Raw genomic sequence first — 121896 nt, 5'->3', positions numbered from 1 at the left:
ATCTCTCCTGTTTTATTTTGTCTTTTCTCTTTTCACTCACTATTTTTATACACTTGAAAATTGCTGAGAATTTTGGATTTATTATAAACTTTTACAAAGTTAGTGAAGAAAAGTGTCTGGGTTTTTTATGCTGTTTTTTTTTTGTAACATTTTTGATTAAGCAGAAAGGTATAAAACAAGACAGTCCCCATGCTTGTTCAGACAAACCGGGGAAGATAAAGTCATTCAAAATTAAATTGGAAGCATCCAGAGTTCTTTCATCTGAGAAAAAAACAATCCCCTCTGCTGCAAACTTCAGGCATGGGAACAGCAGAAGGACAAAAATCTTTCTATGTTTTTGTACTGCAATGATATTTAGTGTGGAAAGCAAGAGCAGAGCAGATTTTACAAATGTTTTGAAGTTCACTTCCACTTCCTGCTTGTTCTTCCTAACAGGTACGTCAATGAAGCTGCACAAATAATTTTTGGAAACGTGTTATTTTGCAGTCAGGTTACATCTTTGGTACAATAACTTAGAATTTGACTAGAGACATGAACAGAAAACTTCGAACTTACGTATGACTTGCAAAGTAATTGTCCAACCACTGGTTTCTACAAGGTTCATCTGAGGAACATGAGTATATTGTACATCATATACTCAAACATTTCCATACAAATGTGGAAAGTGTTTTAAAAAGCAGAGGGCAGTGAATGTAGCACCATATTAGCAGTATTGAAAAATGTGGATTTCTGCAGCTGTTTACTGCAAAAACCTCCGTGAGATAGTAGACATAAACAAGTGAAAGAGGCAGATGTGACAACAAGAAAATGCAGCTGTTTTTTTTTTTTTTTTTTTTAAACTGCAAGCAGAGCATCACCGGTGTCCTTTTCTCCAGCATCATTGCGGTGGTCCTCCTGGATGATCGCCAGGTGCTGCCATCGCGTCTCTTTCATCTTGTCAATCAAGCTGTCAGACGAAGGCTTAACAATTGCCTGCAGGCCACAAGCTAACGTGGACTGGCTTCCCCTGGAGAAAGGCACTTATAGCTGTGGTTTGAACAGTCGCAGGAAGGTAGGAGGTGTGGCGTGATGCTTTCTGAAAAAAGACAGGCGAAGAGGAGAGATGAAGATGATCATACTTCCCCACAGTTGTCAGATAACATTTGAAAACAGCAACAAAAAAAACAAAAAAAAGACAGAGAGAGAGAGAAAGAGAGAAGATTGTTTTGTGAAAGGACCTCACTCTGCAGATGACATGCAAAAAGTGAATGGAAGATGCTGAAAGTGGACGAGTGAAAGGTGTGTCTGAAAATTGTAATGTAATTTTAATGCAGCTAACTGTAGTGCAGTTATTGCTAATGAGGGTCTCGAGCAAGACTTAGCGGCTTTCATGCTGCGATGCAAGGCCATCAATTAAGAATGAGGGTGGAGAGTGGCCTTTCATGCTCATCATGTCTTTGAAGGAATTACTTCGTTTGAACATTTTACATCTTTGAGTGAAATGAGTCAAGCAGAGCAGGGGGAGAGAAAGAGTTAAGCTGGAGGCCCCCTGCTGCTATCTGAGATAAAGTGTTTTCTGCTGAGGGCAGCTCTGTCTTTACACCAAACTCAAATTATGTGATCTACGATGAAAGTATTCTACTGCTATTTCTTGTGATAATCATATAATGTTGCAACATCTGAGCTCTGAGTTTTTATTTATTTTTACATTTTTTTGCACATTTCTCTTTGATCTCCTGCAGAAAATAAATTGAACACACTTGGAGTTTTTGGTTTTGGAAGACAACAGATTGCACTACTAAATAGCGAGAAATGGATACATAGCCATATCACACTTACCAGATTTTGTCTGCAAAAACTTTTTAAAGTCATCTAGCCTATATATAAATAGTTTTTTTTTTACATACCGGTAACTGCTAATTAAATACGTTAAAGTGTGAGGCTGTAACAAGCGTGCTGTGAGAAAGTTAAATACTTTTGAAAGGAACTGTAACTGCAAAGGAGAATAACAGTGAGAAAGACAGAAGGAAAAGCTGGAAAGACAGATGGAGGCTAGATAGAAAAACTGCTCAGAAAATAAATAAGTCAGCCAGTAACAATAACAGTGACTGAAATAGCTTCCAGTTGCTGCCTTTCACATGCTAATGTTGGAGCTTTTCCAATCCTGGGGACAACATGTCTCTCCATATATGGAGATGTCAGCTGACTGTTGTGAAGTTTCCATATAACTTGGAGTTACATGGTAACTTTTAGTAAAATGTCCAGTTAGTGGGCTCTTTAAGAAAGTTGCCTAATTTTTCCGAAATTGTCATTGTATTACAGAACAGCAGAATGAAATGACATCATTTTGCCATTTATGATATGTACATGCATGTTCGGAATAATTAGGCCTGAATTGTACACGATATATCAGCTGAATAACATGCCAAACAATCTTAATCAAAAAAATACTGGAAAAGGAAAATAAAATATTTTTTTCTTCCTGATTGTGTCAATGAAGTCAACCAAGCAACAATAAAAGGAAAAAGAAAAACATAAAAATCTCTGACTCTTATTTCATTTATTTTTTATAACAAAAACCTTTTTTTTTATTTAGCAATCATAGCTTTAAAAATATATTCATTATGTTTTTACATAGCTATGAATTTACCTAATTTAGAGTAAAGGTCATGATTTTAATTCCCATACAGAACAAGTCAATGGAGCAAAGAGTGGCGACGTTGTATTTTTTCTTTTTTAGATGTACTAAGAAAAAATACAAGACCAATTCAAGACCACAGAACTGCAAGAAAATGAGCCTTAATAGCAAAGCCTTAAACCAAGCAGCTCTGTGACAACTATGAAAGAACTGGTGGGCACTGAGCAATTTTTTCTTTCGGACATGAACAAAAATAGAAAATCAGTCTTTCATTATTTAAAATGTTATTTAGAAAAAAAAAACCCTTCTCCCTCTGAGGTTTTGACAGCTGCCAAACAATGCACTGTCTATTATAATTAATTACTCTGATGATTATGAGTATTAGCACAGAGCTGTGTGGTAAAGTCTGCATGTCTCTGCAGATTATCTCCTGGTCCTGTAGCATTTGTCTCCATTTCAGCTGACTTAGTGAGCTGACTGAGGGAAATGTATGACAAATGAATTTGATTGGACTATTCTGAGCTTCTCTATTATAATGTTCAAATGGCTCTGTGTGTGTGTGTGTGCGTGTGTGTGTGTGTGTGTGTGTGTGTGTGCGTGTGTGTAGTTGCGTGTGTGTGTGTGTGAGTGCTGGCATGTGCCACTCCGTGCGCGCACACAGCATGTTGCTCCAAGGCTGTCATGTGATCAGCAAAGCCTCTCTCGGAGAGAATTGACTATCTATTCTGTAACAGAAATGCACAGAGGTCTCCGATTGGCACACGTTTAAATCCCTTTTTGAGTCACTGGGAGGCCATCAACTGTGGTGTACGTCTTCGGGTGTGTGAGTACATGTGAGGGAAAGGTTGCATGTGGGTAAATGCCACCAATCCCAAGTGAATTAGGATGATTTTTGAGGGCTTCCAAGCAGCTCTGGGATGTTGCATGCATGTGAGTCGCTTGTTTGTTATCTCCCGGTCCACATGCTGACTTTTAACTGTGCTGCCAGGGAGCAGAACAGAAGAATAATCCCCTGGTTGGGTTATTCAGGTTATCCAAGATACAACAGTGTTACTTCGGCGAGAAAGGGAAGAACCAAGAAGCACGGCGAGAAGATCATCAAAAGGCAAAAAGAGCTGGAAAAAATGGGAAAAAAAAAGAAGAGAGAGAGAGCAGTGAGGAGGGTGTTGAAAGTTCAAGAAATAGGGCAGAAAGGAGATGTGAGATCATGGATATACACTGTTGGTCAGAGTAACAGATTAGCTCACTGGGTGAAATGATGTATGACCACATGTGCACAATCACAGACCTGTCTTCGGATCAATTGTTCTGTCACATGTGTGGGCAACCATACATCATCAGCTCGATTACATCTCAAACACATACGGAACTTCAGCCATGCTTTGTGTTGTGCTTTACAAACAGGAGTTCCTCTGCGGTGTGACTTCATGTCGGCCCCTGTCTGTCCGATTCTCCTGTACAACACAGGCAGTCGCACTTTACAGCCGGCTTTGCTTCTTCAAATGAACTGCAGTGGCCAGAGTCTGGAGAAAGTCATTTGTTGTGAGTAAACTTCCTTGGGCAGCTTGGGTCATTTCAGCCAGTGGAAAACACACACACACACACACACACACACACACACGCACACACACACACACACACACACGCACACATACACACACACACACACACACGCACACACACACGCGCACACACACACACACACACACACAAGGACGCACTTCTGTTTGCATGGTGACTGCTGCCACTCTGCTCCTGTTGGTCGGTTAGGCTGAGATCAGATTAATACAAACTTCTCACAGCTGAGAGGGACTCGTTCACACAGATCACAGATACATCTTAATAGGTCACAGACCTTAGGATTTCCCTTTAGTCCAACCAGTGGCAGTTTTGGATATGGGAAACAAGGCTATCTGTCCAGGTCAGCACATCTAGGGGTGCCACATGGCAAAAAATAAAATAGAGCCCCAAATTAATTTTCTATGGTAAAACCTCACGATGCAGCCCATATTTATTTAGAACAATCATTGCTCTTGATTATTGCTTTACAGAATGTGTAGGTAACTTGCCAGATACTTTCATCCATCTTTTATTAATACTAGACCAGATGCTATCATGAAACCTAAAAATGAAATGAACACACATCAGCCCACGCCCACTCCCTAACAACATTCATGAAAAGCTACTCTCATGAAAGTTTCATTGGTTTGCATCTGTAGAACATACTGAAAGTTTTTGTGCAAGCTACCAAATGAATCTTTCATTTTACTTTAAAATAATTCTTGTGACCTATTACTCGGTTGGGATAACATTTGAAACCAATTATTCTAGAGGTATTTAGCCGTTTTTTTTTTTTGTTTGTTTTTTTTAGAAGTATGCACTCATTACCTGTTTAATTATTCTCGGAAGACAGGATTATAAATTGGAACTATTTGGAAATGATAAAATCTTAATTCTCTACTTGAAAAATGTGTTTTCTTAGCATTAGACCTCTTTCTCTTAAAGTAAGATCTAATGCTTGATGAAAAGAATTTTTTTTTTTTCATCAAAAAACTATTGTGTGGTTACATGAAAGCGTGGCACAATGTATGCCATTGTGGCTAAAAAGAGAACACTTTTTTTATTTTTTTTATACAAACAATAAAAAACTAACTTAGAATTTCTGAGAATTGTTTTTTGTATCTGGCTCTAAGACATATCTGATCATTTACATAGTAAGAAGGCTCTTTATTGAGGTGTTAGGGAGTGGGCGTGCGCTGATGTGTGTTGGGCAGCATTAGGAGGTTCTTGCCCATGGCGTGATTCTTGCAAGAAGCCCCACTGTATCCAGCATCCAAACTCCTCGGGGCATTCCTGATGCACCTACATTAGTTTGCGTGTGTGTGTTTGTATTGTGCTTTGACATTAGCCCACGCATGCCTCTTTCTGTCTGACTACCAGGGTACACTGACAGATGATGAATAATATCATGTATCCCACACGTCCTTGCGCAGCCCATCTGGCTCTGGTCACATTAGTGTACAGTATCATTTAGGGCTTGCTGCATACGCCTTGCTTCTATGGACACGTGTTTCCACATTAGTCCGCTAGGGGGCGGTGCACCACTATCACAGCTTACAGCAAACGCTCCACATCTTCCAGGCAGGACAAACAGGAGCGCATCAGCAGTCTGCGTGACGCCCCGACACAAACGCACCTCTGTCCCGCCACCGGCTGCGGTCTCCTCACTTTCTTCTCGAGGAATAAAAAGACGATTCCCCCGCGCCAAATAAAAGCCCACTTAGGGCGTTTCCATCATATTAACATGGCTTAGGGAACTTGTGTGAAAGAGGAGAGGGGAAACGGAACTTTCAGGGGTCCTTCTTTCAGCAGCGGATCGGTCGCAGAGGGCAGCAGGCTTGGTTTCAAGACAGGAGGGCCAGAGCTTCCTGTCTTTTCGCCTCATCTCCGCATATTCCGACGCGTGGATGGTATGGTGTAACTTTCCTGCTCTGTGCCAGAAAGGAGCCGCTTCACGGTGTAAGCGCAGAGGGCATGCGAGAATCTCCTCCGTCTCGGATAGTGGAGTGGCTATGAGGAGAGAGGTTCACCTGCTGGGTTAACGGAACAGGACCACACCGCACCAACAGGTAAGGATTTCTGGGTAATCTCCACACTTCACTGAGGGAGGGAAGGGGGGGAAAGCAGTTTATGCGCTTTTAATTTACTGCCTGGAAAGTGAGCGTGATAAAAAGTCATGAACGCCGCACATCTGCTCTGCATGAATACAAACTGCATCACAGCTTTTCAGCTTAAGTCTATTAAGTCTACCAATGGAACGGGTTGCATCTAGAGGATTTTATGGAAGAGATGCTGGGGAGGGGGGGGGGGAGGGTGTAGGTATTCTGCTGCCCTGCAATCAGCTTCATTTAGACGGGGGTGATTTTACAGAGAAGACAAATGATTGCGGTTGTTTCAGGTGTTGCACCGCTTATCGGAAGGCTCCTTCCCCTCGCTCTTTCTTTCTCACTCAGACGCACGCGCGCACACAAATGAGCGCACGCGCACTCACTCTTGATTGCCTCGCAGGTGAGGTAGCTGTATGGCGTCTGCGGGCACGTGTTATGTTGGCGGAGCCGGCCCGTCTCGGTTCTTTATCACTTTATAGTTGATTTGTTCAATAGATATGAGCTGTATGAAAAGACTGGACTGGGTATTCATGCATTTACTTGCGCTGTCTTTCTTCGACACACTCTCACTTGTCTTATAACCAAACGTGAATCTGACGCTCTTGAAACACATATTGAGTTGCCATTCAATGTATTTAAGCATCTCTACTCTTGAACGTTCTCACGTTTTGTCACAGTATAGCTAAACGTCAGTAACTTTATTCAGATTTGATGTAACAGCCTTAGCTTTGACAGGGCCATTTTAACACATTTAACACTTTGATCCAAATGATTAATTATTCTTTTTCAGCCTCTTAACTTTTTTCTTTTTACAGGACTGTTCTGTAATTATTTCCATCCATCTTTCCATCAACCATGACCAGCTTGGCCCCCCCAGCATGATGATGCCACCCCCATCATTCTGGGTGGGCATGTTGTGCAGTGCTAGTTTTTCTTTCAATACACAGAATTCTGCCTACAGCCTAAGTTCAATTTTGGTCTCATCTGATTAGACTATCTTCTTCCACATGTTTGATAGTGCGCCCTGCAAACCTCGAGGCAAACTGCAAATGGTACCTTTACGTCTAGAATTACTTTTTTCCTGCCATGTCTCCGTAAAGTACAGGGTTGTGGAGTGCATGAATGAAACAGATATTCTTACATGATAGATCTCTGGAACACCTAAAGATGAGGCGTGTACAAGACCAGCATTTTTTTTTCCCTTTACTTGAGGTGGTGAGAACAATAATTTCATTTTCCAATGATGTTTCCTGCACAAACATCATTGGGACCCTTGACTCTAGCATAAGTCAGTGTAGTAAGCATGCCCACTTTACATTTCTTACCCATACCTGTTGGGCGTCACACTAGAAAAAAAGCTCTGTTGGGATGTCAAGAAGACGCTGCAAGAACTATCAAACCACAACTGCCAGAAAAGAATGATGTCATTTTTGCTCTTGCAGCCTTGGCAAAGAGAAGGAACATTTTTTGCAGACTATGTATGTGCCACTAGGCTGCTAACCTTGCTCAGTAAGAGTAGGTGTACAATCATTTTTTGGTAGGTTTGCAGGTGTGCCACTTTTTTAAGTTATGGATTGAACAGCGGTTTGTGAGAACGTTTGATGCTTAGGATAGAGTTTTAAAAATATAATTTAGCTTTAAAAATTCCACAACTCTATCTCTGAGTTCTCTGGTATGTAGATTGGTCTTCATGATGCTGCTTGTTCACTAACAAACATGTCAAACCTTCACAGAATAACAGTATTGTGAAACTAAATGACACACATCTGAAATCTGTTTAGAACTTAGGTTAGTTCTGAATGCAACTAAATTGATTTAGGGATATCAGATTAAATGGGGCTAATTACAGATACATGATTAGATTTTGATGTGCCATTTCATGATTATGCAACTTTTTGTAAATTTGTTGGAAAAATAAACAACAACAAAAACTTTGTGGTTGTAATGTGTCAAGATGCGGAAAAATTTAAGTGACAAGAATGTCTTTGCAAGGCACAGAATATGAGAATTTACACTGCGTGACATCCTTCTTGTTATTTTCAGCTCAGGCCACAAAAGCCAAGGCATCTGTGCTTTGAAGCCGCTATTTGAACAAAACTGTATATAATTTTTGGACATGCTCCAGACTTGACTGACAGGAAGGAAAAGCAGTAGGGAGGTGGCGAGTGGAACAGCCACAGAGATTGGATTGGATTTCTGGGTGTTTATGGAGAGATACTCAAATGCATTATCGGAAAGAAATATGTGGCCGCTCACTGGTAGCTTTCAGAAATGGCTCAAATGTATTTTTAATGCGGCCACAGAACAAAATAAATCACAATACACTGTTAGTGTCACGAGCTTATTCAATAAACAGTTTCTGGTTTTGTGCTCATATTATTAATCACAGGCACGCAAATGCTGCAACGAGAGAAGGTAGAGGTTGGAAAGGGAGCAAATGTATTGGGAAACAAGATTAAAAAACAAGACTGTAGGGAGGGGAAAACTGATTTTTATTTTGTCCAAGTAATATTTGTTGATTGTTTTTAATTTACTTTAACTGCAAAGGTTTTATAAATGTGTTGTTATTGAGGACATATTTGGGAAGAACACTAGGCACTGAGTCACATTTAATAAATGGTTTACAATAAGTATTAATAACATGAATGTCATCGGCTTATAGGGACAGAAAAGTTCACTTGTGTTAATCTAGCTTCTGGGGAACTCTTATCAGGTATTGATAAAGTATGACAAGTTGCAAACTTGATGAGGCCAGAGTATAAGGAATTACATTAAATACACAAATGACTTGCCTTAGCCATGCTTTTATTGCCATTAGGTTTGCCTAACACTGATTTGCTGTTGCTCTTTCATCAGAAAATTCAAAAGCTTTCAGATTTTATTAGGCATTCTTGGTAAACACCAATCAGTTTTGGTACTTACTAAACACATTATAAGCACATGTGAGCGCCCTCCTGTGGGTAAAAATTGCAATTGCCTGTAACTGATGTGTTCTTAAGCAGAATGTATTTGGAAAAAATGTCCATCTGTGAAAGACTGGTACAAATACCATTATTATTACATCCTTGTTGTTAGCTATCTTATTTCACAGACAGGTTATGTTCTGGATTGTGTGTTATTTACTTGCCAGCCTTGGAGCATATTTACCTTGAAAACGCTAAAGTGTTTATTAAAATGATTTGTTTACTTAGACAAATCTGAAATACTTTTCACCTCTAACTTGACAGTAAAATAGAAGACATCACTGAATGGCATGTGGGATTGGGCTGGAAGTGGGTGACTTACACTAGCATATCTGTTTATTTGCATAGAGAGTGGGGAAGTAGCTCCGATCTCATGTGGTCACCGGAGATGCACGTGGAGATGCATTTCAGTGCCAGGTGTAAAGTGACCCGCTCGGATCTGTCCACTTATGACCACCCAAGACAAATATAAAACTAGATTTTAACAGGACCTGCAACCTCTTTCAAATCTCACGTTTTTGTTAAGGTAAGAAACTGCTTATAGTACTTCTGGTGGATACATTTTCTGTATCCACTTCTTCCTTTCTGGGTTGTTGGGGGTGCTGATGCCTATCTCTAGCTGCCATTGGGTAAGAGGTAAACCCTGGACATGTCACCAGTTCATCGCATGGTAAATGGACTGAACTTATATAGCACTCAAAGTGCTTTACACTAGAGTTACATTCACCTATTCGCACACTGATCAGTAGGCAGTTTGGGGTTGGGTGCCTTGCTCAGGGGCACATTGGCACATGGGAGGAGGAAGCTGGTATTGAACCTACAACCTTCTGATCGCAAGATGACTACTCTACCCACAGAGCCACAGTCACCCCATGACAACACAAAGACCTAATAGACAAACAACCACACACACAGACAGACTCAAACCTAAAGACAACATACAGAGACCAATTGACCCAACAGTTATGTTTTTGAACTGTGGTGGGAAGCCAGAGTACCTGAGGAGAACTCAGACATGCATGGGGAGAACATGAAAACTCAGAAAGACTGCAGGACTTTCCTGTTAAAAGGCAAAAGTAATACCACTCTTATAATACCACTTTAAATACTACGTCAGAAGAGGAAAACGGCATGATATATCACACCGTGTCATAAGAAGTAATAAAAAAATGCAGCTCTTTTACAACTTGAAGCTTGGCGATTGATTCCTGGGCTCAGATTGGGCACCTGAAAAATCCTGGTTGTTTTCATTTTTCTAGCCATTCAATTGAAAAATTTTCACTGTTCTAGTGAAAGTATAGTTTGTCTCACAAAGTTACTTTATCGGCTGCACTTAACAAAAAGAGTGTTATCCACTATGGGCCCTGGATATGAAGATAAATTTACACTCTGTATTCTTGAGACTCTCATTTTGATGTAATTACAGTGTTACAAGAGTCTGCAAGTGTTGGCTGGGAAAATACAAAAAACACTGAAGAATCCTTCACTACTGGTAGCCTTTTTTTTTTTTTTGGTAAGACTTTAAGTACTGGGGGAAAAGAGAAACACTGAGAGTGACAGACAAGATAGACAAGATGTTTTTTTAAGTACTGTACAATCACAATGACTGCTAATGATGATAATGATAATAACTGCTAATGAGTTAGCATCTGCTTGCAAGCTTCTTAACACTGATAAACACTAGAAGCTGCTTCACAGTTTTTAATGAGTCTGGACATCATTTATTCATCACATCCTTTATACTGGGATTGATCAAATCTTTGAGGGATTAATCCAAACTGAACAGAGATTTAAAAAAAGTCTGTTTTGAGATTTGTGTAGCCCTACTTCTGTTTTAACACCACAAAACAGAACATGTCAAATAATAATTAGTAATTTATTATGTGTAATTTAGTGTCAGGACCAACTTAGAATCAGAAAAGCATAGAAACTGAAAAGCATGGCTTTGTCAAACCTGGATTTAGTTAACAGATCCAGATAACAGTTTCTTTAAGACACAGTTAGCAATTTATATGCTTTTTTCCCTGTCAAAACAAGCAAACAGACAAAAAAGCAACATATTTGTTAGTTTTCTTTTTCTTTTTTTATTTGTCTTGTAAACCTGACATCGTGTAATATCTTAATTTTTGAGTTTGATATATCATCATCATTCCTCTCCTTTGGTCCAAAATCTCCTCCTGTTTGTATTGTCTGGACATTTGAAAAGAAGTTGTTTACTCACTGCTTGTGCATTCTGCATGAAGCTTTAAGAAATATATTAACACAATTATGTGGTATTTAATCTTTTGAAAGATACCGATATATGTTTTTCACTGCTTTATATCTTCTTGTGTACCTGTAACTCTCTCTCTCTCTCTCACACACACACACACACACACACACACACACGCACACACACACACACACACGCACACACACACACACGCACACACACACACGCACGCACGCACGCATGCACGCACACACACACACACACACACGCGTGCACACGACTACAACTCCCTTTGCAGCATTTCCCTCACTCTTTCCTTTATCCATCTTTTCTCCCAATAAGCCTTTTGGGCCTTAAGAGTAATGTCAAGGATCCACTGCAAAGAAAGACAACAAAAAGAGGGGAATATTTTAAAAGAGAAGACAGCGTGAAAAAGACCAAACAGAAGTAGATAACTGTAGCCTGGCGATTGCTTTCCTACGCAATTCCACTCTATTCTCATCTCCTTTCAGTGCTCTGTCTGGGACAACCAGAGCTCAGTTTCTATGGTTGAATTTCAACCGGGTGAATCAGCAAAGAGAAGGAGGAGTTGTGAACCAAGACGTTGATTTTGTGCACTGTTTTCAGAATTGTAGTCTGCCATGGCTGTAGTTTGGCAAACATGTTTGTCACTCTTCCAAATATTGAGCACTTAAAGTCGAAATAGGAAGAACACTTAAGTTATTTGATTGCTAGCGAAGATGTTGCGGCTCTACTCCCCACGTTGTTTTCCTCGCACACAATTTCTGGTAGGCGTCAAAGCGTCGGAGCTGCCGCATTACAAACTTCATGGCCAAATTTTAGGGGTTGGGTAACATGTAAAACCTTACCACAGTCCACGCCTCCAGGAAGCAATTATTTCTCAACAGATGAGAGCACAGAGCCTCTGTAAGAAGCTAGGCATACAACAAGGGGCTGGCTTTTACCAGGCTACAATAACTGCACCTTGTGTCCTATAAAAAGAGACATTTCTCTTTGGCCACCTAAATACATTAACCTCTCCTTAATTAAAAGAGAAATGGAGTTGAGTGAAAATGAAACAGAAATGAAAGACCTTGACAGAAGCAGACAAGCAAGTTCACAAGGGATAAAGTGAAAGAAATAAAAAGCATGTCCCATAAAAAGGTTGTGCTGTATTTCATTGGCCATCACCAGAAGCCGTTTGTGGTCAGTCGAGGCCCATCAGAGACGAGTAGCCACTCTAAATGTGTGTAACCCACATAAAGAAATTGTTTCTAGGAGATTGGACCCCGTAAATTCATTCTTAGCCCCCAGCCTTGTTCTTATCCCTCCTCCCACAGGTGACTTATAACATCCAAACAGCCATATATCGTTACATCCTTTCCTCGCTTTTAACTACAAAGGCACTCGCGCACACACACTGGCTCATACATGCATGCTTTTGCACCCAATACTTCCATCAGGCAATACCGTTTCGCACAATGAAATGCACTCTTTTGCTTTGCTCCAGAATGGCTTGTGTGGCTCAGTAACAGTGACAGCTGCAACAGCATCAGTGCCTGCTGTGGAACAGGACATCAGAAGAGAGAAACAGCATCAGATGCTGCGAGTACAACTCTAGGATTACCTTAGCCTGAACAAACTCCATTACTGCATCTATTACCCAGGTACACACAGACTGGGGGAAAAAGCACTTTGCAGATCTAATGTTTATCCAGCACCTCTAAGCCCCACACCGCTTCCCTTGACTAGCACAGCAATGACGGAGAGGAGACCAGAGGAGAGAGCAAGAGCATCATTGGGGAGAAATATTGAGCTTTAATTTAACACAATGCAGTGTTTTCATTTACGCTCTTTGTAGGTGCTAGGGTTCTCCAGTGTAAAAGCATTAAAACAAATATGCACTTATGTGCAAAAAGATGTACAATTTCCTTTGGGAATAATTACGTATTTTTTAATTGAATTAAAGATGTAGGAGGAAATATAAACCATTGACATTTCAATCTGAATTCTATTTTTTTTTTTCCTATGCTGTAGTGTTTTTTGTACATGAAAAGAGTCTCCAGATTTACAAAGCCAACATCTCTTCTGAATAGAACATACTTCCTTGGAAACCTTTAGTGAAGTCCAGACTCCAGTACCTTAACCAATAACCCTCCCCACTTACTCTGTCTCCACTGGTTAGTTTGGTGCATGTCAAAAAAAGAATGAGAAGCTGCCTCTTGCGACCACTCAGCTAACCATTCACAACAGAGTGGGTTATCATCAGAGACTGAGCATAAACAAGCTAAAATGTTAGCTTTAGATAGAGAGTCCACTGCTAAAAATGTTTCTGTAATACCTCAATCCTGAAATACACCACTCCTGGTCAGAAACAATCAATCAGAGCCAGGAGGAAGGTCTTAGCGCCGCCAATCATGCTCATGCATTCACTGCTAAATCTGCTAAGGGTGGAGAAACAACTTACCGCTAACGGAAAACTGCTTTTCCACCATCATTGATTGCCATGCTAACTAGCCTTAGCATTTGCGGCAGGTTCTGCTATTGGGAAGAGCCTGTAGTTTAACAGAGAGCAATGGGATGGGTATTAGCAGGGTATACACAAGCATGACTGACACCGCTAAGACCCTCCTCCTAGCTCTGATTGATTGTTTCTGACCAAACTGTGTATTTTTGTAATTAGCGCTGGGAGCACTGGGAGAAGGCAGAGGACCTCGATTTTTTCCCCCCACAGATTATCTGTCTCTTACTGATAGTTTTAACAAATATGGAAAAAAAAACATATATATTTTTAAAAAGTTACATATTGTAGTTTTAAATGTTCAAGTTTTGATATTCTGCCAGAGAGGGATTGTTATTTCTTAATACACATTTAACAAGCATTTTTATTAAATACACCATGCTAGTACCAGATTGAATCCCGTTTTGCCTTCAAAACTGCAGTTATTTTGATTGTGGTGTAGACTTAAGATTTATGACCATGTTGACATAATAGTGTCACTCAGCAGGTCCATATTTCTCAGCTGTATGCCCCCAAAGCAAATCTCCTGTTTTGCTTCAGGGGTACACAAATATCTGCTACTGTATAGAAATTTGGTGAACCTGGAGGCCATTGGGGTACAGTGAACTCATCGTCAACCACAGACCCGTCTGAGATGACTTGGTGCATTATTCTGCTGTAAGTAACCATTGCAACATGAAAAAACTGGTCATAAACTGATGGAAACAGCAAGCAACAATACTCAAGTAAGCAGTGTGCCAATTAAAGAATGCACAGCTGGTACTAAAGGACCCAGAGTCTTGAGAAAGTATCCCCAACACCATTACTCCACCATCAGCAGCGTGAACTATTGATACCTTTCTTTTTTTTTTTTTTAAAGCATCTAATTCTACATGGAATCTCTACCTGGTATTCATTAATATACTTTGGAATATTGAAAACCCAGTATTGTTCTTTAAGTGACTGAAGTACAATGGTGCATTTGTTGAGTGCCAGTGTTGTGAGGCCTGTGTGTTTGAGCTGCACACATTACAATGCTGAATGTCTTGTGGCTACAGTAGAAGTGGCTATGTAGAAGGTTAATAAGGGAGAAAAAGGGATGTAATTTAGTGCGAGCAGAAAAGCTGTAAGACTGTGTTTATGTTTGTTTAAGTCTGAGGTGAGTGATGAACTGCCTCGTGTCTGAGCTGAGCATCATCCATCACCCTTGTTAGTAACTCTGGGGTCCTGTCATTACATGTTTCCCTTCATTTACACTGCTAATAGCCATCTCTCCTGGCCAAACCCTGCACTGTCTCACTCTCAAACCCTCCTCCAATCTCCCCCTCTCCCTGCTAAAAAGTTAACTTTTCTTCATCCAAGCGAATGCATCACTGAGTCCATTGTTGAAAAATTCAAGAAACAATACATGTTAAGCATTACATTCTGCTACTTATTCCACCTATTACATTCAGTTTGGTGCTAAAAGAAGGCATTTGTAAGCTTTGTTTAGAAGGTTAATAGCACAGCACTGAATTAATTATGATCACCACGTGACAAATGTGTGGTTTTCAGAGAATGTCAATAAGCTTTCGACTGGAGAGAAACAGACTTTGATTCACACTTGGAATGGCCTAGTTGGGGGAGCTCTGCTGGTCAAATCTTCAGATTTTGTCATTTGTAAACAATATGTTCATATACTTGACAAGGCCACATTAATTTTGCACTGTTAATTTTGGTGATAATTTGTCTGTCTGAAAATAAACTGCACAGAATAAACTCAATTGAGATGGTCCTGTCCACTTTATAGCAACTGTCTATTTTTCAAGAAAATAATTCTCAAGAAATTTGCAAGTGATCGGCATGGCACAGTCTGGCTGTTGATACAGGTACACAAAAACATGTTAAATCTTAACAAGACAAAAAACAATCAGCTGAAGACATTTAAGAATTTTCCGTTTTGCTTTGTGTGTGTCTTTCTCCCCCCTTTCTGTAATGATTTCAGTGGTATTTGTCTTTGCAAGGATGTGTTTGCTTTAATGCCAGGGCTCAGTGACAGATTACTGGCCACATTCCAGAACCGGCAGTGAATGCAGCTGTTCCATGGTAGGTAAACTGACGTTGTTCAGGTGAGCTATCATTGCTGTTATAGCAGCCCACTTGCCGTGACATATTGTGGCTTATTAGGAAAGCAATTCGATTTGTAGATTTTGGCGTGGCCATAGGTTTCGCTAATGACTCTGCAGTGACAGGACTCTCTGCCAGTTTGTCAGCTGAGAGGGGGTCCTGCTTTCAGCAGCCGTTATAAACAAAGCAGTGCAGGCACTGTATCTTTGGCAGTGTCAGTTCTGACTCATTATGGCTAATGGCAAAGAAGAGCTGTTAACCAGGAGTCGGAGCTATGTCACACATGAATCAATTGCGCTGCTTTCTTCATCATTAACCAGGCATCAATCACTGTGGCCATTAGGCCGGCAATTTAGGGGCTCACTTTTTTGTTGTTGTTGTTGTTGTTGTTTTTATGTCTCTGTGCGTATCCTTTCTACACTTTTATTAAGTGTGAAGGGGACTCTCTGGGGTCATCTTAAGAAGTAGAGGAAGTTACACTTGAGCCCAAAATTATTCATACATGTTTCAGATTCAGATTTAATTTCATTTTCAGTAATCAGTGGACAAAGCCTTCTTCTAATTGTGTATGCACATTTTCCAGCTCATTTCTAGTTACCAGTGAACTCAGACAGCATTGAGCACAAAGAGTGTTGTAAAGTCTCTCACTCACCCTCTCTGTCCTATCTTTCTTTATTATTAGTTTCCCTTTTTTGTGCTTGGTTGTAGCCCAGGGCCTGTTCTACTGGTTGGCTGTGTTTATCTGTGTATGCCCTTTTATCTTGTAGTCTTTGATTATTTTCTTCAAGTGGAACCACCAGCTATTTTACAGCTGCCTCATTAGGTTGTCAGGCAAGCCCACAGTGCCTGCAATTATATCTAATTATGCAATTATGAATCCAATATAAAGTGTTATATATACTGTAGTCGGGTATATTTGAGCTCAAACACACGCAGCAGTAATTATTGCAGTTTGGTGGGTGGTTTTGTGCAGGGATAATACCGATAAAGGAGACGGTGGAGAAACGAACCGACACAGATTGTATTACTTTTACTTTTATACCCACATAGCAACAAGTGGAAGCTGTAAGAGTTTCTGCATCCGCACTAGCTGCATGGTTTTCAGAGTTGGGCCAAAGTTGTGGGAGATGGTTATTTTTATATTGTGTACATTTTGAACACAATAAAAGAGACTTTGCATAAACTCTTAATTTCTGTCCCTCTTTCAAGATTTACATGTACAAAACCAAACTTTACAAGAAAGAATTTTATGCCACAAATATATATATATATATATATATATATATATATATATATATATATATTTTTTTTTTTTTTTTTTTTTTTTTTTTGTTTTTTTTTGTTTTGTTTTTTGTTTTGTTTGTTTGTTTGTTTTAGAACACTTTGATTTTAAAAGGAATATATTCAGAGCTTACCAGTGCAGTTTTTAAAAGTCGTTGTGGCTCTTGTGGCCTTTATTAAAAAGTATCTGAACAGGAACATGCGTATGTAGAGAAGTAGAGGGCATGCAGTAAATGGTGGCCCGGGGCTCGAACCCGGGGACGATGGCACAGAGGGATGCAGCCCGATGTCCCGCCATCGGGCATTTTAGCAATGCTTTCTGGCTCCTTCAGCAACTGAGCAACTTTCACCAACACATTGTTAGTGTCTTGTCTGTCACTTTGTCGACATGTATTGGTTATAGTGGAAACACAAATGCTGGCAAACAAATGACTTAAGAATAGTTGGGACATTTTCTATTCCAAGCCATGCTGACTGCATCTGGCTGCTACTTGCAACATAGCTGTCACCTGAATGACAAATATTATGACGTGTCCTTTATTTAACTCAGTAAAACATGACTTTAACATTTTTTATAAAATATATATGTCATTTTAGGGAGAGCATTATTGCAACATGTTTAGTTGTGGGACTGAATAAATAAACACACAGAACCTTTTGATTTTTATTTGTAAAATATTTAAATGTCTGATTCCTGATTCTACCTCACAATCGTGTCATATTTTGTTGGTCCACTACAAAAAAAAAAAATCCCTCCACAAATATATTGTCATGACAACATGACAAAATGTGAAAGAGCATCAAAACATTTGTAAAGCACAGTAAAAGCGCGTGTGCATCAGAGACGTTCTGTAATGAAGGAACTTTAGGCTTTAGTCATTAATGATGCAGTCTGACGAGAAAAAGGAAACACCTTGTTAAAGGGAGCTGAGGGATGCCTCTTCTAATCTCTACAAGTTCAGCCTTCCAGCACAGCTTTTCTGTTTTTTCACCAGACACGTTTAACACCAGCACCTCAAATAGATGAGATTAAAAAATCTTGTTGGAAGAGGAATATGAGCTACTGTAGGTGATGCTTCAGTGTGTCATGTTCCTCCACAGATGCTATTGAGAAAAGAGAGCAAGGCTGCAGGACAACCTGCATGTCTGCTGTGTGTGCAAGTGCATGCGCAGGTGTGTGCGTGTGAGAGAGAGAGATAGGGATGACAGTAATACAAGCACTATCCGACACCCTCCTCCCAGGGATCACATCCTAAAAGCGGCTTCTCTTACTAATCCCATCCTAATGTGTCCAATATTATGACACTGCCATTAGCTGCAGCACTCTGAGGCCTCATACATTAGGCAACAATCAATGTTTTGCACGTGTGCATGAAAATACCTGTTCCTTGAGCAGATTTGAACCATGAGTGTTTTAAATATTTACATAAATAACTGATCTAAATAAAACGACCCAACCCTGATTTTATGGTTTTATTTGAAAGTTTTAGTGCTTGTCACATCTGGAAGAAGACATTTGGAGGAAACAAAATGAGTCTCTATATTTTCACCACCTGCCTATATATATATATATATATATATATATATATATATATATATATATATATATATATATATATATATATATATATATATATATATATAATTTTTTTTAATGTTTTTTTTACAGAGTGAGTGCCCAAAGAAAACACATTTTAGTCAATTAACAGAGGGAAGAAAAAGACAGCTATTCCACTAAAGCACCACAACTTATTTGTGTAATACAAATTCAATATGATTTTGAACATGAAAAAGAGTGAATATCTAACATTTGCACTGCAATAAGTAGAACTGCACAGTACATTCAATCTCAGCTGTGTTATTAGTGTGTGTGCAGCATCACCATCTCAAAGGATTGCTTGACGGCAGCATTAGGTATGATGCAATACTTCAAGTGTAATGCATTCAGTCTGTACGTATTGATAACATATTTGATGCTCTCTAATAGAGCTTACTCCAGATATTTGGGTTTTATCTTGAACTGCTGAGACATTAAGGGTTATGGAGGATGGTGTGGACAGTGCTTCGCTGTTAAGGAAGAAAAGTCTTAGAAAAAACATATTGTATTTCAGACAGCCATGCAAAATTTTAGCAATGGATTCCCAATTACATAGTCGCCTGATGTTGTGCAACGCTAATAATAATTAAAGTCATGTTATTCCTAAGCATTTCTGCTTTATTCAAGTCAAACGGGTTTAAATCGTCTGTCTCTCAGTGTGTAACACAATATTCTTTCAGGCTGAGCCAGTAACTCTGCCAGCTGTGTGTGTACGTGTGCGTGCGTGTGTGTGCGTGTGTGTGGGGTGGACAGAGAGAGACTCTGAATGCACAACAAGAATTCTAATTTTAAAGGCATGAATTACCAAAAGACTGCTTTCAATTTGATTGAATCCAGCTTTATTAGCATTCCCCCTGCCTTTATGCGATGAGGCTGTGCCAGCCTCGTGTCCTCTTGTGGGCTGCAGCTGTGGCAGTGAAGGGCACAAAGAGGAGCTTCAGTTGTAATGGTGGTGGTCTTAAAACTCTTGTTTTAAAAAGAGAATAATGGCCACAGAAATGATTCAGATTTTACTTTTTTAAAATCATATCTCATGTATATATATTTTTTGACTACATATTCTTTATGGAGCTAAATTAATAAAGGCGTAGGTAGCGTAACGTATTTGTCCCCTCTCTATGCATGAACCATAGGCAGCTTTTTTGTTGCTTTAGCTAGAGTTGAACTGGTTTAACCGATTTCTCCATATTTTCCTTACTTGTGGTATCCCCAGAAGTGTTCATCTGTAGTTGCAGTTCAACGGAGAGGAATGAAATCAGAAAGACTGCTTTTTATTGTCTGGTCCAAATATTTTAACCATGTCCATGTCCATACCAGATATTCTGTAAAATTAGCCCCTCCCCTACGTAAAACAGCAGTTTGTTAAGCAACACTTTCAAGGTGGCAATTTCTCTAAATGTTAGCTTTTAGTATATTCCTGTGGACTTGACAAAACAGTCATTTTTGAATAGGAGAAATAATTGCACAGTCAAGCTCAAAATGATTCACCACTGGCACATTTTAAATTATTATCATTCAATCAAGATGTTTTTATTTGACAGTTTAAAAAAAGGTTTCTCTAAACACTATGAAATTAGGGCTGCACAACATTTAAAAAGCTTGCAATGTGCTATGATTCCTTGATAATGACATGACTTGTGAAGGAGAAATTAACAGTAGAAGTATCATTTTGCTTCAAAGCAAACAGGCACTCTATCCGACTTCTGGAGAAAATAAAATAAAGTCTAATATTTCCATCTTAGCCACACATCTTTACTGAATAAAGTTTTTTCAGACTGGGATCTCAAGAGCCACTTCTGACATGTTTCATAGTTGCCAAAACTGTTGCAACAGTATAGCATGATACAGATAATCTGCAAAAAAAAACAACAAATGGAGCTAAGGCAACACTCCAGGTATGTTTGTGATGAAGGAATAACTTTATAACATGTTGTAAAGCTCAAAAAAGTCAATTTTATATAACACTACTACTTTAAATCTTGATTCAAGGCTGTCTGATGACAGTAGTATATCATGTAGTCTTTGGTTACAATATTTTTCGTAAAATCTTATCACCAATGTATTACCTAGCAGCTACACAATTTATGTAGGGAACATCATCCTGGAAGAAAATTAAAGAGTCTTAATTAATCCTATGTACCTGTGGGACTGATCTCACTGTGAGCTGGGGAATTCTTTATTATTGCGATCCTTGAGGTGGAAATTTTCTGCAGAACCTGCATGCTTTCTGAATGCGGTAATGAGAGCCCTGCATGTTTTGGGCGTGGTGTTAAAGATCCTTGTGCCATCAACCTGCACTTTAAGGAACTGTCCACCGTTCTGAGCAGTCCAGCGGACCGAGCAGTGGGAGATCTGTCCGTGGTGCTGCACGACAAATGTTCCGTCATTGACAAGTAGCAGGAAACAGGGATAAAGGCATTGGTCACTTTAATCCACTTGTCATGCATGACATCAGTTTACCAGATCGCAGTTTGTGTCACTGATCTGAACGTGTCGAGCCGCATGACGGAAGAGAGCGCCCTGACGTCCGAGGCTCAGGTTTTAGAGTTCAGGCGTTAAAACGACTGATTTCTTTTGCAGACTCTTAACACTTTAGCCGTAATGGAAACATTGTGCTTTCGAGTATCTCCTGACACGGCGTGGTCTTTCTTCGCCCCGTGCGTGTTTTGGGAAAGAGGAGCAAATACCCAGCGACACGGTGTCGTGAAAATCCATCAGACAGAGAGTTGTTTGATTACGCCGGGAAAGAAGAGACAGCAGGGCAGCAGGGCAGTGAAAAAGAAGAAGGACCGGAGAAACGGGCAAGAAAAAAGAAGGAGTTTTAGAAGAGAAAACCTGAGAGATTATTCGCACAGGAAAGACTTATGATAAAATATGAATTTTATTTTAGCTTAAGTAACTCCCTGTCTTTGGAGATCATTCAAGACCACTTTCCCTACTTTTGTTGAACTTCAATATTAAACAAGTTCAACTTCATATAATTTTGAATCTGTTAATGATTGCGATTGTGCATATATTTCCAAAAATATATATTATGTATGCGCATGGACTTGCAAAGTCATGCTCTGTCCTATTAATGGATACTTTCCTTGACTGGATGAAGCTGCACTAATGCATTTTGGTATCTCTCAATTTAGCCCCAAAAGGCTTTTTTTGTTCTTTTTTTTTCTGGTTTGGAAGGTTTTGGGAGGGAATGAAATGGGAGTTTGGTGACGGGGTGTTTACGAGGTTTCTGTTCAACATGAATGCGTGTGGGTGTGTGTGAGCAGGGTAAGCCTAGGGGTAAGCTTTTAGAGCTCTAAGCAGAAGGGTGTGAGTGAGAAGGAGAAGACAGATTTGAGCAGTTATCTTTCCCTGCAGACCTCCTGTCCAGCCTGCCCACATACACGCACACACACACGCATGCACACACACAATGCTGCGTAAACCAATACACACAAATTTGCCATGAGTTTTCCTCATCTGTAATTTTTTTTTTTCTAGCATGGCTTCCTTATGCACATCCCCAGTCCTGTCTAAATGGACTTATTAAATCCAGCTGTAACAAAATGCCTACGCAGATTGAGTCCGCAGGCTCGCCGGCTGTGTTTGTTGTGCAGTAACAGCAGAATCTCTCCACCGTACCTCCTATGGCTCATCAGAAACAAGCCCTGAGCTGTGAGCACACAGAACATTGCCTGGGATTGTGGGGCTGATGCTATTTTTGCAGCCAGCAGAGATGAGGGATGTGCTGGGAGAAATCTTAGAATCCCCACCCCCCACCATCACTCCCCCCCTTTACTCCCCTCCTAACACCCACCAGACACTTTAATTAGAGTGCTTGCACTTCTTGCTCTCTCACCTGTCTCTTTGTTACAGAAAATAATACATGTTCAGGAGAAGCCGGTAAATGGATAAATGGATTGATAAATTGTCTGAGAATACAATTTGTGCAAGCTTTGTCTTTTTTTTCTTCTTTTCTTTTCTCAAAGACAATTGAGCAAATAAAATAAATGAAATAAAGCTCTTCCACGTTGTTTGTGAATGTGTATGCCATGCGAGCACTCAGCACAGAGTTGATGTCAACAGAACAAATCAATGCAAAGAATATAGTGGCAATTACTACAGCTGCCTGTAAGTGAACCTAGTGGAACAAACTAACTAATGCATGAATAAATAAGCACAGTGAAATGGAGATGTGTGTGTGTGCGTACTCGTGCGTGTTTGCGTGTGTGTGTGTGTGTGTGGGGAGACCATTCTGTGGATCGTGGACAGTCCTGAACGGTGCCAGCCAATTAACGAAGTGTGTAAACCGAGCTCATTAAAGAAACACAGCCTTGGTCACACACACTTTCATAAACATAGTCACACACGAGCATACTGTCAACATCAAACCTGAACCTCTCTGATTTCAGGCGCATACATAGGAGGTGAAAAGTTTTCTTGTCTCCAACAGCACACATCTTAGATGATACAAAATGTCTTCTATTGTGAGTGTGTGTGTGTGTGTGTGTGTGTGTGTGTGTGTGTGTGTGTGTGTGTGTGTGTGTGTGTGTGTGTGTGTGTGTGTGTGTGTGTGCGTGCGTGTGTGTGTGTGTGTGTGTGTGTGCCCTTTCCTGTGTCCATGTGCATGTGTCCCTCTGAGTCTGTTTGGACAAGCCATAAAAGATTGATTTAGAGTTGTTGCTTTGAAGCAGCTGCCAAGTGCTGCCTCACCCTGTGTGTAGAGAGAACAAAAGCTTTTCGTGGTCCCCACCTACTAAGCATTCCGCCGTCTCCCTCTGTCTGTCTTCCTCTCCCCACGGCTCTGTTCTTCTTGGCTGTTGTTCTTGTCTTACACTCATCTATTTTAATCCGCCTTCTCCGATTGTCTGACTCTGCCCTTCTGTTTTCAAATGTTGGATGAGTGCTGCACAAACACGGGCCTTTCATTTGCTTCGCAGTGTGATAATGTCGAGTCAGGACGACGCGGCTCTGCTGGCAGCTGTGCGGAGCACCGCTGGTGTGCGTGTCTGGTAACTTTCACCGCTCTGCGAGAGTGTGAAAAAAAAAACAAAAAACAATTCTGTTTCTCGGCCTAATACCACTGTGGGATATTATTAGTCACTGTGATGAGCGGCTCGATCTGAATGCAAGGTGTGTGTTATTAGTCTTCAACCGTGTGCTTGTCTCTCTGGTTTCCAATCCACACATGTCTCACTTAAAGTTCGCTCAATTTACTCTAATTGAAATCTAACTGGATTAAGAGCCATAAAAGTTAATGAAGAAGCTTTATAAAGCTTCAGAATAGGTTTCCAATTATACTGTGAGATGCTAAATTAAACCTATGAATATCCCTATTAATAGTCACAATCCATTTTATTTAATTGCTGTTTTATTTATGCATTTATATATCTTCCTTGAGTCTTTTTCTGATGAAAATGAAGTAAAGGCATCTATATAGTTCCCAAATTAGAAACGTGACCAAATCCATGTGGCATCTATGATAATAGATTTTTAAAATAACAAAGGGGCATTTTTTTTTAAATTATTTTTTTAAAGGAAATGTGTAAATTTTTCCCAAGCATGAAGTAAATTAAAGAAAGTCTGTGTTATCAAAACTAATAGTAACACTTGTTAAGGACGAGCAAAAGAACAGTATTCTTCTTGTTTTTTGAAATGACAACGGAACTATCACGTTCTTTTTCTTATATATATTTTAATTTGATCCGTGTTTTACAGCCGTGTATGTTTAATATTAGACATGGTCTCCAATCTTGTGCCAAGACCATTTTTATTCTACTGTCACGCCACGCTGAGAAGAGGTGAAACGGAGTTAACGTACGGAAAACCATCTCGGCCACGAGAGTGGCGCCTTGTGGACTGCAGGTCTCTGTAACACCATTGGATGGTATCTGTGCCACTTGGTTGTTTGTTGGCAGGTGATGCTGCTTTTTTTTGTTTGTTTTTTCTCTCTTCTATTATAAATTCTTTAAAATACTTAAATAAATAAATTGAAACTCCAGTGATCACTATCAGAAAACTAAAAAGGGGATAAATAAAACTTCAAAACATATATCCAAATTAATGCAGAAATTATTCACTCGACACAAAATGAAACCAACCTTAGGTATCTCAGTCCGCATGGAAGTTTATCCCTTTTGAATAAAAGGAGCACAATTGGGAAATAGGGCTTTTTTCTTTCCCTTTTCAGTGCTCAATCACTCTACTGTAGTAAAATATGAATTTACAAGGTTTTAACATATTTTTGCCAGCGGTATAAATTGTGTTGTATGGGTTATAAGGGCATTCCTCCTGTCTGACATTGAGCAGGTATTGATGTGGAAACATGAAAGAGCTTGTATGGTTCTTTACAATATGTTTTTCTTTCTTTTTTTTTTAGTGGAGGCCGATGAGACAAAATAAAGCCATTTCTGTTCATAACACATCTTTATTCACACATTTGAAAAGCAGCAAAAGGAAATGATCGGATGAATGGCTTTCACTTTGTTTTTACGTCTCCGTAACAATTGGACTGAAAAGTTGATCCTTACACAGCAGGTGGGGAGGTTTGACTGGAATCCTTATAATACTGCTGCAAGGAAATCTAGCATTTATGCTTCCTTTGAGGGCCTGGCAGTGAGCTTGCAATCAAAGACCCCAGAGCAAATCCCTCCCTCCACCCTGCCCCCTGAGGCAAACATTCATGGATTTACACACACTTTACGCAGCAGTATAGTCTGTGAGTCACCCGCAGTTCCAACTGTATACGCTGAACCAAGCAGAATTAATACAGTAGATAAAGGTTTCGAGCAACTCCCCTCCATTCATCTACCGTTTGGATCTTCTGCTTGAATCCTTTGCAACGTGACAACAGGAGCTGGCAGATTGTCGGGGCTGTGGGGCCTGGTGAGACGCCAGTAGGGACAGGTGGTGGGAATCTGTTGAAGATTAAACCGCTTGGACACTAGCTAACCCGACTCACTGTGACCCTGACAGACACCCTGTCAGGGTCACAGGCTTGACACCCTGGCTTGTGGAACCTGCATGGCAAGTGTCAGGGGTAAGTCGAAGCTTGTCCTCATCTTCCTTGTCCAGGTCACAGATAACTTTGGAGAAGTGGCAGGCCAGAGAGTGGCCCGGACCACAACGCCGTGCACAGCCAAAGATAAATCTGAGTCTGAATAAAATGAAGAATAAAGAACTCAATCCTTTTCAAAATACATTTTGGCCACCGCCGGGAGGGTGTGGCTCCAATTGTGCTCATTGCGCATGTTTCATTTTGGATTTTCTTATGACCTCAGGCCACAACTGGACCCTCACTGGACCATATAATTGTCCAAGTCTGGGGAGGAAGATAATTAATCATTGGAGGTTCAGTCTATGCTTTTAGATCAAAAGGTCAGATGTTTGATTCATTGTGAGGGCAGGCTGTCATGAAACTTTTAAAGCTACAAAATTGTGTGACCTATGATTAAAGTTATTTCCTTTTATGAATTATGTATTACTCCAAAACAACAACCACATCCATCCTCGCCAATGCATTTGTTATTTAAAGGCTGGGATGTTGTATTTTCTTTATTAGGCTGTCCAAGCAGCTCACTTCACTCCCTGCAGCTGAATCTAAAATGCTGCTGTGAAAAATTCAATTTTGACTTCTTTGTTTATTCTGCTGCAAATCTGAAAGGAGACTGCAGTGATGCTTGCTGATAAGAATGTGATTTTTTTAATAACTTTGAAAAGTTATCAGCGCTCAACACACTGTGTTCTTTGGTCAGATTTTGTCAACTTGGAAACCACAACCAATCACAAATCTTGGAACAATTAAACTGGTTAAGATGTTATCTGCTAATTTTGGCTCCGTCATAATGTTATAAGCATAAAACAACAAAAACAAAGCATTTTTCACTCAAGTAAATATCAAATTATCTTCAGAAAGCCACATGGAAATTATTCATAGTGAGGGCGTCTGTTCCTGTTGAATAAATATCAAAAGAATGTAGCAAAACATGTTAAATGATGTAACATGAAACTGACTATTTCATAGGAGAGAAAAACCGAAGCAACAAATATTGCAATTTGTTCTGCAGACATTAATTTTAATGTTCATCATTATTATATCCTCGCATATCTGCAATTGTCAGTGCAATAGAATGTGCAGTATTTACAATTATTGCTAATTGCATTGCAATATTCACATTAGTTTGAAGCTTTTAAAGACGTTTACAGAAGTACGAGGTGGTCGTGTGGCATTTACAATACCAGGCGATTCTTATTACAAAAGGGGCACAAATCTGAAATCTTTGCTCTCTGCTGAACCTCCAGCCATGAAGGAAACTGCAGAGAGCTGGTATAACTATTGATTCAACAATGCACTGACTTAACCCGCTGTGGCTCCAGCAGAGCGGGTTAAGACTGCTGGAATGTAATCTGAAGAGTGAAATAAAGATTACCTACTGACTCTGTAGCATGCAACTAGGTCTAGGAAACTAAGCAATGAGTTTATTCCGTTTAAATAATCTAATACATGAATGACACTTTGCACCCAGGGGTCTTTTGTAAAAGGTTTAGTCCCACTAAACAAATGGTTATTGTGCCATAACAGGGAATGTTTGTCCCATTTTAGTTTTCCTCCACCAATCTAAAGGTTTCCAGGAATAATTTCGTATCTTCTTTTTAAAACAATATAAACTACAAAGGAAACTATTTGAATACCTAAATAATCTAGATAATTATTAATTTGTACATTCATTGGGATGTTTCGAGTGTTCTTGACATGATTTTAGCAACATAAGGATGAATTTTTAGAGATTAATTTTAAAGACAGTTTGCTAACAGTGTGATTTTATCGTATTAGGCAATGTCATTCCTGCCATTCAGATAATGTTTTTTTTTTTTCAGTTTTCCTTAATATTGCACCGCCCAACGTAAATTCCTGGGACCAAATGATTGGCATCAGTCTTAAATGTTTTTCACTATTTTTTCTCATGATGTAGCTCAGACAGTTTGGAGGAATACTTACAACCCTTCTCTGGCCCTGATGTCTTTGACTTATTGGCTTTCAGTTACTAGACATCTGAAGCTTCAGAGCAACATTCTGCCAAACCTCCCACTTTTTTGTCGCAGTTGCTGACAATCAGTTAAAGTCATTTGATTAGAAGCGCCACGCTGCTACTTTTGCTCTTAAATCTTGTAGAAGCATTAAAGTTGCACTTCGTTTGTCCATTCCTGCACCTCCAACGGCTGAACTTGTTTTTTTCCCCGTGACTGTTGTAGTATTATTTCCTTCATGATTGTTATATTGATGGTCAAAGAACAATATAGGAAGACGGAGATAGCACTCCCTGAGGCATAACATTTTTAAACACTGCTAAAAACATTTACGAGCAGTAATAACAGAAAACACAGTATATCGTGTACAATATAAAAGTTCGGCGCTGAAGACAGCAGTGCTGTTTTTATTGTATGGATTATATTAGGATGAAATGAAAGACTTCCTGCATATTGGCTCCGGGGAGCTCCATACCACATCACCCGACAGCTACTCACTCACATCTCTCATAAGCCGACCTGCAGATGATTTTCTACACTGTATTTCCTTTGCCATTTAATAAAATTAATTGTCAGGTTACCAAGGATTTTCTTTTAAAGCAGTCTGTCAACAAGGTCTAAAAGGCCCTTCGAGTGTTGAAGGCTTTATTCTGCTAATACAAATTCAGAAATATACATAAAAATCATTGTGAATACACTAAATGTGTCAAAGCATGTTAGAATTTTCGCAGTGTTGTCTCATTGTCATAAAGCTCTTTTATAAAACGAAAAGAAAAAAAATCTGCTTTTGCTAGAAAATTTGCAGTTTTATTTCAATTGCTTAAGTACAATTTTGAAAATGGGGTCCGGTTTTTCATAACACTTCACAAAATTGGTACAACACTTCAAACAATAAGCACAACACTTTAGATTATTTGGGAAAAGGATCACTTCATCGAATCTACATGCTTTATTAAAAAAAACCCACCTTGTTTTGTAATCAAAATATCAAAAAGGTCCATGATGTGGTTTGATCATCAATTGGCTTTAGTAAGAGGCAGTATGGCGGTTAGTGTAGGCCTGTAAATTGTGGGTGTTACCATGGACCCCATCATACCAATGAAGAGACACATCATCTCAGACAACCATATCTTATTTGGTCCTGGTTTACTCGTGTCATAATGTAGCATAATCTGTTAAAAATGTAAGAATGAGCTCAGTCTTGTTAGGACCTAAGTTGACATGATGATGGAGGACTCTATTCTGTGATATGGAAGCACGAAGCGTAATGCTGTCCCCACATTGCCCTGGCTGCACATTGACAATAACCCTTTGGCCAATGACATTTCTTCCTTTTCTTCTCGTTGTTCTCACATTAAACCCAGCCTTATCAATATCTATGAACGTTTGTTGAAGACATGACCTGTTGCCTTTGCAGAGTGTTTTTCGACCTGATAACTACTCGCCTGTGCAACTGGTGGCTGTGTTTTACCATTATGTGCTTCTATTTGTGCAAATTGGGGCTGGTGTTTTGCTAATTGTAGGACAGTTTTAATATTAGCGTATCAGCAATCATACAAAAAAAAAAAACTGCAAGCATTCTCCTTTTGTGCCGGTGTACCGTTTTCTTTTCCTCTTTTCCATTCTTGCTTGGTTCAGTATGCTGTATCAAATCCGTGCGTGTCACCAGGGAGCTGTAGACCTTTACCTGGTCTAGTCTGGCTGTGTTAAAGGTCAGATATGAGAGGATTTCAGACTCTGGTCTCAGAAGTCAACTCTGCCCACCTCCTACACCCCGGATTAAGAGGCGAGGAGACGAAGACTGCCAGGAAATCAGGCTGTCAGAAACAGTCTGCATCTCTGTCGGAGGGGAGACTCCGGGTTTGTGTGAGTGAGCGGCGGAAAGGGGAAAGAAAAACGAGATACGTGCATGTGTGCTTGTAATATCAATACCCCACTGATCCTCTTTTCCCCACTGTGGGTCTCTGCACACCTCTGCCTGCCAGATGTGTTTACAAAGAGAGAGAGAGGGTATCTCTGGTTGTGTGTGTAGGTGTGTGTTTGTGCGTGGATGTGTGTTTGTGTAGGTGTGACAGTCAGGTGTGAGTCTGAGTCTCATGGCTGCAGTGAGAGATTTATGTGTTGGCAGGACGGATGCTGTTTATTTTGGCAATATGCTATCAGGAGCTGGCTGTGTGAGATCTGTGATGTGTGTGTGTGAGTGTGTGTGTGAGAGAGAAAGAGAGAGTGAGTCAGATATGTGCTCTGTAGCGCATCCGAGTTGCTGTCGTCCAGAGGACAGCAGTTTGTAATCAGGCTTAATCAGGTGATGTGAATCAATGAGTTAAGTCTGAGTGTGTTATTCTTGAAGGTTTAATTATGGACCCACCTTTACAAACACACACACATGCACACACACAACAGAAAACTCAGGGTTTATACTGCAGGTGCACACAAGCATTTCTATTTTCCTTGTTCTGGTATTTCATGTCCCAGTGATTCCTTCATTGTTTATCAGCTGTTATTTTCATAAAGTAGAGAAAGGCACCCCCCAGCTAACTACAGCTGTTAAGATAGCAAGAAATCAGTGAGGGGCAAATGCAAAACTGTCTCTGCAGGGAGTTTCTGCTGTGCAACACTGCACATTTATATTGAGGGAAAAAAAATTAATAATGAAATGCTTTTGTTTAAAAGGCCCAAGAAGGGATGCTTGTATTTTTCCACAGTTCTTTGCAATTTGCATATACAAGTAGAACTACAGTAATACATGTTTGCTTCTTGATACGTAATACAGTAAGCCTATTTCTAAGCAGATGTTTTAACTTGAACCAGTAGGAAAAACTTAGGTAATAACAGTTATAAGCACTTTGCATTTCACTTCGGCTCGGTTCTGTTTCTAGTCTTGGGCCTGCATGTGCACCTGTGCAACACCTTGCACAGATGGTGAAGTAATATAGAATGTGGTTCTTTTGTAACACACCTGACGCATCTTATGTCAAGTCAAAACGCCGACCATAAATTCTGCCACTTGCATACTCTCTTCTTGCTGATAATAAAGTTGTGTTACCAGTGTGAAGGAGACGTGAAAAGAAATCTGAACAGAAGGTTTCTTAAGTTTACCTACCAAGCCTTCTGCACTTGTTCACACCTCTGGCATATGTGAGTAAAAATCATTAAAATGCATTCATGTGTCATTACAGCTAAATGACTGCAATGTAGGGACACGGTTATTTGATTTATTAGCACTTCATCCATAGGCCAACAATTACTGTGTCCTGTGTTTTTGTAACTTTCTACAAGCAGGACAGTGCTCAGTGTTCACATATAACATTTATTAATGTTATATGTGAATATATAACACATATAACATTAGGGATCCTTGCTGATTTTTTTATTTAAAATGTTCTGGCATTTTAAAGAGTCCAGGTTGCCATGCACATGGTTCTCAGTGTCTTTGGAAGAATATAAAAGCATGTGTTGCTTTTTCATGTATTCCAAGTTTGCCTAAAGTCATACCCAGTCAACTGGAAACCAAGCAAGTCCAGTCTCTGTCTTGTTTCTTACACTAAACATCCATCCATCCATCCATCCATCCATCCATCCATCCATCCATCCATCCATCCATCCATCCATCCATCCATCCATCCATCCATCCATCCATCCATCCATCCATCCATCCATCCATCCATCCATCCATCCATCCATTTTCTTCACACCCTTCTCCCTTAGTGGGGTCGGGAGGGGTGCTGGTGCCCATCTCCAGCTAACGTTCCGGGTGTTAAGCAGGGTTACACTATGGACAGGTCGCCAGTCTATCGCAGGGCAACACAAAGACAGACAGGACAAACAACCATGCACCCACACACTCACACACCTAGGGAGAATTTGGAGAGACCAATTAACCTGACAGTCATGTTTTTGGACTGTGGGAGGAAACCGGAGTACCCGGAGAAAACCCACGCACGCACAGGGAGAACATGCAAACTCCATGCAGAAAGACCGGGGCCGGGAATCGAACCCAGAACCTTCTTGCTGCAAGGCAACAGCTCTACCCTAAACATATGCACATAAATAATAACTTTAGGTTATTATTTAGTTAAATAGTAACTTTAGGTTATTATTTTCTATTTTGTTTTCTATTTAAAAATTTTGTATGGCAGTGTGTAGTAATGATAATTTATTAAAGGGATTTTACCCATCTTTACAAAGTGGGCTAATAAGGCACTGTATATTATGACCAACAAAACAAAAACATGATTTAAACTTAACACCAGCTACCAGGTTGTTATCACATGGGTAGGTTACGCTCACAACATTGGAAACAACAGGTTTCTTTGTATACAGATTGTTATACCTTTTTGGGGAAAAGTTGGGGCAAGTTTACTTGCAAAGCACATTTTAGTAACAAGCTGATTTAAATTGCTTGATAGAAATAAAGCTTTAAAAACAGTACATTGTACTTTCATAATAACCAAAAATAGGGAAAGATCAGACTAGAAAATCCTAAACGAGTCAAACGCAATGCTAAACACACGGGTTTGTAGCCTTGACTTTGTCCCAGAATACAAACTAAATGCTGCTTCTTCATGTTTGGTTCTGACTTATTGTAGATAAAGAAGCCCTGGGTGGTCTGGAAGGTTTATACAACAATGACAACAGGAATTTAATGACTTTTGGGATGAAACTATTAATTGATTTATAAACTAACAAAAGTCTATTCTCTGAGCTTACAGGCGTCGAGTGTAAGAGCTGCAGACCTGAGGTGATGTGCTTTATTTTCTTATGTTTTAGTACAAATGTGAGCAGCAGTGTTCTGGATCAGCTTCACTTGTCTCATTTTAGGCAGACCTAAAGAAGATACTGTTGCAGTAATCATTAACTAAAATAAACAGGTGGATTTCAGCGTCCTGCAGGGACACAAATCTTTTAATCCTGAAAATGCTGTTCAGATGATAGAAGGTCGATTTTATAATTATCTTTGTGTGTCTCTGAAAATTCAGGTCTGAATCCATCATGGCACTCAGATTTCGGGCCTGATACAGGAGTTTCTAGTTGTAATGACTAAAGCTGTGTGAGGACTCTTGGTCGCTCCTCCTTTGGTCCAAAAAAATAATTATGTTTATTGCCACAGATTAAAGATTTAATTTTTTTAAGGTTATGATCGCTGGCTAATTCCAAACGTTTTGTGCCGTCTTTAAAAAAGCTGTATACTTGTCTTTAAAGTGAATTATTTTATCTCAACAGTCACTGGTGTGTGATGGTGATGGGTTTGTTGTGCTGTAGTTTTGGCCTTTGTTTGGCTTGATGTACTTTTTCTATTTAGGTCAGCTTTATGCAGACCAGTGCTTCTCATTCCATGTGGTTCAATTTGCTGTGGTCTTGTGCTGGTGAAAAAGAAAATCACTTATTAATGGTTCGTTTTTTTCATTGTAGACCAATTATTTAGAAATAATAATTTAGAAGTGATGGATTGCATTTTTAAAAGCAAAATGACAAAAAAGAAAGTGATCATCATTTCAGACTGGCATAAGAAAAGTAAAAAAAAAAAAACATTTTGTGATGTTCTTAATGAAACAATATATGATTGGTAGCTACATTTCTTAATTGTTATAATTAGCATTCCCAGCTGTGATGTAGCTAAATCTAAGTATAACATGTTACCAAGACAGCTATACTTAGTAGACTTAAAACACTTTAAATCATTCTCTAAATTAGTCCATGAGAATGTTAGAGGATTATTAAAACACATATTTGGAGAGCAGTGGCTTTGAGTGGCATGAAAAGGAATAGCATAAATATGTCTTGGATCAGGGAGCTGATGCACTTCATATCGCGTGTGATGTTTGGGAATTATAGTTTTATTTGTGTATCCAATTTGCAGATTCAGAGGTGAAAACAGAGTCACTCGTAGGAAGCGTCAGACTGGTTTGTGCCAATATTCTCGCAGACTAAAAGCTGCCAGAGATCACAGCAAAGGCAGCAGCTATTAAAGCATTATCAGGTTTGAGCTTACAATTATGACTCATAGGGGAAGCTAATATTTGTCAAATGAGGCTTTATTTGGAATTGGCTTCTTGTGGATTTTGAGGAAAAAATGCAAATGTCAGAATGTAATGATTTCCTCTCAAATGGAGCTAAATACCAGGATGTAATAAGTCACATTTTTAAATTAGTTTTTTTTTTTTTTTTTTAACTGAATGATTTCTGGACATTTCTTTTCCTGCAGGCTTTTCCACCGTGAAACTATTTCATGTTTTTTTGTTTTTTTTTATGGCACAGCTAGAGTGTGGACTTTGTCCAAGCGATTTTTTATGATTATTCTTTTCTCTAAGATTGTGTCCTAATTGAGATTATAGTCCTTGTCATAATCAATGGCAAAGGGTTGCTTTTTGCTTTGCAAATTACTATCAGACATCACTCACACACTATTGTGAGGGGAGTTGATGCGTTTTATTAATAGATGTGCTTTCTTATCTGCTCGGCATTAATAAATGCAGCCGACGTCTTGTTTGATTCTGCAGTTTGAGTTGATTTTTTTCTCTTTTCTCAGTTTGACTTATCTGCATTGCACTTTTAATTGATTACATTTCTGTTGGCGTATTTTGAAGAAAGACTCTTGACTTTGCACATTTCTTACATCACATTCTTCTGCGTCTGTGTGTTTAGTGTCTAAACTTGTCAACCTGCGCGTAGTGCGCGTAGTGTGTATATGAGTGAAATACGTCAAATGTCTAATCCCAGAAGAGAAGCTGTCACAGGAACGCAGGAGAACGGTAATAGATAGGGGTAGAAGGATCTGTTAAAGGTATATAGAGAGAAAAAGAAACATATACGGGGGGATGGGGGGAGTAATCCCTAGGGAGAAAGCAGTCTGTTCATTAGTAGTGTAGGAATGTTTGTGTGTTTGTATCAAGCCTGAATACTGCTGCTGCTGCTGCTGCTGTTGCGTGTGGGTTACTAACTAGGACACATCTCCCAGAATGAAGCAAAGCCAGATTCAGAACAAGATTTCAGTCCTCAAAGTGTTTCCTTCATCACTTTTTTCTTCTTCTTCTTATTTGAAGCATTCTCCAGCATGAACATCATCATCACTATTAAACATGTTCAGCACAGCTTCAGCCAAGAGTACACAGAATATAAATTTATATATAAATGTTAACTTCACTGGCCTGTCAATTAGCCTGTTTCTCAACAAAAGGCTGGTACTACAGGAGAGTTTCCATCTCAGGGGTGAAACCGCAAGCTGAAAGAGGGGAACTCAAGCCGGACTTGGCAGCCATTTGCTCCCCCCCCCAAAGACCACGCCACCACCACCTATCCTCAAAATGTCAACCTTTTTGCTTCCTCCACTGAATATTGCATGTTTTTCACTCCCCGGCGCTTTGTATTGTGTTTGCAACAGCGTTTTTTTTTAGACTTTGTTTTCAATTTTTCGAAGCCAGCCATTGTTTTATCCATCCCAAGGCAGATTTTTATTTTTTTTCTCTGCTGGCTACAAGCAGGACTACTAAGAAAAACAGATACTGTTATTTATTCATAAAGCAGACATACTTACCTCAGATTGTTCCAAATTGTATTCGTGTTCTTGGGTATTCACACTTCGGTGTTGTTTTGCAGACTGAATTAGATCGGAGGAAGGGAGTCACCATCAGAGGGACGTCTCTGCGTGTGTGTGTCTGTGTGTGTGTGTGTCTGTGTGTGAGTGAATGTCCCTGATAGTGTGAGGGAGGGATGTGTTCTATTAGACCAGACCAGTTTTCTGTGATCACAGCTCTGATAAGAATTGTGGGAAACCACAGTCACAACAAGCCACCCAGGAATACCAAGTAGACACACACACACACACACACACACACACACACACACACGCACACACACCCCCACGCACACACACACACACATCTTCTGAGTGGATCCGTCTTTCTTCCTGGCACACATACGCTCTCACAAACACAGGAGATAAAAAACAAAAAGACACGACGACGCTTTCACGCATGCAGAAGACGTGTATTGATGCTCAGCCTCCTTTTAGATGTAGCCCAGAATTTGACTTGTGAATCTTAACTTTATTTCTTCCAGTATAAAACACAACCTTGGCAACAGACAGTGTGTTGTTTTGCAGGCATGCAGAGCAGTAGCCCATGCATTATGAATGATTTAGTCAGCTTACAGTGATGGTGCTGGAACATCTGCTTCGATTAGCAGGATGTTGCAAACTTAAATCGCTCTCAGGCAGAGGCATGGGAATGGTTTAACTCCAAAGGTGTTATTACCGCAACTGTTTCACATGTTACAATAGAGTCGAATTTTGCAGCTTTTAAAACATATTAAACACATATTACAATGCAAAATGGATTGGGACAAATATAGAGCATTATGTCATAAAAGCATCATTCCACTTACATTGATTTTAAACCGGTCTAATGGTTTTAAAATACTATGTGGGAAGTTCTGGCATGATCTAGAAAAATTCAACTAAGAAAAAAGGCCAATAATTTTTTCTGCATATTTAGCTGCAGAGAAATCAGCTTGTGACCAGGATCTGATGATCTTCATGGACGGTGTCTTGCTGGTTGGAAACCCCACAGACCTCTGACTTCAGTGATAAAACCCTTGAAAGTTGTTGTTGAGTAAAGAAAACTCAAAGCTCCGCAGCTCACACATTGATGTACAGGGAACTATATATATATATATATATATATATATATATATATATATATATATATATATATATATATATATATATATAGCTTCTTTGTGTGCTTTGGAGTTTCTGTGCTGATGAATTTTTTTGCGAAGCGATAAAAGCTGGGTAGCTCTTTAATTGTTACAAAATAAAGCTGTATTTTCTTCAGTCCACTGGCTGCAATGTTGACACCTTGAGATGCCATCAGACCTAACATGGCATGGAGTGCATCCCAGTTTTTCATGTCTAGCATATAACCATTCATTTTAGCTTTTATTGATCCTGTGTCCAGACAGGAATAATCAGTAGCCCAGCATCATGACCTGTTTGTTCTGAAGATCCTGCAGCTTCCACTTCGCTTTCCTAACATGGTTCCTCCTCATCCTGACTCTCATACTGCCAGGAGAAACCACAGAGCTCTGTTAGGTTAAAAGCACATCTTCTGAAGTTGGGATATTTTTCCTCCAACAGGTTCCAGAGGAATCACCTCAAACCAGATGTTGGACTGGATTTTATTTCACTGTCATTTGAGTGGAGTGGAGCTATAAAGGTTGAAAAAGGTTATTATTTTGGAGAAAGTTATATTTCCACTACATAAGAGGCAAAAAAAAAAAAAAAAGTTTGATAAAGGAAAAGCCTCTCAGACTCTGAGCCCGACAGCACCAAACTATTTTTTTTTTATTTCACATAATTATCGCGGTAGAAGCCATTTGTTTGTTAAATACTTAATGAAACATATTTACCGTGTTTGATGTTTGTTGTAAATGACGTAAACCCTGCCAGCATGCCCAGGTGGGCCCCATCTGGGTAAAAGGAGGGCAGACCGGATGGGTCCCATATGGGTTTGTCCGCGGGTTCCACGGTGGCCCCACATGGGTTTGCCCATGTAGGGCCACAGCCCACATGGGCCCTAAGTGGGCCCTACATGGTAGTGTAGGGCCGTGGAACCCGCGGACAAACCCATATGGGACCCATATGTCTGCCTTCCTTTCCCCCATATGGGGCCCACCTAGGTATGCTGGCAGGGTACTCACAAAGAACGAGATAATTGGTCCAAGTTTGTCGTTTATTGAACGTTCAGAAATTACAGCGGCTGTGATGCACCAAGACAAAGGTAAAAAAAGGTAAAACAACTCGAACAGGTGATCAACTCTAAACCACTCGCACCTTTTTACTCTCCGTCTCTCTCTGTCATTTAAGCACACCCGTTGCCATGGCAACCGCCTGCGCTACACAAGCCGACTAGAGATTACGTTAAAAACATAACATTCAGTCCGTTACGATATTAGGTTTGCAGGCTTGATATTTATTTTGCGATCATTAATAAACCTTTCATGAACACAGAGGTGGTTGCTTAGTTAATTTTAAACTCCTGTTCTGCTCGTTATTTTGGTAATGGAACCGAAACGCACAGAATTGCCCAACACCTTGTTGAAACAATAATTACTGAGATTATTATTGTTGTTGGGTCATTAATTTGAACACGTTTTGTTGATTTTTTAGTTGTTGTTCTTTAATAAAGTTACGAACGTTTTAAGCGAGTCAGAGGAGGGCGTGCTGGTCTCAGCGTCCTGGCGACGTTCAGTTTGTCACCTAATGCCGAGATCGACTCAAAACCTTCCGCGATCGATATATTGCACCTCTGCATAAAGCACGGACAGTTCAGAAACAATATGAAATGAGAAAAAAGCTATTTATTAACTGATTAAGTTGTATTTTAGATTGTTCTTGAAAAACTAATCAGTCACGGCTGATTAGTGGGTGAACTCACGGCTGCACAGTGAATCCATTGATGTTTTTACAGCAGACAGCTGCTCTCCTCTCTTGCAGGTACTGCGTACCCCCTCTAAATCTTTTAGGGGTACGCAGTACCCTGCCGTACCCCTTTACTTTCACCCCTGGTTATGTGATGCCACAATGTTTGACCAGATGTCAAAATACCAATTAAAATAGAATTTACCAAAACAATTATTGCATGTGGTCAAAAACTCATGCAATAATAACATTTTTAAAAGTGACACAAAACAATAGTTTTTTTGTTTTTTTTTGTCTCCTTGACCATCTGCCTGCACCGCTTCTTCCCATCCCAGATGCTGATGTGCCTGGCCATGCAGCTCTGGCTCTCCATTATCATGACGGATGAAGCAAAGTGTAAAAAAAAAGAAAAAAAGTCAATAGCTCATACAGATCTGCTGGCAATAAGTTGTGATAGGAGTTTTTTTTTTTGTTTTTTTTTTTTTTTTGCCAGTCCCCACATCTGCCAGAGATGCTGGCAGCATTAAAGAGGTTCCTGCTGAGTGGAATTTGCTGTGACAGGATGGATTTCCGTTTGAAGTTTCCATACTGCATAGAAACACAACTCTGCTTGGATCAAGAAACATGCGCTCGTGGTGGGTTACGTTTTTAAAACTGCGTTACATGCTCATTTTAAATTGCGTTACTTTGAGGTACAATAAAAGTGTGATGGGGGCTTTTAATGCATGTGTGTGTAACCGGAGTCCATCTGTTGTTAGGGTTGCTGATACGGCAACTGCATCTACGGGGAGCTGAGTTGCACATTACAAGAAGAACATACACACACACGCGCACACGCACGCACGCACACGCACGCACACACACACATACACACACGCGCGCACACACACACATAATTGTCAGCTAACGCTTCAGTAACACTACAATTACAGCAAATGATTGTAGAGCCACTCATCACAGGTCCTCTTTTTCATCTCACCTGACCTCCAACAATATCAACCCCAGACTGAGGGATGAGTACAGAAGAAAAAGTGACAAATGCAGTAGAAAAGTGATGAGCAGGGCAGGGGAGTTGGGGGGGGGGGATGCATTCAGGTAAACAATCAACAAAATAATAGGCTGCAGTGAAATAGGGTAGATAGTGAATGAGAAATGATTTACCGATCAGTGGGGTGCGTCGTTATGTGTCTGAATTCATTCATTTATGTATGTGTGTGTCTGGGCAGTTTGCCATCCACCACAGTTTCATGCGTTGACCTTATCTGCAGCTTCCTGCCGCATTATTACCATGAGTTATACACCATTACTTATCTCCTGCGATCTACAGCTGCCGGCTGTAAAATGCATGCTATGTTTGCACATAAAGCCACACACACATATTCAAGGAACATGCGCACAGATAACACACCTAATTCTGGCAACCAGCATGAAAACAGCATGCATAAGTTATATGCGCCAGACTGCAAGGAGAAACAGAGCGCAAGGAGGAGAGACAAAGTTATATAAAGTGTGAGAGGAGCAGACATGAGCAGAGGAAAACATTAATGGAGCTGACAGCAGGTCGTTCTGTTAGTGCAACTTCAGTCAGTGTTTCCCTTTAAATCTGTCTCAGAATGAGGATGAAGTGGATTTGACACTGAAGTTTAACCAATTTTTATTTATTTATTTTTTTTTGCACCACCCATCATAAATCATGAAGAATCTGTGTGTGTCGTTTTCTAAACATATAAACCTCGGTGCTGTCATGTCTTAACTAGTGAGCAAGAGACTTCTAACTAAATAAAGTGAGTTATTTAGCACTTGTGAAAAAAAACAACAACACTTATTTTCAGAGACACAATTGAAACTGAAGCTAAAACACTTCAAAGCAGCTAAGAAGGTTTAATGGATCTACTTTCAACAGTGCTTTTACTTCCCTTAGCCCAGATCAGGTCGCAGGAGCAGCCACTCCAAAAAGAAAGTCTAGACATCCTTCTCTAAAACAAAACTCTTAAGTCCATTCTGGTGAATCCCGAGGCTTTCCCGGGACGAGAGGGACACACGGTGCCGAAGATGACCTGAGCAAATAGATTATGTTACAGGATTCACTTGTCCTGTGTAAAACGACTAGACAATGTGGTTGGGACCACTTTAAGAAAAAGTCTTCCACTCTAGCGGCGCTGTACCAGACATTCATGAACCAGTAAAGAAGCTTGTCAACCACAAACCAGAGCCTTTGGCATCTTGAAAATCTTTTCTAGGTTTTAAACCATTTTGTTGAATTATTTAAATGTGCATTGTTTACCAATCCTGCTCCTTTATCGAATTTGTTTCCATTTAAGACAATCATTCACAATTAAATACTTGTTTCTGCTGACCTCACTTGATAAATTACTACCTTAACTGAAAGTCATTTTTCACGCATTCCTCACCTCTTTACTTATCAAATTTGTGTATTAAAGATTCCCGTTTAATTCGAATTTGGCTGTTTGACAAGCGTAGCTGCCATGTTCTACATATTTCGGGGACTTCTGTTAGAACAAATTTTAAATAGTGCCGTGTAGTCCTGTGTGTGCCGTCTGAGCCTGATACACATTGGCCTACAGGGACCACCCAAGCAGATGCTTCATTTACAAAATTATGCATGTAGGGCATAGAAATAGGTCTGAACTGGAGGAGATTATAGTTACAGAATGAGACCAGAGAGGACTGCAGCCTTCAGTGAGGCGACTCAATTCCGTTCCCGAATTATTATTTTTTGTTAGGGAGAGAGTGATGTGGAAAGAAAGAAAGATAAGATATGCCAGTACCCATTTCTGTTAATCTGATTCATTTTTTTTCTGCTTAGGTATTCAGGACAGTAACAGAGTTGTGAGGGTGTAGCTTGGGCACTATTTATCGCTACCTTGCTTTTACCAGCTCGTATCACCAATCGACCTGATATTTTCTTTCATTTTTCCTCATCTAGCCCCAAAAAAGACATTCCAAATTATTTTTTGCAGTCAGTCCATTAACTTTATTGATCACTCACCTTATTTTCTATTAACCAGTGCTTGAAATCCATCAGTTAGACACATTAATAAATCGAATTTTAAATGTTTTAACCAAGAACCTTACCAAAAAGATGCAGCTTGAAACTTTGTAAATGACTTTAAAAAAGTGCAAAGTACAGACAAACTGTGTTTAATTCTACTAACATGAGTAAATTTAACCAGTTAGTTTCCACCCCTGCTTACTGTTCAATCCTGTTCTTGATTTTAATTTGAATTGGCAGAGTCTAAACACTTTGGAGTGCTAAGACGGGCTGGTGACCTGTGCCTGGTGTATCCCAGCTCTTCCCCAGTGACGAGGCAGCACAGAGACAAACTAAAAAAACAACCATGAGAAAAGAAGTTACAGATATCTGTCATTCAAGCAAAGAAACTGAATTCAGCAAAGATTAATTTGTTTACTGCATCAGTCAATTTTCTTGTTAAGCTGCAGCCTGGTTGCCATAGCAAAGGAAAAATAATCTATTGTATCTATTAGGTACAATTTCCCCCTTGGTGGCTATGAGTATAAATTGGTTTAACCTTGTATAGTTAACTTCACTTCACCAATATGCTGTAATTAAAGCGTTGTTAAATAGGGCCGTTTTTTGGAAAAGCGATGAAGTATGAAACGCAGGGGGTGCAACTGAAAATGAGTACAGAGAGTTGAAAATATGCAGGGTGCAACAATTACCCCATGAAGGAAATCTTTCAAGGTGTTCCTGAGAAGATGGCTTTCCAAGAATGGGACTGAAGAGCTTCCTGATAGCACAATGCTCATGACTGTCACTTGGCTCAAAGGCTTGAAAACCTCAACTGAAATCAAATTGAGGAAGTCATTTTACCCACTTGGATTACTTTTACTATATATATATATATATATATATATATATATATATATATATATATATATATAAAATGTCGGTGTTTTCTCAATCCAGACGCTTCACTTCTCTCCTCAGCAGCACCAAGGGTCATTTGCATTTTCCTTTAATATATTTCTTCAATTCCAAAGCTTTGGAGATTCCTTTGTGCATTTGTTTACTTCAAAGATTTTTTTTTTCTCCCCGTCATTGCTCAAGAACCTTGAAAAAAATTAAAGCGTAGTCAAAAGTGTAATAGATGCATATTAAAAAAAGCAATGTGCCGTGTATTCTACAGAGAGAGGGACTTTGATGTTATTTTCACAGAGTTAAGTCAGCCTACAGCTATGGTGTAACTCATGGTCATAGGTGAGAGATGGCAGCTCCCTCCCTTTATTGTTGGATGTTGTTGGACTCGCTGGTGAGGGAAAGGCTCAGACAGCGCGATTGCGTTTACTGTCTGGATTTTGCACAGTCAGCAGACGCGCCGCAGCAGCCACTCGCGTCAACGTGCGCGCACAACCATTGAGCGCGTTTGACCCGAGGAGGTTTTAGGGGTGGCGGTGTCGTGTGTACGCAAATGATTGGTGGTGACATCAGGATTGTACCTTCCGGTGCAGTGAGTACTTCAGGCCAGCACGGCGATCGGTGGATACAGATGGGGGCAAGAGAAGGAGAGAGCGGCGAGATGAATGGAGTGTGACACCCTTGGGTTGAAACGAGCTTCAGGGATGTGTTGGGAACACACTTGAAGCGGCAGCAGCAAAAGCTGATTTGAAAGATGGGAATGTCAAGGCAGTGATGAGCACTCAGCTCAGGTCATGGAATATTGTTAACTAGCAAGAGACGAATAAAAGGTTGAGGAACAGTAAGGGTAAATGGCCAAAAGCTTCCCTCTCCACATTTTTTTCTTGTCTTCTTTCGATCTATCCCTTTTTTTCTCAAGCTTGCACGCACGCGCATAAACACACACGAGCACACACACAAACCCATACCCACCCACCCACCATGTTATTGCTGAGTTACCACAATTCTAGTTAAATTGGAGGCTTAATTTGAAGCCAGTGGCTTTTTCTACAGGTCACATTGAGTCAATTTATCCGCAAAAGCCAAACTGTGGGTTTGATTAATGAAACACATGGACATGCTTCTGGCAGGATCAGGGAAGCCTAATCAAGCGAAATCTCTCGAGGTCGCAATTAGGTTTGGAGAGTCCTTGGAGTCCTAACTCTGCCTCCCAAACAAGCCTGTCCATTAATTTGGAAGAATGCAGAGATTTCTCAGACAAATAGTTTTCTTTCCACTTTCACGCCGAGACACGAACAAGCTCGTCATTCATGGGTTTGTGAAACGCACTGTGTAGTTTCAAGGATGTATACAAGAAGACGCGTAATAATATTGGGTTCATAAGAATGAAGCTTTAGCAGTAATATTGTGAAAACAAAAACAGAAAACTAAAAATTCAATGGTTTTGGTCCCCACAAAAACATCATAGATTATATACATCCAATTTGGCCAAGTTGTGTAATTTGACTTAAAATATGTATTTTATTCCTCAAATTTTACATACTTGAAGAAAAACATATCAATTTCCTTATGTCATTGATATAAAGTACATTCTTTGAGTACACTACCATTCAATAAGTCCTGTATTTATTTATAAATTGTAATGTTTAAAAAGAAAAAACACAGAAATTTTAAGTTAGTTTCAGTCTAGTACTGAAAAAGTTGTTATTCATAAAACAAATTAGAAAAAACATATTATTAGATAGTACCTAGTGTTCAAATAAATGAACATTTATCAGTATCAGTTTTCTGGTCATTTTTGACGTTTCCAGATTTGGATGATGACCGACTTCAGAATAAGTTGCTGTTAAGCATCATTCTGGGTAATGTTCTCTATATGTTTTAATCTGTTTTAAAATCTCTTTTTCACTTTTAAAACAACACCACCTAGAATCTTTTATCTTATCTTGCTTATCTTATCTTGATGTCATGATTTATAAAGTAAGTACTTTGGTTCTGCTGTGGCTTCAAATCTGCCATATAAATACAACTGGAATGGTTTGGATATTATCAGTGATTATGAGGACTAACGACAATAATAACAAGTTGATAATAGTACAAAAAAATCATTTTTTGTCACGAAAAGTGGCTTTTGATTGCTTAGCAGTTGCGGGTGGTTCACAAATAAACTCAGGGGTTTAAAACAAACCTTTCATATCTCTGACTTATATAACTTGTATTTGCTTCACCAGATGAAGTTACGTACCAACAGCAGCTATATAACTGTTTGAAATCTGCTTTGATGAGGAACGTTGTTGCTTTTTAATATAAGGACATCTCATTCCACACCCTCATCGATCAGCGAAATAAAAATCCAGGAGAAAAACATATAGCTGCACACATGCCTAATTTTTTTCTCATTTTAAAGTAGTTGCCTAGCTTTTTCTTTTTTTTTTTACTACTTGAGTATGGAACAAGTTGTGTTTGTCTGTGTCACTCAATGTTAGCTACGAGATGGGAATTTTTGCTTGCAGGATGCCCTCACAGGCCCCAATTTATTGACTGTAAAAGTTCTGCCTTTAGCTGCCAGCCCTACCGAGTGTTTATGGAATAATGTTCGCTAGACTCCAAGCAGCTACTATAATAAGAACAACTATGCAGCCTTACTGTCTGTCTGTGTGTGAGTGGAGTAAAACAGCATCCCAAACAAATCTGTAATAGTCTACATGACATTTCCTAATAAACCTGCATGATGAAGATACAAATCACCACATCAGAAGAATTAAAATTAGTAAGTGCAACATGGATTTTATTGCTGTTACCCATGAAACTTGTGAAAGCTAACTCATGATATTAAAGCTTAACTTCTGCAGTTGTAAAAATCGGCATTTTCCCTCTTGAGCATATTGCACATTGGGGTGTGTAGACAAAAAGATCAGAGCCATGTGACCATTCTGTTGTGTGAATTGTTATACCCTTCATAAGTTTTCTCATGATTGGTCAGGACGTTCCATTTGCTTGTGTCGTCGTAAAATTAAGATTGAGGGAAGCTAACTGGCTAACCAGATGTATGGCACATCAATCCACCTCATTGACAATTTTCAGTCGGCTACTGTACATTGAAAGCATGAGGATTTATCACATTTGATGCTGAGGTACAACTGACCTCTACTATAGCAACAAGCTATAGTACACTATAGCTTGTTGGCTTGCACCAGTTGGTGCGCTCACTTAGTTTCCAACAAGCTCACGGTGATGTGACATATTTCTACAACATGCAAGGAAACTATTACTCAAACAACTTCACAAAAGTTCACGTAAAAATCTAAACCTGGATCTGCCACAGTCCCGCACACTAGTGATGTAGCTCCAAACTCTTTCACAACCCTTGGGATATGTGGCTTTATACTCAGACTCTGCCATCCTATGATAGGTATCTCTACTTTCTAGTAAACAGATTTAATCAAGAAGCTTAATCCACAAAATGATTAGTCAATCTGGTTTCTGAAACCAGGGAGGATCTTGGAATTTTACTGATTTTACTGATATAAGGATGTTTTGGGGATGAATGCATCTGGATTTATCCCCAAACTGCATCTTTTTACAGATGATCTACTGATGTACTTGCATCTTTCATATTCATGCACATCAGTGTTATTTAGTTTGCATTGCTATCTCTAATCCCATCCATATACATACACACAACAGTAGGGCTGAAGTCAACCCACCACTTATGGCTCTGAGCCACAGAGTGACATACTGACAGTGTTGTAATGATTGACACTTGAAACGGTAAGTCAGACCGTGACAGACAGTCTATGCGAATAATTGACTACAATTTGACTACAATAATTGACTATACATTTGTGCTCCACTCAATGCCACTTGTAATGCCTGCTTTATTTTTAAGCTGACATTCTGATGGGATATGGATGATCCTACTTCTGAACAATCAGACGTAGTGTATGAGGTGGACCTTTTCTGAATATGTCGTGGCACAGTTTTGTGAAAGAGCCACTTGTAAGCATGATTGTCCTTGTAAAACATTTCCTAAGCGGTCCATTTCATGAAAGATTTTTGTCACAAGATTTGTTTTAAGCAAGTTATTCGAGTTACTCAACGAATCATTTCAGCCCTGTGCAGCGCCTTGTCTTGCTCTCTGCTGCATGTTGTGTGAGATGAGTCACTTTTTGCTAATTGCCACAGAGACAGAGAAAGCAGGTATCCCATTTTTACAAATGGTTCTGGGAGTGAAAGCTCCTTGAATATTAATATTTCCACTACGTTTTATTCTCAACCACAGGGAACTTAACTGGAGCCCAAATGCCCCAGAGATGTCTGTCTGGCTTAGCTAAGATGCATACCCACACACACACGCACACGCACCCCCACGCACGCACACACACACACACATATGCATGCACACACTCAAATACAGACCAAAAGTATGAAGAGGAAACTGATCAGCCGCATGGAGCGGGGAGGGCACTCCAATGGGACTAATTAAAGAGATGGAACAGACTGCAGAAATCATTGGAGAGCACAACTCTTCCTCCAACACCGCTTCTCTCTCTTCTCTCTCTTTTGCTCTTCTGTGTTCAGTTGATGAAAGCAACATTATAAAGGGTCACAACATCCAATGCTGCTTTCTTTGCCTGCGTTCGTACCGCAGGATGCGGATCAGAGCAGCCGGGGAACTGTGGTGACTGCAGCATCCGAAGGCGCTACCAGAAACGCACAATCAGATGTAAACAAGTGGAACACAATTGTTTACAAGCACTTACCGTAAAATTGGATTCCCAAATTCTCTTTGTATTTGTTTGTCGGTGCAGAAAAGTGCTTTTTTTGGAGTCGGTGCAGCTTTGTGTGTGCTTGTTGACGAGTGAGTCACCATTGGCTGCGGAGTCTGATACCGATGAAGACTCAAGCGGTTTAGATGCTATTGATTAGAACCCCCTTGTTTCTGTGCAGTGACAAACACACACACAGACTCACCCACACACACTTCCCTATCCCCCCTTGCTCTCTGAATCCATTTCTGCATCTCACATCCACTTGTTCTGCGGCAGACAGACCCACAACCAGCCATAATGAAGTGGCACTGCATGATCACAAACACCGCTGTGGGTCTAAATGAGCTGGGGAGGAAGCTGGCAGCGTTTCTGCTTTGTTTCCTAATTATTTACTTCTTGCAGAGCATAGGTGGGAACGGTAAGAAGAGGGCGAGGGGAGGAGGGAGTGATATGGGACAACCGGAGGAGACGAACGAGAGAGAAGAGGAAAACCGACAATGCATTCGGTTTATGAAAAGCGATCGGCAGTGGCACCTGCAGCAATCCTCAGCTGGGTCTCGTACATGTCAAAACATCGGCCTTGTTTTTCAGCAGAGCCTGTAAGAGATGAATGTTGTTAATCACTTTATGGGTTTTTATGTTATGTTAAATTTTTTTTGATTCTGTATGCGTGTGATGGCAAATGTGTGATGGACTCTAACTTCATAAAGCCTGGGTCTAGTCTCTCTAGCTGTGCAGCTTTTTATTGCTAAAAAATGCCCGTCTGTAACGGCCAGATGAGTCATGCACCAAGCTCCGAACTCAAGCCAGGGCTTAACACACACACTTCCTCAGGGCAAAGAGACTTGCATGCAGAGAAAAAGTGTGTGTGTGCCTGAACACGGTGCGTGTGCATAGATGGACTCGTACGCTCACACTTGGGTCCAGCCAGGTGTGTGTAATCTCATCCACAACAGAGTTAATCTGCTCACTTTCACAGACCCGCAAAGTTTGGTTTACTCAAATCAGCACAAATCCTTTCAAGAATGTTTCGCGGAAATGTGCTCTCTTTCTTCTGTGGCACCTTTTCAGAGTTTACAGGGAAAATGAATTAACGCTAAGAGAGACATTTAAATGGTGGCAAAATACAGAGTCTGGGAAAAGTGTTCAGAACTCCTTGAACTTGTTCATCTTTTCTTCACATTGCAACTAAAAACTTTTGTGTATTTTATTGGGGTTTTGTGTGCTAGAATGTTTCTGAAATTCAAAATTATGAAATTGTTTGGGGAAAAAAAAAAAAAAATATATATATGGAGATTAAACATAAAAAAACATCTAGTGTATTGATTCTATCTTTAGACCCACTTTAAAAAAAGCGCTTTTGACACAACATTACAAAACATGTTCACACTTTGCTTCTTTTTTATGTTTCCTTTTATTCCCCTCAAGAGGCCCTGCCTGTCGCTTGTCTGCAGATGTAAAGAAAAAATGTGCCAGACAAGTGAAGACTAAATATAATGTGTAGTTCTGATGGTATTTTGGGGTATGCTTCTACCAGCTTTGATATTTTTACCTTTTTTTGTTCACCTCCGAACATCAACCTTTAAGTCTTGATGGAAATCCTCAATTGGATTTGAGCCAGGACTTTGACTGGGCCGTTTCAACTTCAGAATATGCTTTGATCCAAAACAGTGGTTCTGAATGTTGGGCCTCGGGACCTCTGCTGCATTTTTTGGTGTTTCCCTGCTGCTACGCACCTGACCTAAATGAATAGGTGATTAACAGGCATCAGAGGCAGTATATGGCATGCCGGGAAGGCAAAGCAATCATTTGAACCAGATGTGCTTACGCAGAAACAGAAGTAAAACACAAATGACGGTGGACCCTGAGGACTGGGATTAAAAGCCACTGATCTCATCACTGGCTGAATGTTTTGGTTTGCTGTCTTCCTGAAGGGCATGCCCCATCATAGTCTCAGACCGCCGACTGGTTTTCTGAGTGTTTTGCCCTGCAGCCCTTGTGTTCTCATCAACTGACCAGCTTCCCTGGTAACAAAAACCATCCCATAGTAGGAATGGCTTTCACCATTATGGGATGGTGGTGGCAGCATTATGCTGCAGTCATTCCATGTTTCATTGTTGAGTTTGCCAGAGCACTTTTTTCACACATTTGCTTTGCTCCCTCACCCCAACCAAAACGATTATACTCGGGTTGATATGCACTTTTTATGGCTTCCTAATTTATGCCGAGTTAAATTACACACAGAACAGATGAGCTCTGTTTTCTAATTAGGCGACTTCTAGCAGCAACTGGTTGCCCTGGACTTTAATTAGCTGTGTCAGTTAAAGGGCAGAATACAAATGCAAGCCAGAAATGTCCGATATGTTTGTAAAGAAAAGAAAAATAAATGAAACATTAAAAGTTGTGTATTGTTTTCCTTTCACTTTAGAATTAAGCCCCACGTTTGTCTGATCTATCACTTTAAATTTCATTAAACATAACTTTATTATTATTATTTCTGAAATAGTGCAAATGTTTTGTTTTTTCAAGACAACAGAGCCGGTTGTCTTGAAGCAACCGGCCTGTTTAATTATTTTCTTTTAATAGTTAAACAGGAGGCTTTGCAGTGAAAGCAATAGCACATTTAGTTAGACTTGTCAAGAAAAGCCCAAAACAAAATCCACTCTACCATGTGTGGATGTGGCTTCTCTTTCGACGTGTGCAAGAGAAGCCGCAGAGCAGAAGTGTGTCTGTAGGAGATTTACATCCTCCCAGCACTACTACAGCGCTTTGTTTTTGTTTGTTTGTGAGAATAAATCATGTGGAAGATACAACAGATGGTGAGCCGCTTGTCACTTTGTATGTTTTCGCCTATATTTGCTTTATCCTATTTCTCTTCGTGTCATTTCCTCACACAAATGTACACAAAGATACAGACTAAATGGGCCCTCCTGGTGGAGCAGACAGAGAGTTTGCCTGTTGTGGAAGTTTATGTCCTAGTCGGTGCCCGGAATATAAAGTGCTTTATTTCTATGCGTCCCCTCGCTCCGGGTAAACATAGGACAAAATTTAGGTTGGCAAACAGTTTGAAGGTACCCATCATTGTGTATTACCCAGAGTAATACGTCATACAATAAACTAAATCTGTTTTTAAACTACCTAATTACTAAATAATAATAATAAATTAATAAGATTCTTGCTTGGATTTCATTAGTGGTTGCAGAATTAGTTGCGGCCATCTTTTTGAGATGTGACGTGTTTTCAGCAGACGGGCTGACGTAGCTGTGGATAAAACAAGTTTGAGACTAACTGGCAGATTCTTTTATTGCAGAAAATTGGAGCCTCTCTTCCTTACCTGTAATGCTCAAAACACCAGCTTTCATTAATCTAAAGATATTTTTTCTCTGTATTGAATTTGCTCTCTGGCAAATCTTACTGCAAGCTTCAGCAAACACTGGAGAGCAGACAGGAAAAATCGTTTTCATCTTGCATTGATATCTCAAAATACTGTTCTTCATGTAATTATTGGACATTGTTTAAAATTGTTCAAACAAATACATGTATTGGTATGGCTTATCTTGTTACCTATTGTTTTTTTCTCAAAATGTTTATGTATAAAGTTTTGTTTGTTAAAACCACAATAAATGTGCAATTCTTGTAAATATTCAACTTTTAAAACAAAATGTTTACACGTCAATGTCTAATTTAAGTTTTGATTTATACTTGAACAGAGAGTTAAACAAAAAAAACAACCTTTGCCTCACTTATTAAACAAAACATGAACAGGGCATCACTCTGTAACAGTAACCAATGTTTCAGCTGCATATGTGTGTGTGTTTTTTTTCCTTTTGCGTGCAATGTAGTTTGGAAAAAAATCATGCATTTCGTATTCTGATGGTGTCTGCTTTCATCTGCTTCTTACAGAATGCGGGAGCGGGGTCTTTGGATTTGTGGAGTAGGTGTATGGAGTCTTCTGCTATCCCTTTGTCTGACCTCCCTCACACATGCACACAGAAGTCATACAGGTAAATGCATCTCTGCCTCATCTGTTTGTGTGTGTCCTCATTGTAAATATTCCTGTCAGCCAGCGAGCACGCTTTTACGGGACCTACAGTATCGGATCTTTTTGCAGATTACCTCTGCGGGGCGCCTCTCCGGTCAATTTCATTTAAGCTTGTAAAGCTGGAGTGGATAGACTGTGTGTTTCCACCTGAGGGAACATCGAGGTCAGATCCCCAGTGAAACGTGGGATCGCAGGGGCCGTTTGCTGGGACGAACGCTCAGTAAAAAGTTATTTAATAAGTAGAAAGGGAATACAAGTCGGCCGGCTAAACGGCCCGCCCAGCTCGGGATGCTTTTGTGCTTCTGCAGTCCAATCGTGACGCTCAGAAATACCCGGGGGTTACAGCAAAAGGGGCGGTGAGCTTTGTTTGTTTGCGGTTTCTGATTGTGTGATGGTCTTCTTTTGCCGCTGCATCACTGAGCCCAGACGCGTCTTAGCAACTCTGCAGTTCATTTCTCGTTTAAAGTTCTAGTATCTTTGCTCAGGGATCACCCTTACTGTGCTGACAATCACAAACTTCAACCGCTTGGCAGCACATTTTACTTGCCATTTGAATGTCAATTCCACTTTATTTGTTACTGTATGTTCATGCTGTTTCTTTCAAAAACAGAGATTGTTGTCAAGTTTATACATAGTTTTTTTTTATATGATTTCAAGTCATTTAATAGTTGACAATTAAATGTTTAATTTTGCATAAACGATTACCCATGGTGCCATATCTTTGTTAACACTGAAATTTATGATCTAGTGGTCAAATTGAAAATGAAAAAGGATCATAAACTGATATTATGGGAAGTGAAGTGCTTTGCTGCCTTCACATCCTGTTTTACTGCATCCGAGATGTAGAGACGGCTTAAATATGTTACGCTTTCATAAAGTAATTGCTTTGTAGCATTTCTCCTTCATCAACACTATGTGACTACGTTCATAGTGAGCAGACCTTTTAAAAACAGAGATTGTTGTCAAGTTTATATATAGTTTTTTAAATATGATTTCAAGTCATATAATAGTTGACAATTAAATGTATAATTTTGCATAAACGATTACCCATGGTGCCATATCTTTGCTCACTATGCAGACCTTCTGTCTGCATAGACAGAAGGTCTGCTCACTATGAACTATGGGTTACGTTATCCTGGTGAAAGAGGTCACAGACACGAAGAATTATTGTTTCCATGAAAGGATGGAAATGCTGCAGTTCGTAGCTCGGTACTGCTGCTGAAAACAGACATTTACATAAACCAAATAAAAAGGTCTTTTTTTTTCTTCACAGTCTGAAGTTCAATCAAAGCTTATCTTGCTTTAGGTTACCAAAAATATTGGTAAATGCCAGAAAACTTAGCGAGAACGTATTTTAGATATTTTTTTGTAACTTTATTTGAATTCAGAAGCTTACATACAGATTGATTTCTGCCCCAAGGGGAAACCCGTATGATAATGTAATTGCTTTTGAAACCTCTAATTGGTGAACTGACACATTTGAGTTAAAGGGAGTTGACAATGAGGAGGCGGTGTTAGGAGGCACACTTCTGGATATATTTTAAGGCTACATCTGGAACTGGAACACACCGTTTCTTGTTTGACAGTAAAAAAAAAAAAAAAGAAAAAAAAAACATCAGCCAAGATATCAGGAAGGGAACTGTGGAGCTGCACAAGTCTGCTTCACCCTTGGGAACGGTTTCCAGATGCTTGAAGGTGTCATGTTCATCTGCTCAAACAATTATGTGCGAGGTTTGACTCAAGACATGCAGTTTGAACACTAGCTATCCCTGATATTGACCAAGTTTTCTGGCATTTAGCAAACAGAAATAATTTTGGTATTTCTAACTGGCCTAAAAACAAGAGAAAATGTGCATGTGACAAAAATGAAATACATCTATGTGGCTTGGTAACAACTGCAACTTTATCTTTCATTAAAAGGGATGATAAATTAGTCTCAGCACCTTGTAGCTCCTTCACTGCACATCTCGAATGCCAATGCTTATTTTTCTTTGCCCTCTAATCAACTCTGCACTTGCTCTGTTCTGAGTCAGTTTCAGTAGAAAAGACTTTACCAGATAAATTAAAAACAGTTTCTTTTTTTTTCTGTAGTGTTGTCAGCATGTTTTATGTTTCAAACTCTGCCTTGTCCAGTTGGTCCATTAGTAGCTTCCTGTCATAGGATATTACCAGTCAGACTGTTTTTCTTCAATTCTTTTAAAATAATCCATTTCAGGGAGACATGCGTGAGTCATTTGATGTTCTGTGAGGAAATTGAGAATTTCTGAGCGTTATCACTGCTTAGTAACATGAATCTTTATGAGTTTATGCATCTGTATAGTGAATTTGTGTCCTTGCTGGAATCCGATAACCATCTCTCTGTGTTTGTGTGCGTGTGTGTGTGTGTTTGGTGTCTGTTTGTGAGTGAGATCGACTCTCCTGCTCTCTGGCTGTCAGGCATTATCATGTGCTCTCAAAGAGAGTTTCTTGACAAGGCAAGGGCAAATATTTTCATAAAAGGAAGGATTTTGAAAAGACATGGAAAGAGGGTGTTTCACCAACCTTTTTCATTGACGTGCTGATGTCCACAAAAAGAAGTGAAAGCACTGAAAACAGGAGGTGTGAAATATATGAAAGTGACAGGATAAGACAAAAAGAAATTTGTTTCATAATTCTGAAATACGGTTGCTACTTGAGGCATTTGTGTAGAAGGAAATGGTGCAGAGGCGCCGTTAGGATCGAGAGAAAACGGGGAGCCAAGTCTGACACAGCAATCTTTTGATTTTCGTCCAAAAGCAGAATTACGTTTTAGATTAAAATTTAAAACTTTCTTCTCAAAGATAGTTATTTGACTTTCTTACTAATTTATTGTAGGTTAGGGCCCTAAATCAGAGTCCCGGCTATAAAGTGGAATAGTCTACGGAACAATTTTGATCTTTATATCATGCTAAAATGTCATTCCATCATTAATGACACACTTGGAGTGTTGCTTTGACTCACATGCATGTTTGAGGATTCCTTGAATCTTCTATGGCAGCTACTCAGGGATGTCTCAGCACCTGCTCCTGTGATACGCCGCCTGGATTCCTAAAGCTCCTCCTTAGAGCTGCAGTCTCCAGATCCACCAGACTAGCAGCAGCCGCAATTGGCAAACATCTGGTGGAACTTTGCATCTGCCAAGCTTGTCATACAAGTTACAACGGTCCTAAGGAAACTAGTAATAATTGTGAATGGAGAGCATGGAGAAGCATTGCTGTGAGGACATGCTGAAGGCAGAGTGTCAGATATGGTATGAGGTTCTTAAAGAGACAGGTGCTGATTTTAAGGTGTGAGATATGGCTGTGATGCAAAGTCACATTTCTTTTGAGTCATGTTTGATATAGATAGTAGCAACTGAAGGTAACATAGTTACTTGATTTGTGCTGGAAATTCTTAATACCCTCTGTGTAAGGACATATATTGCCTAAATCATTCATCAGACTTTACTTCTACTTTTTCTGTATTTTCTTTAAACATCAACTGATGTTTTAGCATTTGTTTTCAATAGCGTTGTTTAGGGCTATTAATAAAAAGTTGGAGCTTCAGCCTGATTGCCTAACAAGGTCTACAGCAGTGTGTTGTGCTCCCGTTAATGGTTGATTGATTATAGAGTAATTGGTAATCAGGGAGTAACAACATCATGCAGGTGCATGTTGTTTAGGTGCAGAAAAACAGACAAGTAATCAAATAATTATGGAGCACACAGATAAGTCACATCAAGGTCAATGCCTTCACTCATATACACACACAGACACAAATACATGAACACACATCCCTAATACAACTGAGTGAATGTATTGACTTTTTAAATATTGTGCAACTACTTTAAGTAAAAATTTGATTGAGGATGTTATTGGTAGTTATTTGACCAATCATATCTTATGAATGGAGTCGTAAGCACAAAGCAGACTTTGAGCTTAAAAACTAGCCAAACCAAAAAAATAAAAAAACTGAAACAAAGATTAAAATGGTCAAAAGGTTGTAAACACATTTTTGTTGCAGAGAAAATAAAGTATTGGTGATTTGTTTTTTCTTTTTTAGAGAATTACCTCTAACCTCGTCGCAAATAGACTCATTTTAAATACACAGAAGCATAAAAACACAGAAGACAAATGTGCATCTCTTGTTTTAACAGAAACTCATCTGGACCTGTAAGCAAACCAGAAATTATCCATTAACTTCAAGTTGAGTTAAGAATTTTCCCTACCACATTTTTATTACGTCTTTCACTGAGGCAAAACTGAGATTTTCTGTGACCCAAAACCACCCTCATCCATATGCAAACACGGTTTGGGAGAAAATTGGGATGTTTTTTTGGTTTTGGATTTTTTTTTTATAAAAGCTGCAAAGTGGATTTTTTTTAAAACCTCCTTTTGTTCATGTTTTGTGTGGATTGCCTATCTGCCTATTTTTAAAAGCAGTCAGTAGAGGTCCACTTAAAGTATCACTTCATGATTTGCACAGCAAAACAATAGTGAAGCATTTATGAAAGAGTTCTTCCTGCTCTTGTCACCAACTAAAAAAAGTTTTTGACAGGTAGGAAAGAGATAACATTCTCAGAAGAAATATAAGCCATGATTGTTTTGGCTTATATTCATGTGTTTAGCTAAAGGAGCTAAACACATGGAGAAACCAGGAAGTCTAAAAAAGAATTAAAGAGAAAGTGAGAAAGTGTAGCTCCTGTGTCATATCCTGGGTCTGCAGAAGGAATGCACCGATCCACTTTTTTCACTTCTGATATCAATACCGATATCTGAAATGTAGCATCTGTTGACAAAAACAAAAACAGATGAATTGACTTAAAACGTTTTTGTTTTGTTGTTGTTGTTTTTAAGCGGCTATGAATGAACTGAGTTACATATTAATTTAATAACTTTGCATCAGAACAGCTTCACAAGCCTGGTCAAACATGTAAAAACAACATTACTTTGCTCAGTTAGTGCAATTAGAAGTATAATGACAATGTAAAATAAATAAGAAAGAACTGACCAAAACAATAGGTTGGTTACTGGTGAAACATGTAAAAAATAAACTGCAACAAACCATTCAAATGGATCAAAAAGTGCAGTTAGGAATTCTTAATATAAAATGAAATAAATAAATAAGCATGTTTCTCAGAGTACAAATCATAGAATTAGATTGAATAGATCTAATTCTATTAAATACTTCAGAAAAAACTCGTCTAGATTTTCATTCGGATACAACTCCAGCGACTGATTGGGCGATTCTAGCAGGTTTTGAGTGCGGTTAAGAGTTTCCTTTGCTGTGTTCTTGGGATTATTGACTTGCTTGGAAATACACACTCATCTTTAAATTATTATCAAGAATCTCCCAACACGATGCTTCATTCATCCCGCCTTCAATTATATATTTTCTTCCAGTATTGTATGCCGTATGACAGCCTGCTTGGCTTTTTTGGCATAGTGATTTATCTGTGGTGTGCAGAATCATTCTTCCTCCAAGATGGTTCACAGGGTTTAACTTTTTACCTGACTTGTTCAAATCGTGTGCCGCAAACTCTCCACAAGCTTCAATGTGTGTGTTTTTTTTAGCAGTGTAGTATTGTGCACTGATTGTGCGTAGAGGTTACTGCAGTTTTGTGTTCTACCTATTCTTTTCATAGGAAAAACTTTTTCTGTTATTGCAAGGGTTTTCTGATGCCCACTCCAAGTGTTTTTTTTTTTTACACAACCCTTCATTATTCTTTTGACTAAATAAAAAGCTTTTTTTTTTTGTAGGCCATCAATTAATATTGAACCAGCTGATATTTCTTTCTAAAAAAACTGCAGGAATGCATTTTTAATATACTGGCAGAATTCAACTGGATTATTAGCTTTAAATGCCAATCCTTTTTATATGTCTTAAATATTTTTCACATAACCACATTTGTGGATGAATTTGCTTTGATTTCTTTGTATGTGTAGATGCCCGGGATAAATGCAAATTGTATGTTGAAAGGATATATTAGAAATATAGCTACGGAAAAACATTGACATGCTACAACACTTGCTTTACCTTCTTTATCCTCCCATCAATTAACTGGTCCAGCTCCTCTTAGACCAGTCGACAAACATGGTTCTTTCTGTGAGTCTTCCTCTTGGTCTTCTCTTGGTGGAACGAAGGGAGTTGTCCAGAAGGCCTCCATACCCGATGAAAACAAAATAAAAGGAAAAATCTGTAAAATATTTGGAGTGGTGAGATATCTTTGCAGATTTGAATTGATCCCTGTGTACCAAAACAGAGAGTAATTACTTTAAAGTTTGTTCCTGTTAAAAGCCGAAGACTAGAAGCTAATGGTAATTGTGTTCCTTAATTAAAATGTCTACCTTCCGTACCTTTACCATTTATCAAGAGTTCATGGAGCACTATACTCTTCAGGCTATGTATGGTGTCAGTTTATTTATGTTCATATTCACGTCACAATTTACAATTTTACTGAACTGTTCAGTCGCAAATTAACCAGGAAACATTTTGGAGAACGTTATTGAATCAAGATGGCGGAAAAGAAATTTGAATACACCACTTGCAAAACAGTTGCAAAGTAGTTAGGGATTACATTTTCTCTAATCTTGAAATAGATGTCACATTCTGTGTTTAAAACTTCTAATTACAAAAACAGATGCATTCATTTGTCTATTTGATGGCTTATTTAAAATTGAGATTCATTGCCCTTTTTTTCAGTTCAAAACTGGTTTACATGAAAGTACAAATGTCCCGAGTAAGCAACCCTAAGATGACTTGCCAAATAGATATTCCACCTTGTAGCACAACAGAAGTGCAATCTTCAGTGTTCTATTTGGTTCAGTTGGCTCTCTCAAGAAAACCTGAACATATCAAACACTCTTCTATTCTTGCAGGACAATTAACGTAAGCCCTTTGACTACCATTCTTTTTTTGCTATCAAAACTCTCCTGGATGGTACACTACTCTGTTCAATCAGTCATTTAACTTAATGTTTCCAGAGTCTCCAAGATACTTACCAACAATAAACTCATTTGCAAACAAAGCACAAGACAGACTTTATGCACCTAGATTTGTATTTAAACATGTCTGACCTCTTATTTTTCCTTGTGTCATTCTTGTTGTGGTTCATTATTTGACTATTACACATGCCGGCATTTATGGTTGAAATTGTGGAATGCATACTAAATAAGTAAGCATAGGTTCAGCAGATTTATGCTCAATGCTTTCTATGGTGAGACAGTAATCAGTATCATCAGAACGAAGGAGATGGGGAAAAAAAGAGTCGCCGTGGTTACGTTCCAGCACACGTACAAGTGTGAATACAAGCGTGTGTAGAGGTTTTGTTCCTTTTTCATCCTCCAGACATTTAGCCTTCAAGACTGAACTGAGAAATACATCATGTTTTTTTTTTTTTTTATGTTGCGGCTCAATCTGTTCGTTTTAAACTGTACATCCCATGTAATGTATTTAGAACTCTTAAGAAAAAAAAAAGCTTTAGGGGTACTAAAGATTTTCTTCAATGAAGAGCTTTCGTTTGAAGGCGAAGGCTAGGCCTTGGTTAAATGCCTTAGTGGCTTTGCCAATAGTCTTGGCAAAACAGCTTGGCTTGGACTTTGAAGCAAAGCGGAACAGCGATTACGCTGATCACTTCACCACACACTGTTGAGTCATTGATTCTCAGTCTATGGCCTGCCGTCACCATACATCGCCTCTGATTAGAGGCCAGTGAGAACTTGACTTGCTCTGAAAGGGATTGCGACTGCCAAGAAGGTGAAAAAGAGATATAAGGACAAAGGCATATGGGGGCTACGGGTGCTACACCACCCTCACACAAGCTCAGAAGAGACATTTAGACCAAAGTGCATATGAATGCACATGCAAAAACACACAAAACATTCAAACACCAACCCTCGTGCACACACACACACATACACACACACACGCGTCTACATTCATGCATGGCCAATGAGGCTCTCTGCAAATGTGATGTGTGGAGACAAGCTGTCTGCCCTCTTTAGTGGCTGTTCCACAGCAAAGCTGCACTCAGCGCCTGGTCAACAACATGGCTCCATATGGCTAGTGAAAAATTCAAGTTGCAAAAATCACCAAATGTGAAATGTTTCATGCTGACAAACCTTCGAACAATCCCTTGCAGTCGCTTCAATGGTCAAGAGGTGGTCAAGAGATGGAGAACATGTGCTGTTGTGTAAGTGAGACAAAGAGTCAAAAGACAATGAATTACATTAAGTATTTGGTGTTTAGTATAAAAAATGTTGCAAAGGAAATTTGTGGCTAAAACTGAACTGTTTTTGTTTTTCATGTTTGATATTTTAATGAGCAAACTGGCCTCAATATATGTGAGTGTTTGTGTGTTTGTGTGTTTTTAAATCAAACATTTTAGCTCTTCACATTATAAAACACATTGTGTGAATTTAAATAAACACAGAACCACCATCGCTGCCAGCAGATGAGAGACTCTGGACATTGTGAGCCTAGCGTGGTTGGCACACCTTCTCAATGAGACGTGGAGGATGGGGACATCAAGTGGGCCTGACTAGGAAGGATATTTTTACTTTTAGGGGATCACAATTCTCATCCTCGCCCTCGGATGTTGGCAGCGTAGGGAACCACTTATCCTTGTGGATTTTAAAATGACTTGTCGCCATTTTGTGGGAGGTGGTGCTGCACTATCAGGTGATGGCTAAATGATATCTTGTTTTTTGCAGCCGGTATTGTTCTCTTGGCTTCTTTAAGAAGTGATCATTAGTGTGCTCTAAAATTGTTTATATAGTCTAATCTCAGGCCATGGTTTGCAGCTGGAAAAAACGATGGCCCACTCTCTGCCAGTATTCATAATCTATCTCGGATAAAAAGCTTAAGTATCTAGGTGTCTTGGTAATGAGTGATAAGAGCAGGAGATTGATAGACAAACTCTGGCCTCTTTAGCAATAATTGCTGATTCAGTCAGTCGCTCTGAGTCGAGAGCAAAGTTCTTGATTTACCTCCGTGTTTAAATGGACTGAATTTGTGTAGCACGTTTCCAGTGGTACTAATGAGTCAAAGTGTTGCACCACAAAGCCACATTCACCCAATTGCACTCACAAACATGTACGTATTCATATACTGAAACACAAATTTGTAGGCAGCTTAGTGTTAAGTGTCTTGCCCAGGGGCACATCGACATGTGGAAGGGGGAAGATGGAATCGAACCCCAAAACTTCCAGATTGCAAGATGACTTGTCTTCCCACTGAGTCACAGTTGCCCCCACTTATCACACATGATCATGACATATGCTTTATAAAAGAAAGAGGTCCTCTTAAGAAATGGTTGGAATGAGCTTTTTTCCATAGAGTAAATGAGCTCGTCCTTAGAGACAGGGCGAGAGCTCCGGGGGGGATTACGGAGAGGAGTCGCAGCTTCGTTGCATCCAAAGAAATCTGCCACCACTCTTTACTGAAATTGCCCCCCCGTCAACAGCACAGTTTGTAGCTTCCCATTCTCTGAGCTGCTGCCAAATTCAAATGCAGCATAATGTTTTAACTTTCTCACATGGGGGATTCACACCAATCCATATTTGATTAAAAAAAATAAATTAACAAGAGGTTTTGGATTTTTATTGCCGTTACAGACACGTCAGGTTTTTATTACTGTGTTAAACTCAATGCATGTGTGTCTCATCTGCAGTGCACAGGACTTTAAAGTTATGTAATTAGAAAACAAGACAAAAGCTGACCTGTTGACCGCTGGAGGTGGGCATAAACCCACCAATCCGGATGGATGGATTTCTGAGTGAAATCCATGGGTGCCGTTTGCGTACTCTGGTTTACTCAGTTATTTCTTTTAAGGCCTTTACATATTGTCATACTGGTTTCTAGCCAACACTGACTTTGAGAACCCTCTTTATTTATTTATTATTTATTACTCAACAGAGAAACATGTTATTTATGGTCTGTCCATTTCTTAATCCTAATTATGTGTGTTAGATCGCCTCAAGCTTTCACTCTCTTGGGCTCACAATCCGTCTTTTTTCTTGTTTACAAGTTTTAATGTAACAGAATTTGCATATTTTCACCTTCGCCAATCAGCGCGTCCTTGGTGCACATGTAGTGTTAAGCCATGTAGTTATTAATGTGGCAGGAATGCATCTCATAACGGGCTCTTTGACCTTCTGTGGTTAAACACGAGATAATCTTCTGTGCTCATTTCTTCTCAGACACAATTCCATCACAAATAAAAAAAAATAAAAAATGTAGAGATGGAAAACATTTTTTTTCTCTCTGTCAATATGGCTTTTTTTCTGCTGAAATATTGAACAGGAAGTTGACAAAGCTTCAAAAATGTTTTATATCCAGAGCAGGGAGGGAGTGTATTTACATCTGAGTTTTTTTTTTTTTTTCCAGTAAGCAAGAAAAAATGTATGTCTGTGAAAGTAGACGGGTGAAGCCAGACAGACAGACACTAAGATGCACTCTGCTTGCAGGATTATGATTCATGGCCTCTGCCTGAAAATCCACAGTAAAAAATAAACAAATGCGGAATGTGCTGGTGTAACATACTAAGGACGAGTTGGAAGCTTTACATATAGCATGTGTATTCTCTGCTTACTTTACACAATCACAATTGCTTGCTCTCAAATACTGAAACAAGTTAAGATAAAGAAATTGACTGACATGCTTCTCCTGCAACTTTCACCGTGTAATTGAACCGTGTCGGAAAAGGGACACACCTAAAAGTTGCATGACTCTGGGCTCCGAGGAATGGAGTTTGAGACTGCTGTACGACGTCAACCTTTTAGGTTTTTGCTGTGCGGTGTTAAAAAAAGTTTTACTGAGAGGTAACACGGTAATCATTTGCAGCACCCTGTGTCTAAAGCTCTAGCCACTAGCTAATTGGTGTAAATAAAAAGCTTCCTTTGAGTGCACAGGGAGATTACCTCATTGGGGCCTTCTGATTGGATTTATTAGTGGGAATCATTACCATTTAGCTTGCAAGCCAATTCTGCATAGATGCAGTCTTGTAAATCGGTAGTTCCTTCAGCTAAAGGAAAGAATTTGTTTATCCTGCAATCTTATTGGATCCATTGGATTGGACATGTAAGATTATTATTTTGTATTTTTCAGAAAAAAAAACATGGACTCACTGTGAAATGGTGGTTTTGAGGACCCCATTTAATACAGGAAGAAAGCATACTGGATGCAAATAAGCACTTGTATTAAGATATATTGGAAGATATGAATGAATAAAAGGTGTGGAGAACTAAAAACTGAAACAACTCTTGGAAACTACTTAAAGGGATAAACCGACATAAAAAAACCCCACGAAATGTAAGACTTCATCTAAATGCCAAATCAAATACAAAAATGTCACATTATGTCAATTGATGACATATATGTCACTCCTGTGTGATGCCCCCACGTTGATCTCTTTAGCAGGAAGGATTGCTGTCCAGTGAAAATGCTGCTGATGTAGCCCGCATGCTACCTGGTTTGACACGATGTGTTTTCACTGATGGTATTCTGGATACCTTGTTTGTGGTTCTGTGATCTCCAGTGCCTTTTTTACTTTCCTGAACCGCTCTTCCTGATCTTCTCTAACGTCTCATAACAATAAGGCGTCTTTATGTAAACTCAAGAATAGTTATAAGTTGCAATCAAATTGGATCAATAGTTTATGAATTACTCAGACCAGCCCATCTTTCCCCAACCATTATACCACCTCCAACGTTTTTAAAAACCCCTTTCCTTTCTTCTTCATGTTAATTTTCTGTTTCAACATTTGTACTAAGGGCAATTCCTTTTATTTATCAGCTGGTCATTTAAGTTTTTTAAGACTTCCACTCGTTCCTGCGTTGATCTCCTTACCTCTTCTTTAGCCACTGTTTCATATTCTCCCTTTCCTCCTCTTTCTAACTTTTGCTTTATTTCACAGCTATTAAACCAGGAAATTTCAATCAGGTAGCACAGCGTGAATTTCTGCAGGGGCAGGCGAAAAAGACTGAACTTTTATTTAATGCAGCCGTTCTTACCTCTCCCCTCTCCACCTCTATCTCGTCTCTCTTTTCTTCCGCAGCTGAACTCAACCTTGGCTCTTTATAGTTTATGATTCAATTTCCAATTTGTTCTCTGGAGGTATTTGCCTGGTGGGTGGCACGGCGCTTTTGTTCTTATGTGTTTGTACAATACTAGTCTTTGGTATTCATTGGGACACAGACTTACAGATGTATGCATTTGAATTTCCAACTCTGCGTCTGAAGTGCTCTTGGATTTGTTTCATAAGAAAGTCACATTGAGATCGGGATCTCCCTTTCAGTAGACATGCATTGCAGCATAATTTATGTATTTATTTACAGTGCAGCGTAAATGAATGTCATTATGGTCAAGAATGACTAGAAGACCTTAATTTAGCCATAAAACTTTGTGGTACTTGACACATCCGAGACAGAAAGCCTGAGTTTTAGTTTTGAAAAAAAATAAATAAAAAAGCTGCTACACTGCATGGTATAGCTTTCCATTACTGTTATTGATGAACTTATTTTTTACCAATAATAAATGTCAATACCAATTGGTCAAGCCAATCCATTAATTAATCAGGGTACTAGCATGTTTTCAAGACATAAAAGTGTTTGTGACTTTTATTTTTCTAGTCTTAACCTCCGGCAAGACAGAGATTGCCGTCTTTTCACAAGAACATCTGAAGAACAAATTATTTCCTCAGTCACTTACTCCAAATGGCATTAACTTAGTGGTAACATAAATAACACTGGTGTTACCTTTGATCTGGATATTTCCTTTAAAGGTTCAGCGTTACGTAAAATCCACTTTTTTGAGCTTTACATCATGTTATGTTATTCCTCTCATCAGAAACATAGTGGTGTTTTTCATTCGTGTGAGAAACCTCCCATAGCAGCCATTTGGCTGTGCAAAACACCTGGGTGGACCTAGCGCCACCTAGGGGGCGCAGCTCCCTCTCTGAGCTGCAGCTTCCAAGCTTCTGAGCAGTCACAGTGTTTGCCTTCTTGTATAAATTTGCGTGATTTGGCAAAACAACCTACATAAGATGTGGGAGTCAAGGACGTGAAAATCTAACGGGACAGAGGAGCAATGCCTGCTGTTGGCACAGCTCTATCCATTTTACGGACAGTACTTCTCCTTTCTGTTTCGTCTTTCTCCATCTTCCCCGCTTAAGATGCACTAAAAGTCTTCCTTAGTGCTCCTGACATTTTGTCACTTTAAGCGCTCTCTTCAGGCCCAGGGTGCTTTGCGAAAAACTTTTACCTTTAATTTTAGGAGACATCTTAGAATTCAGTAGATTGGCTTCCATCCATGGCAGGTATCCATCCAACTTTTCTGTTACACACTTTAATCAGTGCAACACAAGGAAGAAAAGATTGGTGATTTAAGTTTTTATGCGGTGTATCACAAAAGAGCAGTAGTCTTCTGTACCTCAAGCTTTTTTAGTGTTTGTAGTTCTGGTGTGTACCGTCCCAAGTGGTGCCTCTCCTCTGCGTTACGCCTTTTTTCAGAGTTTCCCAGTTGTGCTGGCTCGTTTGAAACTATATGAATAATAAATATAACATACTTAGTCTAGTAAAAGCCTGATGTATGCTGGTACAAAAATGTGAGGATGCAAGTTCACGTTCTCATCCTGCAATAGTTTGTCTGCCAAACATGAGCAGAGATATCGCTGAGATTCTTGTGGATTTAAGAGGCTTCTTTCGTTTGCAACAATCTATTTTATGCTTTAACGTAGAGAAATAGGGAAGATACTTTTTTTATTTGAAATGACCACAAAGGAGAGCCTTTTTAAGGCAACTTTAGTCATTCTCAAAAGAACAAATCATTACAGACCACATCGTTATGGCATCTTGAGACCACAGAAATGATGGCACTTCTGTGGTTTCAAGTGACATTTAGCACTCAACGTGCATTGTATATTCATGATGATAAAGACAGACAAATTCAGACGTTTTGCTTTTTTTGCTGACTTTTTTTAAATACACCCATAGACATTGTTTGAAGTCCATATTGTTTGCAGTCGGATCTATGCATCACGTCACTCTCAAACATCATTTAAGCCTTGCATTCCAAACGGCACTCTTAATTTGCTCAGTTCGTAGTTGCAGGTGCGACTTGTCTAAAATTCATTTTAGACGCGCTCCCATGTGTGTGTCTTGTGAAATAAACATGTTTCCACCACATGTTGCTATTGTTGATATGAAGAGTGGCCATGTTGCAAAGCGAAGTCAATCTTACAAGTGGTAACTAGGGGTACTCGGAGTGGCTTCCCCTTTCCCTTTGGGGAATCCAGGCGTTTCAGTCAATTCTTCTGTGATGGGGAAGTCGGAATGCAGCAACAGTTCATTCCTATGCATTTATTTCCTGGATTCCTATTTGTATATTAGAGTTGGGTTTATTAGATTAGTTTCCTGTTTGATTTAGGTTTTCCCATTTTGTTTTCCTTTTCCTGGCTCTTGGGTTTGTCTTAACCGTCACAGCTCCCCTTCACAGGTGTTTTCCATCTCCTGATTATCCTCTGCCTCCACTTTCCTTCACCTGTTTCTATTTTTTTTTTATTGGACTTTTAGGGCAGCATTGTCACCTCCATCTCTACTTGGGTATATATAGCTCTCTATTCACTTGTACTCATTGTATTACCTGTTTCCCAGTTGCTGCTCCTTGTTCGGATTCTCCCTGTGTTAATTTCTATAAGCCATGTTTTGTTTGTTCTTAGTAAAGTTTTATCCTATTGATAGCCGGAGTCTTTAGCACTGTATTCACAAAGATCAAAGCTGTTTGTGTCATGCAAGTTGTGCAGAAATTACTCCATGTTAAAAGATGGTGGTAATTTATTTGCAAGAGAAGGAGAAAAAAAATGTGTTGCTTTTTTAATAAAAAACCAACTTTCTATTACACCTGTTCTGTGATCCTGTCTTATCTTTCGATCCGATGGCTGTTACAAATGTGAGATTACCTCTGGAATTTAAAATCATAATTCAGTGCTATTTCTTGCTCTCTTGTCTTTCTGCGCCTGCTTTGATTGAGGCTGAATAGGAGTCGAGTGCAACCTGTCGCAAAAATAGGTGCAAGTCATATATATCTGGTTAAGTTCATATTTATAACTTGATGAATTTAGTGTAATCTGCATTGTGGATCTGGTGCAGAAAACAAACATTTAAAGGTAACATACTGTTACAAATATTGACTTACAATGAGCATGTTCTGTTCTACGTCTTTTACTTGTAAAGCATGAAGCAATTAAAAGAAATACAGATTTAAAAAGCACTTATATCATAGAAAAAATTTACCATGAACATCTTTAGTTTGTTTTTCCCTGGGGGGGAAAAACAAGTAGAAAAACAGTAGAAAAACAGCCTTTCAAAGCCCTGTTTGCTCTGTACAAAGTGCCACACTGTGTGACTCATTGGCATGAAAGAAGGGACACGTACTCCATAAATGGATTTTGAGAACATAAAATTGCAGTGATTTACTATGGTGACTGCACTGAAAATAAACTAATTCAAAAGGCATTTGTCAAATTGAAAGGGATAATCTGGAGGAGCTTAATGTACGGCTAAATGTTCTGGTGCCCTCGGCTACATGTGATTGTAAATAAAAAAGATGTAAAAACAATGAAACGCTGATGTTATCCCGTGCGCTGCCCTGGATGAGCAGGACCTTCAGCCTGGATGGGGGTAAGACTAATACTGATGCCGTGTAAACTGTGCGCATTTGATTGTGATTTTGCACAAATCAGGGCTTGGCATGGAAAATCGTTTCAGTATTCTTAACAGCAGCTCCAGAGCACATGCACTGATGGATGAGTTACTCTTTACTTTACTGATGCACTGTGATCAATGCTGATGCGAGGGAAGAGAGTGTGATAGGAAAAGAGAGCATTATTGTGCTGCATCTGCAAATCTCCCTTATTCTGTCTTGTTTTCTGTGCCCCCACCCTCCCGCAATCTACTTGCATTAATCCTATCCTCTTTCAGTAAATTTCGCACTTTGTTGATCCTGTTATCTGCGTATGCTGCTGCACTCTCACCAACATTTGATGCCTAAACTAAAGTACCATGGTGTTTCCGAGGCACCGCACGTGCAGTAGTGGGGTAATTTTAAGACGATAAATAGATTGTAGATTCGAAACAGGAAACTGAGTGCGTGAACAAAAAAAGCATGTGCGTGTTCGCACATTTCCTTCCGGTGCCAGCCTTTAAAAGACACAGAAAACGTTGGATTTATCTAAATGTTTGGGCAGGCCTCTCATGTAGCCTAAATGTGTTTAAGAGGCTTTCATTTTTAGTGTTTTGCTGTTGTGAGTTAAATAAAACAGCAGTAATGCAGCTTCACTAATCCTCTCACACAACTAATCCTAGCAGAACACCACTGTAAATACTCCGTGGGCTGCATTAAAGCAGCAATCACTCAAGCCCTCACTGAGTGTTTTATGCTTACTTTGGTTCAGATTAATAGAAACTCATGTTATTTTTCATTTCTGAGAGAGATAGTCTGGAAACAACAGGACACCCTCCTGGCCTTCTGTTGCTCTGGGGTTTTTTTGTTTTGTTTCCTGTGTGTGTGTCTTTCTAATGCATCTTTGTACTATATGTGCAGTGAATCAATACAGGACTGTATATCCTTGAGTCAGACGAAAGTCTTAAAAATGGATAGAAAAATAGAAAAATCACAGCTTCCTTGGTACCTTCTGCTTATGGCCTGCTTTGTCCTGCAGTGGTGTTTAGGTTTTTATGTAAGCATGTTGTGTTTTTTTTCCACAATAAAAAGCTTTGGATTTCTAAACACAAAACTTGTAATATGTTTATCTTGTATTATCAGACTGGCCACCTGTAAGTGCTCCAGTGGCTCACAGCTGCATTGTATTGTAGATTGCATCAGGAATGAAGGCTGCAAAAAAACCTGATGCTGAACTGTATTCTGAATTTGTTCTATTTTTTTGTTACACACAGAATAGTTACAGGAATGAGGAACTTAGTGTTTTCTCAGTTCAAATCTAACCAATTTGAGTCCTGATTTTTGGTTGAAGTTAAATGAAGTTTCTTAAGATCCCCTGGCAGCTGTAAAATTGCTCTTGACTCTAATGCTCTGGATCGGTGGGCAACTTCAGCGTTGTCTCATTGTCGTGTTTACCACTACTCCTAAAACGTTAGCAAACATTTGCATACCGACTGCTCTTCATTAGGCCCTCTTTTTTTTTTTTTTCTTTTAAGGTTTTATTGGCTCCAGTGGGCTTTATTTGAACGTGGTCAGGCAGGAAAATGGGTATTAAGAGGTAGAAGACATGCAGCAAATGTCATCAGGCTGGGACTCTAACATGTGACGGATGTATCTAGAACTACGGCCCCCATACATGGGTTGTGGTTTACCCCATGCGTCATTGCAGCACACCCATTTGGCCCTTTTTGACAAATATTAATTTAAGTTTGGATAAGGCACATCTGCAATGAGTGCTGCATTTCAAAAACATACATTTTTTCATGTTACATACTAGATCCGATATAAGAGACTTATCACTCATGTCCACAAATTCATGACACAGCTCCTTTCCATCTTTCCCAAGATAGTATCACAAAATAAGATGTTTGTCTGTGTGCTATGTCTTCTTATCACTTTCCTCTGAGAATCTTTTTCATAAAAACTGATATGCTGACATTTATCAGTATCAATTTGTATATAATTGTACTGAATGTTAACTAAAAGAGTTCAAGCATTTTCTCCTACAGAATTTGAATGCAACAGATGTCCTTTAAAAAAGAAAATTAAATTGTAGATCAACAATTTTTTTGTGCATAAGGAAAATAAAGTGTCTCTGTTAAAGGTCATGTTGCACCAACAAGTCGCCAAACACTACTCTGGCCTTCTAAAACATTTTTTCTATGGACAAAATCAGAAATTAAGAGAAATATGTAGCCTCCACTTCAATGCCCTCTCTCGTATCCTAATATTTTTCCAGGTCCTTCAACTGCTCTGAAAATATTACAATGCGGTCTGTAATTAATCTGTGGAAATGATGAAATATGCATAAAGATCCCTACTCCTCATTTTCAGAAAGGTTTTTGCAGCTGAGCTCTTTAATGTCTCCCCAGGTGTGTTTGAGGTGAAATATACAAGCAGCCCAAAAGCAAATACTGAATATATTTGCTCTGCAGTACTGGCTGGAATATTATTCCCTTCAACAAAAAAAAAAAAAAAAGGTGGATATTACCAAAATGTGAAGTAAGAAAACTGGAAACACAGAAGGGGTGCAGTTAAAAAAAAAAAAAAAAGCACAATTCTCTTTCTATTTTTCTTTTTTTTTTTTTGGTACAAGCTTGTGCGCTCACCCACACAGGTGTGTTTGCAGTTATTTTGCTGATTAGCCTCCTGCTCCGAATGGGCAGAGCTGTGCTGAAATTAAAGATGTTTCTCGTTAAAACACAAAAGGTGAGTCAGGAAGGTGTCTGTCTGCATGTGCCCACACAGTCCTGAGAAAGATCTGTGGCTACCTCTGGCAAAGGTAGGTGAAAACACCAGCGTGGGTGTACAGACGACACTGAGGGCCTTTTAATGGCCTGTTCACCCACTCAGGTGTTTTCAGTTCCCCCAGCTAATTAGACCCCTGCCAGAGCTGAATGGAGCTGTGTGGAAAATGACATGTTTGTGAAGTTTTGTTTCGCTAAGAATGTGAAAGTTGTCCTTTTCTTTAACTCACCCGGTAATGTGACTGATTTATTCTTTTCACGGCAAGAAAAGAACAGTTTAAGTAAATTTTGTTGCCGAGAGCTGCATCAGCAAAGTGCCTTAATAAACCACAAAAGTGCAGCAGTCCAGCAGGGACCGACGTTGTTAATGTCACTCCTCCTGTGCAATGTTTGACTTTCCTCAGCAAAGGTTTGCAGGCACTGCACAACAATGCGCAACGGGAGGGAAAGTCAACCCTGGTTTGTCTAACAGTTTCTAAGTGGTCAGTAGTTGAAACTCTTTAACTGAGGATATTATGATTTCCTCACAACAACAAGAAAACAAGTGGCATTAAGAAAATGGATCGGTTTTCTTTTTGCAACCCTGCAAACACTGACAGTGAACCAGACAACAAGAACACCTTTGCACTTCCAGTACTTTAAACGATGCAGACATGCAGTTGAGTGTTTGGGACAAGGGATACGTCTAAAAGCTGCGGCACTCTGGCTCTCGAGGAATGCAGTTTGAGACCATAGAACAAGGGGCTGCTTTTTACCAGGCTACTTTGTTCTCACTGTGTGGTGTTGTTCATGTTATGGACTGGTGAAACGTCCATCGCATGGACGTGTATCCCTTGTCCCACCCTTTGACCACTGATGATGGGCAAGCGCCTCTCTGTCTTTCAAGGACATATATGCTGCATGGATTTACTTCATCATTTTTCGTTTTGTATAATGAATTAAAAAGAAATGTCTGTCACGTATGAAATGCACCTCTTTCATCCTCTTTAAAAAGAACTCACCTGGTGTGTCTGCAAGACAAGGCATGTCTATAGGCTTTAATTTCATTGCATTAATAACCCAGCACTGCTGGTTCTTCAATTTCTTCCCCATGGAGTTCTAACAGAGACCAATCTGCCCTCCAACACAAACTCTCTCTGTCCCTCACAGCATTTACAGTCTGTGCAGGCTGTGCTTTTTCTCATCTGCCTGTCTTTTCTATTCCCTTTTCTTTGCCTTCATCTCTCCACTCTCTCACTCCTCTCATCTTTCCACCTCTGGCTCTGCTGCGAGCCTGGCTCATACACACCAGGGTTTCCCTTTCATTTCGTAGTGAGGGATAGGATGAGAGACAGAAAGAAGCAAGAGACCCAAGGAGAGGAGGGATGTAATGATCTGTCCTGATGAATGCGGTTTGAGAGAAAGTGCTGACACAACAGAAGGGAAGCGTTTGGAGCAGATGAGCTCAACGCACCAATCACAGAGCTCATCAGATGACCTGTCAATGTCCGACAGCCAATGGAAGTGTTTGAATTATGAATAAAACACTTTCATGCGAGACACCCATTGTGTCATTATGTTCCAGCGTCATTTGAATGAAGCTTCAAATGTGTTTGTGCAGCTGTCAAGGTGTCAAGGGTAGTCATTATAATGTCAGGTAGTTTCTTTGTGAAAGGAGGATATAAAAGACAACATTTGCAGCAAAGCAAGGAACTCAAATTAGTTTTCTGGATGAAGGAGTCTTTAAAAAGTACTCAAAAGAATGTCTTGACCCAAAAAGTGCAAATTCCGTATTAAAAGCAGGTTCTTGCGCAGGTATTTTTATTTTTTATTTTTGTTTGGGGCATAAATCTAACACATCTATTATTTCTTTCTGCTGGTTTGCTTCTAAGCTAAGGAACCAAATGTTCTTGGAATATCTTCTCTTTTTTTGGTTGGTATAAAATGATATATGTAAAGTCAATTTTACATTACTTTATGATTTAGAAATGATTTATTTCTAAATCATTTCTATGTATGCATATTTTTATGCATACATAAAAATAAATCATTTATTTTTATATATACTTCAATAACGATTATTGAAGTAATCATTATTGATTACTTCAATAACAATTATTGTAGTAATCGTTAATCGTCCTACTCGGTTGCACATTTATTTGAATCTGAGTATGCTATTTTTAAAAACGAAAGTTTTTTTTTTTTTTTGCTTATGCTTTACTTATTGGACAGTTTTTTTTTTTTTTTTATATATAATTTTACCTTAATGTGAATACATGCTTCAAATTGTGTGCCACTTCTCTGCTAGTACACCTGAATTTTCCACTGAGGGCCAATGACGTTTATTTCTGTTTTATTCTATAATTGGGGCAATTTCATACTCAATTTATCTAACTAAAGTTTATAGTATTATTTTTTTAGGATTTACTAGTCTAGTCTACTGGGACAAAATGTGATTGCATGACTAAAAAAATCTACCAGCAAGAAGTTACTTAGTTATTCTGGTTAAGTAAGAGCCTCTTTAGGGATCGGAGGAAAAATAAATCGAAAACAGAGTAACATGTTTTCTGATAGTAAAAAAGGTTAAAAAAAAAAAGCTTAAACCTTTTTTCAGACCTTTATCTGAACAACACATAAAAACACTTAGTCCATCCATCCATCCATCCATTTTCTTGCACCCTTTTTCCCTCAGTGGGGTCGGGAGGGGTGCTGGTGCCCATCTCCTGCCAACGTTTCGGACGAGAGGCGGGGTACACCCTGGACAGGTCGCCAGTCTGTCGCAGGGCAAAACACTTAGTCATAATGCAAAACATTTGTATATATTCAATTGTATAGGTATGAAATAATTTATTTGGAGATTTGAAATAAAAGTAGGAGTTGAAGAAATGAAAATGTATCGGTAGTATGAGGGGCAAGTAGAAACTTAGTATCTAATGTCGGTTAAATTTAGTTTCTGATCTAGATAACAAAAAAAAAAAAACCTTTGCCATGTTGAACTTGCTTGCTGCTACACTACTTTGAGTGACGACTTGCTGTGTTATCCCTAAAACTTAACTTCTAAAAGCAATGCAGCAATCCATAATCTTGGATTCAAGAGACATGCAGCATTGTGTGCTTTGACTTTGGGCAGGGCATGCTGCAAATTATGGGATTGTCCAGTCTTCTCTGTGAGAGTAAATAGGCTGATAGCAAGCCATTTGTCACGATCTGTGAAATGACGCTGCTTCAGAGCCGTGTACCCAACAATCATAACTCAGTTTCTGCGCTCTCGCACACACGTGCACGTGCAAACTGAAAGTGAAATACACAGCTTGACGTTTACGAGTGTCCATCTTTATTCCTTTGACGGGGGCAGAATTCAGACAGAATGAAATCCTCATCAACAAAGCTGCTGTGGTATAGATCCATCTCTGTTCCCTGACTGACAAAGAGAAAAACCCAGGAGGGGGTGTTTGGACTCAGTACAATCATGTGTTTCTTTCTCTGCTGATCTGCCAGTAATACACAGAAGGACAAGCTGGAGGAAGCAGAGAAAGAAAGGAGACACCAGTATGAAAGTGACAAAAATAGCTTATGGCTAACAACAATGTAAAGGGGAAAAAAAAGGCTACTGGAGTGTGAAAAAAGGATGCAAATACTCCTGTACTCGACAGACTTCCCACCTGTGAGGCGAAGTGGGAGGGTGAGGAGACGGCGAAGAAGATAACGTGGAAATACGGATGAGGGAGGAAATGTAGGTGTGCTCCTGAAAAGACACCATTAGTCAGCAAGGAAAAAATGAACACAGGGTTTAAAGCCCTCACACACGCACACACACACACAGCTTCAGGTTAATGGTTGAGTGGTAATGCTATGTTAATTCATCTGAACATATTAACAATTTATATCCAATTCACCGCCCTAATATCTTGCCTGCAGCACAAATTAGTACAAATCGTCTGCTATGGGGTAGCAGCGGCGGTGCTGATGGGCTTGCTAATAAGTCAGGACATGCCATGTGTCACCAGGCTCACCCTGTCGCATGAACTAATATCCTCTATGATTTAGCAGGACATTAGCCATGCTGCTGGTGTGGAGATATAGTTCTTGTGTCTAAGCTGCAATAGGAGTGAAGGAAATCTGTGCTGAGGAACCAGGAGCCCAGTCTTGCTGTGTGAAAAACAATCTGGCACAAGGTGGTCATACGTACATTAGCAGGACTATCACAGACATTCGTGTGATTTGGGAGGGAGCGGTATTTCACAGGCTGGTCATCCAGAAATTCATGAAAAAGAAACCTTGGAGCCCAGTTTTAAGTTGAAAAGCAAACATTGCATTCAAAAGGACGTCCAAAATTGTTCATGTAAATGTTCTTTGTGTGCATTGGACCTGAAGATCCATATGGCAATACTTGATGTGGTTACTTTCATATTCGCCGATGTGTTCTTCAATGGAGAACTATCATAAGACTACATTTTGCATCCAAATTTTATTTTATTATTTTGACCATTTCTCATTTTCTACAAATAAATACCTTTTTTTTTTGCTTGGGATTTCAGAGATATGTTGTTAAATATATACCTATAAAAAGTAAAATCTGATTTTAAGTGGTTTCTTAATTTTTTCCAGAGCTGTATATTCTGAGAAAAAGTGTTTATGTCAGGGAAGAGAGAAAGAATTTGCAGTTTGGTAACGTAGGCTCCTCTTATATTTAATATTTTACATAGCTACGTGGTAACTGTCAGCTGTTTTAGTGATCTATTGTTCTCTCATATTTTTGTCCACCATTTTGGTCAGCTGCTACACTTGTTCTTGAAGCGCTTTAAAAATAACATGGCATGACATGGTAACAATTAAGCAGAAAGCGTTCAAACAGAAAATAGATCAAACTTTCAAGTTTTTACTGTCTTCCATTCTGAGCCTGAAGCAGAGAAGGAAAAAAAAAAGATTGTGTGTGTGTAGAAGCATTTTCTCCTTCTTAGAAAAGCTTTCTGTAAATCCATGTGATATGCATAATGAGATGTATATCTCCACAAGCCTGGCTTTTGTTTCATTTTACTTGTCACTTGGATCTTTACCGATTATCTCTTGTGTGCGAGTCATAGCTTCTTGTAACATCAAAACTGTGGTTTTGCAGGACAATTCACTGAGGGTATACTATAAAAGGCATACAGCTTTAAGGGAAGAATTAGCTTAATTCTGCACATATGTTTCTTCTGTGTTTCTTTTTGTCTTAACCTGTTAAGCTTGCTTCTTGCAGAAGGTGGACACCCGCTGCTTTATAAGAGGAGGCAGCTCTTTGGGGCCTAACAGAGTATTAGAAGCTCATATTGCTAAGACAGGTGATTTCAGAACCTCTTGTGTAAGCAATATTTGTCTTCAGAGCTTCTATTCTTTTAAGCTCCATCTTGACCGCCTTTTGTCTGCCTTTGCAGAAATTACAGACAACTAGAAAATAAGTGTTGCTGTGTCTTTCTGTGTGTGAACTGGCACAACCATCTGTATCTCTGTTTCAAATACTGTTAAGAAAATAGAACATTTCTGAAGAAATTTAAACGAGACCTGTCATCGATTGGAACTCAGCATTCTGATGCTAAAAATTAGCATCAATGCTAAAGTAAGCTACAATGTACTCAGTAGCATGTAGAGAATCACAAGCATGTTGAGTAACATGGACTTAATAGCTGTGTCCGAATTCAGAGTCTGCATCCTTCGAAGGACCGGTCTACGTAGGACGGGTCCCTCGCAGACCGGGTAAACTAAGACCGGAAGTAAAAAGGTCTGTGAATTCGGACAGGCCTCACCTCAGCATAATTTATGTCTCCTAGCAACCATGACTGCTGTTGAACCCACGTTGGGAGCTGCACTGAACTGAAGCAATGGAGAACGATGTGGCTTTCATTGATATTACTTAATATGTTTCATAAAGTGAACTGAACCAAACTGAATGTAATTTAATTTAGAATGTTTGTACCTTTTACTGCCATAGTTTTAGTTTACGTTTTATTTTGTATTATGCTAATTTTTTGTTGTTTCGACTCTTATTTTGAAAGGTCTATGTAGGAAGTTGAATCCAGCATGTTCGCTGGGGCACCAGAGAAAGAGGATGCACGTGCTATGACATTAGCAAGTAGCTGTACAAAAGTAATTTAAGTTTAAGAAGTCCTTCATTACTCTCATTTCTACCTCAAAAAGAAAGGTCAGCCAGCGAGGTATGTTTATATGTCTTAAATCATTTTTTATGTCGCTATTGTATTCGTGACACCGTCTCATTTAAGTTTATGTTGTATTTTAGTTCGATGGTGGTGTTGACGTCAATAAGAAAATGGAGTTGTAACAAGAACAACTTTAAAGATTTTCATTAAAGCTGACTTCACACCAGCAGTTCAGCGAACTCATTATTGCCGTCAAGAAGAGGTGGAAGTGATAGTACCTGCTATTTAAAATTCTAATTGAAACCATTTTTATGGATCTAGATTGTAAATCTTATGAATTTCTTTATTAAAAGACAAATTCATAATCTGGAAATGTGTTCAAGAACTTTATTTTAAAAATAATTATTTCTCTGCAATTTATTGCAAAATAGATAATAATTGATCTCGTCCGTCTCTCCTTGCTCTCCTGAGCCCTTCTGTCTTCTGCTTCTCTTTGTAATCGCATATCTTCTTTTATCAGTTCAAGATGCTCCAAGCTTTTGCTTTGCCTCTTCCGGCCTCTTAATAACACCACCTTCCTCTTCCTCTTCATGACGTCCAACCACTGCTGCACTTGGCCCTGGAGCCTCATCTGGTAATACCTCATCCATCTTGACAAACCAAGGCCAAGTAGCAGCAGTGGGCTTCCCTTTCACTCCCTCTCCTGAGCCAGGATATTTGCAGTCCTAAAGAATAAATGAGAAAACAGTAATTGACAAACACAGAAATACACTAAAATCTTATTAGATTTATTTTCAATTAATTGTGACAATAAAATATTGCATAGTTTATATATCTTTTTAAGGTTATCCCATTTTATTTTGGCCTGAGACGGTGTTACTACGTCCTGGAGACCCATCTTCTCTAGAATGGACCTAGCACATAGAGAAACAGAGAGGAAATTTTTCAATTGTGAAAGGAATAACGTTTTTCAGAGCAAGCAATGAAGGATACACCCAACCCATCCTTCAAATCTGGGGAAAAGAAGGTTGCATTTGGAGGACGCATTTGAAAGAGTCTTCGAATTCGGACAGGCCTCGTCGTTACGCTATGATGTAACCGGCCTTCAAATCTGTCCTTCGAAGGATGTAGACCCTGAATTCGGACACAGCTAATATATACAGTATGTTAAAATTAGTTTATGAGCTAAAATTAGCCAAAATGCCAATGTTAGCGTCACTAGCATGTTGTCTTACATTGACATCCTCCATTCAGTATGCTAAACACGATTAATAAATACAAATAAAATAGCTAAAAAGCTTATTTTAGGGAAAAGGTTAGTGCTAATGTGGGTAGTGCAGTAATAGAGGACACTGTCTGTTAATGTTTGTGGTAATGTTACTGTCTTCTGATTGTTACTTTTGTAAGAGTAAAAATCAGATGTTTACTTTGTGGCACTTGGTTACCAGAAAACGCTCTCATCTTTTAGCAAAAAAATAACAACACACATTGTTAATGTAAAAAAAAATAAGACTTTCTCTGCTCTTTTGAAATGATACTTATCTTATACTACTTAAGAATTGTGCAGTTGATGAATTTTGCTGAAAAATGAAAATGTGTTGTTTTTTTTGTCATTGGTGACATTATATTCTTATTGTAATATACATTCAACACAAAAGTAAAAATCTGATTTTATACTTCGTTGCAGATCGTTACCAGAAAAAAACCAAAAAAATGCTCATCTCTTAACGCCAAATTAATAACAAGCGATATTATTGTTTATAAAATATAATCTCTCTTGAAGTACTACTTATCTGCTTAGACATAAGAAATTAACAGTTGGTAAATTTTGCAAAAGTAAAATTCAGATGTTTACTTCATGGCACTTTGTTACCAGAAAATGCGCTCATCCCTTAGTAACAGATTAACAACAAATTATTGTTCAAAAAACATAAGATTTCCTATGGTCTTTTGACATGATTCATATTTTATACTCCTTAACCCTTGTATGTCGAAATGGGGTCCAACCGACCCCACACATGTAAAACCATTTTCTATAGACCTCTATGTTTGCCTCAGGCCTCACAGGTTAAGTTAAGAACTGTGCAGTTGGTAAATTTTGCAGAAAAGTAAAAATGTGTTGTGTTTTTTTTTGTCATTGGTGGTAAATATATTATAAAACAGACATTCAACACAAAAGTTAAAATCTATTTATACTTTGTGGCAGTTCGTTACCAGAAGAAAAAACTAATAACGCTCATCTCTTCACACCAAATGAATAACAAGTAATATTATTGTTTCTAAAACATAATCTCTGATTAAATTATGCTTACTTACTTAGACACAAGAAATTTAGCAATCTGTTGCTAAGATTGCTAAAATTTTGCAGTCTTAGCAACAGATTAAATTGAATAATAATTATATTTTCTTGTGAAATATTTTGCACTTATAATCTTTTAACAATGACCACTGCACATAGTAGTACAGTAGTAGATATTGGGGCTGGAGTTCAGCTTAAGCAGAAAGCTTTCAGATACTGCAGTGAATGGAAACCAACACAACACAGAGGACAGAAAAGGGAAGTGGACACGTGGGCTTTCCCCCTTATCTCTCCATGCTCATTTTCTTGGCTGACTCTAAAACAGAATTTTAATTTTCTCTGTTTATGATGGTGCCATCTCAGAGGCCAATGTAATCTAATTAGCACACACGCAGTTCATGATAGGCGCACATACATCCACTAGAAAATGTACATTGTAATCCAATTAACTTGGCATGCACTCTGTACTAATTATCTCTATGAATATACCCCTATCCTGCTTAAGAAAATGCTTAAATATTTATACCCATGAAATGTGGACTGTGTATAAACAACTGTGGTGTTTAGAGTAGTTTCACTTGTAGTAATTTCTGTGTCAGTTATTTAAAGAAGGACGACAAGCCATATCCATGGCAGAACAGAAAGAGGGCAAAAAGTGAAAATAAAAAAATCAAAGCAAGTCAATTATTTTCAACGTTTACATTATTTATTTTTACCTGTTGAGTGAAATCTACATTGTCACTTGAAATTATTCCTCATATTACATTAAACTGCTGATTAGATTCATTTTTTGTAGCAGTGATATTCCTTAATAGGTTTGTTAGTTCATTTTTATTTGAAGATTGAGATTGGTGGCAAAGGTAATGCTTCAAATTTCACAAAACAGGACACTGCATTGGCTTCTGTGACAGTTAAATATTTGTATGACAGTATACTACTTCTTTTGAATTGTGTTATTGAAAAATCTCTACTTGAAGGATTTCCCTTCTAATTCTTCCGTACACAATGAGAGCTAAATCTCACTCCCTGCTATTGCTCATAGCTCCCATTCTTCGTTTTCACATCCTTCAGTGCTTTATTTAAGAGTGGGCTGAAATGTTCCCAATTATATTAATTGTGGAGGAACCATATACCAAAGGCAAATTCCACTACGTCAGCAGGACATTTTAGACAACATTTACGTAAATCGAAAAATATGTATAATTTTTAACTGGTTTTATTTAGAGTTATTAGTTTTTTGTTTAATTTTCCTTTGCTCACATGATCTGTCTTGGCATTTCAGTCACACCATGTTGGGTTTTGTTGGCCGGCATGTCCCACAGCAGTTTTGCTCTTCAAAAAAGATGTAAAGATGTAATCCTGATTGTGTGCCTCTGGTAAGTAGACTTGTTACATTGGTGGAATAGTAGTAACCTGCATTTGTATGACCTTCAAAAACTTGGATTATTCGTATATGGGTGAATCAATGTGTGTGTATGTTTGTGAGAGGGTGAGCGTACGAGTAGGCCAAATGAAGGTCAGAAAGGAGCCCTGCTTAATTGACGTTGGTTCAACACATCCCCAAGAGTCATAGGCCACACAAAAGCAACTCAACTCACCACTCCAGGACATGGTCTGAGCATGCACACAAACAACAACACACCAAAAGGGGTGTCCCGCACTCTGGGCCCTTTCCCTTGGTACCTGCAGAGACCCACGTTCCGTCCCCATACCCTCGTCCCCCTCAGAACGACTGCGGGTGCGTTAGTAGGATCAAAACAGCACCTTACCACGCTCAACTCTTTCAAAAAAAGAAGATTTATAACAACCTTTAAGAAGGTATTTTCATTATTCCTGTGAGACATTTGAGCGTAAACAAGACTCCTATCAGAACCATTAAAACGTGACAACACAATAACTATAATAAGGTAACAAGAAAAGGTAAAAGAGTAAGACTGTATTATTGTCCAAAAGAGTGAGCAACTGCCTTTGGCTTACCAACTTACATGATGCAAGTGGAGTTTTACAAAGGAGCTTATTTTATTCTTTGCATGACCTAAAAAAATTATTTACTTTGCCTCTTCCAGTGGAAGGAAAAAGGAAAATAGGAACATTCAGAATTGTGCAAAAGTCTTGAGTCATCCCTTCTCTTTTTTTCAATAACACTGTGCGCACTAACATTTGCAAGTATTCTTGGTCAAAATTTCTGTCAGGCTTTTTAGAATACGTTTAGGTTTTTTCTCTATATATTTTGCTTTTACAGTTATATTCAAACCAGTAAATGACAATTTCTATAAAATGTTTTTTTTTACCAACTGAACATGAAGCTTAAGATTGATTGACTTCCATATACTGTTGTTCTACTGTACATATTTTTGAGTTCTGTCGGTTTCTCTAGAAATAATCTGCTACAAGGATTTCCATAGATCAGTAAAAAAATATGCCAAAGTCTGATTGATCATGACCACTTTAAAAGATTACAAGGAAACCTTTTTCTTGGAGCAAACAAGCAAGACTTTAATAACGGTATTCTTACAAAACAATTTCATCATTAGACAGAAATTGAAAATAAGAAGCAATCACTGAAAATATTTTTAGTCCAGTTTTTTATTTTTTTCCGTAGGCATCCAGTTTTCCATCTACTTTCTTCACGGTTACATGTATTTAAATTTATCTGTGTGCAAGTAAGAGAAAGGCCCTCAGTGGCAGGGGTGGCATTTGAAAGAGCACCCTGCTGGGATCAAGTGATTTATTACACACAGAGAGACTCACACACACTCATTCACTCCCTCTTGGTTGTTCAGGCGATGTGTCCATCTGTCAGTCTGTCAGTTTCATGTCATCTTTAGTAAATGGGGTTAACAGCCACTGCTGTGTTAAGAGAGGCACAGATAACAAGTGATCGTGCCAAGAAGAAAAACTAGGATCAAACTAAGAGAAGCAGAGAGATACTCACAGTACGGAATAGAGGAGCCATCATAGAAAGTGTAAAAAGTCTCAGATTTTAGGGACTCTGATTGAGGATAATAGTTTGCTGCCATGCTGAGCTGCTTTGCACCCAGCCGAGAGCGAGAGCAGAGGAAAAAAAAAATAGGGTCCAGCATTAGCTGAGAGAGAAAAGAGGGGTCATTTTTGAAATAACAGGAGGGTGAGGTAAAACAAAAAGGGTGTAGCAGGAAAGCGACGTAGCAGAGAGGAGGCAAGAAATTGATAAAGTGTTCGCAAGAATCACAAGAAACAGGGTTTTTAGTCTCACAGCTGTTATTTTCAACATATCCGCTGAAATCTGGTTTTTGAACACAGGTTACAGTCTTACAGAGATTAGTACTGTTATCTGGTTTCAAGACGTTATCTGGTTAAATTCTCGGCTATGCTGTCTGTCCGTCGCATGCTTTGATTTTTCTCCAGCCTACTGTAGTTGCATCCTTTCTGCCACTCTGAAAGACTGTTTAACTTCCTTGTGCAAAGAAGTGCCAAAATAATCACTCAGCCATTGTGTCAAGGAACTTTAGCGCGCTGTTAATTTACCATATGGCCCATATTGGAAAGAAAATTCTGCCATCTATTAACCCTAATATGTGTAATCAAATCATTCGTCTAGTAAAACCCCCACCCCCACCTCTCCATTACTGCCCTCCACCTGCTGAGCTCAGCGTGCTGCTGCTCTTGCTAATACTCAGCCAATTACTACTGCAGGTGCTCAGCCTAAAAATGGGTTGGCTCTATGTATATCTGTGGGAGGCTCGATTAAGGTGTTTTCACTGTGTGTGTTGATTTTTTCGAGCTGTGTTAAATGCAAATACTGCTGTCAAGCTCATTTAGGAAAGAACATAGACTAGCACACTCTCCTACTCTGGTGTCTCTTAAAAGTGTGTCCTCCTACACTTGATTTTAGAATCATTTTAACTTATTTCATCAGTATGCGTAAAGACTAAGAGTTGGTCAGCTGCTGGTCAGACTAATTGGACTGTCCTTTGTCCTTTTTTTTAAAAAAAAAAAAAAAAAGGAAAGGAAAAGGGGCTTCACTTTAAATGAAACCAGAGCTCAAAATTGACTTGCCGTAGTTCGACAACATGTTCATTTCTGTCAAAACTATAAAGTGGTTGTATAAAACTTAATTAACAGAAATAAAATTTTAATTTCTGTTTGTCATACTGCCATTTTTCTGGTAAACCTTACTAATTATACTGAACAGTAGTCATACATTACATCTACAACTAGTGCAACCTCTGAATGTTTAATTTTGTCTTGTTGGTGGTTTATTTTATTAATTTATTTATTGCATTAATTTCTCATGTTTTGGCTTAAAATTTTTATTAAGTATTATTTTATTACTTCTGTGTATGTTGAATTACTATTGTGCAGCAGCTGTTGATTGTCAGTCCATCCTAAAGTCAACAGAAACACATAATTATAGGAATGTGGAGCCACCATTTAAAACAACACGGAAGAAAATGCTAACTGATGCTTAGACTGGATTCTAACTAGTGATTCTTGCTGCCCTATTTAATGTCTAATAATTTATTTATATAAATATGTCTCCATAATATATATATATATATATATATATAGCTCCGAATCATTTTAAGAGACCACTTAAAATGATCAGTTTCTCTAATTTTACTTTTAATAGGTATAGGTTTGAGTAAAATGAACATTGTTCTTTTATTCTATGAACTACTAACAGCATGTCTCTGAAATTCCAAGCAAAAATGTAGTATTCATTTGCAGAAAATGAGAGATGGTCAAAATAACGAAAAAGATTAAGTCCTTTCAGACCTCAAATAATATAAAGGAAACAATTTCATGTTCATTTAGAAACAACAATATTAATATTTTAACTCTGGAAGAGATCAGAAATCAATATTTGGTGGAATAACCATGAGATTTACAATGGGGTTCAGTGCAATAGTCTCTTAAATTTTTTCAGAGCTGCATATATATATATATATATATATATATATATATATATATATATATATATATATATATATATATATATATATATAAATCTATAAATCCATTGTAAATCTCATGGTTATTCCACCAAATATTGATTTCTGATCTCTTCCAGAGTTAAAATATTAATATTGTTGTTTCTAAATGAACATGAAATTGTTTCCTTTATATTATTTGAGGTCTGAAAGGACTTATTCTTTTTTGTTATTTTGACCATCTCTCATTTTCTGCAAATGAATACTACATTTTTGCTTGGAATTTCAGAGACATGCTGTTAGTAGTTCATAGAATAAAAGAACAATGTTCATTTTACTCAAACCTATACCTATTAAAAGTAAAATTAGAGAAACTGATCATTTTAAGTGGTCTCTTAAAATGATTCGGAGCTATATATATATATATATATATATATATATATATATATATATATATAAAATCTTTCAAAGTGTTTCAAAGGCTGTAATCAATATCCAGATAGACAGATACATCTCTTGGTCATGGTGCCTTTGGAACAAAAGATAAAATCTAACAGAACAATGTCAGGCAGATACACTGTGGGTGAGATTCAGTCACAGACAGCTTTCCACTGTGACTTTAATTGGACTGGATTTAGCCATTTCTGCTACTTTTGCCTTTTGCCCCATTACCAGTTCAAATTAGGAAACTTTTCAAATCTTTGCTAGCCTGCTTGACATATTCATATGGGGGTCTTTCAGCTGAGGATGTTTTGCAGTTAAATACTTTTCAGACAGATACAGGGATTTGTTTCTTAGTTTCAGTTTCCACTGCAGCATGCATCCTTTGTCCTAACGTGGGCACATACTTTGTAATGGAAATGACGGTGACTTCCAACCACTGTTTGAAAAAGTCAAAACTTACACATAGCTAGAACTTACATATAGCAAGGCTGAACATAGATGTTAACTGTCATACAAATACACACAAATACAAAGCCAAGCCCATCTGAACACGAGACTCAACAGAAGAAAGCTGCGTAGCTATGTGCAAATTGTTGCACAGGCTACATAGCCTGTAAACACACACACACACTGCATACTTAAACACAGAGTTCCTGACGGGCCTTATTGTTTGTCCTTGACATTTTCATGTATTTGATGAAAGGCTTATATGAAAGGGCCATATGTTGACATCACAAATCTTCAAATATAGAGTGCCTTTCTTTGTTCCCCTCTCTCGTGCCTGACTCGAGGGACTTCTGTGCTCAGGGCTGGTCTGGTTGTTAATTAAGCACATGCCAGCCTGTTTGAAATGTGTGCGCACGTAAATATAAACAGAAATTGGCAGCCACAAAAAGCTGTAAAGAGGCTTTTCACATCCGACCTGTGTTTGTACTGCAAAGATGTAAGAGCGACACTAAAACAAAGCATTTTAATCCTGTGTAAGTGTTGGTAGATCTTGCATGTATGTTGCGGAGCTGCAAAAGACTTCATCTATGCTTTCGCTATGACTTCACTAACTGAAACCCTGGTTGCTGCTCAGGAAGCAAATGAAACTGATAAAGATGTGTACATTTATTTGTATTTGTCTATTCATCTGCAGAATATGATGATTCAGAAAGTAAATTACCCTTTTGGCCGTACGGCTTAGTGAATACATCTCTAAAACCTGAACGCACTGCCTTCATCGTTTTCTTGTTGCCATATTTGTGTGTTTTAACTGAGAATGATTTGTGCTGGACTGACTCAGTTGTCGACTTTTTCAATCTGGCAAATGTATTTCATTATTCAGTATAATAGAGGCAGTTGATTCAGTCCAACTTTCCATCCACATGCATTTTTATCCTAATAACTACAGGATGCTAAAATTTGGAAGGGAAAGAGCTCATTTTCACAATTTCCTTTTTTTTTTTTTTTTCTTCAGTGCACGTAAAGGCAGGAACATGTGAGGTAATTGCTGCCCACCGCTGCTGCAACAAGAACAAGATTGAGGAGAGATCTCAGACTGTCAAATGCTCCTGTTTCCCCGGCCAGGTTGCCGGCACCACTCGGGCGATGCCCTCCTGCGTTGATGGTAAGTTGTGCTGAACGGGTGAGATTTGTGCATATCCTAATGAATCTGCGAATTCTGTGTGCCTGACAAACACATGATTTGAGGAGCGCTGACGAAAAATACTATTTATGGTTTTTACAGTTTTTTTTCCCACTTTCTGGGTGTGACGATGGAGCAGAGCTGCCGTTTTGTTATTTCACTGCGCTGCACAGAGGCCGTGCTCGCAGTGTGACTCTGGGAGAAATACTGAACTAATGTATACAGTGCTGCCTGACATTTACCCTGCATTAGCAGCAGTCTATTTATGCATCCCATGTGTGCGTTGGCAGTAAAGCTACCGAGGAGTTAGTGCCACTTTAGTGTTGGGTATTGCTTCCTGGAACTTCAGCCGCCTAATTTATGTAACTGTGTTTTTGTTTTTCTTGTAACACAGCTCCCAGTCTTTATTAAACTTTTTTATTGTTCTTATTTGGCACAAGTAAAAGTTGAATCGAGTTAGGAAAATAGTTGTACATTAATACAAAGTGATACAAATCAGTTAAGTTTTCTCATTATTTTGCATAGGGGAAACATGTTCCCCCACCAATGCCTCACACTCAAAGCTCATATTTTAAATATAAATAGATTTATTCTCTGTTTAAGCAAAACTATTTTGCAAACAAACAAAAGAAAAATCAGCTTTATTTGTCGACCTTGTCCACACTCAAAAAGATTCAGATGAAATATATTGGGATTTCCAACCAGTGAAAAAATTCTGACCAGAGATCAGTAAAATACTACTTTTGCTTTGCAAATTCCCTCTGCAGCATCAACCAATCTGTTAATTTTACTGGGATTACGAATGAAGAACTCTTTCTGGCTAACTTGAGTCTTTAACTCTGTGACTGGAAAATACAATTTCACGTTTACCAAAAGTCAAGTCTGGATTGACTGTTCGAGGCTCGTTGGTGTGGTGGAACAGGAAGCTCACATTGAGAACAGAACCAAACTCAAAACGTCCAACAAAGAAGCAACATATCCAAGTCACCAACGCTTTCGACACGCTATGATAATTGCTTGTGTTGATAATTTTCTATTTTTTTTTTGTATATTTATTAAAAATATTTTTAGAGACTGTCATATATTTCCAACATAGTTTATGGTTGTTTGATCAGTAGCAAGAAGATATGGACTATTGTGACGTGTCTTCCTGTAGCCTGTAGTAAATATTTATAGAAGTTCCACATTTAACTTTTCAACATAAATATAAAATTAAAAAAAAGAAATCTTCTTTTTCATAAATAGCCAGGAATGTTGGTCCTATTTACCAACTCCAGAACTACAAACAAAACAAGAGGATACAAAGACTTTAGAATATAGGCTGCAGGGATTCACCAAAGTTTTCATACCAGAGCCAGGCAGAAAAAAAAAAAGAAAGAAAACACGGACAGTATCAGAAAAAGATACGGATAGTAACACGGACACTTAGACTGAAACAGTCAGGCATGGTTTCCTGGATGGCGATGCTAACTGGTTCTACTGGACCTATTGTCAGTCTGTCGACCTTATTAACCCTGCTTGGTTTGTGAGATCCAGCAGGAAACATTGTTGGTACTTGAAAATAAAATGCGTTTATTCCAGCCTCGGTTCTTTTCATACCGTCCCTCGAGTTTTTTGTTTCTTTTGCTGTCAAATATGTGTTCTCTGCATATGCATTTTCTGCAGTCATAGAAAATACAATTAAACTCCTCTGAGGAAATGTGAATTGATCAACTTTAATGAATAATTTGAACGTATGAGCTTTTCTTAGCAATACTCGATACTGCACACTAACATCTGATGTGATGCCTACGAATCATGTCCACAGCGTGCAGGTGTTTGTTTGTTTATTTGTTTTTTCTTCATTTTATTCAATTAAGCAAGCAAAACCAGAAAAACACAATGTGGAATGTTGTGAAGGTCGACTATGCAGCTCTAATCCGGCCAGGAAAAATGTTACGTCGGTGTTCAGTCTGATTGCAGTGTGGCACTCACCAGGTGGCCAGAGAGGAATAATCTTTCTTTGATAAGAAGCCTGTTGTAGAAGTTTTTGGTTCTTCTCTTCTCCCAAGACTCTCTTTGGTCTTGTGGCTCCTGTGGCTCCTCGCTGGAGTTGCTGAGATGAGTCTCCAAGGGCAGGCTGGCAAATATTACTGCTACATCTAAATGTCAGACTGCCTTGCATAATTGATAAATCACAATTTGCTCTTTACCAACACAAAAATAGCTTTACAATGACAGATCTAACATAAAAAGCAGTCATAAGTGCCAATAGCAGATTTTTTTTTAAATCGAATGTATCATAGTGCCTGAAATTTGAAATAATAAAAATAGATTTAAGTGAATCAGAGAGAGAGATTTGGGTGATTTCTGATCTGATTGATATTGTTCTACAGATGCCAATGTTTTAGAGATTGGTTGTATATTGTTTGAATGCTTAATGTAAATGTTTAAATATTTTAACATGTTTCAGTTCTAAATAGTTTTATCCGTAATATGATGTTTAATTTAAACCACGAGAAATGGTATTCCTATTAATCATACCTACAATGAGTAGTGGACATAATATCCTCCCTAAGGGCCGGAACCAAACTGATCTTAACAATCTGCCCTTTAAGTGTTTAAATAAAACAAAAATCAGAGATATAAACTTTAGAAATTATTTTCTATACTGAAAATTGGTATTTTTCCTATTGTAGCAGAATGATGTTAAAATGTAGACTGAAATAAAGCACTTTTTTTTTTTTTGCCACTGGCAGGTTAGTCCTGCAAAGTCAGCATTTTGTCACAAATGCAGGACGAGGCAGAACTTCTGTTATGTCAGGAGTGCACTCGTTTGTTGAAGGAGCATTTTTAAAGAAATGTTTCAGCCAAGCTAAAAAGCTTGTCACTGTTGAGGCAGCAGAAGAATAACATAAAATTTCTTACAAAGAAATTTCTTTGTAGCTTAACAACATTAATTGACAACAAGATATTGCTACATTGCTACCACATGACAGAAGAAAGCCTTTATGATGCAGGAGACCCGCATCCTGTAGACATGTTTGGATTCTTTTTTTAAACCTTTCTGACACCAACTTGTGACGACTTTCAAATGTTCAAAGCTCCACATCGAGAGAAATCAGTTGAGGCGGCATCTGCTTAGGATGAATCCTGGAATGTCCCACAAAGAGGAGGCGCTCCTGGATCTTCCAGGATCTGCTGGAGGGAATATGTTTCTCGGGTGGCCTGGGAATGACTTGGGATTCCCCCCTAAGGAGCTGCGGTGAAGAACATCACTCTGCTTAGGGTACCGACCCACGAACCGACCACCGCGGAAGATAATGGACGGATGGAAGTTCCGAAATTGTGGCATATAGTGCTGCTTATAAAACATCCATCTATCTGTCCATCCAAAACACATCTAGTAAATATTTTTTAAAGATGGCTAAAAACAAAGAGTGAGCTGCAGCTTAGTAAGATTTTTTTTTCCCCAACATGTATGAATGCTGATGTACTCTCAGAGAAGCACTTTCTTCACATCACCACTAATCCATTAGCTATGCCTACTTAACTCCGCTGAGGGTTGGAGGGGCCAGTCTCTGCTTCCAGACAGTAAACAACAAAGTAGATGCACCTTGGAAAACTTTCCAGTTGCACAAAACATCTAGGAAACACACTTCCTTCTTTAAAAATCACCAATAGATCTAATAATAGTAGTTAGGATTCCTAAAAGAGAATGACTTTGAAGAATGTACAAAAAATGTTTTTAAATGTGTAATTTATGTGATTAACAGGTAGCCACTTTGTAACTCCTGCATGTTTTTTTTACACTTTGAAGTTAATTACTGTATTTTCACAACACAGTTAACCTCAATAAAAAAACAGAAGGCACTTCAAGCTTCACCAGATACTTCCCATGATTTTAGTTGAGCTTTCATTGAGATAAAAGTGTTGTAGATAATGTTGTGATTCTCAGGTTTTCACTTTGGTCTCGACAAGAAGATCAAAATTGCAACTTTTGATCTTCTTGTCCCTGGATTTTTTTTTTCTTAAGACTAGTCAAGAATAAAACTGAAGCATATATATATTTTACTATAACTAGAATAAAAAACTAATGAATGCATAGAATCCAGTCAATGAAATTTTTTACCCTGAAAATGACAACGCTGCCACTTGTGCCCCGACATGCTGGGGAAGAGGAATAAATTATACCAAATGATAAAAGACACATCAGATTTGTCTTCTTTGATGAAAGTGCTAGAAAATGTCTTTAATTAGTATAAGAAACAATCACAAAGGCTACATTTTTTATATGCAGTGCTTCACATTTGAGCTGGTTCATTTGTGGCATTTTCGACTTTAAAGTCTCATTTTAATCAATAAAGAATTAGCCACCAAGTGTTTATCTTATCAACCCAAACTCTTTAATATGCCCAAAATTCAACTTGCTGGGTTGGATATCAAGTTTTTTTGTGTTTTTTTTAGAAACACCTTTCCTTTTGTGAAGATTGTAAGGAAGCAGGGCTCAGGAGAGTGTTGTGTCAAAATTCACAAATGCACTGTCAAAAGAAAAACGGAAAGAAAAAAGCGACATGACCAAGAAACAAAACCTCTGAGACTTTCCACACCTCTCTCTTCTTTCAGCCTCCATTGTAGCCCAAAAGTGGTGGTGTCAGATGCAGCCGTGTATGGAAGGTGAGGAGTGCAAGGTTCTACCGGACCTCACGGGATGGAGCTGCAGCACGGGCAACAAAGTCAAGACCACAAAGGTGGGTGTTCTTCCTCAAATATACACCTTTTTTTTTTTGTATTCTCACCCTTTTACACATCTATTAATTTCGAGCATGTTCCTGTTCTCCCACGCCTTCAACGCTTCCTCCTCTTTTATTCCAACATCTCTTTTCACTTTTTGTCTCTATTTTTTCCATTTTGCTCCAGCATTAGATATTTTTAATGAAAAAGTAATAAGCTCATCAAGAATAGGGCATTGAACACACTTGCAATGAAAATTGCAAATCCCCTCGCTCTCACTTGCCCTGCCCCTCCGCCCCCTCCCGCCGCCGCTCTGGCACGCCATCTGACTCGACGCAAAAAGAACTTGTCATATTGGATATACAACAGCACAGAACGTCCTGGAATGGTGTTTCCATGATACTTTTTATGTGTGCAAGCCCTTTCTAGGTCTAATTTCTGTCTGTTTTTACGTGAACACATGTTCACCAGCGTCCGTCTGCACCTCTTTGCCCCATTTCACTGGCTTGACCTGATCCACCTCCTGCAGCCTCCTTCTGTCATAGGAAGAAAATGTGTGTGAGGCTCGCCTCCTGTAACTTCACGCTTCTGTTTCTAACCTCCATCCTTCTCGGTGCCTTTGCCGGCCTCCATTATTAATGGCCAGGTGCAGACCTTTGTTTTCTGCCTAAATAATTGATTGAAGGCGTGGTCAGAGAAGAGCAGCCGGGTATGTGTATCTTTGGACAAAACTGAGTGATTGGAAGAGCTTGAGATGCATAATCTGCTCGCTCTTTCCAGTCCTGACTTTCGCTAAAACACTCAGGAGAATTGGGCACCACATGATGGGACGTCATACTTTTATTTTCTATGCCAACTTCTCATCCAGCAAAGGAAATTATGTCACTCAAAAGAAGTTTCTCCACATCAACAGCCTTCTTTTTGTTTATGATCACGCAATTTCTCGGATTTCAACTCGACATTCCAGAGAGCGCAAGATGAACAAACTTGACAAGTTAAATAGTATTACAGAGCTCGAGGGAATGTGTGCACTCTTGTAAAATGTTTTCATATCCTTTTTTATATTTTTGATATATCACAGCTACTAACTTCAATATATTTTACTGAGATTTTATTATAAACAAAAACAAATACTAACACAAAACTGTGTTGTACAAAGAAAATGAAACATAGGCTTCAAATCTTTTCATAAACCTAAATCTTATAAGTGTTTATATTCTGTTTCTTTTGTCTTTTTTATAGGTAAAAGAAATAATATCCAGTGCAACCAATTGCCTTCAAAAATAGTTATTGAAAGTGCCATTTGCAGTTTGCCACAAGGTCAAACTAAACTGTTATGCAGAACAACCACCAAGTTTCAGTGGAATGGTTTTGATCAAATTACATTTCATTAGAATTGCACTGCCAAATTTCAGACCTAAATTTTATTTGACAATGTGTGGTAAAACTTGAAACTAGAATAAACATTCTTTATAAAGTTTGACTGAGCTTAGGCATTTTTTTAGCAAAGAAGAATGCATGTCACACAATTCAGTATTTTATTCAGTAATTTTAGATAGATCTACTTCATTTGAGAGTGTTAGCTGTTGTGTTTGCCCGATGATAAAAACAGTGATTTTATTATTATTATTTTTTATTTTTTTTTACTTTCTCCTTTGCTTTGCTTTTGTATGGTGAGGTCAAGATGTGCTGGCATCCAGATCAATAGCATCGAACGATCTCTTATAGTCCTATTAAGACCTGCGCGTAAATTGAAATTGACGATGGTACACAAATGAAAGATAGAGGAGCATGGAAAAGGGGAAAAAAGAAAAAAAAAGGAACCTGAAGACACATGAGAGTAAAATAACAAGTGAAGAAAAGATAAGTGGCAATGGCAGGCTTACAACATTATTCAAAACCCTGAAGAAATGGGGGAATAACTCTCTGTTTGTCCCTGCATCCCTGGCCGGGGGCAAAGAAAAGGTGGAGAGGAGGAGGGCAGGAGGAGGAGACAGGAGACAGCTCGATCGATGCCAAATAATATCATATGGATGAACGAGCAGACATGGCCACATTACCAAACCACAAAGGTGTCTCAGATTGCAAGGCAAGGGTGTGCAAAACAACACAGACAAACAAACAAATCAAAAAATGTCGCAGAATGTCCCCCCCCCCGTTCTTTTTGGGAAAATAATACATCCATTAGTCTCTTCAGCCAGAACGGTAATATAAGACCTGGCAAATAATTAACTCTTGTGAAAATGTAATCCAAACCATGGAATCACACATTTTTGAAAAGAAACAGGCGACAAAAAATAAATGGCTAAAATAATTCATGATATCTCAGAGAAATCTAACCTGAGAATATGTCCATAGCAATAAGGCACAACTCTGTCACCAGGTGAATTGATTCAGACTATATTTGGCAGTAAGTGAACATTTTGTCCACATCGTTAAAATTGTTGGAACTTTGAAAATAAAATGCATCAGTGGTAAACCGACCTATGACGCATGTGGGCAGTGGAGGTTGGTTTGCAGAATTTGGCGCCTGGACGCCAACGGATGGGACAGCCAGGTCAGTTGTCTTAGACCCTCCAACTATCAAATTATGATGAAAAATATTTGGTAACACTTTATTTGACGGGGTGTGCATAAGACTGACTTTTTTTTTTTTTTAAATTACACTTTAATGCAAAGTTGGCACTTTTAATGGACTTTCGATGCAACTTTTAGAGCATCCAAAGTGCTCTAAAAATGACACTTTGCACTAAAAGTGTCATTATTTACCGAATGACACTTTGTGACAACAGTCATAGACATTCATGAAGACTCCTTCATGTTCATGACAGGTGTTATATCATGTTTATAACAGTGTGATGCCAGTCTTATACACACCCCGTCAAATAAAGTGTTACCCAGTTTTTTTTTCTAATTACCCTCGTAGTAGTTGGAAATAACCCTCGAATCTGCTCCCCAAATAGAACTTTTAACTTAAAGTTCATTAAGCTGCTCTTGTAAAGTTTAAAATGCTACAGGCTCAGAGAGGAAAATATGCAGCGTCAAACTCCACTGATTGATGGAGGTCAGGCACCCTCCATCACTAAAATATTAAGAAATTATACCACAACTTTCACATAAGGAATTCAACCTTGGGCTGTAGATACAGTGTCTACAGCTGGACTTCTCTCATCATGTGTCCCCTGATCTAATGGCACAGCAAACAATTTTTGTCAGAGAAATATTGGCTGTCAAATTTAACAGTTAAAGTTACAATTAGAACAGGTCCCATAGGTGATGTTTGGGGACAGATAAATGTTAAAATCCTGTAGTGTAACTTGATTTAGATTGATGCTATAACCAGGCGAATCCTCACCGCTTATTTGCACACTGATAAGACCATATTTTCATCTTACCTTTTAAAAAAATCATCCAGCATTTAGCTTATTATGGTTGTGAGTTATGCTATGTGCTCAGAAGAATTTTGTGTAAGAAACAACAATGACTTGTTTTTAATTGAAGTAATACAAATTCCATCTCACACACTTTTAAAAGTCAGTGCAGTTTGAAGTGATAAAGTCATTTTAAAGTAAATTTAAAAAGTGTGTGAAATGTAGCAGTTACAGATGTAACATCTCGCATTGTAAGGGACAATAGATTTTAAAATGCAGCCAAGAGAAAAGGTGGTAAAAAAAAATTAATAAAATGACAGTCAAGCACCTTCTTTATGCTTTGAAAAGTAAGCACTAAATGTTCTTTTTTTATTATAGGGCTCAGAAACGGACATGTTTTTAAAGGCAATGAATGACCACCTTAAGGAGTTCTGACTTTGCACAGTAAAACATAGCAGGCAGAGAAACGCTGCATTGTACTTGCACAGTGAACTGGCATGACAACAAACTCCTGCAGACTCTTTGATCAGGTGCAGGGTGGATGCCTCAAGGCAATGACGATGGACCCAGGAAAGGTGGCCTGAAGCCATGTAGAGCAGAAGAATACTTTCAGTTGTCATCTCAGAGGAAGCCAGACTCTGAGATCTCTCAGAAAAGGCAAGTCCTTGCACTTTGTTAGCTGCCTCGTGGTTAGATGACAGAACAAAAGAGAGACTCCCTCAAGAAGCAGGAAAAGGGGAGCAGCATGTGTTGAGACCGCAGGGTGTGAGGGGGTCTTGGGGCCTCAAAACAGAGACACGGTTTTCATATCCTCACGGAGATGGTCTATTACTTGCTCCAGCACAGTGGCCTGTGTTTGTTTGGCAACAAATTGCGAGAAATGGACCAAAAGTGAAAGTACAAAGCAAGAAAATGGACAGATGGTCAGTTGAGATAAGGAGACAGAGTGATTAGGGCAGCCGTCTCAACAAATAGACGTAATGATGTGGCAGACGGCCAGGTGTTGAAAGTGAGGTAGCTTGGGCCGGCTGCCATAACTCAAGCTGCGCCATGTTTAGTTTCTTGCCAGAAGACGCAGACTATACAAGCTTCAGTATCAGTGCTGCGCCAACAATCCCTACACACCGCAGTCATCGTAGATTATTTGAGGTTATTAATGAGGCATGACATTTCATACTCCAAGGTTTTGCATGAGTGGCAAAAAATTCGCCATCTCATCTCATGTGAATATCATCGGCCATTTTTAAAAACCCAAAAAAACTGACACATTTTGTGCAATAAACTTTACAAAGGGATTAAGCAAAACATCCGCAGTATAATTTTACAAACTTGCAAAAAGTAAAGAGAGCAAGTTGGTTTGTAGTAGTTTGTAGCAAGTGGTGAAAACCTGGGTCAAACTCACAAATCAGTTTGATCTGTTTTGCACAATTCACATTCGCTCACAGCATCATTAGTGCACATGATTTGCTATAGTCATGATTCCTCTAGATATATGAATATTTATGTTGTTTTTTTTTTAAATGTAGTCTTTTTATATACAGCTTTGGGAAAAAATTAAGAGACCACTGCACTGAACCGCATTGAAAACCTCCTGCTTATTCCACCAAATATTAATTTCTGAACTCTTCCTGCATTAAAACATTAATATTGTAGTTTCTAAATGAATATGAAGTTGTTTTCTTTACATTATTTGAGGTCTGAAAGCACTGCTTCTTTTTCGTTATTTTGACCATTTCTCATTTTCTGCAAATAAATACTCATGCTGTCAGTACATAAAACAAAATAATAATATTAATTTTACTCAAACATATACCTATAAAAAGTAAAATCAAAGAAACTGGTCATTTTAAGTGGTAACTTTAAGTTTGTTTTTCCATTTGCTGTATGCTAAGAGTATTTTAATTCAGAAATATATTATCAAATCAATCACATAGAGGGAATACATTTTAATAACTTGAACACCAGTTTATTCTTAGATATACTACAACTCAGTTTGTTGCCCAGATCACTGCATTGACTGACTTTGCAGCCGTCACTCATACTGACTGAACATGTGGCAACAGTGGAAATGTCTCCTCTCTTCTGGAGGATGAAACCGCCAACCTTTACTGAGGTGTAATTTTTTTTTCAGCTTAGAAACAGATCCTTAGAAAGTCACTGTTGCCCACTTGTTCTATACTATGAGAGGATTTCTCTTCATTCTAACAGCCCTTAATTGATAATGAAATCATTTTAGTTTACCACCAATCCAAAATCTAGTAGGATGATGGTAAATATTGTGCCACTCTCCCTGAGTTGCAACATGTTGAACATCAGTGCAGGTGACGCCATCCGCAGATGTTTATCTTCACGTGTTATTCAGTTTTTCAGGAATTCTGCTGATTGTGATTTTAACCTTCATCTTTCTTTCCCTGTTGTAGGTAACCCGATAGTCCTGCTCATCTCAAGTCAAAAAGAAAAGAACGCGGCAAAGTTATTTACTCAGCACAATGAACTCGTCAACCTTTGAGGATGTGCACTCAGATGGATTTCTATGTGGAACCAGCAATTGCTTAACCTTTCCAAGGACAGCCGGGAACTAGTGGCTGGAGAAACAGGACTCTAACACTGCTTGCCGTCACGTTAAACATGGCTGATTTTCCTGGATCATCTACAGCAAAGGACTACGTTACCCACAATCCTTTCATGCTACAAAAAAATGAACAAGTTCTATGATTTAAACATAGATAACAGTCAGATCATCTTTCCAGAAGCTCCTGTTACTTATCTGACGTTTCTGGACAAGTTGTACTCCCCATACATTGTTGGAACAACTATAAAGAATCCTTTTAACAGAGCCCTTAAGTACAAAGCGTCAGAAAAAATGGCTATTAATCCATAATACTTGCCTCATGTAGTATTGGTGACATATTCAAATTTACGTGTGCCACATACAACCTGCTTAATGCTGTCAAAAAAATAATCCTTGATCTCTTTTTTTTTTTTTCTTGTTTATTCTTTTCTTTTTCTACACTGTAACAATATTTTACCATGAGCGGGTTGTGGCTTACCACATGCCATTTTTTTAAACGCAGTTTGTCTTTTTTCTGCTTTTTATTTTTACAGAGGCGAGGTTAGACTAATACAAACTAGATGTTATGGTATATTGAAACATGTAAACATATAAAAAAAAAACAGCAAAAGAGAAAGTATGGAATGAATGAAATTAATGGGGCTAGAAATAAATTGATGCTCTAATAATTTTAATATCTGTGTTTTTAAAAACGCCTGTTAACTGCTATTGAGTACATGTGTCAGTATTATATGAAATGAATAAAACCTTTCAAAAAAGGAGTATTTGTATTTTTGTTCCACCCTTACAGTGTCACATGGCTGCAGTTTCTTTTCAATAGATTAATCGCCGATGTCATTGGTGTTGAATAAATCTGTTTCTGCAGAAAACCTGAAGTAAAAAAGCTCATAATCACTAATTAAACTGGTAATTACTTTATAGTTAACCTCAGAAGTTTCATCATGTTGATGCAAACAAGCTGAAATATTTCTTTCCTCGGGTTTTTTGTGACGTGTTACTGAGAACTCATTTATCACTGACTTATTTTTAGCAGCTTGGAACCGGTCTGTTTAGAGATAAACTGTGCTCGTAAGTTCAGATTTTTCTCAAACAGGTGAAGAAAAAAAAATGTTTGCAGTGCATTCCCAAAAGACTAATTAGGCTGGCAAACATATCTTTTTTTTTATTTATTTTTTGCTGGAGATTGTGACTGAATTTTATTTTTCTTTTTTAAAGCAATACAGATAGCAAGTGGGGCATTTTCACAGTGACTAATAATTTGGTGCTGTTTTATGTTTGCCAGCATAATAGATGGAACTGAATATATGAGTGGTTAAAGAGGTGTGGCCAGATTATTATTTAAAATATAAAACATACTGGTGAAACTCTTCAAATGTTATTCTTTTTCATTCATTTCAAATAAATACAGGGGACTGAACTGAACGGAATATGACGAGACATGATCTGAAGTAAAAATATAGATCACTATATGGGGAAAAAAATACATATTTAGGAAGGGGAACACAACAATATTCAATGGAGATAGACCTCAAGCAAAGCAGTAATATGGCAGAAATTACAAAGCATAAACTACCCAATAGATAGATAGATAGATAGATAGATAGATAGATAGATAGATAGATAGATAGATAGATAGATAGATAGATAGATAGATAGATAGATAGATAGATAGATAGATAGATAGATAGATAGATAGATAGATAGATAGATAGATAGATAGATAGATAGATAGATAGATAGATAGATAGATAGATAGATAGATAGATAGATAGATCACACCATCCTCCTTTCCACAGTATTGGAAAATGCCATGATAATAATAATTTAGGCCTTCAGATTCTAATAGTTATTATCGCCTTCACACTCCAGGCGATTTTCCTGAGGCTTTAAAAGCTTCTTATATTTACATTCATAAGCTTATTGCAGCGTTAAATCGAGAATACGACAAACTTGCAAGCTGAGTTATTCAGTTGATAACAAACAATTCCTCAAATAATTTGGGTACCTCGATTACAAAAAAATCCTTGGGGCAAATTATTTGTTTCAAAGCTTTGTTACTGTTAATAATAAATACTGTCACACTATTCCGCTCACTGTGCTCTAGCTGGAAGGTTATTTGTGTTGCACAACATCGCTTCTGGTAAAGCCTACACAGATAATGCTAGCTGCTCCTTTTAGCTGTGAAGGGAGAGGAAGAGTACCACAAAGAAGCGCCCAGAAAACAAAAGAAAAGGTCAAATGTCGGAACTTGACCGTTTAAACTAAACCGAAAAGAGAACATATTGCAGTGCATGTACTGCAAAGTGTTATTCCACAGTAAAGTATACTCGATGTTGCAGCACCTGAACAGAACTAAAATCTGTGATAATTTGATGCCACAGATGTACAAGGTTATTTTTTTGGCTAACGTTAGACGTTAGCCAAAAAAGGCATTACGTCTCTCGGCTGGCCTGGGAACGCCTTGGGATTCCCCCGGAGGAGCTGGAAGAAGTGGCTGGGGAGAGGGAAGTCTGGGCCTCCCTTCTGAAGCTGCTGCCCCCGCGACCCGACCCCGGATAAGCGGAAGAAAATGGATGGATGGATGGACGTTAGACGTAGACTGTTAGTAGCTACCTGGCCAGGTTTATTGTCAAATAGAGATAAAAGCGTAGCAACAAAAGGCTTTGTGTGAATTTTCAAAGATCACACTAAGATCATTAGTATTTGGGGTTAAAAGATTAAAAAAAATAAAAATAAAACACCAAATAGGGATTCTCAGACAGGTACATGCAGGTGGGAAGAAATAAACGCCTGCATGGAAGAGACAGCTATAACTACAGAACGAAAAATATGAAAACATGTTTTAACATCAGAGTCCGACAGCTTAGGCATTAAAGCTTTCCTGTTAACTGCGCACAAGGTGTTTTTCAGGGTGCATATGAATCCAATCACAAGTCAGACATGTGAGTGTTGTTGAAATTCTTCTTCCACGGCACCGCTAACAGTGCGCTTCTCTCCGTGCTGAATGAAGCTACACAAAGTCGTTTACCACCAGTGCTGAAGCGAGGGATCAGGTGCAGCTCAGTCATAGGAGTCTAACAAATCTGTCATCAGCACTATTGCGGAGCATAAATTTAATCATCTGTGACTATCATCAAAAAATCAACATGATGTTTAAATTACTCAGTGTGCTCTCTGGTTAGGGGTGATGAAACAGTCGCTGCTAACAACAGATGCCAGAGCAGATGTTGCATCCGGCAAAAGCCACAAGTTGCTACAGTATTTGGATCCCTTACAGAAAGAACAATGACCAGGGGAAGGCAATGAATCAAGAGCTGAATGACTTACTGAACTATCCTTGTATCTTATGTACGTGTTACCATACCCCAGCCTGCAGCGGTTGTTTGAACAGACAATGACGGAGTTGGAAAAGCCCTGAGAGAAAACTTAGCGAGGAGTTCAAGTATCTGCCTCAAAAAGCAGCAGCAAAGCAATTGCGAAGAACGGAGTATTCTTCTTTTTTTTTAACTACTGTTTTGCTGATGGGTTTTGCTTTATTTCTGCATTTTATTCACAAACAATTTAATGGATAACGGATCAATCCCATTAGGTCTTCTCTTCAGTCACACGCACAGCATTGTAACTTTTTATTGTTGAACATAACAGAGGACTTGTATCTTGCCTTTTGAAGGCATCCATCCTCCTAGCTTCAAGGAAAACATCTAACTCAAGGATTAATGTCACAGTTCTTTCATTTCGACTGTCAGAAAACTGTTTCTAAATAAACATACAATATGCAGAATAAAAAAAATATATATTTGAATGATACCTGTTTTGAGTTGATTCATATTGAACCAACAGCTCAGCAGGTTAAAACTCCCCCAGGCCATCAGCAGTACATTTTTCCATCCAGTCTGCATAACACAAACAACTCTAGTCATTGAGAATGCAATTTGCTCTGGCTGTAATTTGCCTACGTTTACATAACTACTGAAAGTCCTTTTCCTGAGTGTATTCTCAATGTCTCATTTAATTGTGAACAAACTGTGTTATTGCAGGGACACACTATTTCATCAATAAAGTAATCAGGCTTGCACACATTTTGCAATCGCAAATATCTTCATGAATTTGTCCCTGAATGCTCCGTTTGGGAGCTTTCTCTTAATGCTCCAATTAAAAGAGATGACCTGGTCAAAAGTCAGCACAACGAGCACACAACTCATTATAAGAGTAACAATCATGTTCTATTTCTGTAATTTTATTGATTGACATCTGTAGCCTTTCACAATCTACATCATGCATTAGAAAAATTGGGCCAAATTGTAGGTGAATTCTTTAGTTTGTTGTAATAACAGAAGTATCAGACATCAAAATGACATATTCTTAAATTAACACTTCATGGTGTGTGAACTAACACTTTACCACTTTTTCCCAGATTAAAAAGGTGTGACCCCCAACGTTCTCAACACATACCACTGCTTCTTATAAGTTTTGACAAGCTGTCAGCAAGCACTGTGCATGCCGAGGTGAATAAATCTTTATCCGTTAGGACTGACTAGCACAAGATCATACATTGTTATTGTGGGTTGGCTAACATTATAGTGCTTATGTAAGTCAGTCACAGGCTTATCAATCATGCTATGGGATTTTCCAACATCTGTTTCTTCATCTGGTGATGAAGATATGAGAGACTTTCAAAATTTAAGATTTCAAACTATTTATTTAATTGCTTTTTTCAACTTCAGAAAAAGGTAGGAATGACAGCAATGTTACATTGAGTGACTTGTTTGCCAAAAATGTTCAAAGCAACATGTTCAGAGAAAGCTAGGAATGCAGAGCAGTCCAGAGCCTTTTTCACACAACAAATGTTCCCTTTTTGTGTGCGTCACAAGTATTGACTTTCCTTTTCAATTGACATTCATTTTCATGTAGGAATTAGGAGGTGTAGAGATTGCCATCTACTTGTAGTCAGTAAGAGTCATTTGGCTCTCAGATTAGTACAAGAAAACTGGAGAGCTTTGTGAAATGGACCAGATGCATCCAAGCCTCACATCAACAAGTGTAATGCAAAGCGTCAGCTAAGGAGGTGTAAAGCATACTGCAACTGGACTCCAGAGCAGTACAGATCCTTCTCTGGAGTGATGAATAATTCCTCTCTGCCTTGCATTAAGGTCTTGGTCCAAGTGCAACGCAGAGAAAATTACAATGGAATTGTTTTTCAGGACTTTGGTTTTTGTGAAAGGTACTGCACCACCTAACTCTGTCTGAACTGCTAGGAAATGGTCTCTTCAGATCCAACATGACTTGTACAACAGTTCAGAAAGCAAGGTTCATGAAAAGAGCTTGACTGAACTACAAAGATCCCTGAACCGAACCAACAGAGCAACTTTACAATGGATCAGAGCATTTCGTTCAACATTAGTGTCTGACCTCACAAATGCTTTCTTAAAAGAACGGTCAAGTGTTCTCCTCCTAAACCTTATGTAGAGCCTTCCCAGAAAAGCTGAAGCTATAGTAGCTTCAAAGAAAGGCCCGGTCCAATATGAAGTAAGGATGTCATTAATGTTTATGTGTGCATAAGTGAAAACAGCCTGAATTTGAATTGTTAAATGTTGATATTGGTAAATATTGCTTAAATTTAACTAACAGCCATAAATAAAAACTTAACATTTTGACTGAAGCCATAAAGTCCTGATGTCCTTTAGAATATTTTGTGCTTTGCTATATCCTTTGCATACTGACATCTATGTAATGTCTGAAACCTTTCCTATTTCCTATTTCCAGCTTCCAGCTATGTATTAATACATCCAGTCATTGCACTTTGAAGGTATGTCATTTTGCTATGCTCATCCTGACATGAGAAGATGGAAAAACAGAGAGAAGGTAGCATAACGAAAGAAATTGGAGAGGAGCCGCTTTGTGATCCTAGCGCAAAGTAATGACCTAAAAATAATGTGGCAACTCAGAGAACAAAGCAGACTGGAGCAGGTTACAGATGAACTCAAAAGACCACAGTGACATATAACTCTATGGACTGTGTATGTGGGTCTGTGTGGGAGGTAGCTGGTGTGTGAAAAAGAAAAGAATGTGTGTGTGAGACTGATAAGCCACACAAGCCCAAGGGGTCTTTACATGGTAGTCTCAACCTTTCATTTTCCTCAAACACACCTCCTGCTAACCACACTCACACACACACACAATAAGGCAGATAACCCCAACCTTGACTGTGTCATTCAAGCCATTGGACACCTGAAAAGGAGGTGCTTGCCTCCATTTCTATTCTAGTCGCTTCTGAATGAGCTTTAAATATGAGTCACAGTGATTAAAGTTGCGGCGATGACTCATGGAGCCAAGATGACCTCTAATCTATACCTGCCATGGAAGCTGAGACGTGTGGTCTTGATAATATATTCATTTTCATTAAATCCACACCTAAAAGCAAGCAATTCAGGCAAATCCTGTCCACACACACTGAGGCAAAGTCAAGCAGTGTTTTTTAATTGTTGGGGTGGGGGAACCCCAGATTCCAAATCCTCATCAGCACAATTTACTGCTTAATTGTATGCAAAGCTAAGCCCAAAATTATATGTACAGATATATTCAGTACATCATATGAATTTCAATGAGCCTTGTTTGTCAGATTAAAATAACTTTTTGAAAATAATGTTTTGCAGCAAATATGCTTTTTTCTTCAGTGGTATGATTGAGTGTTCTAATCTTAAAGGTCATATTTATATTAGCTGTCAGTGGAAAAATCATAATTAAAAACAGAGGCTATATGACAGCTAATTGGAGAATATGCAGCACTTACCCTCCACACCTGTTGCTGCAGACTGCCAATCAGTTGACTATAAAAAAGCAACAACTTAAGCACACAGTTGTTGCTTAAGTTATTTTGATCTGATGTAATATTCTAATTTTCAGTGGTGGAGAAAGTACTCAAAAAATGTACTTAAGTAAAAGTACAAATACACAGTCAAAAATGTACTTAAGTAAAAGTCAAAGTACCACATTAACATTTTACTTAAGTAAAAGTAAAAAAGTCCTTGCTTTTAAAAATACTTAAGTATTAAAAGTAAAAGTACTCGCTGAATGCATTACCTAATCGCTAATATCATAAAGTGTGCCGATCGCATTTAATTTTAATACATCAGAAATGTGCCATTTTAATTAACACTACCACAGATTAAACATGTTCTTATTGTGTTTATTCTCTGTAACAGTTTAGTCTTAGATATGTGATTCTATGAATCATAATTTCAGGGATGGAAACATTTTGTCTCCTGTCCTAACATAGCATGAACTTCATTAGTCACATTTATTTAGAAAGAAATCTAACTGAAAGGGGATGTAAAGATGGTGCGGGCGGGGTGGAGGACATGCAACCAAGGAGCCATGTAGCAGAGTTGTAGTCAAGACCACCGAACCCGAGACCAAGACCAGCGCCCCGCGCTAAATGACACAATAACATTGTTTACCTATCAAAATTGGTTTTCAGATTGATCTGAAAGATCCACATTCCCATAAAAACACTTAGATATTAAATACTTAGAGCTGAAATATATTTAACCAGTATCAATTAAAACTCACTTCATTCTGTTTTGCTTTCATCGCTGTGCTACAATCCGCAGAGGTCTCCTGCTATTCCTAGAAAAATAACGCCCTGGGCGGTTGCCCATATTGCATATGTCAGAAACCACAACTGAAACATCGCAATTAACGGTAAATAACGTTCAACTATGAACACTGTCCAACGTTCAACTTTTACTTATTCAGCGATTAAATGAATGTCTACCGCACACTGTGTACCGCAGTGTACACAAGAACAAAGAACGGCTCTCAGTGAGGCTTCAGTCCTTAGGACTTAGTAAAGATCGTCCAGAAGAATCGGATCGTTCCTGAATGTCATATCACTATATTGCAGACTTTGGTCACAGCGTTGTCCCATATATGCGACACCTCAGTCAACACCTCCACACAATAATTCAGCGCATGAGTGACAACTTTTTTTCATCAGATGCAACATGTGTCTCAGTACAGCTAGCTTTGCTAGCACAGATCTTACCTTTCTTTAAGCTTTCCTTCCAAGTGACGCTAAAAGTTGGACGAAGTCCCACCGTCTGTGAAAGCGAAGCGCTGCTGATTTTACATGTCGCCATATCAATTTATGCAGCGCTATTATATTATAGACAAACATCTCCTCCCGCTCAGAGGAAACCACTGCGCATGTCTGGAGCTCCGCGTGCGAGTAAAGGTGGAGCCGATGGGTGACAACAGACACTAAGTCACGTTATTGCTCGGATTTTACGGCGCCACCTTAAGTCCCTGAACGTCACATTTTAACGGAAGAAAAGCACAACGCGACTTGGATGTAACGAGTAACGCGACAGTTTTGTAGAAATGTAGTGAAGTAGAAAGTACAGATACTTACTGTAAAATGTAGTGGAGTAAAAGTAGAAAGTCCCCATTATTAAATCTACTTAAGTAAAGTACAGATACACGAAAACTGTACTTAAGTACAGTAACGAAGTACTTGTACTTCGTTACTTCCCACCACTGCTAATTTTAAAGATAATGTATTTTAAACAGTGCTGATCTGTTTTACTCATTTTGTTAGTTCTTTAAATGTCCTGTAGGAGGCACTAGACCCACACGTCTCCTGTGTCGGTTAGAGAAGAAAAGTAGGGCAGAAGGAAGTAAAGAAAAAGAAATAGCGGACTTCGTAGAAGGAGCGCGTTCTGCAAAAGTAGAAAAAGTTTGCTTTATTGGAATTACTCACCATAAGTGCTGCTGTGATATGAAAAAAAATAAAAATAAATCCGCTTATGCTGAACTGGACATTGTACAGTCTGTTCTGGGATTTCTCCGGTGAGTCTGCTGTTAGGATGGCTACCTAGCCAGAGCTAACGTTGCTAAGTTTTTGTTGAACTAAAAACAAAAACAAACAAACAAAAAACAACCGGAGTATGATGTGTAGTTCTGTAAGTAACTTAGCTAAGTGAAACGAAACTATTTGATGGTGAAATGTTTGTAACCATTTCTGCTAATGTTAAGTTCTTTTTACGTTAGTTGCTCTGCTAAAGTCTTGAGTCATTTTAGGTCGTTTGTGTTTTTTATTTTTTTTAGTTTTTTCATTTTATTTTATTAGTTCTGTATGTTTTGTGAACATAATGTATATGTTTGAGGTTGATTGTATTAAAAAAAGTTATTTAGTAGTGGGCGTTTTTGGTTTATTTTAAACGTTAATGCAGTTTTTACTGAGGGGGAAGTAATTGCCATGTCTTACTGATTCCCATATACCTGCATGATTGGTTAATGCTCAATATGCAAGTTTTTTTTTTTTTTTTTTGTTAGGCCGTTACCTGAGCGAGCCAGTGAAGTTCCAGAAGCAGGAGAGTCTCGTCGCCATCTTTGGACGTCGCGGAGGGATTGGTGCTGCTGGATGTGGATGCTTGGACAACAGATAAGCTTATTAAAAAAAGGGGGCCCCCAATTCCTTAAACGTTTTAATTCCACAAACTATTCGTTCATGAATATTTTCAAGACTGACAACTTATGTGCACATTGACTGAGATGACTGACTGAACTGTTATACTGAAGGACTAACTGGAATCTGCCTTTTTCTAAAAAAAAAAAACCAATTGCTTAAATGAGCTGTAAAGCTAAGAGGTTAGAAAACTACCCTGATTTTGAACATTAATTTTATTTCTATAAGGGTGGACTATTTACGTTTTAACTGATATTTAGTCAGGATGATGTCAGGTTGATGTCAGGTTGACAGGTTGATGTCACCCTGACTCTGGGCATTGCATCTAGTAAACAGATTTTCTAGATGAAAGTTAAAATACATATCAGTGAAATGTATTAAGTAATGGGGTCATTGTTGACCTATAGATTGTAGATTAATCTGTTAAAACAAATGTAGCGCACCAGACAGAACAGGGAACACAACATCAAGCTGAGATAATACCATCACTCTGTCATGGAGGCTGGGGTGGCTGATCATTCCAGAGCTGTTTGAGATATGACTAAACGATTGGCATGTAATAAAGCAAGTAGGGTTGCTTTTGTGGTCAGTGATATTGATGGTGCTGCTCATATTTATTTTTAAAATGTAGACTCTAATATTAGTAAAATATCTCTGTCCTGATTATTCACTCTCAATATAAACCGCGATTTATGTAATGAGGTAAAACAAAACGCCATTTGTTTTGACTCCAATTACTTTGTTTAGTTTTTCTTTACTTGACTCTGCAGCTCATTGCTGCTTCTTCTGTTTTTGGACAGAAACCTGCTGAGCCCAACTGTGTTTATCTTTATAGCCTGCTTGATGTTGTTTCGCTGTGCAACTATCCATCCTATTATGTTCCCATTCTAATGGAGTTTTTAGAGCACACTTATGAATCCTAAAGCAAAAGATTGCTTGTTTAAACATACTGGTTTTATCAAATGGCTACAACAAACAACGTTTTGTCTATTTGAACATCTTTGTAACATTTTCTCCCATCATTCATCCCCCCTTTTTTCCATTTTTAATTGTCAGTCTTATTTAGTTAAAAAAGAAAAATGCTTCCCAATCTCTCTGAGCTGAAATAAAGGTGAAGAACTAGCATATTACTAGTGTAATGTTGGTAATTGCTAATATTCAAATCTGCAACTAATCTGTCTGCAAAAGGGGATGACACACTCCCCCCCCCCCCAGTCTGTGATTAGATTTAGTATGGCAGAAGTGAGGGGCTTTTGCACCGTGATGAATATTCAGTTGTTGACATTTAGTGTGGCACACTAAGGATGTGAGGGTGGGACAATGCCAAGTTGGAGTAAGAGCATTACAGAACATGAAGGAGATAGGGGGATGAGGAGTAGGAAAGGGATTTAGCAGGAGACAGACGCTGATATCTCTCACACTCCCACAGCAGACACAGGGGACTTGGCTCGGGTCGATTTTGAGAATGGAGACCGGGAGTGCCACTGCTGTAATTAATGGGACTTGTTGGTGATGATTGTTATTGTCAGCTTGTTTTTTTTTTTTTTTTTGCAAGCGGCATGGTGACAGTCTTGAAACTAGATCTGGGTCACGTTGCCAGAGTCTATTCATTAAACTCATTCAGCTCCCATGCTGCGCCATCAGCTGTTTATTTAGCTGTTGCGATGGAGCGGATGTTTTCTTCTCTTGATTTCGGAGGGTTCTCTAAAATCATGAAGACCGAAAGACCACAGAGTTAAATTTGGAAATATGAAAAGAGAGAGAGAGAAGCAATCGACAGAAAGACAGAGGAAGTTAATTGAGACGGAGAAAGAAAGAGAACAAAGGGAGGAAACGAGGAAGCCGTGTCTTTGTGTTGTTGTTTACACATGCTGTTTATTAGTTTAATGACCTAATTTGCATAATTGCAGTCACCTGCAGTTTGTACTGGAAACTCAGAGGACTTTCTGCTGTAAATATAAGCTCAAAACAGAGCTGAGATTGCGACACAGAGATATAAACTCACTGTACATGTGTTACAAAGACGATATGAAATTCAGATATCTACATGGCCTGATTCTTACGAATATGGCCTGTCTGACAGAATAATACTTTTACCTTCAACAAACCTTATTACTTTGTAAAATGTTTAAATTTCCTTTTAGACACAGGTAAAACTGGTGCAATTGCACTGAAATATGGCACAAGCCAGATTATCTGTAGAGTATTCTGCAAAGACAGTCTAACGTTGTCTTACCACTTAGGAAAAGGCCACAGCTGTAAACAGTGAGAAAAGCTTAACTTTACTGAAGACTGCAGTAAAGTCTTATTTATGAGATTATATGCAGTGTGTTGAGAAACAAACAATAAAGCCAGATGTATTTTAGGTGATGTATGGAGAGAGCTACAGTCATTTTCTCAACTGAGGTAACTTGTACCAGAGCTGCATGTAGGCTGCTGCTGTCTGGTAAAGGAAGAATTGGAAAAATAATAGGAGATACTGCAGCATTCTCAACTCTCATCATTGAGTGAGTTGTAATAAGGATGTTATGTAGTGTGTTATTTCATTTCACCATGAAGCCTCCAGGTATTTTAACTTATATGATTAGTTGTATTAGCTATAATTAGGTGTTTATTACATTGGGACCAATGTTTGGTTCTAAGATGACTTTGTGCTGTTTTGGGTACAGAAAATAGCAAGTTAACACATTTATTTTTTATTAATAAAAGCATGGCTACTCCTAGGATTCTGTACATTGAAAAAACAAAAGAAATAACATTCGCTTTCTATTCTGATTGGAACTGCTCCCTTTGAGACTAAGACTACTTTAGCAACCTAAAAATTTTGAACATTAAGGAAAGCTTCTGAACCAGATCCCAATCCACATACACACATCAGGACTTTTCTTTGCATATCAAAGAAAAAGACTAACAGAATAACATGCTAAAAGGAAAAAAAACATTACAACACTGGACCATACAGGAAGTTACTAACCCTAACCCACATTGCTAAGATTTATTTTAGATATGTGAAAAGAAACAGCAGCAGTTTTTGAAAGTCTATTTAGTTACTTCTGACAAAAACAGAGGGAAAACTACTAAACAAAATTGACTTTATACAGCAGTATGCTGACTAATGTATAATTAATTAGAATTAAGCACTCAGAAACTACTTGTTCTTTTAAAGTTTCAAACCTAATTTGCCGTCATTGACTAATAGCTGAATTTCACTGATTTAAAAATGAATGATTGTGCCTGTGCACTTTTCACATTTAAATTATCTGACATGTAAATGTAGATTACAGATTATTAACAAAAAATACAACAAAAACAACAAATGCTACTTTTAATTAAATTTAACATCAGAGTGAAAAAATGATTGTTTTGACAACGTGTCCAATCCAATAATGCTTTTCTTTGTTGTTTATCTTGTATGTTTTAAATGAGAGCGAGCTGGGTGATGTTTTGTAGATGCAGCCAGCAATTTATGCAGACGTTTTTGTAAAATGCAAAAGCCTGTGTTCCCTATTACGAGAGCAAACAGCTAGCCACTGCCGTAGGATAAAACAGCTTAATGACATTATTACAAGACAACTTTCTCATTGTCATTCAATGCTCTTTTCCATTTCTTCTCCAAGAAAACCTTCAACTTAACAGAGCCTTAATAGTGCTCATATCTGCAAGCTTCTGAAAATGCTCTCGATTAGATTTTACTTTGATTCAAAAACATTTGTTTTAAACTAAGGTTGATTTCTGTACTGACATGACTAAAGGTAGCAAATTTCTCCTTCCAAACCAATGGAATGGATTTACATAAAATTCACCCTGTGTTCCCCGGTGGGAGATTATTCTTGAACTTTCAGTAATACCAGTGGGTGAGATATTGCCATCTTTTTAGAAAGAAAGGCTTGTGATGTTCAATTATAGCTGTATGTAATTCTGTGGCATTTTAATGGTTTCTGATACATTTTTAACTTTGTTAGATTGTTAGATTCAACAAACAGTTACTGTTTTTTTCACTATTTCAGAGGAGAATGAATAATTTTCATAACATCAAAGAAGAAATGCCGTGTCATCTGTAAAAGTTGTTTTATATTAAGAATAATTTAGGTTTCTCCAGTCTAAAAGAAGAACACAGTAGGCTTTGAGGTTTTTAACTTAAATTGTCGTGTGTTAAGGGTAGGGTTGTGTAATAATATCGATTTTGCGATATATATCGATATTTTCTTTCCTAGAAAAAAATCATCTGCAAGTATCGTAACATCCAACTGTCACCTTGCTCACTCACTACTTGCTTCGCCAGGAGAGGGATTCGGTCATCAGGCTTAGAGTGATTCCTTCAGATGTTCAGTGTCAAGGTTAAAAAGGTATCAAACTATTCAGAGCAGGGTACTTGGTGCACTTTATTTACTTTACAAATGCATGTAAGCTGCAGTTTGTACTGTTTCAATTAAAAGAAAAATGTTTTCTCACCACTTTGAATCATTTTGTCCAGCTGTCAACTTTAAGTCTGTGTCCATGTCCAACCAGAGCCAGGTATTGTGTTGTTGGTGCTTTTAATCAGTTTTCAGTTAAATTAATTCAGTCCAACTCTATAACGGTCACAAAATGTCACCAAAATCACTCTGTCCCTCTAAAATTTTTCAGAAAATCGCAAAAGTGTGTTGAATTGTATCGTTTGCTCAATATCACAATATTTATTGTATCGTGAGCAGAATATCGTGTATTTTATTGTGAGATTATTGTTTCACTACAGCCCTAGTTAAAGGTTTGCTTATGGAGAAAAGGAACAGGTATTAATGTTTTTATTGGGTATCCAAGGCTTTCTGAAACTAGTCAGTTCTGCTTTAGCTTTTTCCTACTTCTTGTGTAACTGCCTCTACCTGGTTATTTTTATTTTAAGAGATAGTTTATGGCTATCTCTTAACATAAAAATTCTAGAATTTTTTTTAAATAGTTTTGTGTAACTACAAAATTGTTATAGTTATACAAGTACAAGTATTTATTTATTTACTTATTTATTTTTTATGCTTTTTGGAAAATTTCTAACCATCTTAATACCAATGTAGGCATACACATTTGTGAGGATCGTCTGCAGAGATCATGTCTGATGAAATCATGATGGACCACCTGGATCAAAAGTACCAGACCAGCTCTGTCCCCTCCTAGGTAGCAGGCATTGCTAGGTAGGAAATAATACTATCACAGCAGGAATCTGAGCATAGGAAGAATCATACAGAAAGTGTGTACACAGCCGCAAAAGTAATATAGTTTAATCTTATTGTTCATAGCTGACATTAAATTTGTATCAGTTTACAGAATCCTCTTAAAAGCAAAATATTTGGTTCTGAATTTCATTTTGTTTTACTATTTGATTTTTTTCACCCACGATTATTCAACTTCAGTTTCTGGTTGTGATTTCAAAAGATCATGGCAGTAGACTTGGTGTTAGCTTATGTACTTGCATATCATTTGAACTCAGGAAATGTTCCATTTCAGCATCTCATATCATCCTAATCATATGCTAGCACAAACATGCCCTTAAAGATTTCCTTGCATGAGAAATGTGCACTCTTTCATTCACTTTACATTCTGAATATGACCTTCCACCTCAATCACAGTTGACACAAACAGGGGAGAGGGAAAGTGAAAAATATCTCCTTTCGGACAGCTCCTTGTCCTCATAAAGTACCGAGACACTCCTTAAAATCTCAAAAACATGTCACTATGTCAGGAAACCTGATGTCATACCATTTCATGTCTTGAAATAGGAATTGAGAAACATTTTTATATAGATGTGAGTTTTGAAGAAATTCAGTACATGTTGTGAAGCATCAGGTTCACAACATGTGAACCTGATGCCAATGATCGCCGTCTGATGCCGTTAAACACATAGTGCTTTAGTATAGTGAGTTACTTTTGCTGGTCTCACTTTTTAATTTTTTTTCCAAAACTTAATGATCACCTCACCAGATTGGGCTGAATTATCCAATCTATGTGTAGTTTATAGATTTCATCAAGAGTAAAATAGTTAAAAGGTAAAACAATCAGAAAATAGGTTCAGTGCGCTGCCGTGGTAGCCTCCTACAGTATTTGGAATACTGAAATTAGGGAATGTACATCATTGCAGTCAGACCATCTACATATTGTGCAATAAAATGAGTAATACTATCAGATCTTTTTTTTCTTTTTGCATAACTTTTGCACAGGTTTTGTACAAGTGGTCAGGAAATCTTTTTCATGTACGTATATTTGACTTGACAAGGAAAGGACATTGTGTCCCTGCTGGATTGCTCAATTTTTAAAAATGAAACTGTTTGCAAAAGAGAAACTATTTTTTTCCCCCTAAAAAGTAAAAACAGGATTTTACATAATATCTTACAGTTTACTGTGTTTTAAGAATAGGAATCAATTGCAGCAATGACAAACGTGCATTATAGGCAGAGATGAATTATAATGTCTGCTTTTTTGGTCTCGTTGTTAATACATTGACAAATTGTATCAATGTCTGCAAAGAACACAACATTTCCTCTTCAGTACAGCTGCCTATACCTTCGGTTTATGCATTGGATACATTTTAAACACTAGCTTACAACCATTTTGTGCGTGCTAAGAGCATGTAGTCTGTATTTATGCATCATGGCCCAGTCATCTTATTCTGAAAAGTGCAAAATTGCTGATCAGTTCTGTACTTTCACAGCTATGAAAATCGGAACACATACCGTGCACACTTGAGTACTCTTTAGTGAACCCTCTTACAGATCTACACAAACTAATGAATATATTTCAAAACACTTTAGAGTCAGTGCATCTAATGAAGTCTATTTGCATAATTAAAAGGGGATGAATCAAAAGGTAATTTACAATACCCTTTTTAGTCTCAGATAAAACATGGCCTGAGAAGGAGGAATGAATTGCGTTCACTTACATCTTACCCCAGAGAGCTGTTGGAAAGATGTGCGCTGTTTTTTTGTGTTTTTTTTTAACACGGGCGTTAGAAAAAGACGAACCTTTTTAGTAGAGATGTGCCGATCAGGTTTTTTCCTGCCGATACCGATCACCCATGAGGGCCGATTACATAATTATTATAATTTTTTTATCATAAACACTACTGGTTACATTATGTGGAAAAAGGAACCATTAATTCATCTTAATTTAGACAAAAACTTGTTTTTAATAACTTTTTCCAAGAAGAAAACTAAACAAAACAGGCATTGTGCAAATTGTACTGCTATCGGTAATACTATCTTTAACAGACTGATAACATATGAAGGCTCTGAAGAGGCTAAATAATGCAAAGAGCCAAAATAAAACCTCTCAACATTGCCAAAAAATTCAAGTATCAAACTTAACATTCAAAGTTAAGTTTGATTGTTTATTGTTCCATTACAATAAACAATCCAGAGTTACTGAATGAAAACTTCCTGATAGCATGGCGGCTAGCTGATTACTGCTAGCTCTGAGTGGATGTTTCTGACTGAGCAGAGTAATTATGCAGAGCAGGGAGGAGATCGATTATTTTTTCAGAGATTATCTGTCTCATGTTAGGACAGCGGAAGTTTTAATATGTATGTAAAATGTATTTTTTTAGGTTAGATGCTGCAGCTTTAAACAGGTTCGGTGTGAGAGTCACTACCAGGTGGAGCAGAAGCGGCGCTCCGTCTGTGAAATATTACTACCTGTATCGTGTAGCAGCGGTTCAACAGCGAGATCAGAACCAGCGTTTTACATCGCAGCTCAAAGATTTAAATAATTTTGCGGATTATTTGTTTAGCTTTCTGACCGTCATGCTAATCCGGGTGAGTGTTTGTAGCTGTGCGCTGCTTTACCTGCTATCTGATCCTCCATATGTCTTTTTTACTGCAGTCAGCCTCGATGTAGCCAAACTCCGTCAAGTATGGCATTGTTTTTATGTCGTATTAGCTTCATTGTGTTGATGCATTTTGACGTGCTTCAATTTTCCGCCGCAACACGCAAACTTTCCCATTCACTCAGTGCGTTACAGTTCCACATCGCTTAGGATTTGTTGCTGCGCGTTTGCGCAGTGTGAAGGAAAGAGGAGACCAGCTGCACAGGCAGGCTGCGAAATGAGATGCAGGTAATCGGTATCGGCAACAAGAGCCAATGATCGCCGATCATGCACTTTTTCACGAAAATCAGCCGATTATGATAGGTGACCGATCGATCGGCACACCTCTACTTTGTGATACATGACACAAATTAAACCAATGTCGTTACATCACTAGTTTATTGCCAATTAAACAAAATCACACAGAAATTCCATTGCAAGCCAGATGTTAATTACTTTAAATGTATTAACACACTGTCACTTTCCCCCCCATTTTTTCCCATACCACTTCTTACATTTTTCTTTCCATTCGTCCATTTCCCCATCCACCCTTTTCCAAAGCCTCCAGTCAGCAGTCAGGTATAGAATTCCATTACAGTCTAGTGATGCAGCACTTCAAAGGAGGGAGGACAGCATGTGTGTATAACAGTGGGAATGTGTGGATATGCAGCGTAAGTGAGAGATTTTTCTGCTTCGTAGAGGGAATCTCGTCCTGGGATACAACAGTGACGTTCCTCTGCTGACATCTATCCTGCAGCATGTGCAAACTATTGTTTTTTTTCTTTCTTAATATACGTACTGCTATTATGACTTGAGTGTAGCTTAACTTCCAAGCTATTATGCTTGGTAATAATATTAGATGTTTCCCTATTTAGATAGCTTATTAAACGCAAATGCTATAACAGTTTTAAACAGGCAGCAGAGTGTGAATCAATATACTTGACCAAGAACAACAAGTTCAATTACTAAGTGGAGGATGCCACAGGAATGCATAATGAATCCCTTATCTCTGCTTCCCACTGAATGTAGCATTTAGGCCAGTAACATTTGCTCTGCTTATATGCATGAACTCTAAATGCGCCGATTCTGTCCAAAGATTTTTTTAATGTTTTTTTTTTTTTTTGGTTTCTAATGAAACAGAAATTAGGTCTCCCTGCAAATACAACCAAAATAACAAGCTAATTAACTCACAAGATTCTATATAGAGGCTAATGTCACTAAAACCCTTGTAACAAAACAGTTTGGATTCTTTTTTTCTGTTCCCATTCATCCTTGGATAGCAAGACTTTGTATGGGAGTATGAAAGCTACAATCAATATATGTCCTACTTTCTGTAAAACAGACCAGTTTTAATTGACCAGATGTTGACAGAGAGCCATACGATAATGGCTGCATACTACCTAAGACTGCACAGACGATAGAGACAAATTTACACAAAAATGACATATTCACTTATAGCGCAGCTGTATGTAAGTTGGTAATGTTACAGTTTTTGTGTATGGGTACAGACAGCTGAAGAATCTGAACATGTCAGTCAAGCAGCAATCATTTTAAAAAGGGCAACAAAAAAAAGTTTCATCCCCAGCAGCTTTGCTTCTCTGCAATTAAATTTTTCGACATTCCTATTGGTAAATAATTTACTAGCAGAGCCATCAACAGACAGGCATGGCTGTATAAATGTTTTACGTTGTGCATGAGGAGGGCAGTGACTGATGTTGTGAGTGATGGTGGAGTAATTTTTAGTGTTGTATCCTGTGCTTTCAAACATTTCCTGCCCAGTCTGTCTCAGTGTCTCGCTCTGATGGACTAGATGAAGTAGAAGAGCTTCTCTTTCCATGTTTTCCTGGATGTAAATGGAAGGAGTCGGTTCTGGTGAGTGTCAACTAAAAAGAGCAGAAAAAAGGCTGTTAAAAATAGTCACAATGTCAGACGGACATCTGTTACAAGACCCACTAGAAAATTTCCCTTCCTGTTATATCTTGAGTAAGAAGAACCTGTGTTTTGATAATTTTCCAGTTATTGTTAGGCATACTATTTATCTGTCAGAATTTTCTTTGAAATCAGTGAAACATTTAATTTCAACTTCTTGAAATCAAAATGCCAATTTATCAACTTGTGTGGTGAGTAGATAAAATATGTGCTTGCAACAAATGACCTTCTGCATTCTGTGGCCATGAGTCAGATCACCCCTTTTTCTACTGAAATTCTCTTTTTTTTCTTTTATTTGTGTATTCCATCTTCATCTGCATTTTATTCCTCAAAAAATGTCCATCAGGTAAGATAAAACACTTAGTAAAGCTAACTTTAATTGGTATTAATTTATCTCACAACTGGGCTTCACATAAGTGTGATGTTTACAGAATGGTTTTCTTTTACTGCAATGTCTAGGTAACAACATTGTTGCTCGTGTGGAGTCACATATGGTCAGTGATTGGTACTTCAGTCTTTATCAGGAAGGGTACCATCCCCAATACTAAACTAAATCAGACAAGTGTTTCTGACCAACATGGGATCAAAATAGTCACTTGTACTTGGGAGTACTTTGAAAAAGCAATATCTCTCAGCACAGTATAACTGCATCCAAAAATGCAGCCAGAAATTGTATTAGACAAGGCCAAAACCGGAGAGAAAGACAACCACAAAGTGCTCTTGGCATAGTTGATCTTGGGTGACTGACCATGACCTTGAGAAGTGAGATGGTTACAAATTTCACTTTGCCTTCAACCTTAATCAGATTCCTAAAAGATGAGAAAGACCTTTCTCATCCTTGGTCCTTATAGATAAATATACAAAAGCCATGACTTTTGCTGAATTAATGTTTTGGTTTTGAACAAGTCTAGTACTCAATGGTTTGGTACAGCAGTGTGATACAGAAAACAAGGATATTCTAAGATATTGAAGCTGTAAAGCAAAACTGGTTGACTTAATGGTGACCTCTTAGTGAGTCCAGAAGCTTGGCTGTACTTATATTGGCTACAAAGAGGATCCAGCTCAGACATTGACAGAAATGCTATTAGTCAGCACCACTGTTGTCTGATAAGCTGTAGCATCAAGAAGTAACATTTTTCAGGAGAAGAAACATCCCACCTCCAATAAACAGCAAAAATACTTTTCTGACAACGAGATTTATCTAGAGACCTTTCATTGTTCCTGTTCAACTCTATTTTCTGTTCTCTTATTCCCTCCATGTCTGTTCAGGATATAAAAGTTAAAAGCTTGTTTTTATCACTTGTTTTTATTTTCCTAGGAAAATAAAAACACTCCAAAGGTAACACTTTAATACTAAAGCTAACAAATACACAGAAGTTATTAATGTTCCTACTGAGACATTGAAGAGTGTCCAGGACTTATTTTCTGCAGATTGTTTTCATGACTTTGCTTTGAAGGTTGTACAAGTGAAGAATTTATCATAAAAACAAGACAAATTAATATTTTCATACTCATTAGAACTCATAGCAAAACTTGAAAATAGCTTACTCGTGCGGACCCTGTTTATACCACAAAGTGAAACAAACAGGAAGAGGCTTTACAGAATTCACTAATACTTCCACAGTATATTTCATAATGAGAGCAATGTCTTCAATGGAAGGAAACACTTTGTAATTCTTATGAAGCAAGGTATTGATCTTACAACTCCAGTCTTGTTACTTTCATGCTTAACATTCACAAGGTACTTTATAACACATAAAACTCACAACAGAAACCATCAGCAGAATGTGAGTAAAACTCACTCGTGTTTGAAGTGGACCAGGATTTTAGCATCTCGTGGCAGCTTTTGATAGCACCATTTGTTCATAAATCAGTCCAAAAATATCAGATCACGATCTTGTCCATTTTTGTGAATTTTGTGATTTGTATCTTCTGTGCAGAATTTAACTGGGATAGTTGTTCATTCTGTTTCTTTTTGCTTATGATTCTCAGTTTTATGCTTTTTGCCTTTTTTCTTGGCTGGCACTTTTTGCGTGCAAAGAGGAGTAATGTTTTTCTACGAGGATTGATGTTCTCAAGAGTTTGCTGGTCTGATGAGTCCATCAGGCCATTGTGGGAGTATACAAGACCCGACCCATGAAGAGAGATCTGGCCTCAAGAACAATTTGGCCAATCTCAAAGTAGAAACTTCCCCGGCTGGGGAAGGTGGTGATGAAAAAAATTGTTGCATCACAATTTTGTTTCCCAACAACCCCGAGCCAAGCCCCTCTCCTGGCAACCCAAGTCGAGCTCCACCTACTTTCATTCAGACACTAAGTTTGTTCTGCTGGATTTACCGCTGCAAAATGGCTGCTGGAAAATCAAAATATTTAGCTTTTGGTTTCGTCACAGAGCATGTGTCCGTGCATTTTCTCCCAGTCACGGAGAACATAGCTGTGTGGCTTCATTTTGTTTTTGTTTGCAATGTCTCTGCAATATTGCCAAAGAAAGTTGTAGTTTGTTCAAATCAGTTTAGGAAACAATCCTCTTCTGTGTACCAACAGTACACCACAGGATTTACCAAAATACTTGGACTGAAGGAAGGTTCTGCATAGAACCGTCCCTCACAATCTGTGACATAAGAACCTGCACATATTTTATTATACGGTTCATAAAAGTAGACGAAGTCTGGCATAACATTTACAAAACAAAATTTTCATGTAAAATGAAGGCTAAAACATGTGCCTCTGCTTTCACCAAAACATATAAATTGTGGTTATCAGTACATCACTTTTTTTGTTTCACAGCTAAATAAAGGCAAAATCCTCAGTGAAGCAGACGTTCAGCCTTTGTAATGATGTTCCTAAATCAGAGCAGCCAGTTAACAAGCTGGTATTTGATTAGGAGAGCCATGAAACAGAAAAAAATGGTTGCAATTTGCAGTTTTTTCCAAGATTTCAACACCTTTATGTGTGCTATCAAAAGAATGTCACTAAAACATAACACTAAAAAGGGCCATGGAAAAGATTTCAGACCTCCTTTAATTACAGTGTCATAAATTATAATTATGGCTACTTTCATAGCTTGTCAAGAATTAAGGCAGGCATTTAGAGTTAATCCTTCAAGCATTAATTGTGACAGATGGTTTATTCAGTGTGGGACAGGGAGACACTCTAAGTTTAGCTTTTCTTTTTTTTCTTTTGGAACAAAGAAAAAACTGTTAATCATGACGGATATGTCTGTGAGTGTGTTAGTAGCTGTCAGTGCATTCAGATCGAAGACATTGATCAGAGCAGCTATCTCACCTCATTGTACGCCAGCTGCCCATCAAATGGAGATAGAGAGTATCTGATACAGAGCTGAGTAAATGGCCCGCACTCAGAAAAATACTTGGAAATGGTAAAGGAAACAGAAGATTGGTTAGCCCTAAAAAAAGATAGCTACTCGTCTCCCTTCTCTGTGCTATTTGCCTGGCTATGGTTGTAAATAAGACATTGTTATTAGTCTGTCCTGTCTGGTTTGTAGCCATTTTCATGTGCCTGGTAGGCTGATGGAAAGAAACTCAAATAATGATTTCCCAGTCTGTAAAAATGCATTCCTAAGCTTTAGAAATGCAAAAAACAAGAAAGAAACCCCTTGAAATTAGAGATTGTCAGTCATCAGTGACAACTCAAAGCTGTCTGTAGTTAGTTATAGAGAGGTGTTCTGGGAAACTGTTGTGTAGATGGACACATGTGCATGGAGACTGCTGGTTTAGTAATGCTAGCAGCTCTAAATGTTTACATGCACTGTTATGCATTTGATGTTAAATGGAATCATTCTCTCTGTGTTTTAATCTACTTTTTACTTTTATAGTTCTCTAAGAGAACTATAAAAGCTTTACAAAATTCAACTAAATTTTTGTTATTAAGCCGTCATGTACCTCATGAAAACGTTCACGCTAGAGGGCACGTTAAACTGAGCTGTTCACCTCCTTTCGCATTTATAGTGTACAACACTGTTTTGCATCTGTGGTTGCTGCTGATGCATTCGTCTTCGTTGGCCTCGACGTCTCATTTTCTCTTGTCAGTTTATGTCCCACTGACTGAACACGGCTGACAGATGCCTCAAAAAAACATTCGTCCTTCACAAGCTCCCAATGTGACTACAGCAACCTTCACGTTTGTGAAGAGTTATATTCAGATCTGACTTTCTCCATCTCGCTTACGCATTCACCTACACAGCAGGGGTGCCCTCTTATACACATCAAAAGCTCACAAGCACCTGTCATACCCCCTCAACAGATGATCTGACCCAAAGCCTTTAAGAGGCAGATCGCCTTTAGGGTGTCAGAAGTAATCTGATAATGCCAAGGTGGTCCTCCTAACCCTGCGCTGCTCACTGCTACATTTCCTTTGCCTGTCCCTGCAGAACATAGTAGGCTGCTGGTGAATGGTTTAAAAATTATTGTGCTTATACAATCATTATATATATATATATATATATATATATATATATATATATGGGTGTGTATGAGGGTTTTCGCACTTTGCTTTTAAGTACTTTACAACTTGTTACCAGGTGGCACATCTTTGAACTTTAAATACAGCAAATCAACTGGAAGACTTTCTGGAAATTAGTTTTTTTTTTTTCTTTTTTTTTTTTAAATGACTAAATTAATTCTAATTATACATTTTGTTGGGAAATGATTGCCCAGGTCGGCCAGAGCCTGCAGGCGCAGATTCTAAGAGGAAAAATCCTACCAGGGGAACTTGTTGTCATTGCTGAAACTTTTAATGAAAAGGTAATCATGTGGAAATTACAGATGAGCACTCATTGATTAATAACTGCATGTTTTACAAGGGGGTCAGGGATTGGTATGGCGAGAGTGGATTCCTCAGATTAACCGCTCTGATTGGCTCAGTGAAAACATGGCCAGCCATGTGTGCAATGACTAGAGTCAGATAAATGGTCTCATAACTTCCCTAAAGTTCCCTTTTTTCCCCCCTCTCCATCCCACAAACCCCATTTCTTCATTTGTATGCAAAGTCCAATCCCTTAGGCTCCCTTTCCCTCTCTTTAATTTTCAGCCATCTTTTTTTAATCAATTTTCTTTTATCTTGGGGAAGTTATTTTAATACTTCTACATCTTATTTCATTCTCAGCAAGACTGTGTGGGGATATCAATTATTCAATGGAGAGAGCCGAGGAATATGTTAATATTGATTAAGCTTTCGCCACACCTAAGAAGATTACACTCTGTTATCACCATGCTAGAGTGCTGAATTAGCCAAGCAAATTAAAGGACACATAGATGTACTGTGTTAGATATACAGCGATGTGACTCTGTTTCTATGTCTTCCATGTTAAGATTGTAGATAAAAAGCCTATTTCGGATGCACAACCAGAAGTAGAAAAGATACATGTCTCACATTTGTAATGATTGATGCACAGCTTTGGAGCTTAACCCCTACAACTGCACAACAGGATGCAAACATACAGGTAACTCTTGAGGGCAGATGAAGTTAACCCTTGTGCGTGCGAGGACAGAGGCAAACGTAGGACTATGGCAAATGATGCAAGTTTTACGTGTGTGGGGTCGTTTGGACTCCATTTCTACGTACAAGGGTTAAATGTACTTCATCCAGGTAAACGGGAATTAAAACAAGTCTGCTAATGCCGCTTGTCTGAAATCATATTGTCTCATTGTGTATTTTGCTGTTTCTATTCCGATCATTGTAGTGTTTCTGTTCTTGCTGCTGTTTCGTTTGCCAGAGGCTAAAGCAGTGGTTTGGGGCTGTGATACTGCAGATACCATGGCATTTGTATCTCATTTCCCCTGAGCCCTGTAGGGCAGCCATGGGCTGTGTATTTGTTAGAGTACAAAGCAGCCAGTCACATGGCCAAGGGACACGGGAGGTGGGCATTCAGGGGACAGGATGTCATTGTGTGTTCCATCTGGGCTGGGAGATTTTCAAGTATTACAACTGAGGGAGAGTTTGAGGTTAAAGAGCAGTTTGTGTCATAGTATTTCCATTAGAATTAAAGTGCATTAGAAACTGTGCCTGCACACATGCAACACAATCATCACAGCAACCCCATGCATTTAAGCACTGTATTAGAAAGAGGAGCAAAGGGGATTTGCTCCTCTTTCTAATACAAAGGGAGTCCTGCGGTGGCACAGGGGCAAAGCATAACCCATATATGGAGACCTTAGTCCTAAACACAGCTGTCACAGGTTTGAGTCCTGGTCTGGTGGTCCTTGCTGCATGTTTTCCCTCTCTTTCATTACCCACGTTCCAGCGTGCCCGCTCTCAAATAAAGGCCACTAGAGACAATAAAACCTAAAAAAAAGTGACATGATTGATGGTGTCGGGCCATTTGGTTCAGTGCAGATCAGTTGGTCAGAGTATTTCCTGGGTTCACAGAGAGAGGTCTTAAAAATGAATATTCAGTGATTGTCAGTCTGTGGACAAAAATATTTTCTTGACATAAGAGGGTCAGATGAAAGGTGACCAAACTGGTTCAAGATGATAGCAAGACAACAGTAGCCTAAATTAAAACCAAGGTCTGCAGAATATCATCCTTGAACACACTACACCTCTGACCCTTCAAGCAAATGGGCTGGCATAGATCTCAGTGGTGCCACTTTCAAACACTGTGCTGAATACATTTCCCAGAGAATTCAGGCAGTTTTGAAGACAATTTTAATTTATTTTTCTACCAAAGAAAGTGGCTTGTGATTGTGTTTTTTTTCCTTCTGGGATGTTTCGTGAAAAAAAAAAAAAAAATCGGGAATCATCTATGGAAAATCCGTCAGACCGTCCCTGTCAATGGATCTTGATGATGTTTCATTGTGCTCTTCTAAAGAGAAACATCATGAAAGGAACTGAGATAAGATGAGACGAGCTGAAAGACAAGAGAGAGACAGAAAAATAAAGATAAGGCAGGAACAGGCAGTGGGAAGGAGAGCCCCCTGCTCTGCATTAATTCTCTGTTTGCTAGTCAGAGCATGCTCCTTCCTGTGAGATTAGACTGATAAAATGGATCTGTGTAAAAAAAAAAAAAAAAAATCTGTGTATGAACAAGCGCATGTCCGCAAACACTAGCGTGT

The 121896-nt window shown here is 38.5% G+C and overlaps 1 protein-coding gene and 2 long non-coding RNA genes across 3 annotated transcripts; 2 read left to right on the top strand and 1 right to left on the bottom strand.

Annotated features, from left to right (window-relative positions):
- Window positions 1-5741: 5741 nt before the first annotated feature.
- Window positions 5742-96362, top strand: LOC103467396 (chemokine-like protein TAFA-2). Its single transcript, XM_008413737.3, has 5 exons — window positions 5742-6246; window positions 50947-51047; window positions 84778-84927; window positions 89551-89675; window positions 95450-96362. The coding sequence occupies exons 2-5, from the start codon at window positions 50948-50950 to the stop codon at window positions 95459-95461; spliced, it is 387 nt and encodes a 128-aa protein (XP_008411959.1). The 5' UTR covers window positions 5742-6246; window position 50947; the 3' UTR covers window positions 95462-96362.
- LOC108166405 (uncharacterized) lies at window positions 72837-74421 on the bottom strand. Its single transcript, XR_001776747.2, has 2 exons — window positions 73188-74421; window positions 72837-73042 (listed from the first exon to the last, which is right to left on the bottom strand). It is a non-coding gene; the product is annotated as an uncharacterized LOC108166405 (long non-coding RNA).
- Window positions 75338-77171, top strand: LOC103467395 (uncharacterized). Its single transcript, XR_534067.3, has 3 exons — window positions 75338-75453; window positions 75558-75716; window positions 75800-77171. It is a non-coding gene; the product is annotated as an uncharacterized LOC103467395 (long non-coding RNA).
- Window positions 96363-121896: the final 25534 nt, after the last annotated feature.

This window comes from Poecilia reticulata, chromosome 7, assembly GCF_904066995.2.
Source record: "Poecilia reticulata chromosome 7, P_reticulata-male-v2, whole genome shotgun sequence".
In the NCBI taxonomy this organism is placed as follows: Eukaryota; Metazoa; Chordata; class Actinopteri; order Cyprinodontiformes; family Poeciliidae; genus Poecilia; species Poecilia reticulata.
Note: the sequence above shows the minus strand (reverse complement) of the source record. Positions and strands in the feature narration are given on the sequence as shown.

Bases quoted from the DNA above. Each gene is read 5' to 3' on its own strand.
- LOC103467396 (XM_008413737.3), top strand. From the start codon at position 50,948: ATGCGGGAGCGGGGTCTTTGGATTTGTGGAGTAGGTGTATGGAGTCTT. The intron at 51,048-84,777 runs GTAAATGCATCT...TTTTTTCTTCAG, and splicing joins TGCACACAGAAGTCATACAG to TGCACGTAAAGGCAGGAACA. The intron at 84,928-89,550 runs GTAAGTTGTGCT...CTCTTCTTTCAG, and splicing joins GATGCCCTCCTGCGTTGATG to CCTCCATTGTAGCCCAAAAG.